This window comes from Manis pentadactyla, chromosome 6, assembly GCF_030020395.1.
Source record: "Manis pentadactyla isolate mManPen7 chromosome 6, mManPen7.hap1, whole genome shotgun sequence".
Lineage (NCBI taxonomy): Eukaryota > Metazoa > Chordata > Mammalia > Pholidota > Manidae > Manis > Manis pentadactyla.
In genome coordinates this window covers 148,952,318-149,096,496 of record NC_080024.1, presented here as the reverse complement: position 1 = coordinate 149,096,496, position 144,179 = coordinate 148,952,318, and the positions used below count along the sequence as shown (strand labels likewise).

General features: G+C 34.7%; 1 protein-coding gene and 1 non-coding gene across 7 annotated transcripts; both read left to right on the top strand.

Moving 5' to 3' along the window:
* Positions 1–15,746: 15,746 nt before the first annotated feature.
* LOC118907841 (U6 spliceosomal RNA) lies at positions 15,747–15,854 on the top strand. The gene has a single exon (XR_005022992.1). It is a non-coding gene; the product is annotated as a U6 spliceosomal RNA (small nuclear RNA).
* A 9,998-nt stretch (positions 15,855–25,852) lies between these two features.
* On the top strand, positions 25,853–97,023 carry CDH19 (cadherin 19). 6 transcript variants are annotated; one of them, XM_036876781.2, is made up of 13 exons: positions 25,853–26,024; positions 44,186–44,481; positions 47,696–47,990; positions 57,790–57,909; positions 60,762–60,926; positions 64,454–64,638; positions 65,181–65,434; positions 69,918–70,039; positions 75,468–75,589; positions 86,163–86,280; positions 88,235–88,486; positions 90,821–91,053; positions 95,360–97,023. In XM_036876781.2, the coding sequence occupies exons 2-13, from the start codon at positions 44,293–44,295 to the stop codon at positions 95,405–95,407; spliced, it is 2,103 nt and encodes a 700-aa protein (XP_036732676.2). In that variant the 5' UTR covers positions 25,853–26,024; positions 44,186–44,292; the 3' UTR covers positions 95,408–97,023. The 6 variants fall into 6 exon arrangements, with proteins under 6 accessions (XP_036732676.2, XP_036732674.2, XP_036732673.2 ...); XM_036876777.2 differs by adding an exon at positions 41,480–41,538 and having other exon boundaries at positions 25,854–26,024; positions 90,821–97,023; XM_036876779.2 differs by having other exon boundaries at positions 64,505–64,638; positions 90,821–97,023.
* Positions 97,024–144,179: the final 47,156 nt, after the last annotated feature.

The following is a 144,179-nucleotide window of genomic DNA, read 5'->3' as shown; positions in this document are numbered from 1 at the left end:
TCTTGTTCATATTTCTGTTTGGGATTGAGGTGTGTGACCTTGGGACTACACTGTTTCTCACATTAGAAACTTCAGTCTTGCCCTCCCAAGTTGTTCCTTCCTCATTCAACTTCAGACTTCAAGGATTTTCCAAAATAAAAAATTGATTCCAACCCCAATTTTTGAGAAAATGGAGTTTATTAGATGCAAGCAAATAAAGACACAATGGGAGACCCATTTTAGGTGTTTTAGGTGACTTTAATTTTAGGAGACCTATTTTAGGTGAAGAATGTTGCTTAAAGCTGTACTTCTCTGTGACTGGGATATGATGAAGTGGGTGTCGGTGTGGCGATAGTGTCTCTAATACTCCTCTTACTGTCGTACATCTTTGCTCATGGTTACCTGTCCAGGTGTTATTTAATATACGAAAGCAGAGAGTTAAGTGAATCCAGCCCTCTTCTGGTGTGTGTGGCATGTCTCCACGGATACCTGGTTTTGAAGACGCTAAGGCTTTTGCAAGGTCAGGGGCGCTGTGATGGCCAAGTTTTAGTTTGGTACTCTGAGTGTCCTTTCTCTATCGGCATTGCTTTTGATGTACAGCCAAAGGAAGCCTACCATTTACAGATAGACATGCTTGTCGTGATGTTTTCTGAACACCAAGGAGAGCTCCAAGATAATGCAAAAGGGAAAGCAAAGTATGAATTGAACTAGGTAATACAGCAAGGACCAGGCAGAGAAAAAGAAATAATTGAAATAGGGCCTGGTATTTGGTAGATAAATAAAGTGACTTGGGTAGAAATACAATTTATCTCAGAAGACCCTAGGGAGTAAGGTTATGTCCATCCTTGAGAACCTAGTCTTGACCTGTAGTCAGGTGTGGAGATTCAGGTTCTGGAAGGCATGGTTAGAGCAAATCAGTGCTTGCTTTTAGGTTTTTTGGATAGGATCAAAGAAGCTTTTAGTAAAGGGATAAATGCTAGTAACAAGGCAATACCCTTCTGTGTATTCTACCCATGTCCCATTAATTACAAGTTTCCTAGTCTGACTACTTGGAACACTGTTTTCCTGTCCTTGTGTGAGTCCTGTACTCCTTGTTGGTAACTAGTTCTGTAGCATTAGGAAGTTCACTCACATATACTCTCATCAGTCCCCGCTGAAGATGTATGAGATGCTCCAGTCATAAAATTGGGACAGTGATAGGGTTCATCTATTTTTATATCTTTCTCAGGGATCACTTACTGTATTGTCTGATGTCAAATATTTGAAAGCCTTTGTTTAACAGATTTGTTCTCGTTTTAAAATATTGTTTCAGATGTTAAGACCCAAACCAGCTCCTGTTACTTTGTCTTTGAGAATGTCCTGTAACACAGCTTAACATATTGCTATTTTGGCTTTAAAGCATTCAAACCTTGCATTTTTCCAGATTTTAATAATTACATTATAAGTATTTCTAAGAGCAAGACATACCACAACTTTGGAAAAGAAATGGAAAATGTTATCCAAAAAAGTAATTTATGTCTAACACCTGCTTTTCAACATTCATTTCCAGTCCCTTCATGTTCATTTTAGGTTAATTCATTCTCATTTTTTTAATGAAATATGTGAATACTTGTATTTAATTTTTGACTAATATTATTTCCTTTTTTGTATTGCACACCATATACTTTAAATTTTCAAGATAACTAATTCAAAATTTAAAATTTTTTGATGTAAACAATCCAATATCTAAATTAAATTGATAAATAAAGCAATAAGGTAGTCGAGAACTTACATTTATAGACCTCTTATCTATAGAATAGACTATCAATAAATGGTGCCCAATATAATGTTATTTATATGAATCTAAATTCCAGATTCATCACTCTAATATGTCTGCATCAATTTGCAAGTAAATAAAACATGTGGTAAAACTATGTTGTCATTTTAGTTGCATAAACTTAGAGTTTGTTTTTCTGTATGTTTAGTATCCTGCATTTTCTTTCTTGATTGTATTCCTCAGTAATATTACATCTTCCTCTAAACATTCCATCTTATTCTTAAACAAAGTCTATTCATGTATTGCACATGCATGTATTTTCAAAGTTCATTCTAAGGGCAAAGAGAATAATAGTGCTAATTGTTCAAATATTTAACTCCTAGTCTTTCTCAGAAAAATAAGTAACCATTTTATCCTTAGCATGTTATATGAATGTTATTCCTTTTATAAAAGGTTATTTAATGCCAATTATATTTAGAATGGAAATTACTTTGTAAACTGTACTTCAATGGTCAACTTGCTTTTATATTGAATTTTTTGTTTATTCAACAAGTGGAGTTAAATGGAATAATAATATATTTCTTATCTATGTAAGAAATAATATATCCACTGCATTATGGGGGAGATGTTATATCTCATCCTTTAGCTTGGAGCAGTGGTTCTTTACCAAGAGTGATTTTTGTACTGCAGAGGATATTGTCAGTATTTGGAGACATTTCGTTTTCATAACTGGGAAAAAGAAGGTACTTCTGACATCTGGTAGGGGCCAAAGTTTCTGCTAAGCATTTGATAATGCTCAGGATACCCCCACATTAGAGAATTATCCAACCCCAAATGTCAATAGTGCCAAAGTTGAGAACCTTGCTTAGAACAAATAATTCTTAGTGTCCAGTTAGATATATACCAAATGATTAAGATAAGTAGTTTGTATGGAATTTACAGTTTAATAAATGCACTTAATATCCATTAATTTATCAGTGTATCTTAGCCTTCTGAAGTAAATATTATCTTGTACTTGTATACTGAGGAAATATTAGGAGAAACTGTATGCCAATAAATTAAGCACTTAGTTAAAAAGGAACAAGTCTTTGAATAACACAAACTACAAAAATCACCTGAAGATAATGAATAATTAGAATAGTTCTGTATCTGTTACAGAAACCTAATTACCAGTTTAACTACATCCAAGAACAAAATTCTAGTACTATGTAATTACAGAAATTCTGATAATCAATTAAACCAGAAATAAATTAATCCTACACAATACTGTGCTAATTTTGAAGAGGAGAAACACTACTCATTTTATCTGATCATTTTACCATTACTATAATTAAACTGCAGTTTTTTTGTACCTCTTCTCAGCATTTAAAAATATCTCTCTTTGAATTTTTTTTTAAACAGAGAACAGTTTTAATCTTTTAAATAAATTGTGATGCCTATTTAATTATTGGAAAGCATCTAGATACAAGGTTTTAGAAACTCAAATAATATAACTGACAAGCTTAAACTCACAACTTGATAAAACCTAAAAGAACATAATAAGTGATGAAAACATAGTTACGTAAATGTTAAATATATACATATAATAGTATATATTTAAATAATGAATATTTTCACTTTATTTATTCTCATGTTTATTTTATTTTTATTATATTTATTATAATGTTTATTATAGCCTTTTAGCATATATTTGGCTTGATTTATCAATATAGTTCTTGTGTGAAAACATAATAAAAAATTCTCTGCCTTTCCAATTTTTATTATAATTGGCAGCAATAATGTTAAAGGCAAAATGCTGTAATCCAAAACCATAAAAATCTCTGGTTTAAAATTTTAAAAACTAATTGAAGAAAATCCCTTACTAGAGAGTTATTTGCTTATACAACCTGAAGCAACAGTGATAACAATATTAATGAAAACATAAACAAGATGAGCAATTCCCCCTTCATGGTTGTGAAAATGTACATCTTCCTGGCTACATTTGGAAAAATCTAAGTAATCTTCAGATTTTTATTCGGTTTTTATAGGCAAAATTGACCTTGACTGCCCATTTATATATAGTGACTATGTCACCCAATACAGGTATTTTTATATGCATTCAATTTCAATCAACCTCTGAAAAAAATATTTTTAGAATCTACCTACCACATGCACCCATCATGGTTAGGGTGAGATGAGAAAATAAAAATACACAACAAATTCATAAGGTGGATCTAAGAACTACAAGTGTACCTATTAGAATGTGTATATGACTTAGAATCAGCATTAAATACAGCAGAGGCCAACTGTTTTGATAGAGTTGTAATGCCTAAATATCCACCACCACCACTCCCAAACTTGTATAAACTGTGACTGTTAGGAGCTAAAATGTCCCTTTGATTTCTAGGCGACTAGAGGCAAGAAATAGGCTGAGAAAGCTGCTTAGTCCCAGTGACAATATTTTCCCCCATCTGATTTAGGCATGGTCCAGGGGAAATAGCAGATAAAAAGAAATAGCCAGAATGTGATACTAACATCTACAGAGAAAAACTGACTGGTGACCCCTCCTTAGAAGCAGAATTAAGCCTAATGCTGAAGCCCCTCTCCAGGGTAAGGACCCTTGCCATGCTTGCATGAATTGCTGCATGACAGTGACTGCTCTACCTGTGGAATGTGTACCTATTCTATCATTGCATGGTGTTTCTTCGAGTTATAAGAAAATTTGTCTTTCTAATATGTAGGTCTGCAAACCAAGAGGAGTCATGCTTGGACATGATGAAAAGCAATATATCAGGTATCACTCAGATATCCTGGAATTTGAGCTGGAGTATAGTAACTGGACCGGACTATTTCGGTGTTCCTATTGTAAGAGGACTGCGATATTTGGAGTTCAGGTGGACAGCCTGTTGTAGTCGTTAGAGCTGTCCATCTAACATCGTTGGCTCTCCCTCTAGGACCCTAACGTGCTATCACTGCCCTGCTCTATTGAAGGCACATAAAATGTGAGCAGAAGTGATTATTTGTCAGGTCCAGATGGGAACTTAAAGGACCAGTACACAACCCATTAGTCTTTCTTTATCCCGTTCTGACAACAAACATCAATTCAGTATAGTCTCCGCCCTGATAACTTGAGGTCTGGAGCAAATATACGCAAAGCCGAGTCCCAGCTACCTTTTCTAAATGTAGATTTAAGAGAAAGAATCATTTATTTTAAAGCCACTAAGGTTTTATGATTCTTTTTAAACCACAGCCCAATTTAGTCTATCCCAATAGATATAACCATTTACCAAAAATTACTTACATTTTAAAAATGCATGCTTTTATTCAACACTATTTCCCATATTATTTAGCTTACATTAGTCATAGTCAGATAGTAACTTTTTCTACTGAACATACCTCTTTAATCAGATAGAATAAACTGTTAACATAGTACACCTTTTTTTCTGAAGACTGTATTAAGGAAAATACAGTCATAGTTAAGGGAAATATTTGTCATAAAGAGACAAAGCATGGAACACTGTGGACTCAGGTACGGACAGGTATCCCTGGTTCTATGTGTAGCAGTACAGCTTTGCAAAATGTTGAAATAATACATTTTGCACACGTTTTTCCCAGTGACAGTGTTGTTTTTAGACGCAGAAACTACCTAGATAGAGCATTTTCATTTAAGTGTGTTTCCCAGTGAGAAGCAATCAGTGAAGCAATTGTTATCTTGTTGCAAAAATACCTACCAAAAGAGTACAGAGCAAAAAATATAGCATGCATTGTAGCTATCAATTTTATAGGTGAATAAAACAACTACTATTCATTGGTTTAGGTCAGAAATTCTTTTGCTACAGATTTCCTTAACGTGAAAATGTTCTTGGGATTTTCTAAAAGATGCACTGAAATAGTAAAAAGTAAGTGCTTAGACATAAATCAGTCTCTTCAAGTAAGGTGAATACATAGTGAAAGCAAAAATTTAGCAAAACAAATCAAACCATGTTTGAGCAGTGAAGTTAAATTTAGTTTATCAAGGGACCATCAGCTTTTTAATTAAAATAATTTTATATGTTTTTCTAGTAAAATGATATATTAAATAACATTTGAACTGACCAGATATTTAAACTTAAAAACTCTTCAAATGCCCTTTGATTTAGAATATATTTATAATGCTTACATGTGAATGAAGTTGAGGTTCTGTAGCTTTATATAAATTCAGTTAATTATATCTCAGATTTCAGTTTTGCATAAACTAAGAATCTGTTGTATTTGAACATGAATAAAAAGTGTGCTATAATATTTTTTTTCTCCACACCTTTGAGAGAGTTTTCTGAAGAGTAATTTTAACTTTGATCTTGAATATTCACATTAAATATAATGTTAATATAGAAATACTTGAAAACAAACCCAGACTGTTAGAAAGCCTCAGGATGCATTATGTTGGATAACCCTGTAATGTTTCCCAGTGGGAATGCTTACATGGCCCTCTGAAACATTGTAAAGAGTAGTGAAATGGCTTGTTACACAGAACTGCCTTTATCTTGTCTTATAAGCTTTCATATTTTTGACACTTTATTATATGTAAAATATCCAACTTAAGTAAAGTGCCTTATTAAGTTGTAGGATTCAAGTACAAACACCCAAACTAGTGAATTAAGACATTCATTCTCATACACATAACCTTTTTTTGTTTACCTTTGTGAAGTACATTGTATTCATTTTTTATCCAGATTTCTTTCTTGGTATCATTAATATACAATTACTTGAGCAACATTGGGGTTACTAGATTCCCCCCATTGTCAGGTCCCCACCACATACCCCATTACAGTCCACACAATGGAATATTATCCAGCCACAAGAAGAAAACAAATCCTACCATTTGTAGCAACATGGATGGAGCTAGAGGGGATTATGCTCAGTGAAATAAGCCAGGCGGAGAAAGACAAGCATTGTATTTATTCATTTTAATATGAAGTGCAAGTTAAGTTGGTAGAAGTACCACTGAATGTAGAATGCTTCTGCAAATACTTGCTTTCAAACAAAATTACAATAAATATCCAATTGCAGCATAGGAAAGAAACTTGGAAATAAAAGACTGAGATCAGGATAGAAGCAACATAGGATAGCCTATTTAGGAAAATTGAAGTGTTCATCTTCCTAAGGTTCAAGAAAAATTCCAAGATTTTTAGATTCTTTGTTTTTATTCCAAATTCTAATTTAATTCCAAAATGTCAAGTCCACAGTAAAATTTCCCTTTAAGTAAAGCATGTTTATAACTTATGCATCTTTTATTTTAATCTTAAAGCAGGCTTAAGAGGAAATAGCCTTTATTGCCTAATTTCCGTCATGCTTCAGCAGAAAAAGAGTGTCAACTTGGTTGATACATTAGTTTTGGATGGGAAGTGGTGCTCAGTAGTAGCAGACAGCAAGGACAATAATGGAAGTCCCACTCCTGGTGGAACTTTCAGGTGAAGACGAATGATGATGAGAATGTGTTCCAATTACCCTTTCCCTAGCCCATGCCACTTATATGAAAAGTCAAATGGAACTCAAGTACATGACTAGATTTTGCAAATACTACCAAAAGTAATACTTGACATTTAATTTTTCATTTATGATCCTATACATTTTTGTTAGGGAAAAAAAAGGTCGTTCTATACCCTCTAAGTGTGATCATTGTGGTGCCCATGAAAATCCCCCATATGATCTCCTGCTACGGGGAGCATAGTTAGTTGACTAATAGTCCCCACTTGATACCCTGAAGACCACCAGGCTGCTCCCAGCAAGTGACTGACCGTGACAGAACCAGTAGTACAATTTCTGTAGGACTATTCACAGGCTGTTATAAGTCAAAGATCTCCCATGAGCTCAGCCAACTTTACCAGAATGGTGCTGCAGTCATAAATCTCTCCTATTAGGGTGAAGAGGATAAAGAGGCACAAAAATAACAGTCGTAATGTAAATTGGTCACTGGGATGGTAGTACAGCATGGAGAATATAGTCAGTGGCTCTGTAACATCTTCCTATGTTGACAGACAGTAACTGCACCAGTGCGGGTGAGGATTTAATAATATGGGTAACTGTTGAACCCCTGTGTTGTGTAGAAGTCAATGTAAGATTGTATATCAACTATCCTTCAATTTAAAAAAAATATATATATATATATATACATATATATAAATATATATACAGAGAGAGGTATATATAAATTAGCTCAAAATTTTTTAAAAAAGTCTTTGTCTTTAGTTCTGTTACTGGAGGCACAGTGTCTAGGGTAGGAGTAGTATTATCCTTGTATTCTGCACCTCTTCTCACTGAGGGACATTTATAAAAAATGAAGTCTTAAAACAAATTAGTTTGAATCAATTTGCACCATCAATCTTTCATAGTGTTGGAAGGCAAAGTTCTTGCTTTTAGCAGAGAAAAAAGTGACGCTTTGTAAACATGAGCAAGCTACATATGACTTTATATTATACTGTTGAATGTTTGTGGCAGTTCTATTTTACAGATAAAAACAGTGTGTTGTTGCCCTTAATTGTGTATCTTAAATGTGGAACAGCCACAGTTGAAATCTAGTCATAACTTTTCCAATGTATTTCTTCTCTATCACACGACATTTCAGAAATTGGTTAACCTAACATTAGTCAGTTCTTTAGCTGTAGTTCTGCATGCTGACTTAGTCTTTAAATAGACAAAAAGCTGGTTTCATGATCTCAGTTATCAAAAAAAGGCATGAAAACATTCTTGAGGTCTTTTAGCTACTTGATTAGCAGTAGGCTATTTGTGAAAACTATTACTGAAACTTTTCCTTCATAAGTATGGCAGTGATAAATGGCTTGCTTTATTTTTAATGAAGAAAATATCCTAAGAGAAATATTAAAAAGAGAAAATCATGGGTGCTCATAATGAGTTTCCTTGAACCATTTTAGTATGTTCGCAGGCTTTCACAGAATTACCAAAAATGATTTCCATGAAATAGTTGTTGCAGGAAGCCCTGATTTGTCACCTATTTGTCACTGCCCTGAGGACAAAGTTCCTGTGTTATCTTGGGAAGTCTCCTTCGAAGGTTCACATTTATTATGTGAAAGTTCTGAGTTTTAACTTCTGGAACTGAACTTAAATATTTAAACTGAAATAACCTTTGTTGCACTTAGCAACATTTTCCTCTAGATCCTAATCTGTATACCACTCCGTATATTTTTTTTTCTTAAGGTTAATTTGAGAAACACTAGGAAAATCTTAAATTAAGAGACTACTCTTAGAGTACATCTTGCTCAAAAAACACTCAGTTGCTTTTTGTGGCTGACCTTTAGCACTGACTCCTTCAAGTCTGACTACTGACTCCCAGTAACCATTCTGATGTATAACTTGGTCATATGATAAGAACCCAAAAAGACAAAGGACAAAGTACCTTCTGGAAGTGAAATACTTTACATTAAATATACAGTCAGTAAATATTTAGAGTAAAAATAATATATAGGGTCACTGACATACAAGGTTAACTAACGGTCTAATAATATATAGAAATGGGTTACATTTAAAATGAATTAAATGCATTTCTTCTCAGGTTTATCATAGATGCTTTAACAGCAATGTGACAATAATACACCAATAAGTGTCATAAGTGCAGGTGATTCCATGTGTTAAATTTAATGCTTTATGTTATTAGTTGGTATATTAAGGGACACAGGATTCCAAGACTGTTACTTAGGTTTTTTTTTTATTGCACAATTCATTACCCTATAAACTGGTGGCTCAAAATAAAACATTTCTGTGGGTCAGGAATCCAAGCATGATTTAGCTGAGTTCCCTGTTTTAAGGTCTATTAAAGGCTGCAGTTGAGGAGTTCACTGGATCCGTGAGCTCACCTGAAGGCTAGACTAGGGAAGAGGCCCCTTCCAAGAGGACTCACATAGGATTCTAGTCCTTGAAGACTGCAAGACTGAGGGCTTCAGGTTTCCTTGGCAATTGGACAGAGGTTTCTCTCAAATCTGCCCACATGAATCTGGTAGCATGTTTCATCTCAGCAACCACACAAGAAGAACCAGAGAGAGTACAAGTGAAAAAATGAGTGCTAGCAGGAAGAAAATCACAGTCTTCTGAAAGTGGTATTCCATTGCTTTTATCTTATCCTGTTCTGGTCATGGTGTCCAGCCCATACCCAATGGTAGGGGAGTACAAACAAGTATGAATACTGAAGTGTGTGACTCATTTGAAAGCTGTTTGCACCAGTTGCCACCAAGGTACAGATATTTACTCAGCAGAGTTCACTGTGTTAGGTGTTGTACTGGATTCCAGACCCACCCAAAATGTAGGATCTAGTTACATACATATTAAAAGATATGCTGTAATGAAGTGTATCTAGTGATAATGTCAAAGAGTGATACAAATAATAATTCCATTACTTCCAAAATGCTTCTATTGGAAAAACAAATGAGAGGGGCCAGCTGCAGTGATTACAATGAAAATATGATGCTGCTTTTTAACTAGGGAGTATAAGAATAATTTACCAAGGAAGTAGAAGTCCCACGTGAAGCCAGCATCCTAAGTTTTATATCATGTTCAGTGCAGTACTGGGGAGCCAGAAATGGAGGATCCCCCCACCATCCCAGATGTGGGGGTCAATCTGAATGAAAGAGAATGCTTGCTGGTCAAATGTTATTCTAGACAAGTACTCCAGCATCAACCTGCCTAACTTCAAAACATACTTCCTTATCTAAACCTTTTTATAGTTTATAGTTTCCACAAACTCTGAAACCAGTTCAGAACCAATGAGCAGTTCAGTCTGATAGAGCCCCTAAAGTGTTGCAGGTAATGAAGGAAATATTTGTAGGCTCCAATTTTCCTGCCTACATGCATTCTCAGTTTAGAAGTATACATGTATGTGTGTGTGGCAGTGTGAAATTTTTGCCTCTGTATTGCCATCTTCAGCACAGAATGAATTGATTTTTGTGCAATGTATGAACTGTAGATTCTGCTGCCAGGACGGATCCTACAGTTCTTTTGAGATCTGGGGCCAGTTTTCAGTTGGAGCTGTAAGAATACTGAAATTAGAGGACTTAGCAAGGTCAAACCTTCCCAGTAGAGGATGTCATAGAAGCATGATTTATTGTAAAAATTTTCCAGGTTTCAAAAGTAGTTTTGGCTACCTGTTTCAAGTAGAACTCATTGCCTTTCCTACGGCATGACCTGTCCAGGAGCTTGGTGCAGGTGTACATGGGACCAGTGTAGAATTTGTGAATAAAGGCAAATTATTTACCGTGGGCAGTTGGACCTCTTGAGCCAGAGCAATTTATCTATCACAGCTTTCCCCTTTTCCTAAAATTTTTATTACTGACTCTAAGCATGATGTAAGAAGAGCTATGAATATTTAATGAAATGATTCGTTGGTTATAAAGGACTTAATGTGGAGTCAGGCATATATTAAGTGTTTGATAGGTCATTTATAATTAGCATTGTTTTTGTCATTTCTGTTAAACCTTTTGAATATGCACATGACAGCAGGATTTTCTCCCACTTTACATTCTCTGCAAACGCTGTGAAGTTGTAGGACTTTGACACTCCTCCAATCAAGGCTGAACAAGTCAATGTTCCATGTCTTTGAGCAAGTTTTTGCCTTAGCAGAAGTTATGCTGTGAACTGATGCCAGTTCATAAAAAAGTGGTAGAGCTTCTGCCTTGTTCTTTTTGAATTCTTGTTCTTGGGACTCACTGTCGTGGTGTGAGCTAGCCCAAGCTGCAGCATACAGAAAAACCACAAGGAGAGGCCATGTGTAAGTGTTACAGCCAACAGTCCACATATGTTGACATGAGAGCCAGCCCCAGGAATTAGATATGTAAGTGAGTGAGGATTGGAGTAATTCCAGCCTTCAGCTCTCCAGTAATTCCCAGCCTTCCCCATCATGCCCATTCTGAATTCCTGATCCAAATTATCTGTAAACATAATTTTAAAAAGTTATTTTCAAACAACCTTTAGTCAATGGAAAATAAATTGATGACTTGAATGTGAGACCTGAAATCACACAATTCCTAGAAGAAAACATGAGCAGTAAGCTCCTTGACATGTGTCTTGGCTATGATTTTTTTTGTATTTTACACCAAAAAAAAAAGGCAAAAATAAGTAAATGGGGCTATATCAAACTAAAAAGCTTCTGCACAGCAAAGGAAACCATCAACAAAATTAAAAGACAACCTACAGAATGGGAGAAAATATTTCTAAAACATATCTGATAAGCGGTTAATATTCGAAGTATATAAGGAACTCGTACAACTCAATAGCAAACAATAAAGTAAAATAAGGAGGATTGAAGAATGTGCAAAGAACTGAATAGACATTTTTCAAAAGAAAACTTACAAATTACCAAAAGATACATGAAAAGATACTCAACATAATTAATCATCAGGGAACTGTTAATCAAAACCACAAGGAGGTATCACCTCCCTTGTTAGAATGGCTTTTATCAAAAAGACGGGAGGCAAGAAGCTGGCGACGATGTGGAGGACAGGGAACCTCTGTGAGCTCTTGGTGGGAATGTGCAGTGGCACAGACACTACGGAAAACAGTACGGAGGGTCCTCGGAAAACTAAAAGGAGAAATGCCATATGGCCCAGCAATTCCAGTTCTGGATATATATACAAGAAAACAAAGTCATTATCCCTAAGAGATAGCTGCACTCCCATGTTCACTGCAGCATTATTTACAATAGCCATGATATGGAAACAACATAAATGTCCACTGATGGGTGAATGGATAAAGAAAATATTATATATAGAAAAATAGTGTGTGTGTGTGTGTGTGTGTGTGTGTGTGTGTGTGTGTGTGAATAGATAAATAGGTAGATGGATACATCCTATTTCCTCATCTACAAATTCATCCATGAAAAAGAAGGAAATCCTATCATTCGAGACAACATGATGGACCTTGAGGGCATTAGGATAAGTGAAGTAAGTCAGACAGAGAAAGACAAATACTGTATGATCTCACTTAAACGTGGAGTCTGGAAAAAAATATAAATTCATAGATACAGTTAATAGATTGGTGGTTGCCAGAGGCAGGAGGTAGGAGTGGGTAAAATGGATGAAGGTAGTCAAAAGATACAAAATTATAGTTATAAGATAAAAAAGTTCTGGTGCTCTGGGGATGTAATGTACAAAATGGTGACTACAGTTAACAATGCTGTATTGCATATTTGAAGGTTGCTAAGGGAGTAGATCTTAAAATTTCTCATCATAAGAAAAAAAATTGTAATTATGTGAGGTAATAAATGTTAACTAAATTTACTATGGCCATTATTTCACAATATATACATATGTATCAATCATTATGTTGTACTTCTTTAATATAGTGTTATGTGTCAATTATGTATCAATAAAACTGGAAGAACATTTCAAAAAATCCTCTTCCCTCCAAGCTGTTCCTCAGGGCTACACTGTTCTGTTGACAAATTAGGAATCCTGTTGGGTTTCTCAGCTTTCTATTGCCCATTGGCTGTTGGAAAGAACAACCAGGTCATACTTCCATAGTTTTAATGAAGCCAGGTCTGCCCAGCCCTCTTCTCCCTCCCACCCCTCTTGTGGTATCTTCAACACAGCTACACAGCTAGGTGGCTGTGGAAGGACACTGCATAGAATGTAAGTATAAACTTTCTGGACAGAGACCAAGAAAGCATCCAGAGTTTCATGTGAGACACAACAGCAAAATGGCAAAGAGAGAAAAGCACACTGGAGACATCGGTCTCCATTCCTCGCCCAGATGCTGATTTGATGTGGAACATCAGAGACATCATTTAACCTATCCGGGCTTCCATTTCCTCGTCTATAAATTCAAGGTAGTAACAGTGGAGATCAAATCATAACAGCTGAGGGATATCAACACACAATGAAGGTTTACAAGCATTATTTTAGTGTGAAATGTTTTATCATCAATTAATGAAACAGATTACTTATCATCATCCCTACAGCCTTGCAAAAGCTGGCCCCTGAATTTCAAAACTCACCTGGAGCCACTCTCTAGCTACTTCTGTATTAGTTTCATGGACACACAAGTTGTTTCCTGCCTCGGAACCTCTTTCCTCTACCAGGAATAGTTTTCCCTCCCAAAGTTTACCATGTTTAGATGCTTTCCCTTTAGGTCTCAGTTTAACTACTGCTTTCTAAGAGAAGCTTTTCTTATCCATCCTACGTGAAATGGACCTCCTCCATATGCTCACTCTCAATCTGATGTGACTTCTTCATAGCATTTATTTCATACCATTCATTCTGCTCTTGTCTGTCCACCTCACAACCTCACAGGACCATGTGTCCCACACTCCTTATCCCCACTGCCCAGCACAGTGCATGTGGGCCATGACAGTGGTTCAATAAATATTAAGAGCAGAAGTAGCATAATTTAAGACCATGGACAGTTGAAAATAATACAAAAATCTGACCTGAGGGGAAGGCAAAGGAACTGAAGGTACAAAATACAGAACTTAATAAAATGCTCTAGAGCTATTTAAATTTTTCACTAAGAAGACTGCGTAATAGCAGAAATATTTAGGATATAATATTAGGTTAGAAAATACTATTTAAACTTGGATTGCAATTTTAAATACAATGCCATATGGCTGGAAACCAGAATTTAACCAAAAAAAAATTGGAAACTTGCTAGAGTGGTGGGGACTCTAGGTGTTTTTGTCTTTTCCTCTTAAAAAAAAAAGGTTGTTTTCTCTCATTGAGTTTGAAATGTTTTCTATGCAGCAAAAGTAACTAGAACTGTACAGTAATATTTCATTTATCCCCCTGCCTATGTTGAGTGCACCAGAAGAGAATTAATAGAAGCTGGTAGTTAAAAGAATTTTTTATCTCCTACTCTCGCCAGTGGGTGTTGTTTCCAGTGGTAATTAAAAATGGAGAAACAAAGATACTTTTGTACTTTACTTTGAGGGATTCACAAAAGCCTGTAAGACACAATGTGAAAAGGGGAAGGCCTCCATCTGGGCAGTGCAGAGCCCCTTGGGGCATTATTTTGGGTCTGGAGTGACAAGTCACCAGATATGTTAACTTATCAGGTCACATAGCCTAACTGATTTCATGTAAAGTTTTAAATTGAAGTTATGGCACAGAAGCTGATATGTAGAAGGCTGTCAGGAATCAAATGCAACCATGAGGGAGAGCAATTTTTGCTCAAGGACAAAATATTGTCTTTCAGCATATTGTCTTAAAAATATTTAAGATGAGTAGAGTAACTTCAATTGTTTCTTGCACATAATAACCCTATGAACTTGCTAGAGAAGAACCAAGGGTGGGTTTAGGCTGGACGCAGCTGGACTGCACAGCCCTCTAGTAGGAGAGCGGCCATCCCTCTGTTAGGGAAAGAGCCTGCCTCTGTAGTGCACTGCATTTTAATAGGGAACTTCCATGTGACTGCGCAACATGGGAAGTTCATGACTGAGGACGTGATCTTGTTAGAGATCTCCAGCTTTACGGAGCTGCTATCTGCCTTTCCTTTAGCAATATAATTCAGACCTGCTGAGTCAGAACTATGTTAAATGACAATTATGGGAAAGAAAATGAGCCTTTGTGGATGTTTCTCTTCAACTCAGAAGCCATGTTCCCACATACAGAGCTGATTTTTAAGAGAAGGCCCTACAATATAATGGATGTCCTTCATCTCTCCATGGATGGTTTCTGCAAAACCATCTATTTTCTCTTCTTCTGCTACAAACTTACTAAGTTTAAGTTTTCCAGAAATAGAAGTACAAGGTGGCAGTCAGTGATTTAACACAGAGCAGTCAATCACAAACGCCTCCACTGTACGTATACCTGCAGATGGCAAAAGTTATGATGAACCTCACCCTAAGTCCAGTCTATTCTATTCTTTTACTAATATCAGCTGGTTGCCACCCTCCTTTTGCTTCACAGTCCCTTCAGGCTGCCACCCCATTTCTCCACTCTATTAACAGATTTCCTCGGAAGACGTATTCCTCCTTACTATCCTGCTCACTTCAGCCAGGCTGTCAGCACCATGATGCCATGGGAATACCTCTTGACAACATCAGAAATGCTTTTGAGTGCTTGCTTCGGCAGCACATACGGTAAAAACTGGAAGGATACAGAGAAGTTTAGCATGGCCCCTGTGCAAGGATGGCACGCAAATTCATGAAGTGTTCCATATTTTTTAAGTAGTAGATATTTGAAATGCAAAAAAAAATGCTTTTGATGTATTTTATCTAATAACACTTGACACACAATTTTGTTTTTCACTTGACACTCAAGATCTCAGTCTTTCTCAACTTCTTGAAATTCACATGACCTTAGTATTTTTTGCCACTTCTACAGAACTTCCCAAACTATGCTCTGAGGGCTCCAAATCTCCTGGTTCTCTTTTTTCTACATTAATTTTAAAGTGTATCTAAAACTAAAGAAATGGGTCAGGTCAGGATAGGTAGCAAGTGGGGTAGAAGGACCACATTACTGGAATTCTGGTTTATACAATATCCATAAGTTATGTTCTCTTTCTCCCCTTCTCCTTCTGTTCCATGTCAGATTGCTTCCTGGCAATGCAGTTATGAGAGAGATTTGAGGATTGAAATGCTGAAAGGTGTCTGGGGCTAACATATATACTCTGTACTTTCTTTATCAGAAAGATGCAGGGACATGCACACCGGCCCTAATGGAAGATGCCAAATAGCTTATATTTTATTTGTTTTTCTTGAGTAGAAGACACTTCCAGCAACCAATAGGTGGCTGATTTAAAACATCAAGCATTTGGAGTGACTCGTGTAGTTCATATATAAGGAGGACATCATGAATATTGACGTCTCTGGTATCTCAGATACACTTAGTGTATGGTCGTAGAATCTTACTTGTCTTTTCATCTCTTTATACCTATGTTCAGCATACATTCATGCTGTACTTACTTTAGCCTACCAGGTTTAAAGTTACTACTATATCATATCTTACATCTTCTACAGATTATTCCAGTAACACAAAAGCTATATGCTTTACTTATTCTCCTCTATCCTTATTTTTTTGTCTTCTAAAGAAATGAATATTATCACATATTAAACCTAGTTTACATTTCTCAAATGCAAGCAAAATACAACTCTGATACAATGTTTCTTCTTTCTCCTTTCAACTATTTTTCTATTTCTTTCATGAAACTTTCTAAGGTGGAAGCAATAAAAATTACTGTTTTGAAGTCCGTTTGCTGTATTTCAGGCTATGAGTTTGGCTAGGTAAACATACATGATGAGATATTCAGGACTCTTCAGGGAAGTTAGCACTCTAGATAACACTGAATCATCCATTCAACAAATACTGGCATAAGTCCTACAATCCAGATTTGGCTGAGACATTATGGAAGAGAAAAAGTGAATTAGATATATTCCCTCTATTCACGTTTGGCAAAAGTAATGTGGGCTGAGTTAACTACTTCCTCTTCTTAAGAAAACAGAGAGGCTACATTTCCCAAACAGTGTTCAGTTATATTGGGAACAAATAACAAGAGTACTGACCAATGAATTGTGAGTGAAAGTGATAGAAGCCACTTCCAGGCTTTAAACTTAAAAATATTCTGCAAACCATCTATTTTCTCTTCTTCTGCTACAAACTTACTAAGTTTAAGTTTTCCAGAAAGCAGAAGTACAAGATAGAAGCACCTGAATTCTTGAGGTAATGCTTGGAGAGAGCTGCTTGGGGAGTTGTGTGAGAAGAAACAAGACCTCCTACATTTAGAAAAGCCTAGTATTAAATACAGCTACCAGAAGGTATTCTAATGCGGTGAAAATTGAGAGTAAAGAGATAGCTCTTCAACATGGGAATCAGATAAAGAGACATGGAGAAGATGGCCTTCATAGAGGAGTGTATTTGGTGGATGTGAACAACAGAATGGGAATAAAAAGCATTGCAGGCAAGTAATAGTATGAATAAAAACAGTGTGCTGGAAAACATGATACTTTTATTGAAGCTTCCAGAAGCCCAATAAGGCAATTTCAAGGGAAGGAGTATGTATAGAAGTTTCAGATGTAGTATTGAATTCCACAGTATATTTTTATATGTATTTTAGGATTTTCTAAACATGAATGTGGTGGTACTGAGAATTTCTGAGCAAGGCAGTGAAGATACCAGAATTACAGTTAGTAAAAATAATACAATACCATAAGGATAAAATACATAATTTGTGGGCCAAGTGGAAAATAAAGATACGGGGCCTTTTACTCAAAGAGGTTTGAGAATTCAGAGAGACCTAGAACAGAGCATTATAGCAAGTGTGGGGTCTTTCTAAGGAAATGCCCCAGAGACCACTACACAGGTCACATGTTCATGAAGCCATGTCTGGATGCCTTAGCCATGTCAGCTTTGGTCAGGAGGAGAATAACATACATTTAGGTAGAGCTGTATCTAAAGGCACCATGTATACATAGAAACTTTCACAATTCTCAGAGAACAGTAATTTGTTAGTAAGAACTTATTTGATAAGCCACTAAGCATGGAAGTTGTGGCCACCAATATGAAAGCCATTCATTCTAACCATGAATGTTTCTACTGGTGCAAAGAAAAACCATTATTGATCCATACCTATATGTTCTCTGTACAGTGGAAATAAAATTCATGGCTTTACAATGGGGAAGGTAAGAAAAACCACATGCTGCAAGTATGAAATAGAATCTGTAATTTCAATGTGTTTGGATTTTTACATTGACTTACTTAGTTGATTTGCTGACTACTGAAATTCATTTCACTACTATTCCCATGAGCCTCTCCTCTGTGTTCTAGTAAACTGGAAATTCTATAACATTTATAAACAGGTCAGAACTGATGAGAGGATTTGGTTTGATTCTACGGGATGGCCCAAGCATAATCCTATAGGACCTTGGATGAAAGCTTCCATTATTATCCCAATGGGGATCAATCTGTGGGGTTAGTCATTTTAACAGACACAGTCTACCTCCATGAAGAGAATAAAGAATTAGATGTTAACACACATATCTGTAGAGTTTCTTTTGTGCTTTATAGGTAAATCTATAATTCACTTTTTGTTTCTTTCTATATTAGTCTTGCAACATTATGTTAGGTGTGAATAATGCAAGAAGTTAAAAATGTAGTGAGGTAAAATAAGCATATAGTTTCTCCCTATGTCCTCAATAAATCATGAAAACAAATATAAGGTTGGTCACATAAACTGCCAAATGAACAAATCAGTGCAGAGGAAGTATGCTTTGGGCAGTGAAAAAGCATTATAAATATTAATATTTGCTACTGCTGTATTGAAAAGTCTTATGCTAGCATATGGTGCCTTCTTTTCACATTTTAATTCAAAACAGAATAGGCTTCTCTGGTTGTCAAGATATCTTTCATTTCTGTCTCAATCATTAATAAACTCTCATTTTTTTATCATGTCATGGTAGAATGCACATAAAAAAATACAGAAGCCCAAGGGCAGAATGATTTCCCTGTTTTCCCCCAATGCAAAACTTTATGACATGTAAAAATTAAAGTCCCAGAAGACTTGCATTATATTAGAATAGATCCAGAGAAACAATAACTATGACATCTTTTTCTAGTATCTTGCAACATTTTTCAATATGACTTAATAAAATTATCATAATAAACAAAATGGTGGCCTTTTAGGATTTTTATTCCTAAATAGAATATGGCTTACACACAGAAGCACTTTTAAGTGATACAGGTTTGTTTCTCTCCAACAGCCTCTGATACAGGATGTTTATTTAATCAAGATTGGCGACATAGTATTTTGTTTTCATCAGCGATATTGAAGATTTGTTTGCTTCCTTTTTCTTAAGAGCAGTTTTAGGTCAGAGCAAAACTGGGAGGAAGAAACAGATATTTCCCATAAACCGACTACCCCCACACGTGCAGTCTCCTCCATTATCAACATTCCCTGCCAGAGATGCACATGTGTTATAATTGATGAACCTACACTGGCACACCGTTATCACCCAACATCCACTCACAATTTTAATTTGTTTGATTCAGTTTCATTTGCTTTTTGTTATATTACAGATTATTTATTTATTATAGTATCATATAGAGTATCTTCCTTGACTTAATATTTTATTTGATTTCATCATGTGAATTAGAAGAAATTCTGGAACAGCATGAAAAGCACAATATGAAAATAACACTATATGGCATTAACATAGAATGTCCATTCTTACAACTTATATTCCACTTGTACTGAAACTCTGGCCCAGTGCAATAAGGCATGAAAACAGAAGCATTCACAGATTTGAAGGGAAAAGGCAAAACTCTTTTTACTCACAAATTAATCATTTAATTAATTTAATTAATCCTAAAACATCTACCAAAAAAGCTACTACGCCTAATAAGTGAATTTAGCAAGGTTCTAAGAGAAATATCAGAATTGCATAATCATTATAGATAAATTTAACAAAACACATACAAAACCAAATTACAAAACATTGCTGAGATAAAGAAGTCCAAGAAAAGGGGCCTTATACCATGTTCCCAGACTGGAAGATTCAGTGATATGTGTATTTTCAGTTATTCCCATATTGATCATAGATTTAATGACATCCTTTCCCTAAAAGACAATTTTGTTCTCTCCTTTTCTCTTCTATTTGATTTTCTTCTCTCACCGTACTCCAAATTTATTAGCCCCAATTATCCTACTTCATTCCATTTATTTTTGTCACTCTTCTCACAACCGGTCAGTCTAGAAATCTGTGGGAAAATATCCTTCATCCTTTTAGTTACCTACAATTAGCAAATTTTGAAGGGCTTAAATAATAAGTATCTTGACAAGGCACTTTCATCTCTTTTACCACTGTCTTTGCCCATGCCTTTATAGTTTATCCATTTTGTGTAAAAATTACTACAATAGACTCATAGTTGGATATCCTGCCTTCATTCTTGAGCATTACTCCTTTTTACTATTGCTAAAATTACTTTCCTGAAATTCAGATCTAGTCAAATTATCCTTCCCCAAAAGACTAATGGATTCAGAACTAAATCAAACATGTACATATTCTATACTACTTATATTTTCATACTTAACTCCTGACATTTCTCCACATCTACCTTTTTAAAATCCAAGAATGCCGATTTTTTTAACATTTCATTCAGATGACATTCTTTGTCATGGTTTGCACAAATGCTTATTATTTTTATGTGAAAAGGCCTACTTGTTCACCAAGCTCAACATGAGCACCATCGCTTAGGGAAGCTTTCCAGATCGCCTTCACAGTTCCATCTGTGAAACCTCATGAGACTTGGCCACATCACCGTGTGCTCTTGTAGTGCCTGTGTCATAGCACTTAATCAGAGTACAAAAATCCAGGGCTCTTTAACTAAGAGGCGCTGTGATTCTTGCAGGGAAAGGCCATAGTAGGATTTTTTATTTGGTTATTTTTGTCTACATCTAGCATAATAGATCATGCATAGTGACACTCAATAAACATTCTTTAAATGAATGAATTTTGCATATTCACTTGCATTCCTAAATATAAGACAGTATGATAGAGTGGGAACTGTATCATTTCTGGCATTGGATAGACAATTCTGGAAATCCACCTGCAACAATCCTCACTTCATGACATTATCTGAGTTTGTTTCCTCATGCCTTAAATGAGGATGAAAATAACATCAACCAACACATATCATGATGCCTATTTCCTACCACCTAAAAGGTGGCAGAAATGTATGAAAGATTAAATAAAACTGAGTAACTTCTACTATTGTATAGCCATTCCATATGTACTATAAAGTGAAATAACTGAAGCTTACTTTCTATTTCTTCTGCAGAACAGGCCACTGTGAACCTGCCATAATACTCTTTAGTTCATGAGCATACTTTTGCTCTCAACCATGCAAACATGTCTCCAAAGGGCAAGCTATGTTTGTTTGAAAAACTATTTATGACAGGGCTTATTATTATTGAAAATATAGAGTTACAAAATTAACACATGAAAAATGTATGAAAAGTACAAGCCATAATTTTTCTATTGAACCTAAGATGGATTTTGTAAAAATGTTTATTAGAAGCAAGGTGTTAAAATGCTGTTGAAGGGTATGAATAAAAACATTTAGAATAGATACAAAAAAAATTATTAAGAACAAATAGGGAAAATTTATGTCCATACAAAAAACTGTACACAAATGTTTATAGCAGCTTTATTCGTAATTGCTTGAACTTGGAAGCAACCAATATGCCCTTCCGTAGGTGAATGGAAAAATGAACTACGGCAGATCCAGACAGTGGTATATTCTTTAGGAATGAAAAGAAATAAGCTGTCTGGCCATGAAAAGATGTGGGAGAATCTTAAATCCATATCACTATGTGAAAGAAGCCAGTTAAAAAGGCTGCATACTATGTGATTTCATATCCTGAGAAAGGCAAAACTAGGGACTAAAATGATCAGTGGGCTTCAAGGGGCTAAGGAGCAAGGAGGGATGAATAGGCAGAGCACAAAGGGTTTTCAGGGCATCAAAACTACTCTGTATGACACGCCAACAGTGGATACAGGCCATTATACATTTCTTCAAACCCATAGACTGTACAACACCAAGAACAAACCTTAACATAAGCTGCGGGTTTGGAAGATCATGATGTGTCTGTGCAGGCCATTCTAGCAACGTCCCACTCTGGTGGGAGATTTGGATAGTAGGAGAGACTGTGCATTTGTGGGAGCAGGAGAGATATGAGAATTAGCTGTACTTTCTGCTCAATTTTGCTGTGAACCAAAAACAGCCTTAAAAAAGTGGTCTTAAAAAGATTTTGCACCTATATATCTCCATGTTATATTAAATTATTTCTGCATTTATAAGATACAAACTGGAAAATGTAGACAATGAATGTCTTTAATGGAAAAATACATTGTAGAGACCCATTCTGAGGATAGTATCTCAAAGAAAATGCCTCAATACTGTACATCTAAAAATATATATTAAACTAATCTGCATGTGTATATTTAAAGTAAATATAAAATATGTAAGCTATCTTTAAACTAATGTTTTATTCAACAGTATCAATTCACTGACCCTCTGATAGACAAAATAATGTAAAATAAGATTATTTCTGCTGTGTTGTAGATTTTTGTGTTTTTATGTGTGTTTGTACATACATTTATCTATTGATCAAATAAATGTAATTTAACTTTTGGGTAAATTATGCTATAAATATTAACTAAAGGTCACTACATCACATGAATATAAGGCAGAAGTTGGTAAACTTTTCCTAGGTAGTAAATATTTCCTTGGCTAGATAGTAAATATTTTAAGTTTTTTAGGTCAAGTGTCTCTGTTGCAACTACTCAACTCCACCATTATAGCATGAAAGCAACCACAATTTTAGATATTATATAAAAAATGTATAAAAGTATCTATAAAATTATATATAAAATATCTATAAAATTTAGATATTAATAAGAATGGCTGTATTTCAATAGAACTTTTTTTTAATAAAAACAGAAAGCTGAGTGGATTTGATACGTGAGCTTTTTAGTTTGCAGACCCGATGTGAAGAAAGATTGTTACTTCATTAGTATTAAAATGCTGCTCATTTCAATGACTAGTTTTCATTAATTTAGATATATTTTTATCTAATTTAATTTAAGCAGGATTTTTCTTTTTATAGATGTATGCTTTCATGAAATCTTCCATGAAATGCAGAAATGTTTTAAAGATACCATTATATTTCAGGGAACTTAAGTAATACAGAGGACATCTAGATGTATAGTACAGCTCAGTCTACAAACAAGTTATGTTCTAAAATCCTCCCAAATAATTGAAGGCACCAAGATAGTCTATATGGGGAAGTAGGTTTATCTTCGATGGATCGGTCAGAATCTGAATATTTGGCTTTTGTCTTCTGCCTGCTGTTAGATCTGAACTTCATTAGCTGGTCCAGTCTGTAGGTAGGAGACTTACATTCCTTAGTTACCTGGTTTAAAAAAGAAATTGAGGGCTCTTCAGAGCACTGATGAATTATGGCATTTTAATTCAAATATTTATTTAGATTAGGTCAGTACAATTCTGGCTAAATGCTTCTGAAACTTCAAGCTCTACTCCTCAAGCCTGTTGGCAGATGATGTCTGTAGACATCTACATGTCCGTAGATATTCTACATAAAACACAGATTGCATGTGAAAGCTGATGATTGTTTTCCAAAATGTTTTTGTGTAGTTATGAAACAGCATTTGTGTCTCAGTAACTGTCCACTGTCCCTTATGTTTATTCTATGGCACAGAGACCTCCAATAACCCTTTGTGTAATGAATGACTCTCATAAGAACGGTGTACTTAATTCTGAGATTCTTCCATACACAGTCAGTCATGTTACACTCCCTATTCAAAATTTCTTTTTTCCTCACATTCCTGGAAAAGACTGAATGTACTTTTCTTCCTGATATGAGGAAAATGCATTAGAAATACTCTCTAAGTCTATTTGATGACTAGGCCCTTCAGTCCGGCCAAGTCTCCATTCTTGGCTGGGCCGTTGTAGTGGAGACTTAATGGATTCCAGCCCGTCGGCTGTTACTCAGTTATCTTCCAGGGAAGACACACATTCCTCAAGTAACTTAAAGAACTTCCTGCCTATATATTGAAATCAAATTTAGTTGGGCACTTTGCATAAGTGGTTTATAACAGATCTTATATTTGTTGAAATCATAAGTTGCTGTTAAAGATATTCTACATAAAATATACAGTTCCAAACTGTACATACTTTGGGAAATTAGCTAATCCTGTCTCAGTGTAATTTCTACAGTCTGATTGTCCTTTTGGTGGCATTATAACAATCAGTGTAGCAAATGCTGACCCCCACTTGCTCCCTTACACTTTAAAATGAGCCCTCCAAACATCATGTTGAACATGCATTCTTAGGTTGGAAAGTATAATTGCCGTCCCAAGTGGAGCTGGATATTATATCAAGGCAAGAAACAGTATCCCATAAAATATTACATTCTTGTATACACTGGAACATGAGGACATTGTGCAGTGAAATAGCTCATTCATAGAAGGATAAATACTGCATGATGCCAGTTACATAAGGAGTCCAAATTAGTTAAGTTTATAGAAGCAGAGAGTACAGTGGTGGCTGACAGAGCATGGGGTAGGGGAAATGGGGAATTGTTCATAAAGTTTCAGTTAGGCAAGATGAAGAAGTTCTGGAGATCTCCTGTACAGCATTGTGCTTATAGTTTACTCTATTATGCACCTTAAAATTTGTTAAGAGGTTAGATCTCCTTTTTTTCATTTGTTTTTCCCATGTTACAGGGACATCTGACACTTATTTAGCAAACCGTAACTAATAAAATCTGTTTCTTATGAATTCAAAAATAAACTAAGCATAAATCAGACATCACATAATCCATTTGGTTCTCACTAGCATTGGTTGTAATCCCTTTCCTAATATCCTTCCCTTGTTATGACAAAAGGTGCATGCAGTCCCGATATCACAGGACTCAAGTATTAACCTGAAATTTGAGGCTGTCTCCTCACATTAATTGCATATGTAAACTTTAAAAATATTAAGTTTTATAGAAACCAGTCATAGTATTAGACACTGTTAAATTTTCTAAGCTTTCTCTGATTTGGTTAAAAAATGACTTTCAACTAAAAACAGCCTGAGTAAACAACAGAGAGCTTATTATGTATTTCAGAATAAATGATAATTATTTATAACCAAATCTAATAATAAATTCATCAAAATAAGTATATTTAGGTAATAAACCAAGGGAAAAGACTGTAACTTAGACATTGCCCTCTCTTTCTATATTTTGCTAGATTCTTGAACAGAAGGACTGAATTAAGCACCAGCCAGAAGGCATTGAAATATAGTGGAAAAGATCTTCTCTTTTTAGTAACTTTTGTGCCTGCTTTAAATTGATCATTGTTTCATCAGCTAATCCCCAAGCAGGAGGGCATGTCCTTTCCACTTGCAGAATTCTCTTACATAAGTTGAATTCACTCCTTATCACCTCAAGCCAAAAAGTACTTTATTTTCTTTTTGCTTGTTGTTTAGGAAAAAGGAAAAAAATATAATCAGCTCATACTACTTACTGGAGCTGTCTGCATTTTAACCCCAGACCGTGAATGGACATCAGAGTGCTCTTATGATATTCTGCACAAAAGGCTCAGTGTTCATGGCTCCACGCAGAGAACCCAAAATAGCATTCAATAAGCAGTGACATGCAAGTGTGGTACTAAAAGCGCAAGCATCTGTAACTCCGAGCAATGTGGCACATGTGGGGTTTGATGAGAAGCCTGAGAAGCCAAGTGAGAATCATCTCCCTTACTATTCCTTATATTTAACATGAATTTTGAATTTCAATTTCCACAGAACTCCTAGAACTTGAAGATACACAGGTAAGAATGTGATAATCAGGTACATATTGGATTATATACATTATCTCTTAATGAAAAGGACCAAAAAGTACTTGGAAGTTTTTGCTAGAGTATGCTTCTTAAAGAAAAACATTCTAAAAATTTTAAAACTATGACCATGTATATTGGACTTTCTCTAAAACAAATTATTGTGAGAACAATTTGCCACGTCTGCTATTCGTGATTGAGAAAAGTAAAAGTTACTCATATATAGGGCATTTAAAATGGTGTTTATTGGTAGGAATGTATCACTGCTCCATCTTTTCCTTTCTCTGGGATTTTTTATAATTTATCATATATTTACATCTGTACTGTTAGATGCTATGAACAATAAAGTTGTCAACCATAAAGATGTGAGAAAAATATTTATTGAATAAATATTTTAATATAATACATTTTTTCTTAGTAAGCGGTGTTCAGTCTGCAATTTTCTGGACAAATAAGATAAAATGTTTCTTTGAAGGACAATCTGTTATCAAACTTGACATATAATTATTTTATTTCCTTTCTCCTTGTGAGGTTTTGGCTATCCAACTTTCTATTGACATTCGAATTCTTAAAGCAAAAGAATTTACCTACTTAAGAATGTTATAATAATAATACTAATGAAAGTAAGCTACTGAGAATATTATGAATACAAACATGTATTTGAACATGTGCACATATTAATTTGCAATATATTATATACATTACATGTAATAAAAAGGTTAAATATGAAAGACAAAATTATAAGTTAAGAAAATGCAAAATTTGAAATACATTTAATAGTTCTTAATTCTAATTTGTTACAAGTAGTTTTAGTTAGTAATTTTAACCAAAATGTCAATGTAAGTTTGCCAAAATTACTAAATTACTTATTTAGTAAATCTGTAACTACATATTTAAAAAAATGAAGAAGTTAGCATCAAAAGGATCTAGATAGAAGGACAGATGTTTTCTTTAGATTATATAATTTATACTTTATAAATTCATTTTCTGAATAAATATATCTGTAGATAAGACATGTAAAATATTTGCAAATTTAGCAATATATATTTATATTTTGGATGTATTTGCAATATTAAGTATTATAATGAAATAATATACATTTATATAATATTCTTTATTCCAAATTTTAAATACTTTACATGTTTAAGTATCACAAGTATGCAAATATGCACTTACAATTTTTAACTTGAAAATACTTAAATTTCTATATCATGTGAACATTTCTGTTTGCCAGATGTCATAACCAGTAAAAGTATTTCCAAGTGTAATTAGCATTACAAAATTAAAAGTCTTGAATTATTCAATTTTTAATAATTAGCTGCTTTTGAAATCTAGAAATCATCTGATCCTTAAACTTCATATGTAAACACATTCTACTGTATGAAGGCTTTTTAACAATGACTGAAATGTATCAGATCATTAAGTAATTTATATCTGCATTTTACAGTCTTAATTTTAGTAAGTTCTTTATCTGTGCCCAAATGAAATATTTATACTTTTATGCTTAGACACACACACACTTGCACGCACTCTTTCACACAATTTGTGGAAGTCTTAAAGCACATATTATCTACTTATATTTTTTGTTTTGTTATGTTTTCCCTTTTGGAGTCTTTCCAGAGTACTTATCCCCAGAAACTGTTGGGTTTTTTTGTTTTTGTTTTTAATTCAATTAAATTATCATAAATTGAAAAGGCTTTAAAATGATGTGCACAAATGGCTGCCAGCCATTCTTAAGAAACCTGGCCCATCTTTCAGGAATTTGTCATAATAGAGCTAAATATAATTTGATAAATGATAATCTATAAATAGATATTGAATTTTTTGCCCCTCATGCTCTTAACACCCCCACCTGTAAATACTATGTTATATTTAAAGTTTTATAGAATACGATTTCCCATGTTGAGTAGTAAGACAACAGAAATAAATGTGTTACATGGTTTAAAAGGACATGTTGATTTTTCCATATACCTTTCTTTATTGGGGTTTATTGCTACTGTTTTAAAATAAAGCTTGAGAATCATGCTGATGAACATGAGAAAGTGGAACTTTTCTACTCTGTTGTCACAACAAGTTCCTTTAATGTACATGATTTTCCAATACATGTATCTTTGCTTTAGCATAACAGATTGAGGATGAAACATAAACAAATACGGAATTCAATAACTCCAAGTGAATCCTTTCTTTTAGCAATGCTGCTAGTAGCTGATAGATTTGAGAAATGAGTTATTCTTATCAAATGACTGGAAAAATATTTGACACTTTAAAAAAAGGGTACCATGAAATAGTTTGTTACCAACTCTACTCACTACTCAGCTGAGATAATCCTGGCTTTAAAAACCTGCCTTTCACAATTTACAATGTCTTTTTGAAATGATGCATGCCCTCTTGACAATTCTGATGTGATCCAGTAAGAGTATTCATGTCTCACTTTAAAAATTGCTTTAGAGTTAGTAAAGCAGATATGTTTTTGTCAGAAATTTGTCTCATTAATTATCAGTAAAAGACATTCAGAATCATCAATGAATGTGAATTAAAGCAAAACATATAATTTTCAGAGACTCTGCTTTGGCATACCAAGAAAAATTTGAAATGTTATTATAGGACAGTGACTAATCAACATACAGGATCAGTACATCTACATTTTGTCTGTTCCTTCATTCTAAGAACTTATGTGATAAATGAGCTTTGTAAATCCGCAGAATAGCATATTAAAGCAGGAATAATTTAGGCACATCAGTTAAGGCTTAAAATAACCTAGGTAATTTTCTCTAAGAACAAAATTTAGAAATATCATTCTTGTGGAAATGAGCAAATTATACATATATCATTAGGAAAGGAAAATGCCACCATTTTTCTGCCTTTAAGTTGGATTATTGCTAAATTATTTCAGAGAGTTTGCCATATTTTTCTTCTTAAAAATCTCTAGTGGAAAATCTATTACTTCCTTTGATTTCAAGACAATACTGCCAAATTCAGAGACAAACATATAACTAGAATGCTAAAAATAAAGAGGAAAAGGATATAGATGCATCTTTTGTTTGAATTTTTAATGGTATCCTTGTTTATCATTAAGCATATACTTCTTGATAGTGATTGAAATTGCTCATGAACTAGTAAAGCAAAAAAACATAATCCTTTCCCCATAGTGTTAGATGAAAAATAAAAGGGCCATAACATCACTTCTCAGTTGGCTATAAATCCCCTCCTTTTAAATAAGACTTTTGTCTTTTGGGTATTTGAGACATTGGTTTCTCTTTAGTTATTTATTTCCTCTCTGTTATCCAATGTCAATAGAATATGCCAATTCTATAGGCCTACCAGGATTTGACTCCACATTTATTGGCTAATAATAAATGAGTACATACATGAGCACATACACACATATACATATGTTTCTATATTTATAGACTAATTTTTAATTTGTATATACATAAATATACTGTTTAATAATTTTAAGACTACATATACATACACAATGATAATGGCATTCCATTTTATAGAGTGATTTAACAGTGACTTATGACATTAAATTTCAACTATTTTAAAGATAGGAAGCAATGTCATTGTTTATGCACATACATACATATATATATATATATATATATGAAATATTAGACTAGTGTTCAAAATACACTGCTATTAAGTATATTTTTATTACATATAATATATATTATATATTTTTTATTATAATGATATTAAGTTTCTCTTTTGTAGGGAAAATAGAAACAAGAAATACACATTTAAGGCTGTCTGTATATGAGTTAAATATTAAAAATCTTAGTAAGATATTAACTACTTTCTACATATTATGAAACAAAGTGATGTTAGTATTGCCAGATTAAAAAAAACTTCAAGCTGAGGAATTATTTTATAGAGGATCATCACTTTTCACAGGATACTTTCACTCTCCCTACTCATTAACAAGTTAGAGTGGCTCAATAGGAAAAAAAAGACATTTATTCACTCAGTACTTCATTCAGTTGTCATCCAGATTATACCAGATACTTCTACATTTAAGCACTAAAAGAACATATGATTATCCTCTCTGGCATCAATTATGAAAGAATCAAAAACTTAAAATACCTACCTTACTTTTTTAATCCATTTTGTGTCTCAGATTAACAATATTCTTGATGGTTTTACTTCCTCAAATCTATATGTCTTTAAGCCATGGCATCTTTTGGAGGTACCCTTTACTGTTTTCTAGATTTTAAAAATCTCTGGTTTAGTTTTTCTTATAAACATTTTATTTGGAATTAAAGTGATTTACTTAATTTTCTTGTTTTGGTAATTATAGGGCAAAAATTTACTGTTTTTACTCTATAAGCATGTCATTCATGTTAAAGGGATTAAAAGCTTCTCTTATGAGATGTTTCCAATAATTTACCTAAAGTACACTACTCGGTCATTCTTTATACATAGCTAATACAGATAACCATAAAATGATATCCCCAAAATGTGAAATAATTATATTGAACACTCTGCCTAAGTAGCACATCTGGTTTCAAATTTTATCTTCAAAATATTTTTTCATGATGACATACTGAATAAATTCAACAAAATAAACATCAAAAAGGAGCATATTCATTTTTTAAATTTTAATTTAGTATTCAGAAAAAAACAAAACAAATGATGCAGATACCTTGCTTTACCTGCTTTATGTAAAGAGACTAAGGAAAGATTGAGTTTTATATTATCTAGTTTAAAACTAAAACAATGCTTATCTTGAAGTGTTTATTCAAAAATATTTTGTGCCAATGTAATGATATAGTCTGACTTTTTAATACATATCCTTTGAAATATATGTTTCATATTAGGATCCAAAATTTGTGTTGTTTACTTCAAAATATTTGTGAATAAATACTGTGATAGTAAACTCTATGAATCCCCCTTTTTTAGTTTTGAAATTAATTTGTCATCTTAACACATGGAATATTCTGAAAGATTATTAATTTGAATTTCCTAAATTTACTTTTTAACTCTCAAGTCATAGATAATGATGGTTATTAAATTATTATTACTTATATATTATTATTTGTAGTAAACAGAATTTATTGAGTGGTTACTTTGGTGCTTGGTTTATGAATTTCTTTGCAGCAACATTTTTGCTTATTATTGCTCATTTAATTGTCCTGCAAATGGGCTCTCAAACACCTTATTTTTCTTCTTTAAAAATTCCTCATTAATTTTAATACCCCCAGTACAGAAATCTCCCATCTCTTCTTTCCCCGTGTTGGCCACTACTTTGAATGACTCATCTGCTAATGGAATTCAGTTATCGACTCTAGCCTCTCTTCAATCCACTCTTCTCTAATTCCTGAGAATCATTCTTAAAACTTCTTTTCAGCTATTCACCAAAATATACCAGTTTTGATTTTTGTTCTTATTTGTATTGATGGATGGTGTAAGAAACCAAATCTTGGTACTTGCACATTTGTGTTGCTAATAGGTAAATGATTGCATATGTTGTGTTGACATATATTAGTGACAAAAAAGGTATCAATTTTTTTTTCATTTGCTAACACTGATTTTTCTAATTAAATACAACTCCCTATAGAACTCTGCATTCCTGATTGCCTGAGGCTTGTAACTACTAAATCTTTTTACTACGCAGCTATCCAACTATCATTGTCATAATCCTCTCCAACCTCTTTAAACATTTATTTGAATGTATGTGTCAAACTTGCTCAATTAAGTTCAACTACTAGGTTTCTATGTTTTTACACAATAAATCATGCATTGGTAAATCCATTTGTACCAGAATTTTCTAAACATCAATTTATTTCTTTAGGATAAAATTTCATATGTAAGTTTAGTAGATAAAATGATCTGAATTCTTTAATGCCCCTGAATCATATTTTCTAACTTCAGAATATCACTCCAATTTACTTTGCTGCTATGAGAAACAGTTCATATCAAAAAGTTATGGATTAAGTACTTAGAGGTTATAGGAGGTCAGTATATATATTTTAGAGATTTCAGAAGTAGACTGGACCATAGATGAAACTTGAATACACGTGTTTGGGAGGTAAAGTGAAGAAAACATTAATGGAGGGCTCCTTATTCAAGTGAGAGTGTTACAGTGTATTCAGCTCCAGCATAAAATAATAATAGTTCTGTCATGTTTGCTCATATCATAAAATAATAATTATTGCTACAAAGTCAAAAAAGTGCTTTTGCATGTGGTTGGAATGCTTTTAATACTTAACCCAATTCATCTAAATCAGACACTATGTAGATCTGTGATACTATTTCATGAATTTAAATTTTGCACTGATTCTACATATATAAGCAAAATAGCAGAATGTATAACATTAAAAATTTTTCCATTCACTAAGATTTGGGTCTTTACAAAAATCATGTTTATATTTTGCTTTTTTCAATAACAAATTTATATTTTCCACACCATTTGGTAGTGATGCTTACTAAGTATTGACATTTATAGACCTTATAATAAATTATAGACATTATAATTTTATAAAGAAGATGTACTGAAAACAATTGATAATTGGACAAAGGAGCATTTGGATGATATATTTGACGAAGTATTACATAATCTGAAATGTAGGTAGTACTATCTGAAATACATACTAATACATCAGCAAAAATTGTCAAATAGAGTACAAGTATGTATTTACTATACAGTGGCTAACGCGATTTTCAACAAGTGAAAAACAAAACAATATTTTCTTAATAGAAATTGAAAACAAAATAAATGTTGCAATAAATTCTTGGGACAGTAGAATACATTGTAGGTAAGAAGAAAAATTATTTTCCTTTACCTTGTCTCTATGGTGATATATAAGTTTATTATTTATGTGATGAAATAATTAACTGATAATGTTTTCTACATATCCAAAATAATGTTTTAGGGGAAAAATTGCTTGACTGTATGGAATTTCACACTCTTTACATATATGATAACTGATGATTTTTTCTAGCTGACAAGATTTATTTCATGATTCATGAAATCTTCAAAAGTGTAACTTATTCATCAATCTCTGTTTAACATTTTTACATTCCTAAATTTGTTTTTCAGTTATTGTAAATATTAAAATCCATTAGTTGTTCTATACTATCTCAAAACTCTGAACTCACTAGAATTAGAGTAGATAATAAAGGAAAACCTGTGATATATATTATGTTTTCTAATCAGTGGTCAGTGATATATCCACATGAATTATACTTTAGTTTCAACCTGTATGAATTTCGTACTCACATAAACAGACACAGTACATGAGCCTAGAAATAAATACAAAATTCTGTTTGTTTAGACACAATTTCCATTTGTGTATGTAATATAACTTTGATTAATTCTATTCATAGAAATTAATTATGAATCTTATCCTACTAATTGTAAAGATAAAATCTAATGGGGCCAATTAACAAATAAGTCCACTCTCAGACAGCATAATGCAGGGATATAAATCATGACAGTTCCTCAATTCACCTTAGAATGACAGGATATTCCCCTGCCTAACAAGAGTAGTGTGGGGAAGAAATAGAATAATTTTACATGTGATAGTATCTGAAAGTCATCATATGCTGTATACCTTATGTATTAATGTATTTTGTGGTGTATATTTTGATAACATTTATACTGTCTTCATTATATCATATAGGTCATATATTACATAGGTTATACTTTATTAAACTATTAAGTTTTATTATGTATTAAATATATCCATATGTTATACATTAGGGATTCAAGAATGCCTCCGAATATTGATTGAATAATAATTATTAAATTGATCAGGACTGGTTTGAACTAGAAAAAACAATGCCTGACCCATTTACAAGAAGGAATTAGCTGAATTATACAAGCTATGGAGATTTTTAGCCTATTTAACTACCCTTAATATCTTAACTTGGACATAGCTTAACTTGGGCTGCTGTCTAAAATGATGTTTTTGGAATTAATATGCAAATGTGTCCCCCAGCACGTCTTATTTCTCCCCAGCTCTGACCCTGTTCAACCTATTGTATTCTTTTAGGTTAGGCATTTTAATCACCTCTGTTACTCTGACAAGTCTTTATTCCAGCTATTATCTACAGCTGACCTTTGTGACTCCCTTTCTCTCCTTAGTTTATATAAGCTCAGTTTGATCTTCTGTTTTGCAGTGGAGGCTAATAACTAGTATCTATTTGAGATACAAGGAAGACTAACAAGAAAATAACAGGAAGTATCTATTGTGGAACCAGGAATACAGTCGGTGATTTAACTAGGGTGCTAGACTATGCAACCAAGGAACTACACAACCCGCAGAAACCTCCTACCACGAAGGATTAATGAGAGTCAGTGGGGGTGCAGTATGCAGCTCCTCACAGTCATTCAGTGACCCAAGCTGGATGGAGGCTCCACATCTCCTAACCACAGCATCTGATTGCCGAGGAAGGGAGAGGTGGGGAGGAAAGAATTACTCAGAGGCTTTTCACTGCTTCAGTTTTGAAATGAAGTAACATTTTACTTACATTTCATTAGTAAAACTAGTTGCATCACCCTGCCATGTAAGAGGGATACTGGTAAACAGTAATATGTCTACCACAGTGACCGAAAATAAAGATTTTAATTCCTTTTTTCACTTCTTACTTCATATCCCATTCACAGCCTTTTCAGCTTACCAATCATCCAGAGGTTAGGGGCAGTTTATGAATCCTACAGAATTAAAGCTAGGCTCTTTTTAGAGCAGTGGGGTGAAAGGAAGGATATCATGACGACAAACACAATCCTCTCTGAGGCTGGTATCACCAAGTGCCCACTTAGAATCTTTGCCTGTAATTTTTGCATGTATCTTAACCTAAGTTTTTCCAAACCTTTGACACTCCCTACGTAAGCAATACATCCTGAAATCCAGTTGGCCGTCAAGTTTTGTCAGTCTATTTCCACGTTATTCATTGATTCTCTTACTCATATTATCCCTCTCTGGAGACCATGGTTAGTCTGATTGTTGGGCTGCATTTATACCTTCAAGCGGGCGATTAACAGGCATCCAGGGTGGGAGAAGGGAGAAAGTAACACCCATTTCAATGCCCTGGAATTGCAGGTGCTTTTAAGCACTGATGAAAAGATTCATATTATTTCATTGAAATCTAACATCATGTAGAAAGTAAAAATAAATGTAAATTAAATATAATAATAGACAATGAATGGGAAATAAGACAATAGGTAATACAGATTTCCCAAGATATTTCAGGTGGAAAAGTTCAACAATGTAACATTTTTCCAGTATTAATATCCTTGTTTTCTGTGTGTAAGTAAATAGGTAAGATATTAAATAGTTTCACACAAATTTAGAGTACCTTTTTTTAAATGAATGTTGAGACAGTGTCTATAACATAAAAGTCAATTTTTAGGAATTAGAAAAGTACTTATGTAATAAAGGTAAACTGTTAATAGACATTTCAAAACCTCCGTTTTTTACTTTCATAATAAATAATTCATCAAATTAAAAGAAAGGACAAGAGTGTCTACTGCTTTCCCTCTAATAATTTAGCTATTTGCAGCACACTTTACTATCTTTTTCAGACTGAGGTTTTATAGAGTTTGCTTGTCACACATTTAGACCTTAACATAAGACATTAGACATGCTTCTTTAAATTGATGAAGAGAAATGTTTTATGTTATTTTAAGTAGCATTTTACAAATCAGAATTTCAAGTTTTCAGTTTTTTTAGGTTTTGAGCTTCCTGACCATGATAAAGTATAAGTCTTTTGGCATATCATTTTGGCCAAGCCTACTTATTGGTTTTCTAAAGATGGAGACATTACATTAATTGCCATCTGCTTTTCTCTATGAGAAGCTAGCTTATTTGAGCTTAGTTTTAGCTTTCCACAAGCCTTCCAGAATACATTATATTTTTATAAGTTTTCACAGATGGAATAATTATCTTTATATAACCAAGAAGAGGTCATAGAAAAGCCTATTTCTAATTAGATTCAGTTATAAACTGTATAAGTGCATAGATTATATTATTTTCATCCCTTAAGTCATAATTAGTCTTCTTTGAAAACGTAATTGTTCTGAGTCACACTGAGATCATTTTTAGCCTATATATATGCCCGCGCGGTATCACACATTGTTTCAAGCATGAAAGTGTTTATTTGTCACAGTCACTTAGCCATGCTTGGGAAAATAAAAGGACATTTAAGGCATTGGAAAATACATATAGAACATACATTAGGAACTATAAAGCTTATACTCTTTTTGCAATATCATTTATAGAGTTTTTATATGTGTGTGTATGCTTTCCAGAAATAACAATAGCTGAATGTCTCAAAGTTTAGAAATAAAGAAACCATTGGATCTTTACCATCCACTTATAAATGTCTATTTGTATGCAGTTAGTTTTAAACACTTACATAGCACTTACATGTGTCAGACAACATTCTGGGTACATAAGCTTATTTAATCAAGATAACAACTCAAAGAAATATGCACTGTTATCCTCATTTTTCATGAGACAAATGGGGCACCCAGAGGTTAAGCCATTTTTCCAGCCATCTGGGGAGTGGATGGTGGGGCTGGGCTGGTCATACTTGCTCCACAGGCAGAGCTCTTCTCTCCACCGAGCTGTTTTTGGACTTTTTCTTAACCTATTTGAGAGGATAACTCCAGAGTCAGTAGTGATCTCTTGATCTTCACTATGGTGCCAACTAACCTTTCTTTGCGTAAAATAGTTTTATAACTTACTATAAAATTTTATGTATATATATGTATTAAATATCAAAACATAAATACACAAGAGGGAAATTGTAACCCATTTATAATTCCTCATTTCAGAGGTGATTTCTGTCTTCATTTGATGGCATAGTCCTCCAGGCTTTCTTCTCTGAATTTGTCTACATTTATTTTCTTAAATTGACAGAATGATTTTCTGAGTATTTAATTTATTCTTTCACCTAACAAACTGTCACAGCTATACATCCATATCATTAGATGATTTTACAGCACCGTATTTAATGGCTGAATAACATGTTAACATGAGTTTTGAAATCTCTTTCCATTCACTTGTTTCTTCGTCAAATGTGTGGTCACCTTTACGTATCATCTCCAGATGCATAGGTTTAGATTATTCAGGAACTTCCCAGTGCTTTTAAATTATACAATGAAGCTAAAAGTATAGACAAATATATGTGGATTTACCTCCTAAAATAGTGTAATATTAGAATACTGTTTTAGATATCACAAATAAAGCAGTGCTTTATTTTTCCATCTTATGTATTTCACAAGAACATTAATAGAAAAAAAGTTTTCAAAAATGAAAATATTTTACAGATGTGACTGCAGTCATACAGGAAAATAGGTGTAGAAAATAGCCAATGGACATGCAATGGCTAAACTAGTATCAGATTACAAATATGGTGAAGACATAATTAAGTCTGTACAGATGAACTGCACTGGCAAAAAAAAATAATGAGGAATATGGCCCAAAAAGAGTTTTAGTCAAATCTTCAGTACAAACACATACAGAAATTTAACCTTGAAATAATGAGAAATCATGTTTTGGTAGCTTATGGAAGGGGAAAAAAAAGTGGGATACCAGCTTTTAAAAAATGAGATTTTGCCCATTTTAGATTTTGCCATGTGTATTTCATCAGCTGGAATCTGTTCTCTTAGATTATTTTGCAGTCAGGCTCAATTTTGTTGATGCTTAGTTTTTCCGATACAGTGCTCATTAATCCACAGCCCTCCTACCACACTGCTCAAGAATAGAGTTCACCATAGCCATCCCAGAGATGGAATGGGACTTGTTGCTCCTTATCTTAGGATGTCATACAAATGTTGAATGGGGAAGGCTGTATGGTCAAAGAGAGCTCAGGAGGTCCTTATATAGGCATTCTGACTTTCTGCGGCTTTATCTATAGCAAATGGCTTTTATTTGTGACTATACATATGAAAAATATGTTTAATTAGAGCTCTTGAATGAGACCAAGAAAGGTCTTTTACATTCTAGGACTATGGAGAAAGAGTTGGCACATGGTTTATAACAAATTTTGGGTCAGAAGTATTGCTTCTTCACACTTATGTATGAAAACTATATCCACTCACATTTATTTCTGTATTTCCTATTAGCAATTCTGAGAAAGCCATTTAAAAGCCTTTATGTGTAGTGTCACTCTGTAAGGCTGCCAAGTTTCACTTGATTTTTAAAAGATCACAAATAGGATTGAGTTTCTATGTTTATCCCATACAATTTTCCCTTAGCTTCAACTTTTATCTTCCCCCACACAGACACCAAATCCATCATTCTGACTTCCTTTTTTTTTTAACCTCAACAATTGTTAGAACAAGGTGGGAAAAGGTGTCCTAAAGGAGATTAATAGAAAACATTTTATTATGTCTAGTTTCAAGACTGGTCCAGATGTTAAAATGCAATTAATAGGTCTTTATTCATTTTAAATAAGGTGAACTATCAGTGACAGATGCCATGTAGGGTGTTAAATAGCCATGCATTTTCTTTCTTCCATTGAGTAAAGCACAGTGTATACTGCGCATTCTATGCACTTAAGATTAGGTTTCCAGCTGTACCTCTACTAGTGAATAACTATTTGTTACTGGGCAGGTCACTTAAAATTTCTCGGTATAAATTCTTTCATTTGTGAATGTAACACATGAAATGAAATACATTTTTCAATACTCAAATTATATGATTCTACTTGTACATAATATGTTGACACTTAAAATAACAGTGTTATGCATATATTGATATAAATATTTTATTATATAATACTCTTAATGCCACTTTACTTTTATACATTAATTATTTTGAAATATGCTGCACCCTAAATTTTATTTATTTAATATTTATAAATATACGTAGGGACTGACAATGAGATTAAATCTAAGTACACTAACAGTAGTAGCATATTTTTTCCATGTTGAAATATTATGCACATTTTTATCCATGTGTTCACCTGATTGGAAAATATAACCAGGATTGCAGATGAAGGGTGGAAATGTCACTGCTTGTTTCTCTAGGGCCCATTTCAGACCTACTAATTGATAGCTTTTTTCCTTATTACCCTGTACCAAGCCCTGAATATTTCTCAGTCTGGCACCACTGACAGCTGCCAACACTCTTCAATCAAGACTAGACCATTGTTTGAAACGTTTTTCCCTTCTCCTAAAATGAATGAGCATTATAGAAAATTTGGAGTCTAGAAGAATATAAACAAAGCTACAGTATTTCATCATTCAGACGTACCTACTTCTATCATTTCTTTCTTGTATGTTTATATTAAGAGGTTCAAGTGAAAGGGTATTCACATCTGTTTTGTTATGATTTAAAATTATAAAATGATTATATTTTAACTATTAATTTTAAATTTAATTGTGAAATATTTCAATTATATGCTTAACCTGAAAAAAAACATGTAATAGAAAAACACCCAGATTAAATGAGTATTATTATTTGACATTTAATTGATTTAGAGGGAGGAAAATGTGACATATTTGTTTCTAAACTTCAGCTTTTAAACCAATTTCTCTTCCTGATATAATGATAATTACTATAATAAATTTGTGTGTCATTTTTCCTTTCCTCCACTTGTTTTACTATTTATGACAGTAGTCTCTGGGGCACCATCTAATAAATTTGAAGCACTTCTGTAATTGATATCATATAGTAACCTAATTTGAACTTCCTTTTTTCATATATTTTTTTCTAATCAATCCAGATGATATTTGCCTTCCAGTGAAATACAAATTGAAAGTTTCTTTAAGTATAAAGCAATAAAAAAATAGCTGTTAATTTACAGATTAAACTAACTTTTAAATATACTAGATTTGGCCAAATTATTCTCTAAACTCTCCAAATTTTCAATTTCATGAGCATTATATAGGAGTTCTGTTTTCTGTACATTCTCATCAATAGCTTGCATTAAAATATTTAATGATTTTTAAAATACACAATAAATATTTATTTTGTTGCTTTAATAATGTATAACTTAAAAATGAAAATAAAATAATAGTTATGCAAATACCCATAACCCAATTTCAAATTATTATCAAGCTTTTACCTGGGATCCTATTATTTCTGAAATGTTTCAAAGAAAATTCTAAATAGCATGTTATTTCCAAAAAAAACATGTTTCATTTCACATGACTAAAAACAGGGTATATCTTCTATATAACAACAAAGAAACTTACATAACTAACAAAATTAACTGTATTTCCTCTTTATCATCTAATTCCCAATTTATATTTAAATTTTTACAGATTCATAAAAATGTAAATATAAAAAAAGTTTGTACAAATCAGGGTCCAAACATGTCATTTTGCACTTGTTCCTGTTTCTCTTAATTGTCTTTTAATCTAGAACAACGTCTTCCTGAGCCCTTCACTTTTTTTTTGCAAACCGAAGATATGTTGAAGAAACTGTATCAGTTATCTGATGGAGAAGTACTGTTTAAAACTCAGTGTGTATACAGATTTCATGTGGTGCGATAAAATGCAGACTCAGTGTCACTATATTTGGAGAAGCTCAAGATGCAGCATTTTTACCAAATGCCACTATTCCACAGATCACAGTGTGGGTAGAAAATCTGTAGAAAGGTTCACAATTTTAATTTGTTTATTTCAGTTTCATTTGATTTTGTTATATTACAGATTAATTAGTTGTTACCTGGAATTTAGTTTTCAACCTTTTTTGATAGAAATGCTTCATAGATTGTATTCTTTACAGCCTTTTATAGCACATCATGACACATCTATTAACTGTGTGCCACAAATGGGTAATTCGTTCTTCTTAGTTTTGACTTATCAAGTTTTTTTAAATAACATTAATGAGGTATATTTGACAGAATAAACTGCACATACTCGAACTGAATTGGATTTTTTACTCCTTTGAGACCAAAATTACAATCAAGAAGATAATGAATATAGACACCAACTTCAAATATTCCCTGGTGCCCCTTGGTAATCCGTACTTTTTATCACTCTCAAATTTCCATTCTTTCTCAATTGCTAATCTACTTTCCTTTCTGTCACTGTGATAGGTTTAAGTTTTCTAGAATTATATATAAATGGAAACATACAATCTAAATTTGTTTTTGTTAAGCTTCTTTCACTCAGCATAATTGCTTTCAAAGTTATTGTGGGCATCAATAGTTCTTTTTTTTTAATTCCACCCATCCCACACCCCACACACCCCCTCCTATGGCAAATAACAGTCTGTTCTCTGTGTCTATTAGTCTATTTCTAGTTTGGTTTTTCATTTGTTTTGTTTTTTAGATTCCACATATAAGTGAAATCATATGGTATTTGTTTTTCTCTGTCATTGCACTTAGCATAACACCCTCTACATCCATCCATATTGCAAATGGCAAATTTTATTCCTTTTTGTGGCTGAATAATATTCCAGTGTGTATATATGTGTATACCACATATCTCATTCTGTCTATTACAAATAAAGTTACTCTAAGTATTCATGTAAATGTCTTTCTAGGGACATACGATTTTATTTATCTGGAGTAAATACTAGGAATGGAATGGCTGCATCACATGGTAAGTATGTTAAAATTTTCAACAAACTGCCACCCATCTATTTTCTACAGTGGTTGTTCCATGTTACATCCCTGCCAGCAGTACATGAAAAGAAACTATATTTCATTCCATTTCATTTTGTCCTGTTGGTATTTCAGTAGAAAAACAGTGTTAACTACTCCACAATTACGATTTTGTTTACCTCTCCCTAACTGTTGATTTTTGCTTCATGTATTTTAAAGCTCTCATGTGAAGTCATTCACATTAGGACTTTGAGGCCTTTTTGGTGAATTTACTTTTTTATCCTTATAAATGCCCTTCTTCTTTCAGGTAATACTTCTTGTCTTTTTTGAGGTCTTGTTTATGAGGCCATTTCAGTTAACTTATAATTATTAATTTTATGGTGTCTTAACCTATCTGTATATTTACAATTAAAGTGTTTCTCTTATGAAGAGGACATTGTTGGGTTAAGTTTTCAGAACTAAAACTGACAAACTCTTTTATTTGTAGTGTTTTATTAATTTATTTTTGATGAGTTGATTCACTTGGTTGAATTTGCTATGCAATCATGATTTTACTACTTCCCCTCTACTTTCCTGTTTATTATTATTATTATTATTATAGAACTAATAAAAAAATTTTTTTGGAATCCTTTTTTCCCTTTCTTAGTCACTTAATATAGCACTTTGTTTTTTGTCATTGATCTAGTGATTTTGATGTTCATCCATCACTTGGCCCCACAGTCTACTTGAATTACTGTTTTATACTTTATCTATAATGTAATAAATTAACTACCAGATACTTTCATTTCTCACATCCCATTATTTGTGCTGTTATCATCATGAATTTTACTTTTACATATGTTACATATCCTATAATACATTGTTATTAATGGATACACAGTAAACTATTTTAAATAATTAATAAAAACTAAACAATCACCTGTAATATTTACCTATACATTTACTGTTTCCATCTCATTGTTCATTTGGAACAAATGCAATTTTCTTTTATACAATGGTATTACATAAACTTAGTAAAACTATCAAAATGTACTTGTAATGTTGGGTAAACAACATTTTTGTTAATTTTACATTATGACATTTTCATACATCTAAAAATAGAGAATATAGTATTGTGTACACTGATATATTATTAGCCAGCTTCAGAACTATCAAGATATAGGTACCCTTGTTTTATCTATGTACATGCCCACTTCCTGACTTAAAACAACTTTAGATGTCACATAATTTTAACCATTCATTAGACACAAAGACACACATACAGACACACACACACACACATACTTGGGCACATAAACTATATGTGTGTATGTACACTTTAAAAATTAAAATTGAATATTAAAATATTAGAATAAGTCTTTAATCAAAAGTATATATTTTATAAATTTATAAACAGCCATTATTTGAATTTCAGATATTCAGTGTAAGGATGAAATTCATCTTTAATTTTCATCTCAGCTGAAATTTTCATGATGTTCATTAAATACATTTATAACAAATAATACATCTGCTTAAAGAAACTGTGGAAGGACCACAGAATCCCCATTTGTGACAATGTACTCTTCTTTAATTAGGTGTTTTTTTAACAACTCTTCCTAACAAGAGACAAAGGCCTAAAAAATCCTCTCAGGGGATATTTAAAAATGTATGGAGGAGATTCAAAATGAGACCATGTAGAAAACTCCTAACAAACAGGGACTCTGGCTTTTCTGTTGTTTATATAGTATTAATTTCCACTGTAGATCTAAGAAAACTACATTTCTTCATGAGTCACACAAATCCAATGTGGTTGTATAGAGGTGCTGTGTAGATGTAGGAGGAAACAAAGCTATTAAGTTTCATTTAAAAGTGAGAAAAATTAGCAGTCATTTCAAACAGAGTTGGTATGATCAATATCAGGTAAATGGAAAGTTATAAATGTAAAACTCAGTACTTAAAATTTTTGTTTTAATATTTAAATACTAGAATACATCCTTCATCTCCATCTTACATGTTATAAACATTTAGCCATTTTCACCCAATAGTTTTGTATTTTGTAGAAAATGGCATTATTTCTTTAAGATGAAAAACTTCTTTCATAACTTTAATAATATAAAATGGTATCTGTTCACAGTATTTTGTAACCTCAACATAACTTGTCAGTAAGTCCCCCAGATTTTACGCTGAACTGTCATTTTGCCTATTTAATGCTCTGTAAAATACCATAATTTGGGAAATTGAATGAGGAAACTGATTTCTATTGAAAAAAGAAGTGAAGTATCTTCCCCTTCCCTCAACTATTTATTGTTTTAATGGGATAGTTTGAGTTTTACTGAGATAGAGTGGAAGAAGTAAGCACATTAAATTAAAAAAATAAAATCTATCTCAATGTCAGCTATCAGTCAAGGAGATGGCCAGAGAGGCTTTTCAACCTTTAGGGAGATTCATGACTACAGCTTAAAATGGTGAGTGCATGAGCAGATATTTATAATTATTCCATTCAAATTATTGTTGGGCTCAAAGTATAATTAACTAGCTTAATTGTAAGATAAATTAGATGTATATATTTGTTCCATTTTTATGGATGCAAAATTGTATCCTTTCTTTAGCAATTATGTGAGAAAGTGTTAATTTTAAAATGTCAAATTTTGTCTCTTCTTCTTTAGGAATATAAAAGATACTCTGAGTTAAAAAGAATACAAAAGAGCATAAGACTTTTCTTTGCAACATACTGTTCCCTCTGAAGAACACCAGTTGGAATCAGAAGAGCAGAATGAATTGTTTATTGCTACCCTTTATGTTGGGACTTCTCCTATGGCCTTGCCTTACAGCAATAGAAAACTCTGAAGTAGAGAAAGTTAAGCACGCAATGAGATCTCACCTGAGAGTGAAGCGTGGCTGGATGTGGAACCAGTTTTTTGTACCAGAGGAAATGAATAAGACTAGTCATCACATTGGGCAGGTACTGATTTTCTAAAAGTGTTACAGGAAATAAAGTTGTGTAAATCTAAATGAATGAGTTGAGGAAGTGCTGGTATTTGATGAGTTCTGCATGTTCTCAGTGGAACCATTAGAAAGTTTTAGGCACCAGCATAAATTGTTTCAGACTTGCAAGCATCTAAAATGAGACACAGAAACTTGATCAAGAAGGAAAGCTCTGGTTTTCAGATTTCACCATTTTCTCCCATATGAAAATGCAACCCTCGTTTATCAACATCTGGAAATTTGATTGTGTTATTTTTGGTAGAGGATCAAAATAACCACACTGAGAACTGTTAAGTTTACCAACAGTATTAAGCCTGATTTTCTATTATGCTAAGTAGGTGTTGATTTACCCCTCATTAATTTTTAATGAAGCAGATTAATACCAAATCCTTTTACAGTTAAGTAGCTTCAAGAACCTATATACTTCATTTGATTAATGAAGTTGAAGTACAAAGAGTAATTATTTTCACTTTCTTACAAGAATATATTTTCAGAATATTTCCTTAATGAGACAAAACATTTCCTGTTTATATTTTCCGGTTTTTATTATTATTTGACTTTCTTTAAACAGAGGTAATTACAGTATTATGTCCTTTTCTGTAAGGCTTTTTCTCTAGATGAATGAACTGAATTAAGTTTAACCACTAATTAACTGGTACTAAAATTTAATTGGGCCCAAAGGGTGAGGCATTCAGAATTCATTAACTCTCTTTTCCTAGCCCTTTCAGAGAGCTGCACTGTTACTGTGATGTCCAGATTCCCTAGGAGGTCATCTGTCCCTTCAGTCAAATGTGTATGGATACATTCAACCAATGGCTTAGATTAGGACTGTAAGCAACCAATTTCAAATGTGTGGGCCTGCTATAGGTAGTATTTCTTATGCCTTTTTATTTTCTGAGATGACTGCAGATACGTCACAGGCAGGATGGCATGATGAGGTCCATAATTAAGTGTCTGCTAGTTAACTGAGTCTCTCTAGCCATATTACAGTGGACTCCACTGAGCGCCATACGCTCTCCCTTCACTGAATGGGACAACAGGCTAACCTCTTCTGATGACTTGAAGTGAATAGGATCTGCAGGGAAGTGCATCACTACAGTCAGAACAGAGACTACCTCCCTAGCTAACTGGCACACTCTTAATTTTTGTTTTTATGCAGCCTACACAACCTCCCATTTCCTCCTTTCACATAATGATTAGTTTCACCTATTTTTTCCATTCTGTAAAAAATTTTTGCAAATACTCCAATAGATGCTTTCCCTCTAAACAAACTTATTAGGTTGAAATGACATACAGAAAAGTGGTTTAAAAGGGAGTAATCATGAATGTTTAGGTGCTTGTAATTAAAGAGCTGGTAAAAGTAAAATGTAGATGATATGTCTGAGATAACTTTCATTTTGATCTATGTGTTAAATGAGATTAAGTTTGGAAAGCCATATTGATTTGCCAAATAGTAACTGCCTGGTTGAAAAAGTATGTTGAATAGAAATACAGAAAATTTTGTAATACTAGGATCTATAAAATTGGAATGTGTTTAACTTATGCATATCTTGACATTTAGAGGCAGACTGTTCATATAACTTTGTTTTTTGTTTTTTGCTTTAATTATTGCCCTAAAAAGATCAAGTTTACTAATCTATGAAAATTGCACACTATGAATGTACCTGAAATACATTGATTCATTACTAAATTTGACTTATCTTCATTCTAATATTGAATCAAATTTTCAAACTATATTGAAATGATATTTGAAAACCATGGGCCATGCATTATTTTCATGTGATGTATTGATTGGAGAGGACATTAGTTTTCCTTAATTACTTAACATTGGAGCATGGAGTCTTCCTTTTTACCTTCTGAGTAATGACGGACTTTCAAAAGAGCTGTAACTCTTTTGTTATCTTTTCATTATTATTCCAATTTGTTTCTTTCTTTGAATAGCAATGATATTCAATACATTATTAAAATTATTATAATTATTTGTCTTAGATAACTTCAGGTATTCTCCCCAATCACACAGAAAAATTTTAGTCCAGAATAATACATTGTACCTTGAACTATCAGAAAAGTTATGAATTTATTTAAGCTTATATTTCCTGTTTAACTTTGTAAATTTTCAGGAAAGCTTTTACTTTGAATAAGGACATATTTATAAATGATGAATCAAGAAATGCATGGATTCACAGTGATTAGAGAATTATGACATGTTTATTCTCTTCATGTAAAAATAATTTAGATATGAAAAACCATACAACTAATGTTATCTATACCATAATAACCCTTCTTTTATACATAAAATTCAAAATTCCATTCACAACATGAATGAACAAATTTACTTTGCTTTTAAAAAATGAAAATAATAAAGGCACAAGAAGAAAATCTGTATTTGAGAACTGAGTAGAACATGTTAAGAAGAAAGAGATCTAATTTGGCTAAAACTCAAGGGCTAAAAGGTCATCATACATAGTGATTCGAGGGGAAGATATGGGATCAGATAAGCCTGTGGCTAAATTTGTAAATCTACACAAAAACTATGTGATTCTATGTAAGTTAAAAAAATATTCTGTCTCACTTTTCTTCTCTGTATAGTTTAGTATATCAATAATATGTACCTCATAATGTTATGAGGATTAATTGAGAAAACTATTATAAAGCAATTTGTAGATTTTATGGCATGTAATTAATACCCAATGGATGGCTGAAGTTATTATCTTCTCAGCATGCTCCCTAATTTTCTTACTAATATTTCCATATTTTCTATGTGTTTTTAGCCTAGAGATAGAACATCACTGTTTAAATTTATCTAGATCATTATCTTCCTATATGTCACTAGGTCCCAATCTAATATAAATATTTGAAAGTATGGTTTAGTGACTAAGAATGTAATTATAGAGTAAACATGAACCAACTTTGTTTTGCATAATTTATGAAAAGGGGCTTCTTTTCCAATTATTATAGATTCTAATTAGAATAATTATTTAAAGTAACAATGTTTGTATAGTGCCTCACACTGAAAATTCAAAGACTACTATCACTAGTAATAGATTTTAATCATATTAATATAATAGGAGAATTACATGGAATTTTATTAAGTTGGGGAATCATTAACAGACACGAAAATAAAATCATTACAGTTGATTTGACCATTTTAACATGTCTGGAGACTAAATTATCCCTCTTTGCACTTGCAGCTAAGATCTGATTTAGACAATGGAAACAACTCTTTCCAGTACAAACTTTTGGGAGCTGGAGCTGGGAGTATTTTTGTCATCGATGAAAGAACAGGTGACCTCTATGCAGTACAGAAGCTTGACCGAGAGGAGCGCTCCCTCTACACCCTCAGAGCCCAGGTGACAGACGCCACAACGGGAAGGGCTGTGGAGCCTGAGTCGGAGTTTGTCATCCGAGTCTCGGACATCAATGACAACGAGCCACAATTCCTAGATGGACCTTACGAGGCCGTTGTCCCAGAGCTGTCTCCAGAAGGTATTGCATATTAATTTACATCAAAGATACGTTAACAATGAAAGCAGATTTAAATTTCAAGCATGTTTTGGAAATGAATTATTTCAAGTTCTATACTTGTACTTCCTGATGGGAAATGTGTTTAGTAATATTTTTGAGAAATGAGACAATTCATCAAAATTTTGTAAAAATGGTACTAAGTGTTAATAAGTTATTTGTGTTGTTAAAATATATCATCTCAGTCTTCAATAGAAAAAAAGGTTAAACCTGTTTGTTTGAGTGCTTTATCTTGTTCACTTATGAGTTTCTTCAATACAAGAATTTATTTTCCCTCAAAAATCTACTTTTGTATACTAAAAAAACACATATGGTCATGAAAGATATGCATGTAAAACTAAGAGGAGCTAGTTTATAAGACAACAATACTGTATGCATCAAAATTGTGGAACATGAAGACTAAAAACAGTGGTTGAACACCTCTTTACAGCTGTATTCATATTCAAGTTTCTTTCCAAACAATGTAATTTTTATAAATATCTTAAATATAATACATATAGAAGAGAGGGTTTTCCATAAGATATCACACTACTTTATAATATATTGACTTCATTAGGAATCAGAAATATCTTCCCAATAGGGGAAAAATTATTGTACGGCTGTGCAAAATTTGTCCACTCATTCATTCAGTCAGAAAATTTTGATAGTACAATATATAGTCAAATTTAATTGGTAAAATTTACCGAAGTGTGATAAACTTAACTTTGATCCAATAATGGTCATTTTAAATTATGCTAATGTGCTTTAATCCTTCTTTACCTAAACATTTGATTCATTAGTCAGTGAGTCTAAAATTGTATATTCCATTGTATATTTTCCTGAATTTGTTGCTTACATTCCAGATAGCAATTTAAAGACCTCTTTCTACATGTGTTGAGAATATAGGTCTTTAACTACAGCATAAACAATTGTAGCTTTGTAGTATGTAACAAGATCAACTATTTTTAGAAGTAAATAAGACATTAATGGTGTTCTCTTTGGAAGCTAGGCAAGGAAACAATTCGTCCCCCTCCTTCCTCTTTGTGCTCCACCTCTCTCTCCTTCCACAAACATATATTGTGAACCTAACATGGTCTAAGAACTTTTCTTTGAAACCAGGGGTTCAACTTTAAAGGAGATATGTAAGGTGATTGCCAGAGCAGAATTTATATTTTAGTTATAATGCATAAATGATGAGTAACTATTTTAAATAAACGAGGTAATATTTGATGCTGTATGTTACAAAAGTGTTAAGAATGGGTGAAGTATGATAATGATTAATTGACTGGAGGAAGCAGGGACATTTCAGGAGGTGATATTTGAAAACAATGATACAGAGAGGCCAGTCATTCCATGTTCTAGGAAGAAATTCCTATAGCAGTTTGATGAGGATTGCATGTGTTGATATAGGAGTTCCTGACATACATGCCATACATGTCAGGCATGGCAGTGAGATCCCCTTGGCAGAAAAGAGGTAGAGAAGACTTGACTGTTAATTTAAGGGGTTGGCTGATAAATTTGAGTGAATGGGGTTAACCAGTGATGTAGAAAGAAGAGAAAGACAGGAAGAGATGCTGCAGAAAAAGATACCTTCTGATTGTGTGGAATGCTGCTGTGAGACTTGGATGAGATCAAGACAGACTAGTGACTTTTGATTTGAAAAGTTGAAGGCTTCTAGTGATTCTGGAAGGAGCAATTTGCTTGAACTTGTCCAACTACTGTATGTTGTAGATTATTCTGTTACATAAATGGATGGAGAAGAGGATGTGACAATGAATTTGGCCAACTTTAAATGATGCTATGTTATAGGAAAAAAATATAGTTGTGAGGAATGATTTGGAGATGAAGATGAAGGGGATTTTTGAATCATTAATTGTTCATTAAATGGGAAACCTCATGGCACAGTTACAGACTATAGGGAATGATCCAAAAGAATGATCCAAATGATCTTGTTTTGAAGCAAAACAAGAGGTATGTAACTGCTGGAAAACTGTTCTTGAGAAGAGAAAGAACTGTGGAATTCAGGGCAATAGCAGAGTGGGCGTAAGTCAGAAGTCAGGTAAGTTAAAACATTTGTTGATGATAAACCAGTTCATAAGTGATTGTTTCTGTCAATGAAGTGTGAGACAAAGGCAGTAATTGAAAGCAAATTGGAATTTTACCTAGAGAAGAGGATGTGCAAAACAGCCATTTTTCAGAGCTAAGAGAGTGAGCCCATGAGGGGATTACAGTGTGTATGATACAGTATTTGTATCATGCATTTATCTAACCTCACTTTGGTTGATTTGATAGAGTTCACAAAATATTGATCTGTGGGATCATAAAACATTGATCCTTGGGAGTGACGGGCAGGGTTCAGGCTTTGTATGAAATCATGCTAAAACGAAGGAACACTTTTTATGCCTTCCCATGGAAGTAAGGGGCCAACAAAATGATGGTCAGCTGCTGTCAGAAATGTTGCCTAATATGGAAATAGGGGAGCATCCCTATTGCTCTATCAACCATTTTGTAGACAGTTTCCCTCTGAAACATCCCTACAAGTTTTTACTTTGCTTTAAAGAAACCAATTAATGTTGTATGTGATTTCTGTGTTTCCCTTAATGAATGTGGATTCTTTTACCTAAACATATTCTAGATTCCATATCCATTGCCATTTAATAGGTTCTTGAATATTGATCTTGTTTCCGGATTTCCTGCCTATTTTATCTTTTACAAAGCAACCAACCAGTGCAAACATTTTATTCTCTGCTGTTTTCAATATGTTTGTGTGTTAGAACAACTACCAGTTATTATATTTGAACCTGTACTTGGGGTTGATTGCTCTTTGTATTGTCTCTGAATATATCATTGTCTGAGTTCTTAAACCCAGTCCAATTTATTTGACTTGAATTCTTCCAGATTATGAAAAGGAAAGGTGTCAAAAATACACAATAGCAATAATAAAAATGACCTAATTTTTAGGTGATTGTGGACAGAAAAACAAGAATATTTGAAGAATGTTGCATATTTAAGGTGAAAAGTGGGATATCATCTTTTTTCTTGAATTTCACTTGGAGGTTCTAGGTTGTAAAGTAATTGCATCTCAAATATAAACACAAGAACGGCAGACCCATCAGTACTTGTAAACAAATAATGACCTTCATACTAATAAAGTAAGTTCTCAGTGTGAAAGACTGAGCAGATGCACTGATTAAACCATATTTCATCCTGAATTTGATTTTGGAAGTTTTAATTTTACTAGATTATCTAATATTTTATATGTTTTTTTTACCAAAATCACAGATTCAAAGTATAGGTCAAAATAATATTATTTAATCTGTGCTGCTTTAAATTTGGCCATCATACAACTCAATATCCTGTCAATAAATTCGTTTCAGGTTAATTAAAATGTACTCATACTAAAACTGAATGTAAAAATAGCTTTCCTATTAGACAATTTATATATTCATTCTAAGAAAAGCATGTTAATCTTTTTGCTTCTGAACTTAACACAAGAAAAATTACATACTAAAATAAATCACTCACTTTGAAATCTACAGTTCAAATCTTGGCATTCAAACACTATATTAAACTATGGCATGCTATTTATTTAATATTCTATAATAAATGTAAACTTCACATATAAAATGTCCATGCCACAGTTGCTGACTTCTCTGTTAGTTACATGATATATAAATTAGTCTGCATCTCAACGTTTTTCACTCATACATTTTTATGGATGTCTCCCATAATCTCAAGAAGATAAAGCATTCTGTATGAAATATGAGACATCATGTAATAAAGTTTTGTTACTAGTATTAAACTTAACATTTGAGTGAGAATTATTCAGTTCCCTGGAATACTTCTGATTAGTATTAAAATCCATATAAATCACTATTGACATAATCACACTATTCTTACATTAAGTTTTACTCTTGATGGGAAATTAGATAAAATTCATTAGAAATCATATTATTCATACTGTCAATATACTTTCAATATTCAATAATTTTGTGTAGTTTTATAGGGTTTGCACTTACTAACGTTGCCACAGAACATGTAATTTCTCATATACAACAAATATTTTATTTTATATTGATATACCATTATCTCACTATGATTTTCTGTGTGTCATAACAAATGAAAAAGTATATCAGAAAATGCAGGTTCCAGAGACTAGTGAACAATTTTCTTTTTAAGCCCTTGGTTTTACATCCTGTGCCACCTACATAATAATAAGTTTTTGGAATACAGGGAGTCAAATATCTCCAGTTTTTCACAAAGTCCTTTTGCAAAAAATAACAGCTGGCTAGAAAGGCAAAACTGGTTTAAATTTAGACTTATGAAAACGTTTCTCAAGAGTAATACAGGCAAGCAATATCAACTATCAATGTAATCACAATCATTTTTTGTCGTTAAACTTTTGTTAACCTACAGGATAAATACAAATTGATTTAAGAACATATTTATGAATCCATTTACCAGCTCTTTGCATTTCCAAACAACATAGCCATCTCTGATCAAGCTATAGTGACTCAACTCAGAGATGCATGCTGACCTTTCAACCCTTCAGTAACCAAGAGAGTGTTGATTGCCCCTGGCAGTCAAGGAGATGCCCTAGCTTGGTTACAAGCCTTAGCAACTGACCCTTTAGTAGCAGAGCAAACTATGTGCATCAAAGAGTGACCACCCAGTATCCAGGTGGGTTGGCATATTGCATAGGCTGCCAGATCGCCCTTGAAGTACAATGACTTGGTTAATACAGTAACATCGTGTCCTGCATATTCTAACAATGCCCCAGACAATTGCCAAAGGAGTCTGAAGCCAACCATTGCAATTCCTAACCTATGAGGAACTGGCAAATTGGTCATATTGGCCCTCTTTCTTTGAGTGAATGTTCTAAATGTGCCCTGGTTTGTGTGGACACTGCTTCTGGCCTCCCTAAGCTTTCTTTTGTCACTGTGCAAACCAGGCTGCCATTACTACGGAATTAGAGAAACTGAGCATTGTCTACAGGTGCCCTTGTTGAATAGACAGTAATAGCAGGGGGTAAAGGGTGTCACATCTCAAAGATCATGATATGCAAGACTGGGCAAGAAAACACGACATAGAATGAAGGTTCCATCTCCCCTGAAACCCACAAGCAGTAGGATTGGTAAAAAGGAAAAAAAATGCCACATTAAAATAGGCTAAATTGTTTACAAGTAAAACCATCTTGGCTAGGTGGACTAAAGTACTATCCCAGGCTTTAATACATTTCAGCGAACAGCCAGTAGAGCCTGTTGTCCCATATGCCAGGCTGGGGACCCCTGCCAAGGCACCCATTATGCTAAAGGTATGTCAGTAACAGGAAACAGCCATTGCCCCAACACTCACCATGGATCAACATACTGTGCTGTAGAGGACACCAAGTCCCATGACACCTGGGAAAGGAATTAACTGAATTTGTAATGAGATGTCCTGCTGAGATGGGTGAGTTACCCTGCGCCCCTGGGTGAGGAGGACCTGCTCAGTCTTTGCTGGGATCCCATTGTCCTGCCCCAAGCTGGACCTGTTGAAAGGCATAATACCTGGAATGGAACACGTACCATTGAGAGGGGAGAAAGTGGGGCACTGGTCTGACGTATCCCATCCCCAGTCCGTCTTCTCAGTGCTGCCTCCCTGGCCAACATGTATGGCATGCACAACCAGGCCAAGTTCCTAAAGCTGCCCACTTCCCTCTCCTCAAGGCTAGATGGTCACGTTCTGTTTCCCACTAGTGTGATTATTTGGCCTCTGTCTTGTTCCCTCCATGGCCTGGATGACAGTAGAGCTCACACAGAAGCCTTTTTTAAATTCACCCAGCAACCTTGAATGATAACCAGCAAAGTCTGTCCTTACTGAACACTGAAATGTCTCTAATGAAAAATCTGCCCTCCAAAAAAAATAAGATGGCTTTAGACATTATTACTGCCTCCCTAGGAGGCACCTGTGCCAGAGTGCTGTCTGTGCCTCCCTGATGTCACCTGAGGACACAAGTGAATGCCGAGAGTGATCCAACCCCAGCCTAAAGGACATATTTATTTTTCAGTATCTATCAATCATCTGTTGGTCACCCATCTGTCATCATCATCTGTTTGTCATTTATTTATATTTACATGGTATGGCCTCATTGCATTGTCTAGGAGGTTCAGTACAATGCTGAAAGAATAGCAGCAATAGTAAACATTTCAAGGAGAAAGTTTTAACTTCTCCCAATAAAATATGTTTGCTGTCAAAGTTTAAAAAATGCCCTTTGTCAGATTTAGAAAGTTGCCTTTTTTCCTAAAAAGAAGTTGAATATTTTCTGATGTGTTTTACATATCTAATGAGAATTTTTTAAATATTTTTCTTTGTTAATGCCACAAATTATATCAGTTCATCTTCTAATTTTAAAACAATCTTAAATTAGAATGAACCTAACTAGTCATACTCTATTATAACTTTACATTGCTCAATTGAATTATCCCTTTATGTGAAGTAATACTTGCAAAATTTTAGAATCCTAGCTAGGACCCCTTTCAATGGCTATTCTCAACTATTTCTCTTAGGGATTTACATAGAATCCATCATATATGTATATAAATAATATCCCACCTGTCAGAGCGATTCTGACAGTAAACTGTGACCATGCCATAAACAGAAGTTATGTAAGCCTAGAAAGAGCATTGCTGTAGTTTCGTTTTGATTCAACCATGAGTAATGCAGCTCAAATAGATTTTGCAGACAAATAGAAGGAAGGGCTACATGTATTTGTATAAAAATGAGTGGGAATTAAACTATTATTTCTCATAGCACCCAAGTGTCACTTTACCTATATTTAACTGGTAATTTAAGGAAGGGAAACTGAAACTGTTCTTGTTTTTCAATTGAAAGGTTGGTCTCCGAGTGCTTCTGTTTTCAGTTTTGTGTGTACTATGTAGCTGACCCCTAACTGCAAGTGATGTACAGATTGAATCTCTTACAAACGACAAGTCAAAATGGAAACATCAATATAAAGAAGTTTATCAAATGCTTTTCTGTTTTTTATTTCTCTGATATTTATTTATTATTACTGTTTATTTATGTTACTTGATTATTTCTTGACTTTTATTGTGGTGTTTAAATTACTGATTAGGAAAATACATAGGCTTACTTCTCTCTATGGACATTTTTTAGAAAAACCTTAGAAAATAGATCTAAGAGAGTTTAAAGTTACTTACTCTAATGAGTTAAAACTGAAATATGGATAAAAAAAGCAAGAAAAAATTGAAGAACTAAAAAAAAAGTCAGATAACTAAAATGATGTAAGAAATGAACGTTGCTTCATTTTGCAACAAATACCAAGTAAGAATTAAAAGCAAAACTATATGAAATGAATTCTTGGCAATTCTGCATATTTTTTATCATGTCCATTTATTTTATATTTGTTTTTTATAGTAATTTTTAATAGTATATGCATGCACATGCTCATATGCAGACACAAATATAAAAAGTGAATCACTGAGTAGTCATTGATGGTTCATAATCAAGCACTGGGTGATATCAATGGTTGCCATTGAAACATTGTAGAATTATCCTAATTCTCTAGATCTGGTCTTTCAATTTAAAAGTGCCATGAGTCTTACAAAAAAGAATAATAAATATTTCCCCAGAAACTGAACTCCCTAAATTCACATGGGAGAGTTATTCTAGATATTTATGATATCATGTTGTTTCTATCCACTAAATTTCCTAAGTGTTTGATTTTTTTGTATTTTCCACACAGAGAATTATTTTGTGTAACCTAATTTTTCACATTAGGTTTTCCATTTACTAGAGAGCTAGGGACTGACATATTAGGACACTGAAGAGATATGTTTGAGTTATAAGTCGACAAAGCATCAATTAAACATGTGCTTTAAAAAAACTGAACTGGGAAAAACAACCTAACTCCGTAACTTGTGTTTCTGTGAATGAACCGCAGGGGTGATCTGTGAATCCATGCAGTTTCCTAGTCTTCCTGATCCTTTTTCATACAGTACTAGGAAGGCTAATGCCTTAATACCAAGCATTTCTTTTGGTCAACCACTAACCATACAATAATTTTGACTATTTCTCCTGAATCTATATGCAGGTAGTCCAATTCTGGAAACTAGGGATGTGACGTGACACCTCTATAGAAAGAAATGAAATACAGACATAATGAGGAAATGTAGGAGAAGTAAATGGACATGTCCACATAAAGAACCAATGTCCAAGACAAACTGATGGACTTGATGGTCCCAAAGAAGACTTTTTGTTGGCCTAACTCTTCACAATTACACAGAAATGTCTTTTATTATGTATTTATTATTTTATTGAAATAGAATTGACATATGACATTATATAAGTTTAAAGTGTTCAGTGTGTTGATTTGACATGCTTATATATTGCAATATAATTACCACCATAGCACTAGCTGGCACCTCCAGCATATCACATAATTATCAATTCTTTTTTGTGGTAAGAGCATTTAAGATCAAGTCTTTTAGGAACCTTGAAGTATATAATACAATATTGTTGACTATTGTTACTGTATTGTGCACTAACTCTTCAGAACTTACTCATCTTATTCATCAATTTCATGTCCTTTGATCAACATTTCCACAATTTCCCCAGCCCCCACTAACCAGCAGTCTGCTCTGTTTCTGAGTTCAGTGTTTCAGATTCCATATGTAAGAGGTGTTGTACAGGGTCTATCTTTTTCTGTCTGACTTACCTTATTTAGCTTAATCTTCTTAAGGTCATCCCTGTTGTTACAAAGAGTGGGAATGTATTTTTAAACACCTGAAACTAATGTGTCTACATTGGAGTGATTGTACAAGTGTTAAATAAGTAACATACTAAGACAAAACAACAAATACTATATACAGTTGAGGACCATGGTAAGAGTTTCAAGGATTTTTGTTACAACATAGAATGGAAGGGCTTCCCATTGGAGTGTCTTGGTTATAAAATTAGATTGAAACAATTAGTAATGAAAAAAATTCATGATAGTATTCATAAAGAAAAAACATAGGCTCTTTGATTTTGTGCCATTGATACTGTCATTCTTATTTACACAAAATACAGTGGTTCAGTAAGTGCAGATTTTCAACAAGACCCATAATGCTATTCAATGTTCTATATAGATAATTGAAAGTTCAGTATTTTTAAAGATAAATTTTTAAAATTTGAGCATTAATTTTAAATGTACACATATTTATTCCTATTATTTTTATTGATTGTTACTGAATTGTAATAAGAATGCTTACCTTAAAAGTATCTGGGATTTTGCTTTGTACTTTAAAAAATATATTCTTCAAAGGGTGTAAGTATTTTATAGAAGGGAATTAAATAAGCAAAATATAATTATGCTCATCCTAAACTTGATACTATTTCAAGCTCATTTCAATAGTCCTTATTAATTTTTTACCAACATTCTGTAGTTTTTTTGAGATACTTGCCACAATGATTTTTGAAGAACACTGTTTCCAGTTTCCTTTTGATTCTTCCACTAATAGCACACCTTTGAAAGATCTTGAATTACATATTATAATGGATTGTTTAATAGTTATATTTCATAATATCATAGATCTACATATTTAAAATTCTACATTGTATATATGGGCATTAGGGCTAATTTGTATGAGGCAATGTCTTATCAGAAAGGTATTAGTTTTAACTCAGAACAAGGAGGACTAATCTATCATCTTACTTGCCAAAGAAAGAATGCCTTATAGAACTGAATTCATTGTTCAATAAGACCACAGTCTTAATTTCTTGTTACTGTTTGTTTTCTCTTCAGGAACTTTAGTCATCAGGGTCACAGCAACTGATGCTGACGATCCTTCAAGTGGCCATAATGCTCGCCTCCTGTACTGCCTACTACAAGGCCAGCCGTATTTCTCTGTTGAATCAACAACAGGTATTTCTGAATGAAATAAAGTGCAATTCAACATGATTCTAAGTAGGCAAAAGTCAGAGCAAAATTTCTCTGCTTACAAACATGTTGTTCAATAAATAAATGGGTTGTAATTTTGAATATTCAATTCTTTTTAGTCTTTTAGTTGATTTTTTTTAATTTGGAGAGATTTGATTTTCCACATCCATAGCACAAATGATTTGTGTATGTATGGAATGTAAAACATATGACAAAATCAATTGGAAAAAGAGACAATCCAATTTAAAAATATGGGAAAAAGACATTTACAAGCAATTAACAAAAAGATGGTATATAAAAATACTGCAAGCATATTAAAATGCTCAACCTCATTAGTCATCATGGAAATGCAAACTAGAAGCACAATGATATACACCTGCACATCCAACCACAACTGAGAATATGGTTGAGTTTAGGGCAGGATATAGGAACTGGAATGGGGAATTCACTCTTGAAAGAGTAATTCTGTATTTTATGTATTTTTTTATTTAGTATAATATTTGATTTTCTATACTTCTCCAATTTCCACTAACCAGTTGACTACTTTAAATAAATAGAACAAAAAATTCTATCTTTTCTTTTAAATGTGTCTATTGCCTATGCAAGAATGATATGATACTAATTAATTTAACAAATATTGATTGTTGTGTCCAAAACAAAGATTAAGCCCATATGAATCCTGCCTTTCAGAGTTTATAGTTTCTAAAGATGAGAACACACATTCACACATACTAATCCACAACTAATACCCAAGAATGTGGTAAAGATCAGAAGAAGTAAGAGTCTATTCTGTGGTTGATAAGTGGCAAATATTACTGCCATCTTGGTGAGATAAAAGGTTTAAAAAATCAAAGTGTTCCAGTGAATCTTTAAGTATTTCTTATTGATTCATTAGTAAATATGTAATGTTTCAGCTGTCCTCAATCAGGGTCTCTAGAGATCACATTCTGAGAAGTATGATTTGCGTTACTATAATCTTAACTCTAATGGTAGCTATCTTCTGTTATTTTAGATGCACAGGACAGAAGTTACACCCACATGCTACAGATGTCTTAAGACATTAGGCTTCAATTCCCTCAACACTCTTGGTTGGGAAGGGCTGAGTATGTAACAGACCATTTTGTACTGCTGAGTATGTTGACCAGCAGTACAAAATTACAACATTTAATAAATAACAAAAACAAACAAATTAAACAACTTGGACTTCTCTCTCGGAACTTACAAATAGCTATTAAACATGTGAATATTAAATACATACATTCAGCTTATGAATATTATGAAGTAAAACAAGCAAGGTCCAGTAGGAGAAAGTGAGGACTTGATGTCGTATGGTCTAGGCAGAAGGCATTTGAAAGCAGAAAGCACAGCTAGCCACGCCCAAGGTGGAGAGGGAATGGAAAGCATTCCAGGTTATGGGAAGAACATATGGAAATTCCAGAGGTGGGAGAGCACAGAAGCCATTAGACTGACAAGAGGCCAGTGTAGAAAAGTACAGAGGAGGAGAGTAGAAAGCGGGATACTAGACATATGTTGGGTCATTCTGGACTTTTTTGACCATTTTAATTGCTACCTTTCCCCCCCAATGCTCACTGGCCTTTTAAATATATTGAGCAAGTTAGCTAAAGATATTGGTTGTACTATTGGAGGAGAAGCCGGGTGAGCAGCAAGACAAGTGAGGCCAAAACATGGAAGTGGTAAGATTTTGGGGTGTATATGAGGATCTAAGAATCTATGTCCTTTGTTCATTGTGTCAGTGAGAAGAAAAGTTAAAAACAAAGTAGGCAAAGTTAATTGAAGCCCCCAGGAACACATGGGGCGCCAAAGCCGCTCACTGCCTGACTGATACCTATACCTTTGGATGTATCATCCATAAGCTCCAGTGCTATTTTCCTTGGCTACTCTGAAACACAGTTCCCTCTTGAGTCAAACACGGAGGTACTAACAGCATCTGTTTAATGCATTCAGTTGTTTCCACACCCATTCATTTAACAGATTATTGATGCGGAACACTTTAGTCTACAATTAAAATGCCATCATAATATGGTCAATTATCACCTTTTTCCAGTATCATAAATTTATTGATGAACATGTTTTCCCAGACACGTATGAAGAATGGTCATTGCCATTCTCTTTATTGTATTTGGCTTATGTGTTCCCAGAATCTTTAGGTTTGTACCTCCTTATCCTATGTACCATTTTAAAAATTTCCTTCATTTTTTAGTGGTAATTAATTTTTTTACTAAATAACTTTATAGAAAATGGACATTTATCACAACATATGTCATGGTTCATCTTGAGTTTGAATATTTATGTATATATTTATCACTATTGGTAGATTATAAATAACTGTGGGTCAAAAACCAGCCCTTCTTCATATACCATGATTCAAAATAAACTTGAACATCACAGATGCACAATATTTTTGCATGAATTTTCTGTTGTAGTTTATACATTTACCTATAATAAACTAACTTCTTCCAATTTTAGGGAAAAAGTTAATTATAGCATACTAACATTATCTTAGAAAAGATATAAGAAAATAGGTTGAGGTAAAAATGAGACATTCCTCTTTTCTGCCTATGGATTATCTTAACATAGTATTTTATTAAGTGTCTAGTAGTGTTCTTAGTATTGTGATAGCCATGTGTTTATAGACAGAATTGGTCTTTAATTTATTATTATTATATTTTTTCCTCTATGACAGTGCCCAGCACATAGGAGTATTTCAAAATATGTCAAAAGAATGATTATATAGTTGAATTCTTAAGAAATTAACTAAGAAGATACCATGCTTAAGAATGAAATAATAATTTAAGTTTTATTATATTTTTTTAAAGGAGTCATAAGAATATCATCTACTATGGATAGAGAACTACAAGATGAGTACTGGGTAATTATTCAAGCCAAAGATATGATTGGTCTGCCTGGAGCACTGTCGGGAACAACAAGTGTGTTAATTAAACTTTCTGATGTTAATGACAATAAGCCTATGTTTAAAGAAAGTAAGTAGAAGCATCCTGGATTTTCATTATAATGTAATCATAAATATATTGAATATATGCAGATGTCAGGGTTTGCCTCCTAAAAGCATGGCAACAGCACTAGAATTATATAAAATAAATTTGTTTATTCTTCTGAGGTGTGCTCATTTTCATTAGTGTGAAAAGTCAAATATAAATGAAAGAGTAATTGTCATTTTTCAATTGCTTCTGTAACAAATTACCACAAACTTCATGTCTTAAAATAGATTTATTATCTTAAAGAAGTCTGGTATAGGTGTCGCCAGGCTGAGGTCAAGGTGTCTCCAGGACTATAGTCCTTTCTGGAGACTCTAGGGGAGAATCCATTTCCTTGGATTTGGGTGTTGGCGGAATTCAGTTCTTTGCAGTTACAGCATGAAGGTCTCTGTTTCCTTAGTGGCTGTGAGCTGGGGGACACTGTTAGCTCCCCGAGACCTCTTTCAGGCCCTGTGAATAGCCCTTATATCTCAGGAGCAGTGAAGGGTGTCACACCCTTCTCACACCGCCGTGTCTCTGACCCTCACTCTGCGTCTTCCTGCACTTTCAAGTATACCTGTGCTTAGAGTGGGCCCAGTTAGATAAACCAGGACAGTCTCCACATCTGAAGGGCAGCTGACTAGCAATCTTAATTCTGTCTGCAACCTTAATTCCCTTTTGCCACTTTAGGGAACATATTCATGAGTTCTGGGGTATTAGGACACGGATATCTTTGAGGAGTTATTCTTCTATGTACTACAAGTAATGATTTTAAATGACTGTATGTTATTTATTTTATTTAAACTAAAAACAAAAATAATTCATCTATTTCATTGCCCTGCCCTGAACCTCTGGCAACTACCAGTCTTCTCTTTGTATCTATGAGCTTGGTTTTTTAAACCAATTAATCAATTATGAGTTAGAATGCACATGTAAGAGATTATATGATATTTGTCTTTTTCTGTCTTACTTATTTCACTTGGCATAATGCCCTCAAGGTCCATCCAGTGTGTCACAAATGGGAATATTTCATTCTTTTTATGACTGAATTATATATATATATATACATATATATACACATATGTAGTCTGCATCTAGTGTACATTTTATTCAGATGAAGACTAAATAACAAGTAGAAGACAGAAATCCCAAGGAAGAAGCTTGTTGGGACAAAATGTCCTTGAAACTTCTGCTGCCTTTATTTTCTTCTGATTTTTCACAACTTTATATATTTCACTATATATATTTGTATATATATTTCACATTATATCAATGTATAAATATAATATTTGCATAAATATTAATGCAAAATATATTGCATACATATTGTTTTATATATCATACATGTTATATATACAAATTGTTATAATGTGTATTACATGCATGTACATATGTTTAAATATATACATATATATCTTAATATATATTTTTGATATGTATTATTTAATATATATTGTTTATATATGCATTTATATTGTTATATATATTTAACTTTATGCATATAAATATATATTTCTATATGTATAAATAGATACACATTGATAGACACACATATTTGAATGACCTAGAACATTTTGAATGGTATCAAAATTGTTTTAGATACCCAGAATTCTCATGTAAGGTGATAGCATTACCACCTTCAGTCATATTTGAGTGTGGGTGAACATAATTCTAGCACCACAAAGTTACCTCATTCTTCTGTATGATTTTCTTTATTCCCTTTCCACACCATAATCATACAAAAATATATGTATTATGTATTCTTCCATAAGAAAAACATTCTTACCTCCTTTCTCTTTTTCAAACTGCTTTCCCTTATTTTCAAATCCCATTGACCTTCTCTCAATTCAGATATGCAGTATATCCATCCTCAGTTGTAAACAACTTCCCCTGACTTCTCAGTCACGGCATCACTCAGATGACCCTTCCCTCTCCCTGGTGTTGTCAGTTGTCCTCTCTGCTCATTCATTACTATTAGTATTCCAACATGAAGCAGTGTCTTTTTTCATCTTAAAAACAAAAGGAAATAAAAGAAACTCAGTTTTAACTTCACTTCCATATCCAGCTAATGATGCTTCATTTTCCTCTCTTTCCCTTTAGAGAAGAAAAACATTGAAGTGTTATCAAGCTCGTTGTACTGTTTACTGCCCTTAAACTCCTTGGAACCCATTCCAGTTAGGTTTCCTCCTCACTAGTTGGCCTAACTCATCTGGCCAATTCTATCAATAACCTATAGACAAATAAATCAAATCAATTCTCAGTTCTCATGGAGTTTGATTGTCCAGCAGAATTTGACAGGGATCACTTCATCCTCACCTGCTTTTTCTTCGGCCTCACTGGTCACTGTTCAATAATCTTCTTTGCTTCTTCCTCATCTGTATTTTTAAACGTTAGCATATTTCTGGTATCAAACCTTATCCCTCATCTCTTACTTCTACACTCACTCTTTGTGTTCTCATCCAGCCACATGACTTTAAATACAACGTTGTATGCTGACAACTTCCAAATATATATATACCTCTAGTCTGAACCTGTCACATGAATTCTACATGTGTATATTCATCTGTCTACTCAGTATCTTCATTAACGTAGCATATAGTTAAGTTTAATATACAATTAATTGAGTTCCTGATCTTGCACGCCTCTCCTCCTAACCTCATCTTCCTACAGATTTTCCCAACTTAATTACTAACAAATGATTTCATATTGCTCAGGCCAAAATCTCACCCATTCAGTTCATATTCAAGGCAACTCAAATGATCAGACTCAGATTGCACTGAGCCAAGTCCAGGTGAATTCTAATTTCCAACCCAGACTGAATGGACAGTCAGTTTTGTACAATTCTAGCTAATTCCTGATTTTCTATATTCTGTGAGCAAATACACATAAACACAAACACACATGCACACACACACACACTTCTCCTGATAATTGACAATAATTTTGTTGAAAGGTTTTCATGTCACATTTCCCTGTGTTCTTTCTCTCATATCTACATGCAATTATCTGCGGATCCTGTTGGCCCCACCTTTTAAAAATATCCATAATCAGAACATTTCTCACCACCTCCATTCCACAACCTTGGTTCGTGCCACCCTCTTAATTTGTCTCTATTACTGCCATAGGCTCTCGTCCATTCTCCCTGCTTCTACTATGTTCTCCTTTGGTCTATCTCCAACTCACCTTTAATGATCTTATGAAAATGTAAGGCAGATCAATTACTTAAGTGTCTTATCATCTCACTCAGAGTAAATGTCAAAGGCCTCAGTATTACCTCCATGGTCCTAAATGATTTGCTATCATCCAGTCCTGTCCCATTACCTCCTGAACCTCATGTACTAGCATTCTGCCATTTACATTATATATATGTATATAATTATATATGTAATAGTGAGAGAGAGTTTAATTTAAAACAAGTAACTGGTGAAAAGGGTGGGTATGGATTTTCATACAATCCACAAATAAAAGGTGCTATAATTGGAAATTTGTTACATTAACTATTGTGCAAAATACCTTGAATTTTGTTTTTAAAGGTTTATACCGCTTAACTGTCTCTGAATATGCACCCATTGGGACTTCTATAGGAAAAATCATGGCATATGACAATGACATAGGAGAGAATGCAGAAATGGATTACAGCATTGAAGAAGATCATTCACAAACATTTGACATCATTACTAATAATGAAACCCAAGAAGGAATAGTTATATTAAAAAAGGTAGATGTGTTAAAGTGATTTGCTTTGCAGAAACATGCAAAATCAAATAATAAATACATACTATTATTTTGTGTAGCCAACTAGTTTTTGCTTCATTAAGTAATTGAAATGAGAACCCGTGCTTTATGGCTGAGGGAGGAAAGGAGTTTAGAGAGGAGAGAGTGTCATTACAGAGCTCCTCAGATTATTTGTAGAACATTTTTTTTTAAGGTTTTCAAATAGAGGGCAAAGTTTCTGAAAAGATCTTAAATAACAAGAAATTAATTTTCAATTCCATAAGATATTTATGCCCAGAAAAGTATAATTTTAATCCTGAATAAAAAATATAGTTACTATCTAAAACATTTCATAATAGATTTAAGTACAAAATACACATAGGGGTTTGCTGTGCAACTGTTTAATGATAGTATGAGTGGGATCATATATGTAAATAGTGAAACCTAACTGAAAAGCAACAGAGACTTAACAACCAACACTGTTTTTCTAAGAGTGCTTTGGATTACTGAAGCCATTTCTGTCGTTTACACTGTATTTCTTTGTAGAAAGTGGATTTTGAGCACCAGAACCACTATCGTATTAGAGCAAAAGTTAAAAACCACCATGTTGATGAGCAGCTCATGAAATATCATGCGGAAGCCGCCACCACTTTAATTAGAGTCCAAGTGGAAGATGAGGATGAGCCTCCTGCTTTTCTCCTCCCATATTACGTATTTGAAGTCTTTGAAGGAAGCCCACGTGGATCATCTGTAGGCGTGGTCTCTGCCATGGATCCAGATCAGAGGAAATCTCCTATCGGGTATGTCTGGAAGGCCAGCTTTGCATGAACATAGATAAGCTTAAAAATAAAATTTCATACAAATGCAACAAGGATATATCTGTTTTTTTATATGGTACTTACAAAATTTGCACCAGTTGAAACAATTTAAAACAGGGAGCCTTAAGTATTGGTTTAAATGCAATGCAATAAGCAATTGCAAACATGAGTAAGAAACAGGCAACCACCAACTAAAATGTGGTGCAATAAACTGTATTATTGGAGTAAGGAAATGAGGGAAAAGAAGCACTGATTACACCAAGTCAGAGCAGACAGAGCTGATGAAAATGTGGTTCATTTAAATACTATAACTAAAATGATATTCACAAACTGAGAAAGCTTTTGCAGGGTTTCACTTTAAAAAATAAAAATATTTCGAAATAAGTCCGGTCAAAAATAAATTTCTGTATTACAGTTAAACATTATTTGCGATCTATTTAGCCAATATATTTTATTGAGTTACTATTTTTTTTTCAATATTCAAATTGTAGGTCTGGTTAGACATAAAAGCAAATCCTCTTACATGTTTCTTTCCACCACCTTCCCTTACTCATCTGTGTCCCTCATTCCACAGTCCAGAGAATTACACAAACTTCCATGTACTTATTAAGATGCTGGCTACTGCTTTGCTCTTTGGAGGGGCTTCTTTAAAAAAGGAGCATTTTTAAATTTTTGAAGCAGAGAAATGCTCCCACTTTTCTACGGTAATTCCTCATCACAAATTGCTGCCTTCTAATATGTAGTATTCCTATTTAGTAATAGATATAAGTATATGCCTAATGTATATATATATATATTATATATATATATACATTATATATATATATATACATATGTTCTACATATAATTATAACCCAGTTAAGGAATTGTTTAAATTTTGAAGTAGTATATGTATTTATTATTTATTTTTCTGAGAATACTAAAGAATATACAGTTCTAAAAATTGATTTAAAGATTCAGATGTTCGTTATATTATCATTTATAATAACAAAGTGTGAGAGACAATTTAAATATCTAATCTTAGTGGTATAGTTAAGGCAATGAGTGATTAACACTTTACAATGATCCTGATGAATATTGCTAAAAACGTGACATGATTTTTAAAATAATACAAACTTATTAGAGTTGTATGTTTACTACAAGTAAAAATATTATATATGTATGAAACAAGTAAGTGAACCACGTCCAAATATTAACAGACATTATGTGGTTTGTAGTATCACTACTGGTGATAATGTATCTTCTACCAAAAACATAGCTAATCATTTTCACCTTTATACTGAAACTGATTTCTTTTAAAAATGGTTTGGGAGTGCCCATCAGAAGAATATCTTTCCCTTTTAGGGGCATTCCTTCATTTAGAATTGCACTTCAAATAAGATTGCTTTTCATATATTTGTTAGGATCACAGATTTTTTTTTCATGTGGTATAGTTTGATTTAGCAAATGTTCAAAAATATATCATGAAAACAAAATTAAATGTATATGAAAATAACCACATGAATGTATTTCAGGAGGCTTCCTTTTTGTTTTGGAGGCAAAAGATCCAGTTTGAAATCAAAATGCTACATGATTTCAGTTTGAGTTTTAATTGATATCTCTTCCTTCATACCCACTCCATGGTAAGACACATGGAAACTAAAGAAAATGATAGGGCATTGTTACATGGAACAGAGGGATGTTCCATTGTTTGGGGGAAGAGATTAACATACAGTAAACAAAACAAATTATACATGATGCAAATAGCTTTTCCTTCTGAGTAAAATCACCTGATGTTTCTGTCAAGTATGAAGATTCTCAGGCTCAGTTTCAGCAAGCCTTGGGTGGAATAAACAGACTTAACAAAATACTGTTATCATTGTTAAGAGCAGAAAATGCAAGTAAAATATGCTTTGATATGAATTATAACAATAAACTATATGGTAAATGCTTGAGAAAAACCAGGGCTCAGGGATGAAGGAAGAATGCTTTATTTAGACCTGAAAGTGAGGTGATAAAGTTGTTAGTAAGGAGCCTTCCTACTGCAAGTAAGAGCCCAGAATTTCTCGGTAATAAAAATTTCATCACGCCATTATGAGGAACTTCATAAGGAATTCCCCTTAAGATTTTAATTTTGACCCCCAAAACTAGTATCTTTCATGTTGTTTAGATTCTAGATATAGGGAATATACTCTTTTGCCCTACTGTGCATGATTCATTCTTTGGATATTATTGATGTTTCTTTTAAACAAAACTTATTTTGAAATATTTTGTAGATATGAGAAAAACAGTATATTTTTTTCTGTTAGAAAAAAATAGAGCAAGTTAAACTCAAAGCCAGCAGGGGAAAGAAAAGGAAATACAAAAGCATTACAGCAAAAGCAATAAAATTGAAAACAATACAGACATACCATGAAGCCAAAAGCTGATACTTGCAAAATACCAGTAAAATTGATCGATCTTTGCCAGACAACTAAGAGGAAGAAACAGACAAAAATATTATAAGTGAAAGAGGGCATGTGACTGTTTAGCCCATGGACATTAAGGACTATTATCGGGAAATCATAGGAACAACACTATGCCCATGGATTCATACCGACCCTTGAGATGCCCTGAAAGAGAGAAGCTACAAGCGTTCCCATGAAAAGATAACCGGAGTGATCACATATGTGAGAAACAGCCCAAGTTGTGAGCAGGAAGCAGCTTCATGGGTAGTTGGAGAAAAGAAAAGAAAAAAAAGAATGACAAGGATGTCTTTCCCAGGAGGAAGAGACAATTTTTAAACATCTTTCACCCATGCTTAAAAATCCTCCAAAGACCCGGTGGAGCTGCACCCTGTTTGGAAAGATCGAGCCTGTGTTTATGGGCTTGGCTTTTACGTGTCTCTGTTTCCTCTTCTGTGAAGTGGGAATAGTCCTCTCCCAGAGGCATATTAGGATGAAGAACGAGAGAGAACAGCATCTGGAGAAGCACACATGGCAGTTGTTTGTTCACAGCTTCCAGCCAGAGTGGTGGAGCAATGAGAAAATATTGCACGCTCACATTTTATTCATTCAGCATTTTTAGAGGAATGAAGAGTTCCATGAAAAGGAATTTTGAAGTGAACCACAGATTGATCTTTTAAACATCAACACTTCACATTTTAAGCTTTTTACCCCAAGCTCCTTCTAAAATGTATTGTACACATCTTTCCTAAATGGCGTGTTATTGACTATTATTTAAAATGTTACCGATGACTCAAGGTCATAAATTTTTTAAACATTTATTTGGAAATGATCTCAAACTATTGGGTTTTCTATCATACACCATTGGAATAGTGTATTATAGAAACAGAATATTCTAAATGTAAAATACAAAATATTAACTGTTAAACTACTCCTTCATATTGTCAACAAATCTCTTAAGTAGGAAATGTGACTACTGTGGATATGTAAGTAAATTGCTTATAAAGGTTTAAAATGAGTAGAGTTAAAACTAAATTAGTCTAAAGCTTAATTCTCAGTGATTTCTATTTTAATTCTCTCCTGAACACCAAGCTACACATTAGTGTGATATTTTTAGAGACCTATCAATTCAAGATTAAAATATTCTCATCTTTTGCCACATAATTATGGCAAACCTCATTGATGTCTCATCAAAGTCTAAGGGAATATATAGGCAATGAGAAGCCATCACTGAACTCTAGTTATTACTCTTCTTTAATTCTTATTATTAATCATTTGCAAGCAGATAAGACATGCTGAGTACTTCAAAGGCTTCTTTCATTGTGAAGTTTGAGATCATTTTCTAGGCTTTTGCATGAGGGAAATTTATTATCTCGCTTCCTCCCATGCATGCTCTAACAGCACAGAGATCTGCTAAGCTTTCCTTTTTGGGGGGTGGGGAGGAAAGGGTGTGTATGTTTATGTATGTACATATATGATATAAAGTATATATGATAAATATATGCCTTATTTTTTATTAAATAATATCAAACTGTTTCCTTTAAACAAACAAAAACATTTATTTTATGTCAGCAACAGATAATTGGAATACAATGCACAGCTTTAGCAGCCGTGTGGTGTGGGAAAACAAAACAACATAGTCTAGGCAGAGGCCATGTCTTACATTACTTCAAAGGAAAAAAAAGATTCATGTGCATTAATATTTGCCCCCCCCATTTGTTTGTATGTCTCTTCATTTTACAAATGACATTTTGCCATTTTTTTAACCATATCATTCACTTACTAAAATTCTCTCTTGCATATGAGAATGAGTGACACGTGTTTAGATTTAGCATACATCAATTTAAATCTGAGGCCACTTTAGTTACTTTTTTTTCCTCTCTCTACTCTGAGTTGAATCCTAAAGTATAAGAATGTATCTTTCTGAAATGGTTCAACATTACATGTATAGGGAGAATGCATTTAATAATTTTTATTGCTTAAAAGGGGTGTATATATCAATGTTATACAAAGAAAGTAAGGAATACTTTTTTTTGTATAGATATTCTATCAGCAGAAGCCAAGTATTCAGAATTGATGACAATGGTACGATCATCACAACTAACCCTCTCGATCGAGAGAATAGTGCTTGGTACAACCTAAGTATTACGGCCACAGAAAAATGTAAGTACTCATTTGGAAATAACACATTAGTTCACCATACATTTTAAACCATTCAGTAATCTCTAAACACAGGATCAAAAAACTAGCTTAAAATGTTGGAATTAGAGTTAAATGTATTTATATGTCAACTCATACATGTGTATTTTTCATTATTTTAAGTGAGAAATATCTGTTTATCCCTATTATAGCTTCTTTATATATATACCATTAAATAATTTCATATTTGTTATGATAATGAATACTTTTAACACAATAAATAAATCATGGAAAATTCATAAAACACCAAGGAATGAAACAAAAAGCACCTGAAATTCTAAAAGCTTTTTATTATGTAGTTTTGTATCCATTTTATTAGGTAGTTACATAGTTCTATGTTTAATGGATATATTTAATTATCAGTTTATATAAAAATTGAATATAAATTTTGCAAGTATTTTTTCAAACTGGACAATTTTTTTCTGCTTTATTCGGTGTTGTGTTCTATCTTTATTAAATTTTATTTTATTTTGATGTACATATAATAAAATGCACAAACTGGATAGTATTTTATATATGTATTCTTTTTTAAGTTCTTTTTTAAGTTATAAGTAAAATGAAAAAAGAAAGTCTTGTGTACATTACCAAAAAAAAATCTACCCTTAAAAGTAGGTAAGGGTGGAAAGAACTTAAAATAATTATTTTGTAGGAATCTTTCCCTTAGAGCAAAATTTTAATTTAGGGAAATGTTTAATTAATGTTACACATTGAGTGGCAATTAAAGTTTTAACCTTTAAATAATTCAAAACTGACTAGCAATGTTGTACCCTTTCACCACAATCAGGTGAGACTATTACTTCATGAGACGACTATTCTCTAGACATCAAACACAGAATGCCTTTGCCTTCCTCTATTTCTAGGATAAAATGTTAGCCATACTCTTGGACACTAGAGACAAGGTAACACATCAAGGCAGCCTTTAAAACTGAAGTATTTAAAAATGACTGTGTTTCAATGAAATTATGGAGAGGAAATATGAAGGATTTGAGCAATAAGCATTCATCACCAAAGCAATAATAAATACACTTTCAAATTCATGTCAGTTGTGCTGATTGTTACATCTTCAGTAATCAGTAGTAACCAATTTTTTTTCAGAGATAGGTTATAAATAGTAGATAAAATCATTCTGATTGACTGCTTGGGTATCTTCAAAAGTATCAATTAGTTATTAAATTAATCATATTAATTCAAGTTCAAGGAAATATGTATAACACAAGATAAAAGAGTATCAAGATCATTGCCATTATTTAGTCAATGGGTTTAATACAGCACTATAAAGGATTAACTTTATGAATATGAAGTGTTCTAGAGTGCATCCTCTCATAACTGACCTTGCATAGCGTTTTAATAATCTTGGTTATGTTCTTGGCTTTTTTTAAGCCCTTAAACATTTCTCATTCCTCACTTTACTGAGCACCTGGCAGGTGATACACGGTAGAGGGAAAGCAGCCCTTAGGTATTTTTTGTCATGCACTGAACGGCTCTATGGAAACACTGCAGGAGGGAGGGGCTGGGTTTTGAATTTTCTGTTTAAACAATGAAGGACAGGGAGCAAGTATTGCAAAGGTGTAAATGTCTGCCGCCACAGAAGTAATGCCGTAATGCCAAGGCTGTTGGTATCAGAAAACACCAAGATGTTTATTCTAAGAGAAAGAAGCTTTTTCTCATTGGCTATTTCAGAGAATAATTTATTTTAATGTCACTATTTACAAAACAATTAAGAAAGAGTTCATATCAGTTCAAGGGAATACTGGACATCTTTGAAAAATGTGTTTTTCTGTAAAATAGTTTCAGCTATTACAGGAGCAGAGCATGTTTTAATACATTTGTATAAATAATTACATACTATAAGCTTATTTTATACATAAGGGGGCTTTTTTGTAAGAATATGTCACTTCTTGTTAAATTAGAAGTACTGTAATGTGAGTAAATAAAAAGCAGAACCTTTAAAATTTATTATGTATATTCCAAGACATGTAACACTCTCTTTCATGAGTGAATAGGAAAAAGGGATGAGTGAATGGAATAAAAAGTTTGCAAGATAATTTAATTATATTTGATCCCATTAATTAAACAATTACTTTTTATTGGAGGGGTATCATGAAGCTCTCTAGAGGAACGCTGAGGTATTTTTAGCTGTCTTTGCTGTCCATAAAAAATATTATTTCAACATATATATGTATATTTACAAATGTACCATGAACAAGGTCTATGAATGGATAAATACTATAATTATGCCATTATATATTGTCTTCAAAGGTGAATTCCAAATATTTAGTAACCAGCACAACACAAGTAATCAAAGTAGACCTAGTTTGTAAGCTGTATTGCCTGCTTTCTGGCTGAATAACAGCCATTCATGGTATTTAGGAAAAGTCTGGTTCCAAATGTTATACATAATGTACAGATATGTGTGTGTGTGTGTGTGTGTACACATACACTCTTCACGCAGTAGAACTGTTTGAATTCATGGTTTACAAGACTGCTTATTACTACTTTTACTCCTAAAAGTAGGGTGACATTGATACTACAAGACGTATGTCAGGGAAAATAAACATGCAACAACATTGACAATAAAAACTGGGCATCATTTGTAATTCAGGTAAAAGGATCCATCCCTGCTTGTCATTTCTTAATTGTCTTTTGAGGTATCTATTTTGCAACGTGGTTGCAAGTATTGGTTACTTTTGAAGGATTATTTTATTAAATAGATAGTTTTTAATATAAAAGGCAAGTGTGATTCCTGTATCACATCTGATTTCAAAGCCTATGTCTTTAATCCTATGCCACATTGTTTTCCATGGAGAATATGAAAAATAATATTTTCTCACTTAGTGCTTTCTGTATTAAACATGCACATAATCATTTTTCTACTTTTAATCCTAAAAGACAATGAAGTTTAATTACAGAGTTATTTCAACTCATGACTCAAATGTAGAGTTTTAATAAATTCACTCTGTATTTACTTCCTTGGGGTCAAACGACTGGTGCTCTCTGTAAGTATGTTAGCTGAAGTCCTCTTTGAACCTTATTATGACTCTGCTCTGGGGTGTGCTCATCTCATTCTGAAGCTGTTGCCTCATCTATGCTCATTTGTCAATGAAAGCACGTGTGGCAAGGAAATCTATGGTGATTCAAGAGTTCAAGAGATGATTAAATTTTTGAATCAATTTCTAAAGAATATGGTCCTGTTATGTTGAAGTATGTGAAAGACAAGGGTTTTTTTTAGAATAAATTTGCTATTGAAACAATAAAGCCAGAACATATTTCTAATTATTTTATATTTAAACATAGCAAAACAAAATACATGTAACATTTTTAAAAATTAATGCTTGAGGAAAAGCAAGTAAATAAGGTTTTAAAGTGAACTCAGAGGGATAAATAGAATAAAGCATGAGATTTAGTAAAGTACATTTGTAATTTTAGAGATAGGGTTTCATAATATGTAGTTAGATCAACATTTAAATTGATCACTTGAAGCAAAAACATATCAACTTAGTTAAAATTTTGTGAATTATAGAATACAAAAGCAGTTTATAAATAAAATATCAAGCATACAGTCAAGGAAAAAATGTAAATGTGCAGAGCAAACAATATAAACTGAATATATTTATTTAACATAGAATTTAATACTTAGATGTTAACCACTGTATCAAAAGTAATAGAAATGGCTAAATACAAAAATTACACAATGCATCCTCCTCATTCTATAAGACCAGTTTTCATAGAATAAAAAAAACAGATATGGAGAGATTTGAGATTCCCATTATTTTTATATAAAGCTAATCAGTTATAGGATGGGAAATGAAGCTCTAAAATAAAATATAATTAGGTAAATATTCTCAGAAACTCTCAAAGTTAATGCTTATGTAGCTCAACTTTGAAGATACACTTTGGAAAATTTTCGTTTCATTTTAAGGGAAACTGGTTAGAAAGAACTTCTACAACACTAAGTAACCAATTTTCATGTATTTTTTTTTCTTTTTCTTGAATTTTTTTTAACATCCACATGCCTAAGTTCATTTTAGAACAGTTTTGGGGAAAGTATTGGTAAATGCTTATTGTAGGTATTGCCATGCATCAATATAAAAAATAATTGCTTGACTGTTTAAGTCTCAATAGTAACATAAACAAGCTACCTGAGTACAAAAAAAAGAGCAACACATAAATTGTTATAAAACACACTTGCTGCTGTGTTAACAACCTTAAAGTTTGCAACATAACCGGTTTGCTGATTATAGGAAAGAGATGTTCTAGTTCCACATTTGTTTTCCCGGCAAATGAAGTTCACTGTGCTTAGTCTCTTCCTGGAAAGCGTCCCAAATTAAGCACCAGGCTATTCATCAGCTTGCCAGCTAAGTGATTAAAACTACTAACTACTTTAAAATGAAGCTGTAAGTGTATATGTATGTTTTATAATGTCATGCTAAACATTTAATTTGAACTTAATTTCAAACAGATTCTTCTGGAAAAAGATTTAAAAAACTTTAAATGAATTTCTTACTAAATTTTCCTTGAATTTATTTGTACCTGAAATACTTTTCCACTTTACTTACTTGAGCAAAATTTATTCTATGGTGATGTATTATATGTTTAAGCCATAAAAACATATGAACATCTAGAAATGTCTTTAAATATTTTAATGTTTTATTCATCTATTTTTATCCTGAATGTAACAGAACAGAGTCTCAAAATGATAATTCTTAATGATTTATGTATTTCCTAAAGGCCATGGAATTTTTGTAAGTAATACACCTTGCAAATTTTAATTTGTAATTCATTGAAAATTATAATTTCTATCATAATTCAAACTGTAATTCATTGAGGAAAATAATTACAAACAAAATTTCATCCCAACCCCTGAAAAGCTTTCCATAATGGTGGAACAGAGAAAACAGTTTTATAACTGAGAGTTTGATGGGCATTACAGGAAATCTGCTAAGACTGCCCAACCAGAAAGAAATCTCTCCCCTTTGTATAGCTCCACAGATACAACCCAACAAATGAATGTTGTCAAGATAAACAACTACTAGCCTTCAAGTACAACTTAACAACACCATGTGTCAAACAGTTCATCCTCAAGTCACTAGGTAGTTGGAGGGACCATCTGTGTTTGCTAAATGACTTTACTGTTTTCCTCATCATCTCCTGCAGTCAATGGCAGTACAAGGTCCTTGAGAAATATTGGTTGAGGCAAATGTGTTGAGAACATTTTTTTGAAGACTGTGTTGATAAATATATGAATTATATAAAGATCTTGTCCTCAGATGGCTTTAATTCAAGTAAAATAAAAATATACTATATTGCTTCTAACATAATTTTCATGACCCCATTTTTTCCCTAAGGACAGCATTAACATTCTTTATTTTCATTCTGTTATTTCAATTTGCAGATAATACACAACAGATTTCTTCAGTCCCTGTGTATGTGCAAGTTCTTAATATTAATGATCATGCTCCTGAGTTCTCTGAATACTATGAGACTTACGTTTGTGAAAATGCAGGCTCTGGTCAGGTAAGAACTCCTAATAAATTGCTGACATAAACATCGCCATGTGTTAGATACAATAACTTTGTGCTATGTAATCCTCCCATTTTGAAATGATAAAATAAGTTCTATTTATTACATGGTTTTATGTTGTGAGTTCTGTATAATTTGAATTTCTTAAAAAAACAAACATGTAAACTTCCAAGTTCTCCACTTCCAGATTCCTCTAATGTTTGAAACATCTGCTAACACTGGGGAGTCAATAGTATATCCTTTACACTTTATCAAAACAATAAAGAACATTTTTGTTATTCTATAGAATAGTCATATTTTAACTGATTTTTATTTTTTCATTATGAAATGATAAATAAGCATAGACACATGAAGGGAAAGAGCTCGAATTTTTTCTATAGTTTCTAACTACTATGTCAGACACATCAACAGAAATAAAATTCCATTTCAAATGAATTACTAGATATGTAAAGACTTATGAAAGCCTACTCATTTTGATATATATCACCATTACTTCACAATTTATTTCACACATTTTCTCATGTGGAGCTCACTTTTTTCATTTGTAAGATGTAGAATTTAAATTAGATTGTTCTCTGAATGTTTACAGCCCGAACTCTAACCCTGTGTGGTAAATACTTCTAAAATTGATGCTACCCAACTCTTCTTATTTACCACACTGAAATTGTTGTTTACAGTAACAATGGAATTAACAATGTTTGTAATAACCTTTTCAACCTTGGCATCCTGTGAAAAGGTGGAAATAAACAGTCCTGGTAAGAATAGCTCCCTTCAGTGTTGCATAGAGGCCCACTGAGCAGATCATTCATTCGTTCACAAATCCTAGCTAATAGACAAAACTCAGAAGTCAGTGTATATATAATATTGTGGAATATTCACCTTTTTTTAAAATGAGTATTTGTTTTTTCTACTCACTGCTCACAGACTGTGACACCATGATCATATGAGGCTTTGAGTATTAGGCACAGGTGAATTAATAGCAGAACAGTACAGATGGAATTCCCCCACAGCAGTTTTCTGACTTCAATACTCAAAACCTTCAATAGTTTTTCCATTGTGCAAGCACATAAAAATGCAAAATTCCCTACCTGGTATTTAATACTCTCTTTGATTTGGGGGTTTTGGGGGTCACAATTTTTCCTATTTTGCTTTTAAAAAAAATTATCTCCTCATTTACACTCTGAACTAGTCATTTTTCAAAACATAGGTTACACTTTCTACTTTATAGTTTTGTTCCTATCAATCCTTCTTTCTGAAATTCCTGCTGGTTCTTACTGAAATTTTTAACTATATTGCAAAACTGAACTCAAGTGTCACGTAAATAATCAAACCATTTTTAAGTGAGTATATAATAGTTATAATATCCCAGACATGATCCTGGAGACATTATAAACAACACATTTAATTCTCAAAAAATATGTGAGGAAATTATGTTACATGCCTCATTTTCCAGGGAAAAAAACTGAGGTCTCGAGAAGTTGTTATGTAAGGAAAGACAGAAATATTTCATCCCAAGAGCTGGCATCAGAATCCATGCATGTAACCATTATTTTACTGCCTCTCTCTCCCTAGTTTGAAAATAGATCTTTCATGTTTTTCAAATGAGTCATCTCCAGATTTTCATGTTTTCTAGATTATAAGATACTTATAAACAATGAGCGAATTTATTTTGATATTCCTGATAACATACAGTGTAGTTCTCAATAATAACTAGTTGAATAAATGGGCACTATTTTTCAAAACAATGATGGAGTAGTTTTGCATAATTCTCGGGAGATACACATTTGAATCTATCAGCTTTATGTATGATATTTAAAACCTTACAGTGTGGTCAGATCCCTTAAAGAGAGAGTGTGGACAAAGAAAAGAATAGATCTAAAGATTGAGACCTGGACATTCCAATATTAAATATTTGGGGTTTGGGGAGACAGTAAAAAATAAAATCTCTAAGGAGAAAACCAGGAGACTCTGGTAACCTCGAAAACAAATAAAATTGTTCAAAGGAGGAGGAAGTTATTACTTGTTTTATTTGCTGCTTACAGGTCAGGTAAAAGCAGAAAAGAAAAGGTTACACTGAATTTAATAATAGAGATTTTGGACTTAGGGATAGAATGTTTGTAGTTAACAAAGTACATGATGTCACCTAAGAAGAAAATATAAAGTGAGAATATGAAAGGACAAAGAACAAAGCCTTTGGGAACAGTAATATGTAGGGATTTGGCAAAGAAGAGAACCCTACAAAGGAGACTGAGTAGGTGTCACCAGGAAGAAAGGAAGGGAACAAGAAGGTTTTTCACATGGATGTGCAGGGAGGTGATAGTTTTTAAAGGAGAAAGTGTCAATAGCCTTAATTCTCACTATATGCAAAATAAAAAAAAATAGTGTCACAGTTTACCAGATGGTCAGATTTGCTCTTTAAAAATATGTAGTTTTGTAAATAATTCACAGCGATATAAATAAAGTGACAGTGACAAACAACTTTATTAAAAAGTGGCAAAGAAATTTGCACTGGACACTTTTTAAGAATGACAAGGAAGATGTTATTCAAGATTATTGCAGTAGAGGTCAAGACTTTGGCAGTCGGGGAGAGAGAGAAACTTACTTCTGTTGAAACAAAACGCAGGAGAGTTTCAAGCCCTGGGGTGGGCTGGGGAAGAAATATGGGAGGCGACATCGGGGGACGTCGGTCAGAGCGATTGGATCATCTGTTTGCTGATTGGCTGTCACGGTAGTTAAGGCCCCACCCTCTCACAGAGACTGGGAGGTAGGTGCCCCGGCTTCCTTGATGATGATTACGTTTAAAGGTATGGTTCCCAGGTCCTTGAGAAAGACTATCTTGGGTTGTAAACGGGAAGAGGCTGAGATATTTACTGATATTACAAAGAGGCAGACAACGAATTTATAATTACAAGGTTTTCCAGTGTAAATACTCTAAGAAAATGGAATTCAGGAGCCTCTCATCAGGAAGAAACTTGTCTGAGATTGAGTCGAACTGAGACGAATGTTTTAGCTTTCTTGGTCAAATGTTAATAAAATATAAACATGGCAAATACATATTTGCCAATATGTAATACTTCCAGAAGCTTAAAAAATCTTGTAAAACTCATCTTTTTGTTGAAGAAAGAATGTCTGTCTTCTTTGCTCCGTTATGGTAATGCATTTAATCTTTAGATTTATAAACAGCAAATAGAATAGTCAATCTGTTTAAAAAGAAAAGAATTCTATTGCATCCCTTTCCTTCCAGCTACATTTGTATTCATTCTGGCTTCAGCAGTTTTCTATGTACAAGATAAATAAATCAACTAGGTGAGGTATTAAGCCCTGGTGTGGTGTTTTGGGCTAGCATAAGTGATTCCATTTGAGGCCTGTGGTTTTCTCTTTGACAGGAGTAAAAATTTTATAAAAGGTGAAAAAAATACTGTCACATTTATTTTCAACAAAACAGAACAGCCCAGGTTCTTATCACAAAATACTGTGTGATGAAATCTTTCCTGTTGAATGACTAAAAGGATGATTACTGTATTTTTTCTTTATCCTTAGAATCATATTGTTCACTCCCTGATTCTTGATTTTGAGAAAATTCATCTTTTCTGTCTTCATCTGAAGGCTTGTAGTCTGAAACTTTGCCCACATGGTCACTGTACCATCATCTTGAGTCTCTAGTGCTGGTTTCTGCTTTGGTATTCATCTTCTAATTCACCTGAAAACTGTGAAATATATTCCTTTGTCGATTTTACTTCCTCTGTCCTTACTGCTGTGAAATGAACAAGTTTGAATTTTCCAACTGTTTTCAGTGACAAAATGAGAGTAAAGAGTGTACCAGTTCTTTCATATCTTTCTGAAAGATGATGTAATACTCTGAATAATACCTTTCAAAAGAAGAGGAAGAAAAGAATGATGCAATGGGGATGATTTACTTCATTATTATGTCATCCTACCAGGCTGTTCATCATACAAATTTTATTTAAGTTTATCAAAAGCATATTGGGAAAAAGTTTATGAGCAATGATGAAGTAATTTCTAGGATGATGAAACAGTGAGTGTTCAAGGCATGGAAAGAATCATATCACTAAGTTCTCATAGTGTATCCTAGGTTTATAGAAGTGTCCAAGGTGCCCATTCAGTAATTGAAGGCAGGTTGGTTTATTTATTTAAATATAAGTTAATACGTCTTTATAATTTGAAGCAAATCTAAAAATAAAAAAGATGAAATACCAATCTTTACAAATTGGTAGAACTGGTCAAAAAGAAACTCAAATACTAATTTTTGATGCACTAAGAGTTATACTAAGAGTTAAACTCTACTGAGGAAGAAGAATGTATGTTGGAAATAGTGGCATAGAGCTCTCTTGTGACCTGCTAACAGTTTAAAGCTGTATGGAAAATCTATGGAGTAATATGATTTTTATAATTTTATAGATGTGTGTAAAAGTTGAGGTAACTTTTTCAACAGATACAATTTATAAGCAGTTGAGCCAAGATTACAATTTGTATCCATCTCCAAGAATGATGGTGATTTTAACTATGCCCTGCTAATTACAAAGACTAGCTTACCTTATATTATTTGCATTACCCAAAAAAAGAAGAAAAAGAGTTTTCTCTGTACTCATAAATAATTATATTTAATTTTAGGGCAAATTGATTTTGAGAGCAAAAATAAAAATAAGGTCAATATGACTGGTCCTCATCTCCTGTCTTGGATGTGCACTGCTCAAAATCAAAATAATCACATTAGTCATTATTTCACAATCAGCTTCCTTTAGGAAGGGAGTCCAGAAAGCATCCGCTAATTCTTAGGGGACTCATAAATGTCACTCTCAAATCTAGAAGTCTGTCTAAATTCTATAAGTACTTGAAAGAATGATAAATAACATGGTTACCCATCACGTTCCTCTGTTCTAATCCAAGGGGAACTTTAATTGCTTCTCACCCGACATGCACTCTTATTTATGAATTGTAATCAATGGACAGATGTTTTAAGTGCTGCCAATGTATCGAACATTACCATAAATACTTTCTTCCTAACGCACAGTTATGCCGCACGTCAATAATGAGGGCATGGAACCTTCCAGGGCTTCTGGATTGTCACTGCTTCCACCACGTATCCTCAGATGTTAAGTGTGGAATCAGATTGACTGGGGCTCCAATTACGGGGTTGGCTTCCTTCAACTACAAGTAAAAAAGCACTTAATATGAACATACACCTCTTAAAGTGTCATTGAAAATTTCTCAAAGTGCTGTTAATCTCTTATTCATTCATAAAAATCAGATAATAATGTGTGAGCATTAAAAAGTAATAATGGAGTAAGCTCGCAAAAAATATTTGCTTAAAGCTAATAAAGCGTATCTTGTGTAACTGAAATGGTTTTTAAGCAGAAACCATAATTATTTTAACACCTATATAAATGAGTTTTATAAAAAAAAATAAGGTTCATAATGGTACTGATAAGCAAAATATTGATAAGAGCATCCTGTTTAGAAGTTTTCAGAGGAAATGCATATTACTCTGTTGAAAGAATAAATAGTCCATAAAATATGGAAGTGGCTACATGTTAGGAAATACATCAAAACATGTTAGGAACTATACGTGTCATGTAGTCAAATTCTTGACTAAGCCAAGAGAAGACCCAGAAACAGCATAATGTAAATGGGAAATTTGGGTGGTGAAAGCCGAGAAGAAGAAATCTCACCTCCCAGCTGCATAATGAGAAAGAAAATGCAAAGACAAAGGAGTAGCCTTCTATGATGTACCTTCAGCCTGAGGTCCCCCAAAGTAAATTGCTGAGAAGAGAGGTGGAGAAGAATAAAATGTAGAGAATATGTTATTTAGAAAATGTTGAGGTAAGAAATATAAAATTTCTTAAGAGCAAATTCTGGGGAGATACTGTGCCAAGGAAGATAGACGGGGTGCGAATTTGTATTAGATGCAGAATTCCAGTGTGAAGTCCGTGCTCTCCTTCTCCACACCACTCTTTAAAAAAGAGCAGGACTTCTTGATGCACAAAAAAAACAACACTGCAATATTTTTATTCGTATGTACACACACACACACATATGCACAAAAACAAAAGAATGTAAGCAATCAGCAGCACAAAAAGAATTATAAATAGATGAAGAATGTAAAGAAAAATCAGTTTCCAGACATTCGTATCAGTTTTAGACACGGCCTAGTAGTCTTTGATTGCTTTCATTGATTTTGGTGCAGCAGTATGTTCTAGGTCCTGCCACTTATCACTTTATTGCTTCCTTGCTGCACACTCATCCTGTACCTGCTTAAAAAGTACCCGTGCTGATACTGGGATAATGATTGTTCCCCGTGGGAGCATCTCTTATTGTAAATGCGAGGTTGAGCCTTGTCAATAGAGGGCGCTGAACGATCATTGCAGGAGAAAAAGGGCTTTTCTAGTTCTAAGTGTGTGGCCTTTTTGTTTTTCCCTTTCTCATGATGCACAGTTGACTGGAGGTGTGGAGATATACGGGATATTTTGCGCACCTACAAGTACAGTCCCAAACTTCCCGAATATACAGTCTCTCAGCAACCATGCAATTCCAACCCAGAGCAGATGAGGTCTTGCTGCCCTCTGGGTGTGACACTCGGTGCTCCAGGCCTACACCTGTAGTGGCCTCCCAGCTCCCTCTGCTTCCCTTCCACCAGCCCACTTGGACCCTGAGGGTTCTTCATGTTTGCATAGGAATGTGGACCCAGGCAACCCCGTGAACTCTGCGCAGAATACAAGATGTGGCAGCCACACCTTTTCCAAGATCTGAACCTTGTCTTGGGGAGAGGGTCTGCCTTCCATATTTGTCCTCATAATTTCACTGAGCCCTGGAGAACCCTTTGAAGTTCCCATTTCATTTTTTTTATAGTTACTCTCCTATTGTAGCTTAATAATTCTTTATATTAAATTTCCTCCTTTTAAATTACTGTGTGGTTCCTGTCCCTCAGTTAGACCCAGACTGATACACAGGCTTGTCTCTTTTATATTTTCTGCCCCAGATCTGGAAGCAGTCATTTTCCAAGATTCTGTGATATTTTTAGTGGAGAACTGAAGAAAATACAGATGGAATGGGCAAAAATAGAATTGGGATACCTGACCCAGAAAGCCTAGAAAAATCTTGTTCTCTCTTTTCCCTCTTGCTCTATCTGGCTCTCCTCCTCTCTTTTTTATTTTTAATAATGTGGAAGATCATTCTAAGGAAACCTCCGTCTCATCTTGTTATTTTTATTGAGTCTATTTATTTTCCTCAGTTATTTATAATTAATGTATTTTAGGGAGAGACAAATGATAAATTTTCAGAGGGCTTCCATTAGTTAGATTATAAATATTTAAAAGTAAATAATTTTCCCTTCAAATCGCAAAAGACAATACCACTTAGAGGTCAACTAGTTGGGATAGTTCTGGCATATATACGTACATGTATGTGTAAAATTATGGCAAATAATGTTTTTTTTTTTTTTTACAGTCAGTTTTTACAGCAGGTCAGTGGTCAGAAAAATATATTGGGGGCCTTTGGAAATGGTGAAATATTACTTTGGTGACATCAACATGCCTTTCAGGAAATTTGGGGTTGGGAAGGCCTGTCTTCACCTGGGAGCATGTTGTACTGTCTGCAGTTTATCTAAACACTTTAGTAACTTCCATATAATTTCTCATTAAAAATAACTTCTATCCTGTAACTGTGATTGTTGTCTTTTTGTGTGTCACACCAGGAAGTTTTGAAGACTAACCGATCGCTCCTTGGATCATAGTAATAGCTTCTTAATTAGGTCCTCTATTTCCAGACCCACACTAAGGATGTCCTCAGAATGAGCTTTCTATAATGAAAATCTTTCCTGTTGATTTGGATCATTAATTATCTATCATTTGACTAAATAAAATTAATTATTTAGCTGAAGTAAAAGATAAAACATGTCTTTCCCAATTTAGAACTTGTGAGTGGACCCCAACATAAAGTCCAAACTCTGTAATATGCCCTTCTTAAACATTCCTGATACAGCCACTGCCCGCCTCTGCAGTGTAATCTTCTCATTTCAGTCTAGACGCCAGCTCTGCTGACCTCCAGTGTTTAAGTATTACGTACTTGAGGTGTTTTATTGTGTACTTTTATTCTGTTCTTTAGATATTATCTATTTCTTGAACACTCTTTAAGTTTGAAATTCTGCTTGTCACTCCATCCACTACAGTGCAAACAGTGGTGACAGAAACACCCATCGTCCTAACCACCATTGCACCCTCAGGGCCCATGATGGCCTGGCATGGTCTAAGTGCCAGTGAAATGCTTGCTAAATAGATACTTACAGGATATCAATCAGATATTTTTATAATTTAATACTTTTTACATTTGTACATGATAATTTTATATGAATTTCTATAAATTGTGTTTTAAAAATTAATTTAACAAAGGAAAATCAGAAAATAAACATTGAAATAGCATGATACTACTCACATTTTAGCATTTTACACCAGCTGTACATCAGCTTGTGTTCAGATTCTGACGCAGCAATTTTACCTACCTAAGATACTTGATCAACTTGAAACAATATAAGTACTTGTAAAATGGAAGCAATAATAGGATTTATTGCACAGGATAATTGTGAAGATTAACTGTGTTAATACATAGAATAATCCCTGGCCTTTGGCTAAGCTCCCATTGAAAAATTGTTATATTTAGGTTCCCTAGGCTGACACAACATATTTCCATCATAGATTTCAAAGTACTATAAATAGAAAATCACACGTATTGGGTCAGACAGAAATCAGACAAAATTCTACATGGAGAACAAAGAGAAATTAAAAATCTGAGTTGTTAGAATTAGTCAGAACAAGGCTGTTCTCTGATTATTCTCTTCTGATTTGTCTTTGCCCTTCTTTCTCTCTCTCTATAAGCATAATGCCAGCGATTGGCCCAGGTAATAAATATTTAGTGATCAAACAATAAACAATTAAACAATAAGTAAACTGTTTAGAAATCCAGCCAATGCACCAAACAAAATTTTCTTTGAAAATTGAAACAAAAATCTTTCTATTGTTACATTAAAAGGAAAAATGGACATCCCCAGTCAAGACTTTGGGCTTCCTATTTAGTAAAGTGGTGGAATACAATAAAAAATCTGGAAGCCCAGTTTACAAAGCAAATGTAAGTGGTGGTATGTTCCAGGCAGAGTGTTGAAACCTGTATATCCTTGGTTTACCTATGCATGTGTGTTGGGTAGTTTGATTAATTCAGATTATTTCAAAATATTACATCAAAATTTCTGCCGTGTTCTTGAGCCTTCATACTGAATGGGAGACATTTTCAACATTAAGTCAGGTGCAAGTGTTCAAAACAGTAAGTCAGGTAGGAAGATGAACGATTCCTTGTCCAAAAAAGTCAGGACTGCACATGACAACAAAATAAACATGAATTTTTACCATTTGCTAGCAATCTTAATTAAACAAATATACATATAACAAGAATACACATAATATTCAGGACACCATCCCATACAAATCTCAACAAGACCATGTTTTCAAGAAGAAAACACATAATAAACATGTACTGGTTGTGTGACAAGCACATTGACAAGATAAGATATAGAATCCTAAAATCAATACTTAAAGTTAACTATTCGAATCTCCATTTTTTAAGCTTAGGGAAGTAGTAAATGGCAAAACCAGGATTCAGAATATCAGACTTCTAAGCCTCACTGCTTCATCCTGGCTATACAAAAATCTTACGATAATCTAAAATAAAAGCATTACCTTGATACAGTGCACATTTGTTATTGTAAACATGGATTGAGTGAAAATATGTTTTCTTTTATTAGGTCATTTAATTAATACTGTATGATTATGATTTGATTAAGAATGTAAAAGTGTAGAGAAAATTCAAACCAATAACTTCTACAATCAATTTAATTTCCAAAATTAATCACAATCTCACTCTGATCTTGACAGCATATCTTTTTTTGACAGTAATGAACTATTTGACTGACTCATATCTTGAAAGACAAGAATTAATTGTAAACTGATTTGTTCATAACTGCATTGCTTCATTTTTTTAATGATCTAAGAGGAACTTATGGATGTGGAATGCCCATAATCTTTAAGTACATTATTTCCTCACATCAGTTAAAAAACTCTTTACTTCAGCTAAGACTTTACTAATACAGTAAGTTTACCACAATATAAGCAGGAAATACGTAACTTCAGGAAATCATTATAGGTGGTATTCAGATAAGGAATGGAGAAGGAAAGAAGGAAGGAAGAGAAAAATCTAGTCAGGGAGGAAGAGCGGAAGTCTTGATTTATAGCAGGGGTGTTTTGTGAACTTCTAACAAACTTAGCTTATGGAAATCATTTCAACCATCAAGAATTTATTATATAATATCAAAACACTCTTTTGAAAGAGACAAGTAAACCTGTTTTTAGCTTAAGAAAATATGTTAATATTCTCCACCAATTTGAGGTTATGCTTTATACATCTATGAAAAATTGGGGGAAAGCAATTTAAATAAAAGCTAATAATAATATCAATAGTAATAATGACAATAATGAACAATTTTCCCATCCCTATTTTTTCCTAGGTAATTCAGACCATCAGTGCAGTGGACAGAGATGAATCCATAGAAGATCATCATTTTTACTTTAATCTGTCTGTGGAAGACACAAATAACTCAAGTTTTACAGTCAGAGATAATCAAGGTAATGCCTTTCACTCGTAATGTCTTTGAGTCCATTCTTTGAGCATCATGTCTGATTTTAAGGGAATCTGTAGCATTGCTTTCTTGTACTGGTCCTGCAGCGTGACAATGCTGAGAAATAGAGCAAGAAGTGGCAATGATGCAAATGGGAAACAAAACCCAAGTTCTGAAAACACTAGCCCCATTGCCCCCTGGATTTCTTTAAATTAGAGGCACTTTTTTCAAGTCATTAGTGGCTATAAGCCCTTGTAAAGCCTGAATTACCCCACAAATACAGTCGCAGTTCCGGCACAGTAGTTCCTTTCATGTCCTCATATAACTCAAGCTTTGATCTATGTCTGGGGAAGAAAATGATACTATGGTCATTTTAGCTTTGCTAATTCAAAAATACTTGGAGTCATTAATTAAAAGATATAAATACATGAAATTGGTTTATTTTTTTTTCCTCAAAATGAATTGACTGTATCAATCTAAGGACAAAGTGTTCTAAAGAATTTTGTGTGGAGAGACAGAATTTCTTTTCCTTCCCTAGAGAAGTAGGTTATACAAAGCCGCTATTCGTTTTTCCCCCAATGGTGAAAGATTTTTTGTGTCATCAGATAGCTTCCTATTTTAATTTTGCTTTATATTTCAAAGAAATGAAACTCCAAAGGATTTATTCCTCAAGCTTCTGTTACCAAATACCTGCAGCTGTCCTTCCTTATAACTGAATTTACACCTGAATCTAAGATCTTTTGCGGGAAAATGAATTCCCTTCCTTTGTCCTTGTCAAATTCACTAGTGAAGGCAACTCCAGTAGACTTAGGATAAAAAACACAAATATTAATGTAAGAGATGAGCTATAGCTTAGATTTGTTTAAATTAATATAAGTAAGCTACTGGGGTAATATAAATATATTGAAACATAAACTAATTGATTTGGTTTAATATTTTTTATTACAAGTAATCTAATAAAATATGTATTGAAAAAATGTAAAATTTCTCACCTCTTCAGTCTGCCTGGTAATAAAATCACAAGAGTTTTGTGACTTCAAAAAAGCATAAGAAGAATTTGTTCACCATGAAAGAACTTGTTCGTTATGCTTCAGAAGATTGGAGACTGTTGAGAATTAGGCTTGGGGTTGATTCATGATTGTGCATTGAGTCCCCTATACAGAATTTTATTGTTGTTAACAACCATTTGATCAATGAATATGAGAGATGACCTCTCAAAAAAAAAAAAAAGATGATTTAGGAAAAATCAAAAGTAGGCATGCATTTCAAAAGACTTCCATTTATTGGCGTTTGAGATTCAGGAAAAACAATTCCAAGTGTCTTGAAATATATATTGTTCATATTTGTTAATGTTTTTAACTTTTCTGTCTGGATGAATGAATCAGTACTGGTACGTACTGAATTTTAAATAGAAAATGTGTTAATGTCAAAGTGAAATGAAATATCCTAAGCATCTTTCCTACCAAATGAAATTAATCCCTTCATCTCATTTGTAAATACATTATTTGAGATCACTTGCTGCCGTAGGTAGATGACTTTGAATATCTTGAGTATTTATAGTATTTTTGAAAATGATGGTTCCTGTTAGAGCACTGTATCATGAGTAAATAACCCAACTGAAACTGGCAACTTAGTCATCATAAATTTAATGCTAGTAGCCCCTATACATTATTGACACCTGATTAAAAAGCTGTTTTTTTCTATGTTCCACATACATGCTTCCTATATGTACCAGAAGACATTTTGGAACTGACTCATATAGCTCATCTAATTATGTAATTAGAGTATAGGCAATGTCAAAATCAATGATGACTTTTTGAGCAGATCTTTATCTTACCAGAAATTTCCTCTTCCTTATTTGAACTTCTTTGATATCTCTAATTTTTGCCTCTAGTACATATGACTAGTGTGAATTTCTTTTGTATTATTGAAAAAATTATGCACATGGATTTTTGTTTTAGATAACACAGCTGTAATTTTGACTAATAGAACTGGTTTTAGCCTTCAAGAAGAGCCTGTCTTCTATATATCCATCCTAATTGCTGACAATGGAATCCCGTCACTTACGAGTACAAACACCCTTACCATACATGTCTGTGACTGTGAGGACAGTGGGAGTGTACAGACCTGCAGGAATAAGCATCTTATGCTGTCCATGGGATTCAGGACAGAAGTCCTACTTGCTATTCTGATATGCATTATCATAATATTTGGTAAGTACTGCTTAACTGAACCTTCCTTCATTTATTGAAAATAACATGATAAATATAGAAAATAGTTAATTCCACTATCACAGTATGGTATGCATTTGTGTGTTTCCGTGTTTGTGTTTAATTGCTCTTCTGAATGTATTACAATTCTCAAGCCAGGCAGAGTAAATGAAAAATAGAGTGAATATGTATTTCAAGCAGAAAATCAAGTATTTTTTTAATCTCTGAGTATATGAGTATGTGTTTGCACTTTTGTTTAGAAATGCAGCATATAAAGTTATGTACAAATTAGTAATAATAATGGTGAGCTTCTGCTGAGTGCTTGTTACTCTCCTATAACAAGTATTGTACATGCATTATGCAATTTGATCCTCACAATAACCTTATGAAGTAGTGACTATAATCATATGTGTTGTATAGATGAGAAATTAACTATTTCTCATCTCATAGTGGAATTAACTATTTTCTATATTTATCAGTTATGTCTTTACAAAGGGTCATGCGGCCAGCAAATGATGTGCTGAGATTCCACAACCGTAGAATGTCCCTTCAACGCCACTGCAACTCACTAGAGTACTAGAGCATTAGGAAACAGTGTTCCTGTTAGGATGGAAAATGTGTAAGAGACAGTCTTACTTAACCAAAGTGCTCAACACAGAAGAAATCTCAGTGAGATAGCTCCATTTGTTTGTGTTTGTTTCTCCAAGCAGATACATCCTACTCATTTTATGATGAGGCAAGTAAAACCTAAAACGTTTCGGTCAGGCTTTCAAGACTACAAATGAGTCATCTCGCATGACCTCTTCCCTTCCTTTAACGTACCAGTGTATGTGATCTAAGCCCTTCTCCTGTTTCCCTCGTACCTTTTTATCAAAAACCAACACAACTTTAATGAGTGTTGAGAGCAATCATGGGATCCCAAACTCACTGCTCAAAAGGTCACACAATATATTTCAGGATTTGCTTTGCCTTCCCTTTCCTCATCTTTTTCAAAGCTTCAGAACCACATGTTCCTCTTTTACCACCCAACATCATCATTCTTTTCTACCTAGCTTCAGTTTGCCAAATTATCTTTAATGATCATTGATCATAAAGCTGAATTTAGAGCTCGATAGCTGAATATCAGAAGCAAGAAACAGTAATAATCGTGCAGTGTTTGGAGGGTGGCAAGTACTGAATTACTAACGGGACCAGACCTAAGTCACGTAAACCAAGAGCAGTCTCACTGTCAAGGGCATAAGTAATATTTACAAGGTGGGAAGTATGGGTCAGCCAATAGTTTCCTTTGAAAGTTTCATGAATACTCTTTCCAGTTCACAGACTGAAAAATTATTTACTAGATCACTTTCTACTTGAACCATCTATCTCAGCTGAGTTTTAAAGTTTAGTTCTGGATTCAAACACAATGACCTTATTTCAAGAACACTATTTCAATTTTTTAAATGTAACATTTATATAAAATATTGCCTAATGCATTTCTCTTTATGGTAATATTAATAAAATCACCTTATGTTAGTTTCAATCCCTGTAGATGAAATTCTGCTGAGCTACATAAGACCCAAGGTTGTGGCAGGTTGGTTGTCCTTGACATGCACACACATACACACGCAGTTTTCCTTAACTTGTTTTTTGAAAGTGTCCTGAAATTATTTTATTTCTACATGATGTTAAGATCATCTTATGTAATAAATATTTTTTGCGGACATACCACTCTATTCATCAGCAGACATACCCTGGTCTGAAAGGTTAGAATTTCTGAAATACATCTGGTATCACAAAGCATAAGTTCTGCACCAACTAGCTGATGGCACCTACTTTGTAGTCAGTAACTATTTAGTTAGAAAATAATCATGCCACAGAATTTGCCTCTATGGGGAATATCAAACTGGTCTGCTGGGTGTAACTTCTGTTAACATGGATGGATCCTTGGTTGCCAAGATTACAAATGTATATAGATTGGAAATTGTTCCCTTATTCTACTTTGTTCTGTTTTCAAATATAAGGAAAAAACAAAAACTTAAGTTTTAACTTGATCATCATATCTGAAACAGTTCGCTATGTTTTTATGATGCTTTTCTATTCTAAGCCTTCAGCGAGAAAGACGTTACACTTCCTCTGTCACTCCACAACACCCTTGTATAATCTCAACAGCAAATATATCTTCTGGTCTTATAATCATAAAATCTAAGCTTATGTCTTGATCTCATAACAAAAGCATGGATCTTAAAGTTTATTTTGATAATGTAATATTTTGTTATATAAATATGTAATAATATTTATATGTAACATTATGTCACATACGTGTTAGTTACTATTCTGGTATGCTTTCTTTGTTAGGGTTTGTTTTTTTGATCCTAGGTCTGAAACAACGGAGAAAGCAGAATCTGTTTCCTGACAAAGGTGAAGATTTCAGAGAGAACATATTCAGATATGACGATGAAGGAGGAGGAGAAGAGGACACTGAAGCCTTCGACATTGGGGAGCTGAGGAGCAGCGCCATGAGGCGGGAGCGCAAGGCACGCAAAACCGCGTCCGCGGAGATCAGGAGCCTGTACCGGCAGTCTTTGCAGGTTGGCCCAGACAGCGCGATATTCAGGAAGTTTATTCTAGAAAAGCTTGAAGAAGCTAATACTGACCCTTGTGCCCCTCCTTTCGATTCCCTCCAGACCTATGCTTTCGAGGGAACAGGATCATTAGCTGGATCCCTGAGCTCCTTAGGATCAGCAGTCTCTGATCAGGATGAAAATTATGATTACCTTCATGAATTGGGACCTCGCTTTAAAAGATTAGCATGCATGTTTGGTTCTGCTATGCAGTCAAATAATTAGGGCTTTTTTATTATTAAAATGTTTAAAATGCTAATGGGCGTTTGGGCAACCTGGTAGCCTCTTGGTTAGGAGTTGTGTGCTCCAGTTCTCTGGGGGGAAAAAAAAAGGTAATTTATAGTTTTCTCATTTCTTTGGAGTAAATACCCCATGGTTATTTCAAGCTACCTAGGTATTGTCACTGGATGCAAATATGAAGAGAACGTAGTGATATCAGCTCTCCGTGCAAATATGAAGAGAAGATAGGGATCAGCTCTTAGTGCCAATGCCAGTCAACTCAGGCGGACCGCTGAAATATTACCCTAGCATTCTTTCAATATCGTTCATAACAAATTCTTTAAATTTTTGAATATTTAATGTGAGAATGACACTGAACTAGATCATCTCAACATTATTTCATTTATAGGTATTTTAAGTCTTACAAAGTTAAACTATGTCTGTTAAGTTCCTGATACTATAAACTTAAACACCCAAGAAAATCTAGATTACATAAAACTTTTAAAGACTATTATAAAACTGTTTTTTATGAATGAATAAGCAAGTTTCTGACTGCAGTCGTACAATTCATTACAGTTTGATATTTTAAAATTGTCAAGACCACACTTGAAAAATGATTTCAAATTTAGACAGTTATTTGGTATATGTTAATTAACCAAAGATACTATGTAAATTTATATTGTCTTTAATATTACAGCTTTGTATAAAAAAGGGGGATTAAAATATGCTTAGAAGTTCTTCATAAGTTACTTTCATATGTAGCCAAAACACAACTTTATCATGTCACAATATAACAACAAGTATATAATAAACATTTACTCAACATTAAATTTAAGCTTAATGAAAATGGTAGAAAGTGTGACACAATTTTAAGTAAATTTGTATTGCTGCCAGAAGTGATAGCAATAAATAAAAGGAATACTGGACTCACACATCAATTAATATTCATCCTAAAAATTATAATCAACTCACTGACTCTGACCATGCCGGGAATAAAAGTGATAAATTTTGAGCATTTCCTTCTTTTATTAAGAGCATAGACTATAACTGATTCTTCAGTCATTTTTTTATTATGGAATATAAAATAAGGGGCAGTAGTTACTTTTATGGTAACATTATGAAGGAAGTATGCTAAGCTGTTGAACATAAAGGTTTATGGTAACATTAGACAATAAAATAATAAAACACTAATTTTAATCAGCCTTTTAAGAGTGATCCTTATTATTCTATCCAAATCAAGGTGGAATTCAAAACTCATAGGCTGAACAGAAAGAAAGTAGTGAATGCAGTGTCCTCAAAATTGCTTTATGTGTTCATTTTTTATTAATAGTATGTGAAAGTGAGCTAAACCCAATTTGACCAACCATATATGTTTAAATCAAATACTGCAAATAATTTTGAGTTAGAGTAGTTGAATGGCCACAATATTTTTCTCTGTACTTTGAAATATAAATACTCATACCAAGTATTAGAAGAGAGTTTTTCATCAACATCAATCAGGTGCTGTTATGTCAGATATCATCACTTTACAAAAGCCTGAGAAAATCAGGCTTGAAACACAATTTAGGAAGATATTAAAAGTAGGTGAGAGGACAAAAGCTGTACTAAATCCTTATGCATTCATATCATTATTTACTTAGGAAAAACTAAGAGTACTAAACACAAGAACATTTAAAAAGAATGAAAACTTCCTAGTAAAATAGAAATGTATGTTGAGAAAACATTTATATTTCTATGATATTGACATAAAAATTGAAAGAGCATAGTTAGGGAAATTTTCATGAATTATTACATGGATCATTGTTCCCTGTATTAAATAATAATGCTAGGTTATCTTGGTTGAAGAATTGGAAGGTATGATAAACAATCGATGAAGAAATCCATGGAAAAGTAAATGAGGAAAAAAAATGAGATTGCAGTAGGGTCTGTCATAGAAGAAAACCTCATAAACAACTAACTGTCTTGGATCACACCTTGTAAAAATGCACATTTATGCAATATCTGCATTAACAGGGTGTACTGTTTGAGTCCAGTGGCATTAAGCATATTTGTTAAATTCTGATTTGGTGAATGATATGTCAATCATAGCATACATATGGGAAAGAGCCTACATGGTACTATATCTCTGCTTGTCTAAAATGTGTCTTTTAAACTACATCAGAAATACTGATTCTAGTAGAGAAGTTACAATGTCCTAGAAATTATCCTTGGTGATATTTCAATAACTATTTTAACCTTTTTCTAGTCACATGGATGTTGCAAGAATACAGTTAGCTGGATCCTAAGCTAAAGACATGACATTAAGATCTCATTTTTGTAAATTTTAATAAAGGCCAAAGCAATGCAGATATTTATGAAAATTGCACGGCATCCCATTAATACCTGCAGTGCTTATATATCACCCTTAGTTAATTCACAGGTTTTATATGTAAGTCTTAAATTACTAACGGTTGAAATGGGAAAATATTTTTAAGTCCTTTATAGAGTCAGAAAATGTTAGCAGTAATAGTTGTTTCTCAGGCAGGTGGGCTTGAGCCGACTAGATCTGTGTGTGAATTAGTTCCCTTTTATTTAAAGAACTGTGTGAACTTTGTCAAAATGCCCAATTATCCGAGATCTGAGTTGGTAATCCGTAAAATGAGGTCCAGTCTACCTATTCCATATGATTGCTGTGAAGATTAAGGAAATAACAAGCACAAAAAGCCCCTGACAAAATGTAAGGGCTCAGAGAACAAGGGCATCGTGGGAACCGCTTGTGCTACTCGGCTGGAACGCACACCCCTTTCTTTCCTAGCATTCGGGGAGCCCCACGGCTGAACAGCGCATTTGAGGTACAAATCAGCTTCCTGACCTGACGCTAAAGGACATGTGTTCCCCTGTCCACACTGTCTCTGTGTTCTCTTCCCTCTCCCAATCTCGCGTTCTAGGCCTGACACGATCTTCCTCTAAACATTTGTTTTTCACTCCCTTACTTCATTCAGGTCTCTGATCAATTGCAACTTCCTCAGGAGGGCCTCTATAACCAGTTTCCCCCACCCCCCACCCCCATGTGCCTTTGCTAGGTCCTGCTTTTCATCAAATCATTTAGCCACCTGGTATTACATTATATATATAGATTATTTGTTACTGTCTTTATCCCTCAATAGAATGTAAACCCTAAGTGGGCAAGGAATTGTCTGTCTTGTTTATTTGTTCTTGTCCAAAATTGTTTCTAGCACATAGTACGAGACCAATAAATATTTCTTAAGTGAATGTAATAATGAATCCCAAACTATTTTACTTGATCATGTATAGAAGCCGTGACTTTTGTCGAATATTAATATGGTTTCAATGTATTCATTATCAAATTTAATAATTATCAAAACAGTTTAGTTTTGGGTAGTTCTTAGGTACAATAGGAATTTTCAAAATCTTTCCAGAAATTATATAGATTAGGCATTTTAACTCGTTTGGACTGTTGATGTAATTCCCCTGGGGAAAAAGGTAATGGTATTATATTGTTTAGTCAAAACTGGTTCTTTGTTGTAAAAATTATCATATGAATAAGTTCCCTTCAAATGTGATGCATGTGAAAATGTGTGGGATGAATGCGAATTCTACTTCACATTTTAGAATGTAACTTGGTAACAAATGCATTGTCAATCTTACAGGCCACTCAAAACCTACTTACAAGGTAGCTTCGTGTTCTTTTATATGATATAAAAGGTCATTGCATATCAAATACATTAAAGGTGGGGTGACAAATTCTAGAGAAAAATGGAGGGAAGGAATAGAGGAATTGGCTATCTCCATATCCAATTACATCTATCTTTTCTATCAATATCTATTTATCGATTATCTACTTAGTGAGAGAAATTGTGATATCCTGAAGGAGAAGAGCATCTCAGTCACAAAGTAGGTCCTTAGGACCAGTTAGAATTGTCGCTACCTTTCTTTCAGGATGCCCTCTCTTGAGGATGGCAGGCTGACCGGCTGGCCTGAAATGGCAGGGAAAGAGAGAGGGCCACAGGTGGGGAGAGATTCATGACTTAACCTATGTATGAGTTTCCCATAGGTTAAGAGGTTGCAGCTGTCGAAATTTTGCACAGAAGGTAGGAGGTGAGAGGAAGCTTCAATCAGTCATTCAAAGAATATGTCACACAGACTAAGGAAAAACAGGGACCTGTTTCCGAGTACCCCATGCATGAGCCCCAGGTTAGGGAGCCGGCAGTCAGACAGCTGTCAGCACACAGGACTGCAGCTGTGGTTACCTGTGGCGCCAGCCCTGTGTGCTGTGCTCCTCACTCCATCCTCACCCAGATGCCAAGGACCAGAAGCAGCAGTGTAAGAGGGAGAAGAGAGGTGGAAATGCACATTGGGTGTGAAGTTCAAGTCTTCTGATACTTGGAAATGGATTTTTAAGAAAATATTTGACAGTAACCAGAAGCTGTGCAAAAGACCTGAGATTTGACTAAGATAGGCATCAGAAAGATCAATGCAATTGTATTTAACATCTGAATAGAACAAAATATTTTCATGTTTTTTTTCAAGTTACAAATGAATCGATAACCTGGATAGATTAACATATCAAATCAATTTGGCATTTCATATAGTTCAAATAAGGTTCAATTTTCTAATAGAAACCATAAACAAAAACAAAGAAGTAAATATAATTTGTAGGGTTCTTAAACATTGGAGAGCATATTAAAATAATGTACACAACTGTATTTCATGTCACTCTGTTGTGTTTATTCATTTTAATATTTAAAATTTGTTATGTTCTATTGAGTTCTGCAGTTCTAAGTGATTTATCTCAGTTAAAAATAAGACTTGACATGGAAATTACTGTATATTCAGTATTACCTAGGGGTATAGATCTGTAGAATGTTTTGTCTAGAAAACAGAATGTAGATGATATATGTATTTACATGTTTCCATAGAATTAAGTCATTTATGTGCTAGTAAGAATAAGAGGTCTATGAGGTACATTTACAGTTATTTTCTGGTTGCTAACATTTCTTTGTTATGTAAACTTTGGCAAGTTATTTAAAACCTTCTCTTTTGGTAGCTTCATCTGCACAATGGGGATATTAAGAATAGATAATAAGACTATTGTGGGAATTAACTGAAATAAACATATCAACACTAAACTGTTCCTAATGTAATATAGCAAACAACATTTTTACCTATTATTGTTAACATAATTATTATTAAGTTTATCTTTAGAAATGCTCATTAGACTGATCTTACTGTAGAATTAATATGGACAAGAAAAAAATGAATTAATTCAGGACAGTAATTAGCTTGCTGTTACTTATAGCCTCCCCACCTCAGCCCTTTTGGGGGTAATGTTCCATTATTACCAAGGAAAAAATCAATTGCTCAAGTTATATATTATATATAAAACATTCTGATTGGACGTCACTCTATTTTGTTGAGTAACCACACTTTGTGGCAACTTTTTCTAGACATAGATATTTTAGAAAAAAACTCTATCAAAGAAAGGAATGATTTTGCTTATTTTGTAACTTATGGATAAATGAAATTATTTCTATGTTATATTAGAACGACATGAAAGAAACACAGGAACATGAATGGTTCCAAAAGAAAGCTTTCAAACCTATTGTTAATATCTAACAGATGATACCCTGAGTTCTCACTTTATATTTGGAATTTAAAATTAAATTACAAAGCAGATTGTTCTCATCAGCCTAATAAAAATGAAAAGTTGTACCCCTGTCTTCTATCTACATTCCGCTGTCCTGTCTTCTTAAAAACAAAAATTAAGGACACACTGCCATTTGTTCTCTGATGAGTATGTTTCTACCATCTCCTTCATTCACCCAGTCTGAGGGTGCAGGCAGTTCTACACAATTGTTCAACTCATACTGACATCTCAGTTTTCAGAAACTTCATTCTTATCCCTGGTGACCTCTATATTATTCTGGAAGCTTCCTCTGCAAAGTAAATCATCTAATTTTAACTCTCTGTAGATAACATTATACATGCACTTGACATATTCAATTTACATAGAATTTCTGTGATTGTTTGGAAATGTTTTAAGTCTAATTGTATAAATAAAATTAGAAGTTTATAAATCATATAGTGTATTCATATAACTTACCATTGCCATGCTTTGTTAAAATAATTTGTCATAATAACACAGTTTTTAATAGCAAAAATGTGTGCCTTTTTATAAAATATGGTCTATAGTGATATAACTTTACTTTTTTACATACAAAGCTGAAAATGAAATCTGTACCAAAGCGCATGCTAGGAAAATTAGCAAACTGAAAATTCTAGGTATTTCTCAGACTGTGTTCACTCATCTTCAGTAAGTTAATATAAACATTGAAGATTTTACTCACTAATAACATCTACTGAGCATCTTCAAGTTGTGTGCCCTGTAATAAACCCTGAACAGAATCTTAACAAAAAAACTATCTGTGTCCTAGGCTGAAAAACAACGGCGAAGAACAGTTGGAGGTAAATTGAGAGAGTGTGGACAGGATGAAAGGCTGGTGCTAAGGTGAGACTCCGAGCTGAGGGGAGCTGAGCCCCACTCCACTCCACACAAAGGAAGGGCTGCCTCACACAGGTCTTTACTGAGTTATGCTAATGGCCAAAGAAGAGGACACTATGCATGATGAGAGGATTTGTACTTCTGATGGTTTCTGAACATAACAACCAAAGCTGTTCCCTAAATCTCTCTCAGTGCTTTTTTTAAGCAATTGTATTTCCAGGTCCTATTCTGAGTCTTTTAAAAGTGTTATCTCACTTAATCCTCTATTATATGAGGAAAGTACTGATGTTATTCCTAGGCTATTAACCAGTAACTGGGACAAAGACTGAGTAATCCTCCAAAAGTCACGCACATAGAAAGCAGTGATCATGTGAACCCAGGCAAACTAGTTCTCGAATCCTGGCTTTTCCCCACTCTACCATGCTGGCTGTCCGTCCATATCCCCTCTTGAGGTTCTTAACCTGGGGCTTTAATCATTCTTGAATGCCAGTGATTTTTTTTTACATGTTTGGCTTCATATAAATTATATGTACATGTAAATAGGACAAAGAGTTGATTAGTATTCCTCTTCCAAAACATACTCGTCCATTTTTATGTTAATAGTACTAATAGTGATTTCCTGTCTAAATTAAATGCCATTTTTCTTTTCCTATTATTACTAAATATGCATTATTGCTACTAGTCAACCAAAGAAATGACACACTCAAAATATATGTGGGTACAGAGAGAACTTCCATTATTCCAGGACATGCATTCTTAAATATTGCTGTATCAGGCAATGATACACAAACCTAGTATGTTAATTTACTTGGTATGACTTATATTTTTCCTTCACCATAATAACAGTCCTCCCATAAAATGCATACAGGTAAATACTTGTGTGTGATTTTTACATCATCGTGAATAGTATATAGATGATGAGCAAAAGAAACAAGACAAGAATATGAAAAAAAACACTGAATTTGCATTGGAGAATTCAGAACCACTACTATTTACTTATATTGCTTTTGCCACATCCCCCTGCATCTTCCTTTGCTTTTCATTCTATTCGAGTATTTTCTGCATCGAATATCACTTATTCTAGAGTGTACCTGATTTTTTTTCTTTTTCCCATAATTTAATCCTCACTAGAGACAGCGATTAGCTATTTTTAAGCAATGACTTTGAGACTCATAGACATGAAGATCTGAGCACTACAACTCACGTGATGAGTGAATTATTCTTACATGGTTGGGCACCACAGAGAAGCTCACATAAATAAACAGACCTGATTCCCTGACTTACTTGTCAGCAATGATGTGTGCCCTAGAAACAAGAGCAAGGAAGTAAGCCCAACTCGCTCCTTTAACTTTCCCTTTATAATATCAGACTGCTTGGTCTTTATCAACAAACGTAGCTCTCCCTGATTAAAGAAGACAGCAGCTGACCAAAAGACACCCCCAAATACTGAGATCATAGGCCCAATCGCCAGTGAACCCGAGGTCACGTCTACTGATTGCTGGAGCACACGTCCATTTCACTCAGGATCAAAGCCAAGCAGAAGATTTCTATTTTGTTCACAGAGATGTGTAGTTGTATATTAGGATGGTCATGGTATAAAATTAACTCACTGGGAAGCATATTATGCACCCAGTTTTTTGCACATCTGACTTGTAATTGATTTTAGTTTTGACATTCTTACATAAATATCCAAATGTGATACCAGTTTTTAAGGTGACCAACATGGAAAGATATGTCCATCTCATTTGCATTTTTAACTTGAAACTCCCTAATTAAAAATGTCTTCTGCTCAATCTTAGGGCCCAGAATATGCAAATCATTAAAACAATAACCTGGAAAGGGTGAAACAAGACAGGAGCTGCATTTCTAGACCTATTTTAAAATGGCAAATGTGCTTAAGTGACTGCTCTCCATGCTTTCTCCCTACTTTCCAAGGCAGAAAGCAAATAATCTAAAATTGTCGCTCTGTAATATTTTTTGAGAAAATAGAACATGGGAGCGGTTACAAACACTGAATTATTACTTTAATTAAAATGCCTTATTCCTACTGCTGAAATGAAGCCTGAGTCTGATCTGGCAAAGGCAGGGTTGACCAGCCCCCCACATGATTTGACCCTGCAGGGTGTGCATTCTACTTGTTTTTACTCAGATGGAAGAATATGGGCCCTTCTGTACTTTGTGCTAAGACAAACATTAACTTAACAGCTTAGAGGAAGAAAGTACAGTATAACTGAATAAGAATAAGGAAGTAACACAAACCTACACAATTTCATACTACTTTAAAATCCTAAATTTCTTATGATTTCCAGTTTTCCTTATTATCGGTTTCCAACATTAACAAAAATTAATAGATTTACTGAAACACCACAATAACTAGAACCCAAAGTCACTACTTTAGCTTCTATGAGTGAATCATCTAACATTCCAGATTGCAAAAGGATTCCTGCCCTTATAAATCATTTGCTACTTTATAATGTGCTCTCTTTTCTAATTAAATTATTTGCACAAAGCTTTTGGAAACTGGGATTTGAACTCAAAGAGCATTGTGGGGACAGAGCTATTCATTTCCAAGCTAACTCGTGTTTTGCCACATGTCATACAGTTCTAAAAGCCAAACGCTACTTTCTGTGGCATGTACGCTATTCCCTGAGACAGATTTCAGTCCCCAAATTTCCCTTCTCTAATCACTTCCATTTATTTTTACACATATATGACATTAAGTAAATCAGTTTTTCATTATGACCTGCAGCTGCTTTTCTGAAAGGTAGGCTGCCTAAATGTGTTAAATTTGTTAAACATGGCAACAGTCCCATGGAGAGATACGGTCTTCTCAACAACATCATCGTCTTAAACACAGCAATTCAAGATGGGTCTCTTCTTCTACATGGTTCCCTAATTCAAGTAAAAATGGTATGAAATGTGACTTTTATAATTAGCCCTTGCCTTAAGACATTTCCCCAGATAAGAGAAGATCAGAATAATAATTTTCAAATAAGATACTTATACAGCTTTGCATAATAATAAAAGAGACAAGGGATATTGGTTAGAACACTCAGAAGATATCCTTTGGAGAAATAGAGTGTTATAGTTAGCATTGTTAATCTTCTCTAAAGTTCCATATTTCATGCAGTTAAACCACTGTTAAACTATTTGTAAATGATTAATGCCCCTAACGTGTCCCTCAGTTACTAAAAGTAGAAAAAGTGAAGATGCAAATTTTAGAACTTTTGTTACTCCAGCATTTTCATTAAAACATCAATTTGAATGATACTATTAAATATCTTTAAATTTGATTTATCTACATTGCCCCTCTACTGTTTCATTTTTTTAGAATGTTGGTTCTAGTACACTATTTACTTAATTGTTCAATTCTATTATGTATCTCCAGCTGTCAGGATTATTAACCAGTACCCTTTCGGTCAAAATCACCTAGATTATAGGATTTAAGTAAGTCGATCTTATCTTCAGTTTTACAGGCTATGGTTATTTCCAGTTACTAAAGTCAGCACCTTTCCCCCTACATCTTTCACTTAGGTTGTTCCATGAATCTCCAATACAGTCGTATGGTTTTGTCACATTCTGCATTCTCTTCTGAGATTCCTCTAACCTCTGAAATATGTTTATTTGTATATATTAAAAGGCATTCTGTTATAAATTTATTGGGTTTTGACAAATGCATAGTGTTATATATCTTAATTACATTAATATACAGAATAGTTTCATTCTCTCTCATTACATATGATTAGCTGTGGATTTTTGTAGATACTTTTTATCAAGTTGAATTTATCCTCTAAGTTTGCTGAGTTTTTAATTTTTTATTATGAATGGATGTTGGATTTTCCCAATTATTTTTAAGCAGTAATTTATATGCTCATTTGATTTTCCTTCTTTAACTTGTTGATACACTGGGTTGCATTTATTGATTTTTAAGCATTGAGCCAGGCTTGCATTCTTGGAATAAATCCTACATGGTCATGGTGTATAATTATTTTTATTCATTATTTTGCTAATGTTTGCTTATACACATTGGTTTACTAGTACTCTGTTTAAGGAATCTTGCATTCATGTTCATGAGCAAAATTGGTTGGTTGCTTTCCTGCAATGTTCTACTTTGGTTTTGATTTTAGGGTTACATTTGCCTCATAGAACGAGCGAAGAATGAGTTAAGAAGTGTTCCTATTCTACTTTTACAAGAGATAGTAGATAACTGGTATCAATTCTTCCTTAAACATTTGGTAAAATTTATAAGGAAACCATCAGGGCATGGTGTTTTTTTCCTTTTTGTTAGATTATTAAATACTGATTCAATTCCTTTACTAGTCATACGCCTTCACAAATGATCTATTTTTCCTTGTATGAGTTTGGTAGTTGGTATTTTCAATGACTTGTTCTATTTTATCTTATTTGTCCAAACTGTGTTCAAAGAGTTCAGAGTATTCACTTATTCTTTTAATGTTCATGAATGAATACCAATCACCCCTCTTTCATTTCTAGTATTAATATGTGTGGTTTTATCCCTTGGTTCCCTGCCTAGAGATTTATTAATTGTATTAATCTTTTCAAGAAATGACACTATGGTCTTATTGATTGATTTCACCTATTGTTTTTATGTTTTTCAAATTCATAAATTTTTTATCTGATTTTTATGATTTCCTTTGCTTGCTTTAGTCTTAAATTATCCCTTCTCTACTTTCCTAAAGTGGAAACTTAGGTTATTGAGTGTAGATCATCCTTTTTTATAATATATTAATTTAATGCTATACATTTTATTCTAAGCACTACTTTTGTGCATCCCACAAATTTTATTTCACTTGGTTCAGAATTTTTTAGTTTTTTGAGAATTTATTATTTGTCCCTTGTGTTATTTAGAAGCATGTTCTTTGTTCTCCAATTATTTGGGAATTTTCCAGGTATCTTTCATATAGACATCTCTCTTCCATTTTGGTAAGAGATAGACATTGGAGAATTTCTATTCCTTAAATCTGTCAAAGTGTTTTGATGCCCAAGAATATTGCCTATCTTAGTGAATGTTCCAGGAGAGCTTGAGAGGAATATGCGTTGTGCTGTTGTTACTTAAATGTCAATTCAGTAGCATGCAGTTCTGGCCAAGTCACCTATATCAACTCTGCATTGAACTGTCAGTAACTGAGAGAGGGTGTGAAGTCTCAAACCCAACAGTAAGTTTGTCTATTTATCCTTTAAGTTGTAGAAGATTTTTCTTCATGTGTTACAAAACACTTTAAGGACTGTTACATTTCCATGAAGAATTGACTCCTTTATTTACTATCTATCCATAATACCCCTCTTTATGGCTGATACTTTTTTCTATTTTGATGTCAACTCTTCTAAAAATTATATACAGATTCCAATCTTTTTTAATTTGCATAAACATGGTACATTTTCCCCATCCCTTTACTTCTAACTTATTTGAATCTTTACATTGAAAGTGGGTTTCATATATATATAACATAGAGTTGGTTATTTTCATATTCAATGTTATTATCTCTGTTTTTAATGATTATGTTTATGCCATTCACATTTAAAGTGATTCCTGGTATATTGGATTAGTATCTGTCATGCTAACAGCTGTTCTCTGTTCAAGCTTCACATCCCTCTAGTGTTCTTTTTGACTCCTTACATAAAGCCATGCCTGGGGTTAATTTTATCCATAATCCACCTTATTTACTGGAGCTCTGATGACGTGGCAGTAAGGTGTGGGTGAGGGGAAGTATATTCTATACTATTAGGATTAAATCTGTTTGCAGTTCATCTCTCTTGGTGGCCTGCGTCCCTGTGCTGTGATCCTCCCGGCATTTCTTAGCTCCCCTCTCCCTTCAGGTGAGACGGAAAGCCAGTTGGAGCTCGGGTTAGATGAATTCCCTTGTCCCCGGGGGGTATGTCTCTAGTGAGGTGCTTCCCCCCAAGAGTAAGACATGAAGGCGTGAGGGCCTTTCTGTAGGCGCGTGGAGAGCATTCTGGGCAGGTTTTCATATGGTCACTCCCCTTCTCACGGTGCCAAAACACAAGAAACCTTTCTTGCCTTCTTTCTTCCCTCCCTTCTCCCCTCTCTGACCTTTCCTTCTTTTTTGGCTCTTGTCCTTGAGAACTTGTTGGAATTCCAGACAGGAGATGCACAGACCGCGCGATCAGGAGTGTCTCGCGCTCCTGCTAAAGCACACGTGTCTCCAGTAATCCTCCCCACGTACCAGTTAAGGCTCCAGGCGCGAGCCCGCCGCGTGATCCGGGCCCGCGGGGGCCGATCGGACTCACCTGTCCTCCCCAGGGTCAGCGTGGCGGCCCTGCGGGGTCCGCGGCAGTGCCCGTTCTCCGATATTGAAGAAACTTAATTGATTTTAGTTGTTGCTCTTATTGTAAGAATGGGAGCGACACTTTGCAAGCGCTTTACCCCTTGTGGCTTGTGCCCGAGGCCCCTCCCAAACCTTACAGCGAGGCACGGAGACGCCCCGCTGGAAAGAAGGAAAGAACAGGGGCCACCGCCAGCAGTGGTCCCCGCAGCGCGTCCCGCAGGCCCCGGACGCTCGGGCCCAGCTCTGAGGTCAGCAAATGAGCTGCTTTCTCTCTAAGTCTGGGTGCTTTTCAAAGGGTTGCTTCTGCCGTGAGCTCTGTGGAGGGTTCTCAGCTTGCCGCCGTCTTGGGGGGCTCCTTGTCTCAAGGCAGGTTGATTTTCAAAGCTAGATGTTTTGGGGCTCCTCTCTCAGGTGGTCTTAAAAGTTGGGGTGCTCGATGCAGGGTCCCAACCATCCACTCCTTCCCGATTGTGCGGTGTTTCAAAAACAGTTTGAAATTGTGGCCCTTGTGAATTCCATGCGGCGGTCAGCAAACCTTTTCTTAAAGGATCAGATTGTATTTCAGCCTTGTTGTGCATATGGTCTCTATTGCAACCTTTAAGTAGCTTTTATGGTAGAAAACAACCATAGTCAATACATAAATTAGTGGACATGGCTGTGTTTCAATAGAGCATAATTTGTAAAATCAGGCAGCTGGGCCATTGGGCATAGCTTTCCAACCCTTGTTCTAGGATATTCTTTGGAAATCCAATACACTAAAGCTGTATTTTAGTATTGGAGTGCTTTAACTAGTGACCCCTTTTCAATGTCCGAAGAGTTAAATAGTATATGGAATTTTCCTGGGTTGTGCTTGGAGAGCAACTTCTAGTATGGATTCTATCAGACATGGGCAGGTAATTTAAATTCCCTATTTCAGTTTATTCTGTGCAAAAACAAATGCAGTAATATCTATGTGAGAGAGGAGAACAGAGTTGAGAAAAACAAATTCAATTCTGATAACTTCCTTATGCCTATTATAGTTCTTCACAAGAGTTCATTAAACATGCCTGCTTTATATCCTATTGTGAGATCAAATTAGAAAATCTGCAAATATATTGTAAATAATAAGATACTTGATACTTAAAGTTTATTATAATTACAACTAGTAAGCATATTCTGTCCTTTATGTCTGGTAAATATTAGCTAAACTTGTAATTGGACATATTCGGTGGATTGATGTACTGTTCAACCCATTCATTAATTGACCAATAATTACTTTTTCCATTATTCCTGGTTCTCTGGTATTTTCACCCCTTAACAGAGATGCTTCCATAGTACTACTTTGACTGTAGGCTCTGCTTTAACTTGGCTTAGTTCAAAGAAGATCCTTTGACTTTGAAATAACCTAGATTTTCAGCATACAACTCCACATTTCATCTATAATTTCTCCCAATGCAGCCATTCTTTTGAATGGACACTTTTGGTAGAGTGATTATCATATACAGTACTTCTTATAAGATACAGATCTTCCTTAAGTAGTGGCCATCCCTGTCATTTCTTTAAAGCAAAAGCCTGTAGATCATTTTGTTCTTATATAATTTAACAGTGAAGTGGGTTTAATGCTTTCCTAAAGAATTATGGAAACTTTTCTAAAACATGAATTTGTCAGGATAGCCCTACTGTATATTTATGGGCAATTTTATTTTGAAACATAATCCAGTGTGAATCAGCCTTCTTGATTTCAAAATTAACACCAATGGAGCATATTCTGATAGAGTTAGAAAGCACTGTCTCCCTCCACATTCACTTTTTGAGAAACTTGTAAATGTATAGTGAAGTACATTTAGGAAAGGAATTAAATGCAAGTCACTTCATTTGCAAAGTCCCATAGCGACACTTTATAGGACATAGGAAGATATAGTAGCTCCTTACCTTTTTATTTCTAGTTAGCTTAGATTTTTTTAAATCATATCTGTTACTCCTTTCTGAATTGATCCTAATTTATCATGCCAAAAAGTTATCTCTTTAATAATCACAGGGCTGATAGTACAGACCTGAGTGTTTAATAGGTCATCAATGAAGTAATAAATTAGGCTCTTAGGGTAGGTATAAACTGTCCTTACAAAACTCACTTATCCAAAGAAAGGAATGGTTAAAGCTGGGCTAAGAGAGATGATTGCTCTTTTTGGGTCATAGATACCTCCTATTTCAAGTTAATAAGACTCAAATGAACTGCTGCAGCCTGAATACTCTCATGCATTTATATTATATGACTTTACACCAACATTATTTTTATATAGTCTTATGTCAAACATGGGGAAAAGTGCCACACAGGTGAAAGATCTCCTGTGACTTCTTATAAATTAAAGATCTGAATTTAACAAATGTCAAAGTAAACTTAAGTAGTAAACTGGCTAGAATCACAAGGTACAGTGGATTTTTTAATAGTATAAAATTGTTCCTTCAATCTCTCCACTTTATTACATCCAATGATATGATGAAATGTCTTCTACTTTTTAATCAGTCTTGGACAAGCATTTCGAAAGTTAACTTTCAACGGTAATGTCCCATGAAAGATTATCATTATCACACCGTAAGGTTTCAACTGGTAAACTCCAGTTAGATACTCTCATTAACATGTATATATCTTGTAAAAGCACCATCACAGAACCTATATTATTCAGATGTAGCCATAAGAATAGCATAAGAAACATTGTCAAGTTTGTGGTGGTTGGTATTGTTAAAACCCAGATGCCTCATTTTCTAACCCTATGTCCTACACTTTTAATTGCCAAACATAATGAATGAGTGATGTGCCAATTATTGAAGTTTTATTTTTATCACTCCAGGTAAGTCAAAGAGATAAAATGTAATTGAAACAATTAAATGCATGAGATTTATTGGAAGATTGATTTACAAAAGTTTAGGAGAAACTTCCCTGGATAGTTTGCTTTTCAGGGAATAAAAAAGTTGTCAAACGAGCAGGAAAATGCCCGGGATCACAGTTGCCTATAGCACTGGACAGGAAATTTGCAGGAATAAAATGATAAAGCTTGGAGAAGCTGCAGAATATTACTTCTTCCAAAGCCCATGGGTCTGCCCACCACTACTGAAATAATTGCCTTTGCTTTTCCTTTCCAGACTTCATACAACTACTTTTTATCAGTAGAGTTACAACTGAAATGATCCAGACTAGGGGGAAGTTCAGTCTATTTCTGACATTGACCACAGTGTAGCCAGATTCAGACGGAAAAATAGAAACCACTCCTTCCTGCACATAGGTATTTAATATAGGAAATGATATTCCTAAAATTCCTTAAGAATGCTGAAGTCAGTGACCAGAAAACCATTACTAATTCTCAATTTTAGTCTTAAATTTTAGAAAAATTAGTAACATGAAGAAATTCAAGAGAACATTTGATGATAATAGATGAGGAGGGTTATTGTTGTAATATGTCATTTTTCCCATTTCTTACTCGCCCATATATGGTCCGTCATCAAGTTCTGTTGAGTCTATTTATCTCCACATTTACCATGATCATCCTATTCTAAGCTATCATTCTTTTCTCATCTGGATGATTGCAATGATTCTTAGCTGGTGTCTAAACACTTCTAGTGTTGTATTCATCTCTCTCAAAGTTGCTTAGCTGGCAGAATTGCTCTAAAATGCTTAGTGCATTATGTCACACCCCTACTTAAGTTATTTCATGTCTTCCTTTGCTTTTCAAATAAAATCAAACTCCTTAAGATAGTGCCAGTAATAAGAACTCGCACTTATTAAATATTCAGTGCATACAATATTTGCTATGTGATAGCTTTAAGACAGATGTGATTATGGCACATGGGAAATGAGGCCACTTTGCATAAGATGTTATGTAACTGTAAAATGCACACAGGATTTCCAAAACTTAATGTGCAAACAAAGTATATATAATGTCACTAATTGTATTATGCTGATTGGATGTTGAAATAATAACACTGGGTGTGTTCGGTTAACCAACCAATCCCAAAGGATGCCAATTCAGCTAGGTTATTTCTCTGCATTTACTTCTCCTAAGTTCAGACATTTACTGGAGTCAGTTGCACCAGCAAGTAACAGCCAGCAGACCGCAACCCAGTCTAACCTGCGACTATGAAAAATTGTATATGATCCCAAGAACTGCTTAAGGCATACAGCAGCCAAGTCCTATTTTTTTTTAATTCTTTTTCTTGTAGACTGTGATTCCTGTCTTTTCAGATCAAAGTTTAACTGTTTACATCCAGTCAACTAAATTCTTATAGTGAGAAATAATTTTGTGTCAAGGTGTATCATCTTGATTCTGTGTCATTGAAAGATATAAAAACAGCAGAAAAATAATGTGATTTACCCCATCTTGACAATATTTTATTTCAACATGGAAATATATAGGTAGAAACATTCCTGTAGTTAGTTCACCAGAACACATTTCCTTTTCTTTTAAACCAGATGTTATGACTACTACCCTTCTACTTCTTGGTAATTTTTAAAGGAATTATTCTTAAAAAAATTTTTTGAATACATAAATGTATTTATTCTTTATCCTAGTAGCTCATTTCTGCAGTTTTATGTGAAAGAGGTAAATGTACCAGTGTGAAAAATATTAGTGCATTTAAAGGATGTCTATTCAGATTATTTCCAGATTGTGTGCATTTCTGTACTTTCAGTTCTGTCCATTCAGGACGATACCATATTGCCGAGTAACTTGCCATTATTTTTCCACTACACACATCCATCATAGTCGATACATACTGACTAAAATCTGCACAGCATGAATTGTATATTCACTCCCTCATCTTGTATTTCTTTATTTCCTTGCTGTTTGTGATTTTGTGGTGGTTATTTTAGGTGTCAACTTGGCTAGGATGTGGTGCCCAGTTTTTGCTTGAAGACTAGTCTCGATGTTAATGTGAAGGTATTTTTTAAGATTTGATGAGCATTTAAATCTGTAGACTTTGAATAAACCAGTTACTTTCCATAACATGGGTGAAACTCATCCAGTTCATTGAAGGCCTTAAGAGCAAAGACCAAGATTTCCCAAAGAACAAAGAATCTGGACTCAAACCTGTAGCATCTACTTCTACCTGAATTTCCGGCGTTCCAGCCTGTCCCACAGATTTCAATTTTACTAATATCCCAATTCCTTAAATCTGTGTGTGCATGTGTGTCTAAGAATCACTTTTCTACTGAAAATAATATTGTGTGAGGGATGTGCAAATAAAGAGGGGAAGGAGGAACTAAAAGACTGTGGGGGAGAAATCTCAGCATTTCTTTCTCAGATCTTAAAGCCAATTCTTTCCGTTACATAGAACATTAACAGGAAACTTTCTTAAAAAACTTAAGTGTGTAGAAAAGTTGAAATAGACAAAGAATAAAAAATTTTCAATTGTATTATCCATTTGTTTTACATAAAAATTTAATTGAGTTCTCTGAAAATAATATCTAAATAAGCATAAAATCTTTCCTCTGAATGTGATCATTTTGATAGTGTTATTCAAGTACTTCTAATAAAAACTAGCAAACAATTCATGATATAAAGACTGCCAACTTGCAATAATCTTTAACTAAAATGCTAAGATGCTGAAAAGTTAGAAAGTTTTAGCTGTGCCAAATACAAATTCAAGAAACAAAAATAAGGATGATGATGTATCTCCTAATTGTGTAGAATAGAGCGAAAACGTACTCACCAGTACCAACGTGTCAAGTTCAGATTTAGTATTTTTCAGTAACAAGGTAGGAAGGGAGCCTGCTTCAGCATGTTAAGAAGGCAAGTGAATTAATAAAATCCAATGCCATGCAATTTGTTGAAAGGCACATTAAGCCAGGTAGGCTCCTGTTGTTAAGCCATTAAAGAAAGTCCAACTATCTCTCTCTGAAAAAAATGCAAAAATGGCATTTCTACTCCATTGGAGTAATATGTCTTGTGTGTATTTGTGGTTCATTCATACTGTTAAAGCCTTTAAGAAAAATCCTCTTAACCAATACTGAGAAAATGAACTACATGTCAAAAGCCTGTGAATAGGTGATGTCTCCTTCCAAAGAGAATATTTCTTTCCTCTGAAATGTTACAGATAGAAATAATCACTTGAAAAATGGGATTAGACATCTGCAGAGTTTATCATTTAGAGAAATTGTTATTGATATTCATAGCTAAAAACTGACTATTAAACTGAGCATCTAAATTAACATACTGTTTCCTTCAAACTGAAACGTACTAGAAATAATAGTGCTAAGAAGATTGGTAGTTTTTTTGTAAAGTCCAGAAATCACTGGGAGATAATAAAAGAAGTGATTTATTTGTATTTGCAGTTGTTGTTTTATTTTAAACAAAAAGGTAAGCCTGCGTGTAGAAAATAATCCATATATCACTGTTGCATGAAAATATTCTTTGGTAGTATAATTTTTTTGGTTCTTTTTTTCATGTTAAGCACCATGCTTATCTATAATTTATTCTCCATCATAGATTTTATTCCAAGAGATAGTACCATGAATTAAAACCAGAAATGTATCTTATTATAAATTAATAAATTAATCTTCTTTGAAATAAATCAATATCTTGGGATTTGGTTTCCATATGTTAGTCCCTTGGGCTCCTAACACTAAGTAAGTAAAAGGGAACAAATGAAACTTCGTATTTGTAGGTCACACTTGATTTGGATTTGCCCCAATAAATGTATTTCTAATTTTAAAAATCTGTGTAAGGATCAACCTTCTCTGTGTTTGATATCTCTTTAGTTACAACAACAGGCAATATAACTTGAAGCAATCCAGGGAGTCCCCCTCTCTCCATGCCATCTATCTTTACTTTCCATCCTTCTGAGCCTTGTATTGGGCCTTTTCTCTCCCTCAGAATTAAACTCACTCTGTATTGTTTTCCCTTTTGTGTTGATCTTTCCTGATGACTTGTATAGAGGAACATATTGGTTATGTTTTCCTTTTTTTCTCCAGCTTGGTGACTGCTCTCTGATTACACAAAAGCCACATTGACCTTTCATAGTAAACAAAAAATTCCCAATTTCTGCAGGTCAGGGAACAGATATTTCATTTTATTAGCTTATGATATAAGAAGGTGAAATAACAGAGTTTTGGTATACTTGGTTAATTTTTGTACCCAAAATTGTGATGCTGATTTTTCTGTTCCTTAGTTCAATACTTACATTCTTCTATTTTCTCCCATATTATCTTCCCTCCTTGAGAGCAATGAAAATCTTTCACTAATTGCAAGAAAATTACCAGGCAATTACTTACACTGGTTCCTCAAAACATCTACTTGATTGCATCCCACATGGTAAACAAATAGAAAACTAAAAAATTGTTTCTATATTAGTAAAAACCATATAATCTTTAATCATGGTGTTTATTATTTGTAAACAAAGTTCAACATTCAGAAGAATAAATACTTCCAAACCATCAAATTTACATTGACTTACACATCCTTACAACCCCTCAGATTATAACAATAATTATGGAAAGATGGTATTTTGCCTCTTGAAGATTCAACTTTTACACTTCCTCCTGTAAAAAGATTGTTTGGGGAAACCAACTTTAAAATGTCAGCTTAAAACGAAGTGAGTCCATTTCAGTAGGTTTGAGACCAGCCAGGCCCCCTTAGGTTCATTTAGTAAGTATGTATCTGGAGCATGTCTGCCCATGTTTCTTTGGAGAGTTCATAAACAGTGAAGAGAAATTTAACAGTCACCCTACACCGGGTGATTCAGTGTAGCATAAATATTTTGGGCTTTGTTTTGTTCTGTTACTTTATTTGTTTGGCTTTAGAGTATGTTTGGATTGAGCTAAAATTGGCATTACCATTTTCCTAGGGATAACTAGTAGAATATGAGTGGGGGAGCAAATAGTTTTGAAAGTCACCTCTTTTCCAGGCAATGTCATATCATCTCGATTGTATTTGAAATGTCACCAGTTCCTTCCTCGCTGTATATTCTGCTTTCCTTTCCACATTCCTGATTGCCCTTTCACATCCTCCTTTTAGTATTGAACACCTCAAGGGTACAGACAGGTGAGAGACAATACTGTGAAACTTGTTATTTTTAAACTCCTATGGTCATTTCACATAGAATGCTGAACCGAAAATATGAATTTATCTCCCTTGCATCAGAAAATCCCCCTAAAATGATAATAGAGGGTTTTTTTTTAAAGAGGCAAGTCCACAAAAAAAAAAAAAAAAGGAAAGAATACAAATGAAGAAAACAATAAAATATCAAAAGCCAAACACCAAAGTAAAAGTGATGGGACCTAGCAGATGCAAGAAAGTGGAATCCTACACTCCTACACCGATGATAGTGAGAACGTCAAGATGCTGTATGATTTGCACAAGAAAATTCATTAATACGTGGCCTCAGGTTTCCCTAAAAAAGCTGACAATGCAGCAGAAATCAGGAAGATAAGGTGCAGGTTTCTGAAGAAGAGGTCAGAGCTATAGGTTCCCTGCCCTATCTGCACCTCTGCAGCCTGTCTGACGAGCAGGTTTCCTCACAGGAGGATAAACAGTGTGTGAAGCTAAGGCCCCCAGGACGCGTGAGTGAAGAGAGCGGGTGCCGCACGGCCGAGGACAGTGAATGCTGTGCTCCAGGGCTCCACCCACGTGTGTGCAGTCTGCGCTTCAAACACGTACCCTGCAGGGGAGAAAGGCAATGGCTGAGGTCAGGGGATCCTCCATATTCCAGGAGAACCTCTCCCATGCTGAGAGCTGGGTGACAGTGACATTTAGAACCAGGCGGGTGAGGAATGGGATCCCACATCCCCCTGCCAGCTGTGGGACCTGGGCAAAGCCCTTAAGCCAACTGAACGTCAATTTTTTTCCAAGTGTAAAATGGAGCTTATCGTGCCTATCTTTGGTATTTGCTGAAGTTCAGTTCTTAAAAATATACTTTTGTATTTATGGAAATGATTATGACATTACTTCCCAGGTCTATAAATATAATACATTATATTAAAAAATTTCCTCAGGCCTTCAAATGATTAGATGAGGCCCACTCACATTATAGAAGGTAATCTGGTTTACTCAAAGTCTACGGATTTAAATGTCCATCTCATCTAAAAAGTACCTCCGCAGAAATAGCCAAAATACCATTTGAGCACATATCTGGTGTCATGGCCTAGCCAAGCTGACATATAAAACTAGCCACCATTTAGGGTACATTTCCATTTTCAATGTTGTCGTATCTCCTCCATTTCTCTGGAAATTCTTGATGGCACTGTTTTCAAAAACCAAGTTATTAAAAATAAAAGAAAGACAGTTAAATATTTTGCATGAGATGAAATTGTCTTAGATTTCTAGCACTGTGTAGATGCTTCAAGCACTTGCAGATAAATATATTGTGACATTGGTGACATTTATATTCACCAATAGAATTAATATATTTACCAAATGACAGTAAACTAACAGAATTAAAGTTGATGTAAACTTCTTAGATGTAAATTCATTTAGAAAATGTGATATATATATTTAAAATCTTCATTCTCTTCTTAGCAATTTATAAATGCTTTTTGTGTAAAACTTTAATTACTGTAATACCTAGCAAAGCCAAGTTTCTTAAAAACAACAAAATAAGTAATGCTGGTTTAGTTTATTTAAGTTACATCAACATTGATTAATACCAGTAGGAAAAAAAATCTATAATAAAAGGTAAAAAGAGAAAAACATCAATACATCATAGCCATGACTTTCCTCAGTACTGAAAGGGAGAAAATACTGCAGCATTTCCTATTTATTTTTATAAATGAACCCATACCCCTAGCTGTTTTGAACTGGTCAGTAATTATTTATTTTTTCCTGAATGAAAGTGTTATATATAATATGGTACAAATCATTTTAATAAAAAATGTATATTATATATGTTAGTATTTCCTGTTACTGATGATTCCATTAAAAATAATAATTAATTATAACTTATGATGAGGCTAGGTAAAATAGCAGCATCTCATAATCAAAAGTTAATTACCTAGAGAAATTTCAGTCCATTTTTTTCTATAAATTTTAGAATATTATCATATTTATACAGAATCTTCCTTACCATAATTGTATGTATTAATTTAAATTCTCTCATCTGGGGTTTTATTGTATGTATCCAATTCTTCTTCAACAGGCAAACTCATTTTTCATACATAAACTCTTATTTTCCGCACAATGCTACTCATATGCTTTGGGGCACATTCTATGTTCATTATGTATTTCAAGTCTAATACTCAGATTATATCCTAAAATTCCAAGAATAAACTAATTCTCAACTCTCTCTCCATGTGTATATATCTGTGTGTGTGTGTATGCATATACAGATACACACACATATATTATGATTTCCACATTTCACATACAGAAGCTGAGACCAGGATAGAATCTGTAACGAAATCCAAGTTCTCATGTCTGCTACTCAAAGAGAATTGTGGGTTGATGCATAATAGGATTGATTCCTATCTGAGATTTCCTCCCTGGAAATACCACTGCTGCTCTGAAATTATGAGACAGATGGATTGCAAGACAATGCTTTCTTCTCAAGATTGGACCTCCACATCCTCTCCTTGGCCGCACATCCAATAATGAGGTCAGTCTCTATTGGCATGACTGAAGAAGTTGTGCAGAAGATGGCTCATACACCAAAGCAACTGCAGGAACTCACCAATACTAATCCTTAGAAACGTGAGTAGCTTGTTCTGAGTGGACCAGGAGGGTTATGGAATAACAGGGAATACACATTTAAGTTTGGATAAAGTAAACTTTGTTGATATGGTGAGATTCTCCTTTGGTTTAGGAGTTAACTTCCTTTCTACAGCCCTATAAACCAATCAATACAAAACTAGGATGATCCCGGAAGCTTCAAAATGTGGTGGCTCATCTTCAATGAAGTGAGGAGAAATAAGAACTTCCTTGGCAAAATGTGGAGAAAGTGATCAAATAACTCAGAATGTGGGCATGCAAGAACAGATCTCTCGTGTAAGACAATCCGCAAGATGACTGTGTTCCTTGAGAACGGCAAATAGCTCTCTGTTCATAGAACTCATAAGCATTTTGCTGGTGAAATGCACACTGACTTTGTGAAGTCAGCTGTGACTCAGTTCTGTAAGCCACAGCTGACAGCAGACAGATACGGTCATGAGACTAGGCTCCCTATTGTCAATGGGATGATAAAATTCAAAACAGAGGATGCCAACACTTTTGTGTGTCACCTGATTTGAGAGAGAATGCCTTGGTTTCACCCTAATGTTGAAATATTTTCCTGTAATATAATTTTTAAAGAGTTATTATCTGATAGAGCTACTTAGAGACATGTCATAAAAATTAGGTAGCTGCAAACTGAACAGAGCCAGAAAATTGATATCTTTGTTTTGAGTAATAATGTGATTTATAAAGAAAAGTTACAGAGTGGCTGTGTAACTCAGAGGGAAAATCTGTCTCTCAGTCCAGGGCAAATTACCTTTGAAACCAAAATCAGTCAAAGGGAGAAATAAAGTAGGTGAAACCCATTTATTGCTTACAAGCAGTTGTCTACTTCTGCTCACTAGTATCTCTCACGACCCAGTTGCAAAAAGGGACCCCACCCAACCTCTCTGATCCAGATATGGCCTTGTTCCCCCTTGTAATCACCTACTGATATGGATGATATGGAGACGGACTACTTCTCTCCACCCCTTGGAAACACCTATTGATAAGGAGATGCACTAAGGCCAGGCGAGACATTCTGGAAATATTGCAGTTTTACCCACAGGCTGTTTGTACCTTCAAGTCTAGAAGTATATACAGTGCTCCAAAAACACCTTAGTTCCTGGTAATGACATACACACAGCTACTGTCCTTTGACTTCTCCAAGACAATTGTTAGGGAGTTTTTTAAATAAACAATAATAATATTCTTCCCTTTATTTTGGAGTTAACAATTTTAACATGAACATTAAAAGTTTTTATGTGTCAGATTCCCTAAATAAATTTGTGGTAATATATTCTTTATTTCCTAGGTGTTATATTTTCTAACTGTACCTTTGACCAGGAATCTGGAATTAAACTATAAAAATGACTGTGCCTAATAAAACCAGAGTTGGTTGTAGCAACTTTTCTTTAATCTCATGATTATACATTCCTTGATCTCTGGAATCATGATTTATCTTTACAACAATGTGATATGTTGTTTTAGGAAATCAGTACGATATGAGTGAATATATTAATTATAAAATGTGTATATATATAAAACAAAACAGTGCTATTTGTTCACCTGAAATTAATATACTAAGTTAAGCTTATTATTTATTCTTTTAAATAGCAATGTACCCCTTTTATTATACTTAGTACAGTTATTTTTTAAATGATTTAAATATCACTTATTTTTGAAAAATTAGAAAGTTAAGGTAGCACTTAGGTTGATAAACTCCTTACACTGAAGCTCCCTTTTGGAGTAAAAGTACTTAACTCCTTATACTGGCTTTAATCCAGAATTTTAAGATAATCACATGAGCTACAGATGTCATTATCCTACCACAAATAGAACAGAAGAATGCTGTCTATACAAATCACTTAAAAACCTAAAAACCTATTTTATGACACCTTAAAGAGGCTAGAGATTCATCTTTTGTATGTGTGTGTGTGTGTGTGTGAACATTTAAGTTCTACTCTTTAAGCAACATTCAATTATACAATATGGTGTTATCAATTATAGTCACCATGTAATACATTGGATCCTCAGACCTTATTCATCATAATTGAAAGTTTGTACCCTTTTACTAATCTCTCCCTATTTCTTCGACACCCCAGCCTCTAGCTATCACTTTTCTATTCTCTGTTTCTGTAAGTTCAATTGTTTTTTAAAAAGATTCTGCATATACGTGACACTATGCAGTGTTTATATTTTTCTGTCTGGTTTATTTCACTTAGTATGATGCCCTCAAGGTCCACTGAAAATGCCAGGATTTTCTTTTTTTTTTTTTTTTTTTGAGAGGGCATCTCTCATATTTATTGATCAAATGGTTGTTAACGACAATAAAATTCTGTATAGGGGAGTCAATGCTCAATGCACAATCATTAATCCACCCCAAGCCTAATTTTCATCAGTCTCCAATCTTCTGAAGCATAACGAACAAGTTCTTACATGGTGAACAAATTCTTACATAGTGAATAAGTTCTTACATGGTGAATAGTACAAGGGCAGTTATCACAGAAACTTTTGGTTTTGATCATGCATTATGAACTATAAACAATTAGGTCAAATATGAATATTCATTTGATTTTTATACTTGATTTATATGTAGATCCCACATTTCTCCCTTTATTATTATTATTATTATTATTATTATTATTAGTTTTAATAAAATGCTGAAGTGGTAGGTAGATGCAAGATAAAGATAGAAAACATAGTTTAGTGTTGTAACAGAGCAAATGAAGATGATCAGGTGTGTGCCTGTAGACTATGTGTTAATCCAAGCTAGACAAGGGCAACAAAACATCCATGGATGCAGAAGATTTCTCTCAAAAAAGGGGGGTGAGGTTCTAAGCCTCACCTCTTTGATCCCCAATTTCTCACCTGATGGTCCCCCTGCGACTGTGCCTGTCTTAGGTTGTTCCTCCCTTGAGGAATCTTACCCGTCTCTGGCTAACCAGTCATCTTCCGGGGCCATACAGGGAAATGTAAAGTTGGTAAGTGAGAGAGAAGCCATCTTGTTCAAAAAAGTGAGCTTTTTACTTCTTTGCAGATTTATGCCCTGTGGCTTCTATGCCCAGCATTTGTCTTGAGGTATCTTTACCACTTGGAGGAATTATGATACTTGGTAAATTCGATATGAGTCACGAATTCTATTTAAAGGTTGTAATTAAGAAGGAAGAAGAAAAGCTATAGAGGTAGCAGACAGAAGAAAAAATGGGAAGATTGATTATTTCTTTGACATATCTTCTTATAGAGTAACTTAAGCATGTATAGATTTTAAACTACTAATTAACTTGTGCACACACATTAACATAATAGGAATACAGTTACATAACCAAAGCAGATCTATAATTACCAGCCATCTCCAGTGAAACCAAGAAAACCAGTTAGGCACCTTAGGCATTTGTGAAAATTTATCTATGATATGATGGATATTGTCCAACTGTACTTGAACAGTCTGAGAGAAATCAGACAAATTAAAACAACCCATTCCTGGGAACTGTTCACATCCCATATGTTCTTTTAACATTAGATACTCTGTAGTTGTAGGATTTTGGAGTGCTACAACTTGCACTTCTCCTAATTCTTGGTTGAGTTCCAACAGTATTGTTCCAGTCAAATTTGTTGTTTTACTGTATGCACAGGCCAGCTTAGATATCTCCTTCCTCATTCCCATGGCAAGTCCAGGAACTGGTGGGATGAGTGCATCTACAGCTGTAGCAGTGCCTGGATCTTTGTTGAGGTTTTTTGATGAGGATCTTCTGGCATGAGTCTTCCAGAGAGTGCTGATGTTGGAAGTTCTCTTTCATATCGTATCTTAGTTCATTTTCTGGGTAGCCAAATTAGGCTTTGATCCTCTGTATAAACCCAAACAGACCCTTTGCCCACACTTTGATATGCCCTTTATACCATTGTGCAGAACTCATTGGAGGTCACCACACAGGAACTGCTTTTTGTTTTTTTGTTTTTTTTAAGAGACAGGAATATTATCAGAAAAAGTACCTCCATAGCCGATCATCTGACACCCTTTAAGTGATCAAAATTAAGGATATTTAAAGCATGCATTAATTGTTGATTTACAGTTAGTTTTATCCTATCAGGGAGTAATCCCCCTTTTCTTTCTTTCTTTTTTCTTTTTTTTGTTATCATTAATCTACACTTACATGAAGAATATTATGTTTACTAGTCTCCCCTATACCAGGTCCCCCCTATAAACCCCTTTACAGTCACTGTCCATCAGCATAGCAAAATGTTGTAGAATCACTACTTGTCTTCTCTGTGTTGTACAGCCCTCCCCTTTCTCCCACCACCCCCATTATGCATGCTAATCTTAATACCCCCCTTCTTCTTTTCTTCTCCCCCCCCCTTATCCCTCCCTACCCACCCATCCTCCCCAGTCCCTTTCCCTTTGGTACCTGTTAGTTCATTGTTGGGATCTGTGATTCCGCCGCTGTTTTGTTCCTTCAGTTTTTCCTTTGTTTTTATACTCCACAGATGAGTGAAATCATTTGGTATTTTTCTTTCTCTGCTTGGCTTATTTCACTGAGCATAATACCTTCCAGGTCCAATCCATGTTCCTGCAAATGGTAGGATTTGCCCTCTTCTTATGGCTGAGTAGTATTCCATTGTGTATATGTACCACATCTTCTTTATCCATTCATCTACCGATGGACATTTAGGTTGCTTCCAATTCTTGGCTATTGTAAATAGTGCTGCGATAAACATAGGGGTGCATCTGTCTTTCTCAAACTTGATTGCTGCATTCTTAGGGTAAATTCCTAGGAGTGCAATTCCTGGGTCAAATGGTAAGTCTGTTTTGAGCATTATGATGTACCTCCATACTGCTTTCCACAACGGTTGAACTAACTTACATTCCCACCAGCAGTGTAGGAGGGATCCCCTTTCTCCACAGCCTCGCCAACATTTGTTGTTGTTTGTGTTTTGGATGGCAGCCATCCTTACTGGTGTGAGGTGATACCTCATTGTAGTTTTAATTTGCATTTCTCTGATAATTAGCGATGTGGAGCATCTTTTCATGTGTCTGTTGGCCATCTGTATTTCTTTTTGGAGAACTGTCTGTTCAGTTCCTCTGCCCATTTTTTAATTGGGTTATTTGTTTTTTGTTTGTTGAGGCGTGTGAGCTCTTTATATATTCTGGACGTCAAGCCTTTATCGGATGTGTCATTTTCAAATATATTCTCCCATACTGTAGGGTTCCTTTTTGTTCTACTGATGGTGTCTTTTGCTGTACAGAAGCTTTTCAGCTTAATACAGTCCCACTTACTCATTTTTGCTGTTGTTTTCCTTGCCCGGGGAGATATGTTCAAGAAGAGGTCACTCATGTTTATGTCTAAGAGGTTTTTGCCTATGTGTTTTTCCAAGAGTTTAATGGTTTCATGACTTACATTCAGATCTTTGATCCATTTTGAGTTTTCTTTTGTATATGGGGTTAGACAATGGTCCAGTTTCATTCTCCTACATGTAGCTGTCCAGTTTTGCCAGCACCATCTATTGAAGAGACTTTCATTTCGCCATTGTATGTCCATGGCTCCTTTATCAAATATTAATTGACCATATATGTTTGGGTTAATGTCTGGAGTCTCTAGTCTGTTCCACTGGTCTTTGACTCTGTTCTTGGGCCAGTACCAAATTGTCTTGATTACTATCGCTTTATAGTAGAGCTTGAAGTTGGGGAGTGAGATCCCCCTTACTTTATTCTTCTTTCTCAGGATTGCTTTGGCTATTCAGGGTCTTTGGTGTTTCCATATGAATTTTTGAATTATTTGTTCCAGTTCATTGAAGAATGTTGCTGGTAGTTTCATAGGGATTGCATCAAATCTGTATATTGCTTTGGGCAGGATGGCCATTTTGACTATATTAATTCTTCCTAGCCATGTGCATGGGATGAGTTTCCATTTGTTAGTGTCCCCTTTAATTTCACTTAAGAGTGACTTGTAGTTTCCAGAGTATAGGTCCTTCACTTCTTTGGTTAGGTTTATTCCTAGGTATTTTATTCTTTTTGATGCAATTGAGAATGGAGTTGTTTTCCTGATTTCTCTTTCTGTTGGTTCATTGTTGGTATATAGGAAAGCTACAGATTTCTGTGTGTTAATTTTGTATCCTGCAACTTTGCTGTATTCCGATATCAGTTCTAATAGTTTTGGGGTGGAGTCTTTAGGGTTTTTTATGTACAATATCATATCATCTGCAAATAGTGACAGTTTAACTTCTTCTTTACCAATCTGGATTCCTTGTATTTTTTTGTTTTGTCTGATTGCCGTGACTAGGACCTCCAGTACTGTGTTAAATAACAGTGGGGAGAGTGGGCATCCCTGTCTAGTTCCCGATCTCAGAGGAAATGCTTTCAGCTTCTCGCTGTTCAGTACAATGTTGGCTGTGGGTTTATCATATATGGCCTTTATTATATTGAGGTACTTGCCCTCTATGTCCATTTTGCTGAGAGTTTATATCATGAATGGATGTTGAACTTTGTCAAATGCTTTTTCAGCATCTATGGAGATGATCATGTGGTTTTTGTCTTTCTTTTTGTTGATGTGGTGGATGATGTTGATGGACTTTCGAATGTTGTACCATCCTTGCATCCCTGGGATGAATCCCACTTGGTCATGGTTTATGATCCTTTTGATGTATTTTTGAATTCGGTTTGCTAATATTTTGTTGAGTATTTTTGCATCTACGTTTATGAGGGGTATTGGTCTGTAGTTTTCTTTTTTGGTGGGGTCTTTGCCTGGTTTTGGTATTAGAGTGATGTTGGCTTCATAGAATGAGTTTGGTAGTATTCCCTCCTCTTCTATTTTTTGGAAAACTTTAAGGAGAATGGGTATTATGTCTTCCCTGTATGTTTGATAAAATTATGAGGTAAATCCATCCGGCCCAGGGGTTTTGTTCTTTTGTAGTTTTTTGATTACTGCTTCAATTTCGTTGCTGGTAATTGGTCTGTTTACATTTTCTGTTTCTTTCTGGGTCAGGTTTGGAAGGTTGTATTTTTCTATGAAGTTGTCCATTTCTCCTAGGTTTCCCAACTTGTTAGCATATAGGTTGTCATAGTATTCTCTAATAATTATTTGTATTTCTGTGGGGTCCATAGTGATTTTTCCTTTCTCATTTCTGATTCTGTTGATTTGTGTTGACTCTCTTTTCCTCTTAATAAGTCTGGCTAGAGGCTTATCTATTTTGTTTATTTTCTCAAAGAACCAGCTCTTGGTTTCATTGATTTTTGCTATTGTTCTATTCTTCTCAATTTTATTTATTTCTTCCCTGATCTTTATTATGTCCCTCCTTCTGCTGACCTTAGGCCTCATTTGTTCTTGTTTTTCCAATTTCGATAATTGTGACATTAGACCATTCATTTGGGATTGTTCTTCCTTCTTTAAATATTCCTGGATTGCTATATACTTTCCTCTTAAGACTGCTTTTGCTGCGTCCCACAGTAGTTGGGGCTTTGTGTTGTTGTTGTCATTTGTTTCCATATATTGCTGGATCTCCATTTTGATTTGGTCATTGATCCATTCATTATTTAGGAGCGTGTTGTTAAGCCTCCATGTGTTTGTGAGCCTTTTTGCTTTCTTCGTACAGTTTATTTCTAGTTTTATGCCTTTGTGGTCTGAAAAGTTGGTTGGTAGGATTTCAATCTTTTGGAATTTACTGAGGCTCTTTTTGTGGCCTAGTATGTGGTCTATTCTGGGGAATGTTCCATGTGCACTTGAGAAGAATGTGTATCTTATTGCTTTTGGATGTAGAGTTCTGTAGATGTCTATTAGGTTCATCTGTTCTAGTGTGTTGTTCAGTACCTCTGTGTCCTTACTTATTTTCTGTGTGGTGGATCTGTCCTTTGGAGTGACTGGTGTGTTGAAGTCTCCCAGAATGAATGCATTGCATTCTATTTCCTCCTTTAGTTCTGTTAGTATTTGTTTCACATATGTAGGTTCTCCTGTATTGGGTGCATATATATTTATAATGGTTATATCCTCTTGTTGGACAGAGCCGTTTATCATTATATAATGTCCTTCTTTATCTTTTGTTACTTTCTTTATTTTGAAGTCTATTTTGTCTGATACTAGTATTGCAACACTTGCTTTTCTCTCTCTGTTGTTTGCATGAAATATCTTTTTCCATCCCTTGACTTTAAGTCTGTGCATATCTTTAGGTTTGAGGTGAGTCTCTTGTAAGCAGCATATGGATGGATCTTGCTTTTTTATCCATTCTATTACTCTGTGTCTTTTGATTGGTGCATTCAGTCCATTTACATTTAGGGTGATTATTGAAAGGTATGTACTTATTGCCATTGCAGGCGTTATGTTTGTGGTTACCAAAGGTTCAGGGTTAGCTTCTTTACTATCTTACTGTTTAACTTAACTTGCTTGTTGAGCTATTATAAACACAGTCTGATGATGTTTTATTTCTCTCCCTTCTTATTCCTCCTCCTCCCTTCTTCCTATGTTGGGTGTTTTGTTCTGTGCTCTTTTTAGGAGTGTTCCCATCTAGAGCAGTCCCTGTAAGATGCCCTGTAGAGGTGGTTTGTGGGAAGCAAATTCCCTCAGCTTTTGTTTGTCTGGGAATTGTTTAATCCCTCCTTCATATTTAAATGATATTCATGCTGGATACAGTAGTCTTGGTTCGAGGCCCTTCTGTTTCTTTGCATTAAGTATATCATGCCATTCTGTTCAGGCCTCTAGGGTTTCTGTTGAGAAGTCTGATGATAGCCTGATGGGTTTTCCTTTGTAGGTAACCTTTTTTTTCCTCTCTGGCTGCCTTTAATACTTTGTCCTTGTCTTTGATCTTTGCCATTTTAATTATTATGTGTCTTGGTGTTGCCCTCCTTGGATCCCTTGTCATGGGAGTTCTGTGTACCTCTGTGGTCTGAGAGGCCATTTCCTCCCCTAGTTTTGGGAAGTTTTCAGCAATTATTTCTTCAAAGACACTTTCTATCCCTTTTTCTCTCTTCTTCTTCTTCTGGTACCCCTATAATGTGGATATTGTTCTGTATCGATTGGTCACTCAGCTCTCTTAGAATTCTTTCATTCATGGAGATCGTTTTATCTTTCTCTGCATCAGCTTCTCTGTGTTCCTGTTCTCTGTTTTCTAGTCCATTAATGGTCTCTTGCATCTCGTCCATTCTGTTTTGAAGTCCTTCCAGAGCTTGTTTTATTTCTGAATTCCCCTTCCTTAGTTCTTGCATATTTCTCTGCAAGTCCGTCAGCATGGTTATGACATTTGTTTTGAATTCTTTTTCAGGTAGACTGGCTAAATCTATCTCCCCAGATTCCTTCTCAGGGGAAGATGTAGCAGATGCCGAAGCTGTCTGGGTTAGTCTTGTCTAGATCATATTTTTTGCCTTTTCTTGTTGACAGGTGCTATTGACTGTCAGCTGGGAGGGCCAAACTTTTCACTTGTTACTGGCCTTTCTTTACTGGGGCAACTGCGACCCCTAGTGGCTTGTGTTGGGTAATTGCGTGTAGACTGAGTCTGTGTGTGTTGCCCAGCTGGTATGGAGGAAGCTCCCTTTCTGAGGTTGTGACTAGCCTTAGGCTGCTGCTCTGCTATGGCCGCGCCCCAGAGGGGTAATGGACAGGGGGCTGTTTGGCTGTTTAGCTCTGTGAGGGGTATCTGAGCTATTGCCCAGGGGGTTAGTGCGCCCAGTTTTCCCTTGGATTTCCAGCTTCTGGACTGTGACCTGGGTTGTTTCTGTCCAGCTGTTGTGTCCCTGTCCCTTTAAGACTTTCAAACAGCACTTGCTTTTCTTTGTCACAAGGGCATCAGCTTAGGAACCCGCTCAGAGGTCTTACTGTCCTGTTTCCCTAGCATTCAGGGCCCCCTGGGCACGTACTGTGTCTGCACTCTGGCCTGGATGGCTGGGGCTGGGTGTTCAGCAGTCCTGGGCTCCCTCTCCCTCCTGCTGCATCTCCTCTTCTCCGGCCAGGAGCTGGGGGGAGGGGCGCTCGGGTCCCGCCGGGCCTGGGCTTGTATCTTACCTACCCCCTTTATGAGGCACTGGGTTCTTGCAGGTGTGGATGTGGTCTGGATGGTGTCCTGTGTCTTCTGGTCTGTCTTTTAGGATTAGTTGTATTTGTTGTATTTTCAAAAATATATATGTTTTTGGGAGGAGAATCCCACTGTCCTACTCACGCCGCCACGTTGGCTCCGCCTCCCTCCCAGGGTTTTCTTTTTCTATGGATGAATAATATCCCATTTTATGTATATAACACATTTCCCTTATCTATTTAGCCATAGATGGACACGTACATTGTTTCTATACCTCAACTGCTGTGAATAGTGCTGTAGTGAATATGGGAATGCCAATATATAGGCAAGATCTGATTTCATTTCCTATGGATACATATGTATACCCAGAAGTGGAACTGCTGGATCACAGGATAGCTGTTTCTAATTTCGGAGGACCCTGCACATTGTTTTCCGTGGTGGCTCTGCCGATTTACATTCCCACCGATCGTGTGGAAGAGCTCCCTTTTCCCCAGGTCCTCTCTGGCATTGTCTTTTGTCTTTTTGATAATAACCATCCTAAAGATGTGAAATGCCATCTTTGTGGTTATTATTTGCAGTTTCCTGATAATTAGTGATATTGAACTAGTTGTTTTGGAAGCCCATCCCTCCAATGGAAGTCTTAAAAGTTGGGACCTGGACATGGGGTCCAAACCCTTTTCTCCTGAAGGAGAAGCTAGGAGTCAGGATCCCCTCATAATAGTGTGGCTCTGTGTCAGCACTGGGGTGGATGAGAAGTTTGTGTCTCAGCCTTTTCTGCTCCTCTTGATGAGGATTTTTCTCATTTGTCAGCTGTGCAGGAGTGGCTCAGCTAGTTTCTGGGTCTCTTTCAGAGGAAAGCGATCCCAGGTGGCTGTACGTACAGGGTGTACGTGGAGGGGAGCCCAGGAGCATCCTGTCACCATCACGGTGGACTCCTCCTGATGTAGTTTGGAGTGTACTTATTTCAAATGAGCCAATCACCTTCCAATGAAGAGTACAGATTTTCCCTCGTTTTCCGCAAAGAACAATACATGTCTCTTTGAAACAGCTGTCATATTCTTACATGTTTTGTATGTATAAACATTTCCATCTTTGGTAGTAAGATCACATTAACCGTTCTGGCTAGCCCCATTTCTCCATGCCACAGCCAAAGGTCTGCACACATTCATGGCCTACTCCAGACCCCTGCCACACTCTGGGTTCGAAGCCCCGCCTGTCCTCTGGGAGTCATCATTAGGCGAGAACAGACTGAATAAATGAGTGAGTACCATCTGCATCACTTCATTTTGACACAAACATTATATTATAAGTAATTAACGTACTGGATTTGGTGGGGTAGTATTTCTTCCTTCCTAAGAACTCCTAGTCACACCTGAAATGGCAAATGAGAACATCTTTCATAGTACAAATTAAGAAAATTAATGGGAGGCAGGGACTGCTAGCTGTCAAACGTGCTTCCCCCACCCTCATCATGGGCGCACAGGTAGATGGCACCCCTCTGTCCCTCTTTCACTTGAGCCTGACCACTTACAAGTGAATGGAATGTGGGCACAGGTGTGTTTCTGGGGTGGGGGGACTGCTAAGTCGGCTGAATCCTGTCTCCACACATCCCTTTCCTTTCTGCCTTCTGCAGCCTAGACATGGCCACCAGTGCTCAGCCACGATGGTGAGTAAGCCCTTGGAGAGCACAGTGATGGAGAAGGGCCGGAATCTGAATCCATACATGAAGGAGAGCTGCCCACAAACTCACCATGTCTGCCCTGAAGCATTATGTGTGAAAGAAATAAACTTCGTTTATGTCTCTAAATTGAGGATCTCATGTCATAGTAGACTAGCACACCTTCAATAATACAATAGAAAAATGGCAACTTATAGATAGAGAATTATATGATATGATTACATGTCGAGAACAATAAGCTAGGTTCAGAGGCCTACGGGTGAAATTGGCATTAGACAAGAGGATTCATTAATCATGAGCAGGCATAAAGTGGTTTCTCTGGCACTGACCACATCCCTTCCTGCAAACTTGTTCCTATACATTTTTATTATGTATAGGTGCCAAAAAATTTCTGTAGGAAGACTGTGGGCATTAAAACACAGGAGAGTCCCACTTAGCCTAGAGTGAACAATAGAAGCCAGCATTTGGTATGACAACTAAAGTGAAAATACATAGTATTACACTTGTAAATAAAGTAAAAAAGCAGTCCTGACAGCCCTCAATGGGAAAAGAAATATAACGTGGATACTATTAAAACTCACACTAGGGAATACAAATACAATAAACTTTCTTAAGGAGTTTTTGATTAATACATTTTTTTTCATCTATTACTTGCCACTGTACTGTTTCATAGTTCTCCTAAGAAGATTCTCCTTTTAATAATGTTTGCAGGTCTAGCTCCTGAATCCACCTTAAAGTAATTCTACTGTAATTGTTCCCTTTGTCTCTCATGAGATTCAATTTCATGTTTCATCTGCTTCCCCGATTTCCTGTTGTTGTTAAATAAAAAATGTGCCTGATCTTCTAAAGAATGCATGGAAATCGACTTCCCCAAATGGATGGTTTTGCAGTATACAATCCATCTATTAAGGAAAAATAAAAAAGCTAAGGAATTTAGTAGCAGTTTTATACTTGCAGTGCCTTCACATCACTTTAAAGAAACTGTCCATCAGGTTGCTGAACAAACAAGTTTATTTTATACTCTTGGTTGTGTGTTTCCCAATGTCATGGGCTGAAATAAAGTATTTTGTCTTGTTAGTGGTCTACCAGGTAATGTCTTCTAAAATTTTAGGGCTTCTTATTAACACGGGAATTCATGATCATAAGTAATATAGATAGGGACGTATTTTTTTCCATGTACACTCATAAACATTTAGCACCGATACTCAAGCATCCCTGTTATAAATGTGGCAGTGAATTTAAGTAACTTGGCCAAATTCAAAGTTAATAACAGAGTCAGAATTCAAAACCAAGCAACTTAACCTCTGAATTTAAACACTACTCCAGTAGACTCCCCAAATCATACTGATTTAGTACAAGACTGTCATTTTACACAAAAAGAAATTAAGGCTCAAATAAGAAATATGTCTTATCTAAGAATGAGCAACAATTCAATAACAGCTTCTTTCCTACTCAGGGTATTTCAGTAGGTCTTGTTATCCCATAACAAATTTTTAAACAAGTATCCCTTTATTTAACAATATATCTTAACAATAATAATTTCAACAAATAATTTAAACAAAATATTAACATTTCCTTACTGAAATTCAGAGTGGGAGATAGGGTTGAAATATGAATAAGTTTGCAGTATTTGCACTCAAGAACATCTAGCTGACCCTAAAATATGCAATAATATGTGTATTAAGTTAAAATGATTTTTTTTTAAATGGAATCTAGGAATTTCCATTTTTTCACAATCATTACCACAGGAAAGAGTACATCAATAAAATTGTATTCAGCATCACGAATGATTTGTGTCACTACATCATGTCTAAACTTGCTCATGTCTGTTACTGAAAGTCCTCATTTAAAAGTGACCAATTTGAGATCTGGATAAAGTAGAAAAAAAATATTATTGCCATGAAAAATTGTATGAAATTCTCTGGCATTGTTGGGGAGGAAGATTTCTCCTTTACCCCTGGAGTTTCTTCTAGCTGATTTAGGAATCAGTTTGATACAAGACAGAGTAACAGGAGGAAAAAAAAAAAACCAATGTTTAATTGCGTACATGCAGGGAATCCATAGACACAGATTCCAAAGATAGAGACAGTGAGGCTTATATGCGTCATCCTGAACCAAGGAAGGGGGGTACGTTCTGGGACTTCAAAGGAAAGGGGAAGCAATTCACAGGAATATGAAAGAGTTGATGGTAAATGTTTGCTGGGCCACACAGAAACACTGGGACATCGAGAGGAATCTTAACAGACTTAGCCACATTCCTCCCTGTTTACTGCCCCTAGATTATATTATGATGTTCTCTGTGGTACTGTCTCCCTTCCTGGAGCAGGTCCTCTCTCTCAATTCTTTTCATGCATTGAGAGGGAGCAGTCAAGTTTCTTCCTGAATCCTGGGCCTTGGTTGTTTACTACTCTGAAATAACCTACACATCATAGTGGAAGATTGTAGGGTGGCCGCCTCTTGGTCCCTATGGCATCAATATAGCATTTGTCTCTTCAGTGCCCCTTCTACCGGGGAGTAAGGGGGCATGAGGTCCAATGCCTAAACAAATATCTTGCTCATGATGAGTGGACAATAACCCCCTTGAAAACACCTTAAGATTGATGCATAATTCTCTTGTAATTCGGTTTTTAGAGCACTCCACTTTCATTCAGAAGGTGAACAAGTTGCAATACTCTCAACTTTGCCGAAATCCATGCTGTAAATTCTAACTATTTTTATCCAATCACTTCTCTCTCTAAACGAACTGCTCCTCTGTGTGGGTCCAGGGAAAGAACTCCACAGCGGACATCTGTCTGGCGTTATGGTCAGGGTAGCAGAGTTGATTGGCCTACCAGTTAATAGCCCTTGGAGGACATTTTAGCCCCACCTCTTTGCAGCAAGATTGTAAAATGTTTTTTTGGCTTTGCCAGTCACCAAAGCCACACAAACATTCACCCTCAATATCCTGTTAATATGTACTTTTAGAAGTTCTGACAAAACGTCTTACTTTGAAATGTTACTTGAGGTCAGTACAGAAGCCAGTAGAATTTAGGAGGTGGACATATGGCTCCCTTTAATGTTGAATACGTATTTTCTTTTCCATCCAGAGTTAGAGCATTTTTTTCTGTGTGCCTGTCCTTGTTATTCTCACCCTGCAAAAGCAGATGAGCCCTAACACATGCTTTGGTTTGGCTGTGGAGACCCAGGAAGCCATACGCACACATCAAGAACATGTGAGAGATTGACTGTGTACATCATTGAGGTCTCCGGGGAGAGCAGGGCAGGCTTCCAAAGCATGTCTGAAATGACTTGAGAGAGCAAGATGGAACCCTGGCCACAGTTTTATTATGGTCAGGAGGAAGGCGTGGGGCGAGGGTGCCCACACGGAGGCAGGACTTCCTGTTTGAATTTCCTGCCTGCAACAAAGAAGGAAGAACCAGCCTGTCCAGGTCAGGTGTGGGGAGGCGGGCAGAGCGAGGGAAGAGCCTTAAAAACGGGGAGCGGTGAAACATCAGAAATGAGAGTCCCCGTTACATTCTTTGATCCTTGAGACAAAAACAGGGAAATGCAAGTACCTCTGATGATAGCGCCGCTGCTGGACACAGGGCAGTAAAGCAGGTGTTCACATGGCATTCGGAGTTGTGTGTCCCGGGGAGAGGGCTCGCCCCTGCTGATACCCGACAGGCACCTGCAGGTCTCAGGCACTGGGCTAGATGGCTCTGCTCTGGCCAGACTCCCCCTCCAGGAAGGCTCCAGGGAAGGCCAGCAAAGCACCACGTGTCCCTGCCACAGCCACCCCTCTATTAGCAGGCCATGTGCCTCTCCATTTTCACTGTCTAAAAGTGAAAGCAGGACAGGGCAAGGGGCTGCAGGGCAAGAAGAACCGTGAGAGTAACACTGATACCCACCGCCACATTCTCCCCGCCACGTGATCACGACTGCCCCCAGCATGCCTTCCGAATCATCAAACCCATGTCCTGGCAGAAGCCCAAGCTTCTCTGGGCTGTCATCACCAGTTACTCAGTATGCCCACGTGGGCAGGCAGTCCATCATTGGGGCCCCTCTCCAATGCCTCCCTGAGCCCCCAAAATCTCCCTCTATTCTCTCTCAAAATCACAGTTCTCATTTGCAAAATTCTTCTTACCTTTTCTTCTTTGTTTTTGTCAGGGTGAGTTATATCCTTCTTCTGTTACTGAACTTAGCCACTCCCTCTGAGTATTAATAGCCCCATCAAAAATGCCTTTGCATTTTCCTCCCCATCACCCTGTGCTCCATGTGACTGTACATATCCCCTGCCAACACACACACACACACACACACACACACACACACACACACACACACAGTTTCTGTGCCATTCTCTACCTCCCTGAGGAAGGATGATGTTCACAGTATTAAAGATGGCAATTATTGTGTAGTAGAAATTGACTTGATCTTTAAAATACTTTCTTCTGTTTTTTTCTATGTTCTCATTTTTCCTAAATTTCCTAATAATTAGCTTTTTCTCTTATAAAATCAAGGCATTTTATAAAATCAATGCATTTATATTCTTTCCCAAAAAAAGGCATGGTATAAACTAAAGCTAAATGATTAGCTATATTGTTCTTATGTATTCATTGGAAGTGTTCTCGGGTGCAATTTTCATACTGTGTGTTTTGGACAATGAGTGTTAAGAGGTACAATGAAAATAAAGATTGATTGTCACTGAATCTTCAGAGGATTCCCAAGCTCTGTTAATTGGTCCTTTGTACTCTTTCATCAGCTCAAAATGTAGAAGAACTTAGCTGTATTTGACAACGTATTTTCGTTAACCCTTTATTCTGTTTATGGCATGTTTCTGTGTCACAATCTAAATATGAAAGGTCACATTTAAAAAAATTTGAATCTGTTTTACATAAGACTATAGATTTTCCAAGTGTGCACAGATAGGCAGCACACAGACTAATTATTCCAAATGTGGGGCTGACTGGTGGTGTGATCAGTGTCCTGCAGGTTACAGTGTTGAGCCTGAGGCTTTTAGCTTCTCCTGTGCTTGACACATGGCATAAACATGTTTCACACCAGCTGGAAGGGAGCCTGGTTCATGTACTGACACTGACTTGGATAAATACACAGCTCCCAACGGCTCTGCCTTAGAAGCCATCAAGCAATTTTAAAATCAATTTGGTATTTGACAGGGAGCCACTGCAGGTCCCCTGGGAAAGCAGTGACATGCTGAGGCCATTTAGTGTGAATAAAATTCTGACAGCAGCATTTTGCTGATGTTGAACTTTTGTGGCTTTTTTTTTCCCCCCTGAAAGACCATTTTAAAAGGTGCACAATGACAGTCTACCCACAGGTTAGAACAGCAAAATCTATTGTCTCAATATCAACAGGAAGGCAGTTTGCAGATACTTTCTATTTTGAAGGCAATGATAAAATTAAATTCTTGTCAGAGATATGAAATTATGATACAAAGGCAAAGGTTGATTCCAAATTAGCTGCCCAATGTTTGGCATGAGCATTACGGCCACTGTCATTAAATTTAGCAAAGGCAGGAAGCTCGGGGAAACAACATGCATCTGGAAGCAATTTCAAGTTAAACATTCTGGCATCATTGTCGATATCATTTACTATGTATGGAATTATAATATTAAATCAATGTACTTGATTCTCTCTATATATATATTAAATCCATGTTAATTTTATTTGGATTGAAATCACCAGCTATATATTTCACAATCAGTGTTATCGGTTGTAGCATCAGTCCCACTGAATGCTGGAAATTAACCTGGCCCACATTAACTTTTGTAATTCTGGTGTATATGGTACAGCTTTTCTTCCCCTTCTCAGAGATGGATGTACATTCATTCATAGATGGATGTCATACCACAACAAAAAGTAAAATCTTCTGTCTCTGACTTTCATTCTAAATGGTCTGAAATAGTTTAGGACATAATAGTCTTCTGCAGGCAGTTTCTGATTTTGAATATACATTTTCATTTTCCACTATACCAAACTAATGTTAATTAGTAGAATGGAATAAAGATAAATGTGTGCGTGTGTGTGGGGGGGGTATATACATGTATCTGCAGATAGATAGCTGTGGGAATAATTAGAAATATCTTCAGCTTAAAAAGCACAAACCAAAAATCCTCTCAGAATTAATTTGATTTAGTTAATGTATATACTCTACAGATAAATAATTTTTCTTCACATTTCTGTCTCATGGAGGCAAATGAAACCAGGTAGGAAAAGTCCAATGCAAATAATCTCTACACCCCCACCCCTTTCTGCAAATACATAGCAGTGCCATTATGATAGGGAAGGTGAATAACATGGTTGAACTAGAATGTGGAGGTAAAGGCAAGCTAAGGTGGCCTTTTGTCATTATCCCCAATAAGAAGCCTATTCATTTTCCACTAGTAAGTGCACTGTGGCCACCCCTGAGAATATATTACTTCTTACCATTTTCATCTACTCTGAAGAGTCTGTCTGGTTCCAAATTGTTAATTTTGGATGACAGATAATTGATGATCACTTTTACTGGGATGAATTTTACATATAAAAAATAACCATTTCAGAGTATAAAATTTAGTGCTATTTAGTACATTCACAATATTGTGCAACTACCACCTAGATCAGGTTTCAAAACATTCCATCATCCCATTAAACAAACCCCTTTGAGAAGTCATTCTCCATTTCATGACTCCCTTAGTCCCCTGACATCCACCAATCTACTTTCTGTCTCTGTGGCTTTACTTAATATTTCATAGAAATGGAATGGTATAATATGTGACTTTTTGTGTCTAGGTTCTTTCACTTAGCATAATGTTTTGAAGTCCATCTGTGTTGCATGTAGCATGTATTAGTAATTAATTCATTTTAATAGCTGAATAATATTCTGCAGGATGGATATTATATAACTTGTTTATCAATTCATCTGTTGAACTTTTGGGTTTTTTCCACCTTTTGGCTATGGTCAGTAGTGCTGCAATGAACATTTGTGCACAAGTATTTGAGCACCTGTTTTCAGTTCTTGTGCTGGTTGGTCATTTGTAAAACCTTTTTTGGAGAAGTTTCTACTTAAGTCCTCTGTTTTTCACATGGGTTGTTTTTTTTTGGATGTTGCATTATAAGAGTTGTTTTTATGTCCTGATCTAGACGTTTGTCAGATATATGACTGGAAAATATTTTCCACCATCTGTAGGTTGTCATTTTACTTTCTGGATTATAACCTATGATGCCCCAGAGTTTTTTTGTTTTGTTGTTAAATAAGGCCAAGTTTGTCTGTGTTTTCTTTGGGATTTATCCTTTTGTAGTAATATCTAAAAATCTATTGCTAAATCTAAGGTCATATTTTTTTCTAGGAATTGTATGGTTTCAGCTCTTACATTTAGGTCTTTGATCCTTTTTCAGGTAATCTCTGTTTAATATTTGAAGTATGGGTCCAGCTTTATTCACTGGCAGGTCAGTTACCTAGCACCTGTATTGAAAAGGTTAATACTTACTCATTGAATGGTTTTGGATCCTTTTTGAAAATGAATTTGCCACACATATATGGATTTATTTATGGAATCTCAATTTTATTCCATTATAGTATGGTTTGAAATTAGGTGGTGTGAGTCCTCCAAATTTGTTCATTTTCAGGATTGTTCAGCTATTTAGGGCTCCTTAAAACTCTATATGATCTGGGAATTGGCTTTCTCATTTCTGCAAAAATGTCATTAGAATTCTGATAAGGATTTCACTGAATCTGTACATTGCTGTAGGTAGTATTGTCATCTTAACAATATTAAGTCTTCCAGTTCATGAACATGGGATGTCTTTCCACTTGTTTAAATATTCTTTAATCTCTTTCAATGATGTTTTGTAGTTCTCAGTGTACAAATATTTCACCTCCTTGGCTAAGCTTATTTCTAGGTATTTTATTTTTGGATGTTACTAATTGTTCTTTTTTCTTTCTTTTCTTTTCAGAAGTCTTATTGGTAGTGCATTGAAACATAACTGATTTATGTGTGTTGTTATTTTACCCTGCTACTTATTTTTAGCTCTAGTAGTCTGTGGTTTCTTTAGGATTTTCCATATATATAAGATTATGTTGCCTGAAAAGAGTAGCCCCCACACAGGTTAAAACAGACCAACATAATTCTTTGGGAATAAGGTCTGCTCTGCTTCCTCAAGAACAGGAACCATGGTCTAACATGGGATGTATGGGCTGCTTTCTTCAATAACACTGCAAAGCCAGGGACAGGGTAGGGAAGGGACAAACAAAAGCACCATTAAGTTCTCGTACCTTTTTCCTGTTGCCTTTTTTTAATTCAATCTACACTTATATACTGTAAACCTTTCACTATTTTTCATAGTTCTGCCAAAGTTGATACTCACAGTTTTTGCACAAATGTGTGATGTTTCTGTGGAAGTACTGGTTCTTAGAGCTACCTATATTTGTTTGATTTTTCATGGTAATCAAAATTAATTAAATTTGGATGACATCAAGCAAAAACAGATGTTTTAGCATATCCTTTGGTTAATCAAATGAATTGATCTATGAAAAAACTGATTCCCACCAAAGTATCTCAGAGAGAGAGAGAGAGAGAGAAAGCTAATGGCTCTAGCAATCTCCAAAGCTGAAAGCAGATTTATCAAGCAGATTTATTATGTTGGTGCTGCCAACATAATAATTCAGATCCAACTTCTTTACATCTAAGTATGCCTGTTCAATATGCAAATTCTAAGGAATGAGATCTTTTTTGAACTCTAACCCTGGAGTTCGTTGGTTCGTGCTGGATGGTTGATTCTCAGCAATCACATGCAGTAGAAAAGGGGAAGTTGTCTAAAAGAAAGAATGCCACTTGAATAAAATTAAATTAAAATGTACCCTCAAACACAGAGGACTAAGGATAGGAAAATATATGCTACACATAAATCCCTATTCCAACCAGGCGTCTTCTGGGTATATGTGCACAATGACACTCAGTAAGTAGAGTGACAGAGCCACTGCCATTACATTTCAGACCTTCCTTGGGGACCAAAGAATAAGGGGTAATGTCCAATTAAATCCTAAAGGTAACACTGCTGTGGTCCTGAGATTCAATGACTCAGAGCTCATCCCAAGCTCATATGGTGATGATAATGGTGGAAGATTATAGCACAATCCAACCTGCCCCCAAAACATCATTTTTTTTATTGTGAAGTCCACGATGTTGAACAAGACTAATAGAATCTTGTCTATACAATCCTGAAAAGATTATGTTATTTAAAACATACTTCCCAAATTTAGTTTAAAAAATTGCATGTTAATCTCCAATTTGGTACAATATAACAGACTATGTTTTATTCTAATATAAACCCATATTAATAGTGTACAATAAGAAATAAACAAGAGAATACAGTCTTATAAAATGGCTGAGGAAGAAAAAAGTGAATTAAGGATGTAGTGTCAAACTTTACTCTTAATTTCCCTTTAGAACATCCAGAATTACCATTTGTCATTTGTCGAATTATTCATGGTGTTCTCATACTATTTACTATTCCAGTATTTTCTTCATTATAATACATTATTTTGGAGATGTTACTATTATTACACATGGGATGTAGTAAATTGATTTTTCTTCATTTTTAGTACATTTCCGTTTTTTTGCTTACAACAATTCCAAGTGAAAATGTTCTTCTTTGTCACAGGAAATCAATCAAGAATTTCACTTTTTATATGTTCAAGCTACAGATTTATTACAGGGAAGGAAATGCATTAGTTTCACGATAGTTGGCTTCAATATTTCATGTGTGTACCTTCTCACTCTGGATATTCATAATCATATAACTCAAAAATAACTGGAGATAAAATGATATATATTTGGTTTTACTCTATGTATGCCTTATTCCACACTTGGTATTTAGAACCATACTTACTATCATCTATTCCCAGTAATAAACAAATGATAATAAAATCAGTATCAGTTATTTAGGGATCAAAAATGTCTCAGATATATTTTGTGGTTCCAGTAAAGGATAAATGGACTATTCCGTAAAAAACAAATTATGGCTTTTGTTTATATTTGATTTACTCATGTCATAGATATTCTACTTACTTAAAACAATCAAGATTAGGTATTTCTTTAGAATTATAATTTAATAATCTGATATTAGAAGTCAATCAATTGAAACAAAATACAAATCTAGAAGTAAGCCAATTAATCTTCTCTGCAGCAGGGAAAATAAAAGCCACAGATCTTCATATGTGTTATTGCCTAAGAGAGAGAGAGCAGGGTATTAATCATCCTTGCATTAAAGGACAACATGTATTCTCCAGTAGTCACCTTTTAATTTGAGTATCTCAGGATGCAGAGGGGTTGTAGAGAAATTTTTTGATTTGTTATTGCAGTTGTTTATTTCTCCCCAAAGATGAAGGTATGGTTTAACTCTTGGTCAGATAGGAAGAGACTGAACTCAAGTGGGTTATGTAAATTGAGCCACTGAACGTAACATACACTGGAGGTAATAATTCCCCCTAGATTCATCTCCTCCCATGAATACAACAGTGAAGATGCCTCGGCGTGAAGGGGAGCTTTTTATACCTGAGGAACAAACACCTTCCTGAGAGAACTTCCTAAGAGATCAGAGATAGTTCGACTGATTAGAAGGAGACCTGATTCTGTGAAAGGGATCCGCCACCAGGGCTGCTGCCTTGTTGTGCCAGTTCTCTCTCTCACCCATGTAGGGTCATTGCCCGATTCTTCATTTCCAGTAAGAAAATAACGCTCTGGGGTGGGAGTGGATGAAGCAGGTACGAGGGAGCTTCTGTCCCCTGAACTCTTCTCCTTATTCCTTTGATGGTATATTCCCCTCCACGTCAGGGCGAGGAAGAGGGGTTCTCGGGGGAGTGGCCAAAGGAGCACAGAAGCATTGCTTGAGGGCCCTTGCTGCCCGATGGCTACCAGAGCACAGCCTGCTGGGGGCAGGGGATGTCAGGAAGCAGAAAATAACTGAGGAACATGGTTATGACAGGATAGGCAAAAAAAACGGATAAAGGAGATCCAAAGAAACCAGAAAAGAATCTAAGAATTATTCTAGCATGAGTATGTTACATGCTCTCAGACAGCTGTAAATTCAAAAGGTATTGTTGGAAACATTAACAAGGATCAAGAGATCTTAAAAAAAAAAGAACCAACTGCAGGTGGTATCAAATGCCAGACTGAATGCCAACCAGAAGATCAGAAACCACCTAGAAATATTCTGGTGAGATGGAAGGACATTTGGGATAATATGAAAATTAAAAAGGTTCTGAGAGAGGAAAATAGATACAAAGGAGACAGCCAGAAACACTTTCAACTGGATCCAAGGAGACACATGAATTTTCCAAGTATTGAAGAAGTTAAATTTAATCCTATAATTGTTTACTCATTATTATTATAACACTTAAAGGAAATTACTCAAAATGCCCTTTGATGAAGTAATCCAATAACAAACGGACCTCTAAAGAGTATGATAATGTGTATTGGTAGTAAAGGATGATTACATAACCTAGCACATTTAGTTCCACAAAGAAAGCAAGGACCACAAAAAGAAAAATGATGACAACATCAGGCAAAAACAGAGAGGAAAGGCAACAGACATAAAGTTTGCTACGGCACTTGTTTCCTTTGGGGTAGTGGAGGGTCTTCAGTAGAATCCAGATGCAGTGGTGGAAGGGTGAGAGGATGGACATAAGTTGCACATCCAAGACCAACCGACGTGCGGGGATGGTGGAGAGAGGGGAGGATGCAGAACGAAGAATGAAGGGGATGAGCGACAGATGCCCATGACCACCCGCTCCAGGGGGATGTTAACTCGTCTCAGTAGCCTCCCTCTTCTGACTGTCCCCTCAGAAACAGAGGCCCACCAGGAGCCTGGACGGACTACTCCCTGAATGTGCACAGAAATGTAGGGCCTCGTATTGCAGCCAGGGTTTCCCCGCAGGAAAGAATTTGTCATCAGCCGTGACGGGTGCAGGTTGTTGGCGGCTGCTAGCTGAAGAGCTTTTGGTGTCTGCTGGAGCATTTGAGCCTAAGTTTTCCTCTTCCCAGCCAAGCTCAGTCACTAATGGAGCAGGCCGCATACTAAGGTTTCAGGGACACACCTTATGGTGTGATCCGAGTGCTCCCTCTTGAGCGATCTGCACACCCGATAACCAGATGTTTCTTAGATTAGGATCGCTGCGCGCCTCCAGTCACCATCACTATGGTGGAAGGGAGGATTAGAGGTACCCAGGAGTTTCACATGTGTTCCTCACTGCCTCCATGTGTAGCAGCAACTCCAGCCTCTCGCAGTGATCCAAGCCCATCACCCCTGCTAGGATGCTGCTGGTCTCAGGATGCCATCAATCTAGGGTACTTGAGAGCAGATGATGCCAGTATTTTAATGGGAATCTTGCCACGTGTCCTGGCAAGAGTGTCCTCTTAGAGGACCAGGAACTCTGCCTGCAGAGCCCAGAATTATATGAACCAACCCCACAAAATTCCCCGGTGGGTCATTGAGAGTGATTGTAAACGGGGGCCACTCCTGTTTCCACCCCCTGGTTTCTGGGCTATGCGTTCTTCCTATCGTGGGTAAGCACCTCATAGGAGCCTCAACGGGTGTGTTCAAGACGGCCTGGAGAACAGCACCTCGTCCTTGCAGAGTGTGACCTCTGAGCTGACGCTCAGCTATGTCTCTGAAGGCCGTGCCAGTGCTCCATCAGCCTGGCAACTCCTCAATGATACAACAGGTATCACATCTAATGAACTGCATAGTCATGGACCCACCCCACAGTTTTATTTACACAGTTGTGTGTTGTGTGAGATCCATGCAAGTATATAAGTCACTCTGTAAATGCACAGGCAAAACTGTAAGTATACATGTCTCTTCTGTGTGAGCGCAGACTATTTATTCTTCTCCTTTCCTATTGGGACATAAAAGAAAATACATTCAGCCAATGAAGTGATTAAAAATCATGGACCTGAGGCCATATTAATGTGCCCTACTCGAGGGTCCATATTCAGAGCAGAAGCTGCAGTTGTTTGGTAGAATTTAAGATAGATTACAGTCATACTTCAAGATCCATCCAAATTGTGCAGAAGCCAAATGACTAATTAAATGGAGGTATAATTGAGATCATTACTTCCACATCTCCTTCCTCCTTTCATTTCCCAGCCGACTCAGTGGGCACCAGAGAGGTCCAAGGCCCTCACCAGTAGTAGAGGACTTTGAGGTTAGTTCACTAACTTCCCACCCAACCAAGAGGATCATCTTTAGTGGCACATGTAACACTAATGTCATACAAAGCAGTATGATGTGTGGCAAACTCCTTGAGTTTGGTGTTTGGACCCTGAGAGGCTGAACATTGGCCAGCTGATAATCCAGAATTAAACCAGTCATCTGACAGTCCATAAAATTCTGATATTGTACTCATAGAATTATATACAGTTCTATTTTTTATTTCAAATAAAATACCCAGGAGAGTCTCAAAGATAATCATGGAATAATAGAAGAGGCCTGCAGATAATATTGTATTTCTTGTACTGAGTGGTAAATTCATGTGTGTGACTATAATTTTTCAACCTATATATAGATGTTTCCTGTACTGTGTTACACTTGTGTTTGTTTTTCTCAGTTTTCAAGTAATAAAATGTTCAAATAATGATAAATTTAAAGATATGGAAGAATAGAAAATACATTTTTCCAAGTACCCATGTGTGTATGATTCATGAAGTTGAATTATAGATAAATTATATATTTTCCCACCAAAAAATTCTCAATGAGTCTCCTAAACTAGAAATGACCCACACAAATTTACCTGGTATCAATTTAAAAAAATTGAAACCAAAACATTAATTTAGAAGTAATAGATAATATCATTCTGAAATTTGAGACCTTTGCATAAACAAAATAAAAACCTCAGGTCCATGGGGAAATACAAACTGAAAAGTAATCAATTTCCTTTCATGAAATAAAGTTTTCTAACATGTCTCAAAATACCAGATTCAGTTCCACAGAGAATTTTTCCAAAACCTAAAAAGTAAAAAGAACATTTCAAAATTATTGAAATTATTTCATAACCTTCAAAAATAAAAAATCATAATTTTAATTCAGTATCTATAACTACTAAACCATTTAAAGTTTAGACCAAAAGTCTCCAAACAGTCATACTTGTAGGCATTAAGGAAACATCAAACATGCTGTCTTATAAATATTGTTGCAGAAATTCTAAGAAAATATTTGCAAGCAGAATCCAATGTCATAATCAAAAAGTAGTATATCTTATTCAAGTAGAATTATTTGCAAGAATGTACATGTATTACCAAAATTGGGAAACTATTAATATAATTAACCATTTCATTCTTTGTAGGAGGAAATGTATGTCCATATATGATGAGAACAATGAATAATGGAAAAATGAATTAATGGATACTCTTTAACAAATTTTTATGAATATAAATATACTTAAACATCCCTAAACTACCATCTTCCCTGTTTGGGAAACAATAAACACATTTGTACAATCAGGACCAAGAAGCCACATCTATAATCATCCCTGGTGTTTTGTATTTAATTAGACGTATCCTTAGACATCAGTTAGATAAGAATTTGAAGACAAATGGCAGATACAATGAAAACTAAAAAACTATTATAAGCAATAAGAAAATTTTTAAGTAGCAAAATATAGAATCAACATAAAGACATAGACTTAATTTATACTAACAAAACACAGTACACATAAAATACCAAGGAATTACCTTAGTAAATGTTCAAAATATAATAAATCCTAGAGCATTTGTAATAGGCTCAAAAGTAAGTGAAAAAAATGAGAAATTATGTCATGCTCTTCAAGTGAGAAAATTAACATCACAAAAATATCTCCAAGTTAATGTATAAATTTAAAGCAATTTAAATAAAAATATCCATCTGATTTTCTTTCTCTGGAATTATACAAGAAGTTTCTAAAGTTTAAATATAAATATTGATGAACAATAATAAGTAGGAACATTCTAAAACAAAACAGTTAAGAGAATCTAGACCATCCAATAAAAACTCTGAGACTTCATAACTAAAACGGTGAGGTATTGGATCATAAACAGAGAACAGAACAATCTTGAAAAGACCTTCATATACAGCAATTTAGACCATGATGTGCATGATGTCTATAATCTGAAGTATGTAAAATGGGCTTTTGATAAAGAGCAAAAGCACAGTAGAGCAATCTTTTCAAAAAAGTCAAAGTTGCATCCATTCCACAAACGATGCCATTATAAATTCCCAAGTGTTAAAGATTGATGAAGAAAGGATTTCATAAAAGTTTCAGAAGAAAATATTGGCCAACTTGAAAGAAAACTTGGAGCTGATAAAGCCCATTTTAATGTAATTAAATGTATCTGAAGGAGAAAAAAATCTGCACATAAGCTACAATCATGATCCAATAGCATGTCCTAACACACCCAGGGGTGCATATAAAAAGGTCACAGGAGAAATCCCTGCAGAGGTGCAAATATGCATTTAGAAAAACCAATAAAACCATCCAACATGAATAGTATAAAATGCATAATGACCAGAGCAATGAAATATACAACATTAAACTTTCCCTACTTAGTCATAATTTATAATATCAAAAAATGTAAAACTTAAAAAAAATCAGTCATATATCCTTTTACATTTTCAAATGGGAAAAGTTTAATCATACTACATATTAAATAATTCTCAAATGTTTATAATTTATACATTAATCATTTATACTTTTGGTGTTCAAAATTAAACTTTGCCATGTTATGAATTTAGATAAGAGAATGCAACTATGCTGTGGAAAAGAAAATACCTGGCTGATAATCAAGTTGTGGAGGATTTTCAAACATGGGTGAAATAATATATATCGGGACAAAAATATGTGAAGGTGTGAAAGAATCAACATCAGTATTTTTCAAGCGATCAGTCTATTTTGTTGCCAGAGCATGAGCATTCCAGTTCACTTTCAGCATGCGGTGTTGCAGTAAGTGCCATTCCCCAGTGGAACAATGTTCAGTTGCTGGTCTGGCTCCCCTACAGTCCTGACTCTGTCAAGGCCACTGGCGCTGGGAGAGGCGAGAGCAGCATAGGAGCAGCATCCTGCCTAAAGGACCCAACAGCTTCTGGAGGGACCCAGGGCCATCAGGAGCCGGGAGAGACATCCGGACCCCACAACCACGTGCTTTGTTCACTAGCCCTGCCCCCAGGACTTTTAAACTATGATTCAAAATCTAGAAGCTGTTGATAAATCTGTGACCCTAAGACAAGATAAAATAATGCAAGTCTGCAAGACTACCTTCCTTGGAAGTCAAAATAAAGTCAAAAGATAATGACAAAATAGACAAAATATTTGTGGTTCACATCACAATGGCTGGTGTGTATGTGTTTATACATATATATGATATATGTGTGTATACATATATATTGCAAACATAAGTTGTTATGAATTATTGAGAAGAAAAATTTAATGTAAAAATGCAATATGTACAAAATTAGTTATTGTATCAAAGATTATAAAAGTAAGAGATTGGAAATAAATTCATATAAAAAACAATAAAATTTGTAATACTGCCCATTGGGGGAAAAATAGAAGTACTGAGTATACAGAAATGAAGATACCTTCAGATTATATCAGTAAGTGAAAATATGGTATAATGCATATAGCATACTACCCTGTGTATATGAACTGATCAAAAGAATATATTAAATATGTGCATTTGCATAATATTGTAGGAATAAAAAGAATCTAGTATAAAGGCTTGCCTCTTGCATGAAGAGGAATCTCAGGATTAAGCAAAGTTTGGTAATGAAACATCCTAAAATATTCCTTGTCATGAACTTTGACTTTTGACAATTGAAATATTTTACCAATTCAAACACATAAAAATTAAAGGAAAATGTAAAATGAATGATGAGAGAAAGGGAGAAAAATCTGAAAATACAAAATTAAAGTTTTGAATAACAATAGATGAAACAGGTATATAGAAATGATACCATTGTGAACTATTTACTAGTAAATTAGGAAATTTAAATAAAAGTCATACATCTCTGAAAAATTCTGAATTGCTGATATTAATGAAAAATCTTAAACATGAAAATGCAAGTATTGTATTTGCATTGTATTACTTTTCAAATAACAATATGGAATATTCACCTACTATAATATAACACTACCCATTTAATGAAAAACAAACAAATAAATGAGAAAACAACAAATTCCAGTGCTTTCTCAAAGGAGAGTCACAGGTCTCACTAATTACAGTGTCCATTCCTGCATAATATGCTTTCCTTCTCAAGTAGAGTAACTTAAGATTCTGTTGCCTACTACCTCAGTGGGTTGCAGTCTTAGCTGCTCATTGTTAGAACACTCATGCATGTTTCTGCAGACTGATTTTGTTTATATTGCTTTAAATATGCAGCAGGTGTTTCTATATGTAGAAACAAATGATGGATTATAATAGATGCTTCTGTGGTTGATCATAATGCATGCTCATTTCAGTTTATGTGATTATTCCTCCACATAAAAGTCTGTGGTGAAATGCAACTACTGTTTAAAGGTTCTTTGGGTAAAGTAGATGTTTTCAATCCACTTATTCTTGATTCTGAATCACGATTCTCTTTGCTTCATGGGAGCCCAAGTTTCAATTACCATGAATTTCTGTCTTGCTTTTTCTATTAAAGGTATATCCCTAGATTTCATATGAAGTCATGGTAGATACTTTGTTTTGTTTTACTTTTCACTGTACAGGGTCTTTTGCAAATCCAAGGAAGGC

Bases quoted from the DNA above. Each gene is read 5' to 3' on its own strand.
- CDH19 (XM_036876776.2), top strand. From the start codon at position 44,293: ATGAATTGTTTATTGCTACCCTTTATGTTGGGACTTCTCCTATGGCCT. The intron at 47,991-57,789 runs GTATTGCATATT...TTTTCTCTTCAG, and splicing joins CCCAGAGCTGTCTCCAGAAG to GAACTTTAGTCATCAGGGTC. The intron at 88,487-90,820 runs GTAAGTACTGCT...TTTCTTTGTTAG, and splicing joins ATGCATTATCATAATATTTG to GGTTTGTTTTTTTGATCCTA.